Here is a 121,896-nt window from a genome sequence, read left to right on the forward strand (position 1 = left end):
GATTCCTGGATCACGAAGATCCCCTGGAGAAGGAATAGGCTACCCACTCCAGTATTCTTGGGCTTCCCTTGTAGCTCAGCTGGTAACGAATCCGCCTGCAATGTGGGAGACCTGGGTTTGATTCCTGGGTTGGGAAGATCCCGTTGGAGAAGGGAAAGGCTACCCACTCCAGTATTCTGGCCTGGAGAATTCCATGGACTGTATAGTCAATGGGGTCCCAAAGAGTTGGACACGACTAAGATTTTCACTTTCACATACCTAGTTAAGGATGTATCCTCCTTTTGACACAGTTTGTGGAAGGTGGAGAAGACGGTGAAAAGTCCAGCTTCTCTGGGCTGGATTCTGACCAGTGAGGAGGAAGTGGTTGAAGAAGTGATGGAAACTTGAGAGAAAACCCCCATATGGACATTAACTCACCACCATGGTGGGCAGTGAAAGTGTCCTGCCACATCTGGGCCGTGTGGTCGCCCTGGCAGCTAACCCCAGGGCGTGTATAGTGGTAAGTTTTGTATGTACTGCTGTGCTAATTGCATATGTGTGAAATCACTCGAGGGTTTTACACACACATGTATATGTATTATACACACACACACACAATATCTATATAGCCCTTGTGTGATTTTAAAGTCATCTCCAGGCAACAACACTGGATCGGGTAGCCATTCCCTTCTCTAGGGGATCTTCCCAACCCAGGAATTGAACACAGGTCTCCTGCATTGCAGGCAGATTTTTTTTTTTACCATCTAAGCCACCAGGGAAGCCCAATAAATATTTATATTTATTAACATGTATATAATCATATAGTAATGTTATGTAAATGTAATAACATTATTGTACATTTAAATTTTTTCCCCAACAGTTTATTGGAGTATAGTTGCTTTACAGTGTTGTGTACAAGGTGAATCAGTTACACATATACACATATCTACTCTTTTTTTCAGTTTCTTTCCCCATATAGGTCATTTCGGAGCATTTTTATAGAGTTGCTTGTGCTACACTGTAGGTTTTATTAGTTATCTGTTTTGTATATAGTATAGGAGTGTGTACATGCACTCCAGTGTTCCTGCCTGGAGAATTCCAGGGACGGGGGAGCCTGGTGGGCTGCTGTCTGTGGGGTCGCACAGGGTCAGACACGACTGAAGCGACTTAGCAGCAGCAGCAGTAGTGTGTACATGTCAACCCCAGTCTCCCAGTTTATCCTTCCCCTCTCCCCTCCTCTCTCCATAACCGTAAGTTTGTTTTTTAAATTTGTGACTCTGTTTCTTCCCAGCAGTTTAAAGAGCCTTTCTCTGTGTTGCTACTCCCTTCCCAATCTGCTCTCCAATTCGGGGACAACTGATCTAACGAAGGCCAATTCCAGGAAGCAGAGTTTCCTTCTCCCAACCTGAGTATGAGACGAATAAGTCTCAGTGAGTTGAAGGAATCGCCCAAGCCCCACAGCTGGGGGATGACAGACCCATTCCCCCAACCCCTCCTAGATAAAGTCTCCTGCTCACTCTGCTTACCCTGGCTGCAGGGAAGGGTGCTGGGACAGGGGCAAGAGGTGGGTGAGAAGAGTCTGAGAAATCAGAAGGACACCTACAAGTTGTCCAGAGCCAGAGATGCCATGTAAATCATTTAGGAACAAATAGGAACTGATCTTCATCCCCCTTTTAAAATATTAGAACATGCAAGAATAAGTTTTTTTTTTTCATGAAGCCTCTCTGCTTCATACAATTCCAGGGCTTGAAACCTTATACACAGCCAGCAAGGTCTGATGGAAAAGCAGCCTTCTGTGGTGTATATACAGAATAAGTGATGGCCCCATAAAACATGGATTTCTTTAATCTGTTGAGGGAGCAGCCCGACAAGACACCATGAGGGCACAGCTGTGTTTACTCCAGGGTCACCTAGTGTTATTTATAATAAATGCTTTCGCTTTTGCTCTCTGGTGAACACCTTCCCCTTCCCAGGATATGAAGTACGTTACTGCAGAACCAGACGCTGTTAATGGGCCCACACGGCTATGAACACACCAGCCGGTCCAAACTTTATAGCATCCATCACGGGACACCGGGCTCCTTATTAAAGAGAGAGCTTTTACAGCATTTTCCAGAGCACCATATTTTCTAGACCCAACCCGCAGGGAGACCGCTACAGGGAGTGGTATTGCATTAGAGGCCGTTAGATGGGGTCTGGGCCTCGGCAGTGAGGCAAGAAAATCATCGAATGGTATTTATGATGTGTGGTCCTGTGTTGACACGGTGCTAGGGGCCATATGAGGAAAGGTAGACCGTCTTGAGACTTTTCCCTTAGGAGCTTCCATTTGGAAAGTGAACACTGAAGCATACGTAAAAATTATGACCCAATTCACCATGTGCAGTGTGGAGCAAAAATGTAATTAACTTTGATTTATTGCGTGTAGTACAAACCTCGATCTACTCAACCTTTCTGGGCCACCATAGTTCTTTTTTGTTTCAATCATTTAATATCTTATAGATTGCTCTTGGGCCCCCTTTCCTATTTAGGAAGCAGAGTTTACCAATTATAATCTTATCTTTCTTTGATGGCCGAGGATCTTGTGGTGTCAGATTGATGTTTGTAAATGTTCTTTTGCTCCTTGAACTCCGTGGTGGACTGGGGATTAAGGCGACTGGCTTTGATGTCAAAACCTGGCTCCGTTGCTTAACTTAACAAACTGGGTGGCCTGGGGCAAGCTGTGGCACCAGGCTGAGCTTCTGAGCCTTAGTGTTCTCATCTGTGAAATGGAACGGATAGTAGTTCCTTGGCTAGGATTAGAGATGATGAGTGTAGATCCTTAATCATAGTATCTGCTACATTTGTTGTTCACTCACTAAGTTGTGCCCAATTCTTTCTGACCCCATGGACTCCAGCACGCCAGGCTCCCCTGTCCTTCACTATCTCCCGGAGGTGGCTCAAATTCATGTTCGTTGGGTCGGTGCTGCTATCTAACCATCTCATCCTCTGCCGACTCTTCTCTTTATGCCTTCAATCTGCTACATAAGAAGCACCAAACCAATAAGAGTTCTTACGCATTGTGTCAAGATGGGATGGGATGTGAGTAGAGCTCAGATAGATCTCTCCTATCCTAGAAATATTGACTGCTGGTAGTGAATACTATTATGCCTGCCCAGATCCCCCCCTCAGGGTTTAGCCACCTGTCCTTAGCAGCTGGAAACATCAGCTGCTGACCATTCACAGCTGTGTTCCTAGCTGGGTACAGCCCATAGCCATCAGGCACCGCCTGGCCCAAGGTTATACTCCCTCCCAGGCTGGATGACCTAGAGACAAAAATTCAGTCCCATTGCCTCAGTTTGGTACAATTTTGAAGGGCTGCCCCGGCTCCTGAGTTGCCTGTCGGATCAGCTAAGGCCTCAGATGCAGGCCAGTGTCTTCTGCTGTGAGTTTACCCCCTCAGAGGTGCACTTGCTGAGCGCTCTCCCCAGGAAAACTGCGGCCCCCAACGTTTCCAGTTGAGAGTCTATCTCAATCTAAGGTCTTGCTTAAAAGTACATTGTTGATTTAGATTTTTCTTGAGATTTGTATGTCTCTCTTAAAAGCAGAAAAAAATATTAGTAAATTGTATTTTCTGGTTATTTAGGTCTCAGTTATCTGTATTTGTTTCCTATTGCTACTGTAACAAATCATATCACCATCAATTTAGTGACTTAAGACAGCACACATTTATTACCTTAAATTCTATAGTCTGTAAGTCTGAAGTGGGTCTCGCCAGGCTAAAATCAAGGTCTCAACAGGACTCTGCTCTTTTTCAGAGGCTCTAGGGGAGAATCTATCTCCTTGATCTTTCCAGTTTCTAGCAGCTGCCCAGGCTCCTTAGCTTTTGGCCTTCTTCCTCCTTTTCAGGGCCAGCAGTAGTGGATCTACTTAAATTTGACATCACTCTGAACTCCTCTTCTGCCTGTCTTACACTTTTAAGGACCTTGGGATAACATTTAGGCCTACCTGGTTAATCCAGGATTATCTCCCCGTTTTAAAATCAACTGATTAGCAACCTTAATTCCATCCGAAACTTTAATTCCCCTTTGTCATGTAGTGTAACATATTCACAGGTTCCTGGATTAGGATGTGGACATCTTTAGAGGGTCATTATTCTGTCTACGACACCAATCAAAGTTTTACTATTTAACTTGATAAGACAAATGGGAAGCAGAGCAAAGTAAGGCAAGATGGACTTACTTGGGCAATTACAATGTGTTTACATTTTGTTGTCTGGGATGTTTCAAGGTTAGGAACATCTAGGAAGCAGAGTCTGGTGAGAGGGGGAGCTCTGGGAGGAAGTGGGCAGTAGCATAGGCAAAGCTAAAAGTGACAAAAGCTTGAGGGTACCTAACTTACGCAATGCAAAAAATGAGAAGGTTGTGCTTTGAATATATTTGAAAGGAGAGTCTGATGTAATGGCTAAGCCCAGTTATGTCTTTGGGCTATGTTAGCTATCCTGACTTATCAAGACTTGGAGGCCAAGAAAGGCTATGGAAGGATGGTACCCTTTGTCTGACATGAAGCTGATTGTCATATGGCCAGCCACATGAAAATTACATGAAGAAATTTTGTCTAAATTTAACCAGCACAGTTTGGGATCAAATGCAACACCAGATTTCCAGCAATTGGGAGGCATTTAAATTCAAGGTAGCTCCATCAGTGATAGAATTGCTGACTTCCAATACTCTTATTTGTGTCTTCAGAGCCCAAGACTCTCTAGTTACTATTAGTAACTGCCATCTCTGGTTTGTTGTTGTTCAGTCGCTTAGTCACGTCTGACTCTTTGTGACCCCATGGGCTGCAGCATGTCAGGTTTCCCTGTCCTTCACCATCTCCTGGAGTTTGCTCAGACTCATGTCCGTTGAGTCAGTGATGCCATCCAACCATCTCATCCTCTGTCATCCCCTTCTCCTCCTACCTTCAAGCTTCAACCACCTTCAACAGCATCAGGGTCTTTTCTAATGAGTAAGCTCTTGGCATCAGGTGGCCAAAGTATTGGAGCTTTAGCTTCAGCGTCAGTCCTTCCAATGAATATTTCAGGCTTGATTTCCTTTAGGATTGACTGATTTGATCTCCTTGCAGTCCAAGGACTCTCAAGTGTCTTCTCCAACACCACAGTTCAGAAGCATGAATTCTTTGACTCTCAGCTTTCTTTATGGTCCAACTCTCACATCCATACATGACTACTGGAAAAAACATAGCTTTGACTAGACAAACCTTGGTTGGCAAATTAATGTCTTTTTAAATATGCTATCTAGGTTTGTCATAGCTTTTCTTCCAAGGAGCAAGCATCTTTTATTTTCATGGCGGCAGTCACCATCTGCAGTGATTTTGGAGCCCAAGAAAATAAAACCTGTCACTGTTTCCATTGTTTCCCCATCTATTAGGGCTCAGCATTGCAGGACAGAGAGTGGGTTCAAGGTGCATATGAGGATGGTGTCCTTTTCCTCAGTGAACCCTTTTGTTCACATTTATAATCCACTAAATAAGAGCTTAAAAGTTCAGGCAAGATGCAGTTGGAAAAGGCTGGATGATCTGATCAGTTTCCTCTGCCTTAGCAGAGTTGAATGTCTGGGGCTTCCAGGCAAGTTACTTGTGAATATATATAAGGAAATCTAAGGTATGTTTTAAATAAACATACCAGAGCATATGTATCCCACATGACTCTCCCCTTTAACACAGTCCCCTTGGAAGATGAATCACTTATTCCAAAGATACTGTTAAATACAATCTGGATCATTTCTTTTTAGACACTTAAGTGCGTACTTTGGAGTATCTTGATGGAGGCAAATGCTTATCCTTTAAAGGTAGATTTGATTTTTACCAACAGTCAAAACTCATTTGTGTCAAAGTCTGAGAAATCAAGTGGATAATCAAATGAAGTTATACCATTTTAGATTAAAGATGAGTCTGATATAATTGAATGAGACTAGTTTTCTCCTGAGGATTGTAGATGGCTCTGAATAAGAACAATGGCCTCATTGATGGGGTTATTTGGCAACTTTCAAAGTGATTTCCTTAAGACATTGTGCACAGTTGAGAGTAGTAACTTCTAGAATTTGTCTTAAAGTTTATTACTTCAAAGAGACATTGTTTCTTAGTGAGTAAAAGCACAGATTCTGAAGACAATCCTGGAACCAAAGTTCAGTTCCATAATTTTTCAGTTGTATGACCTCAAGCAAGTCACTTATCCTCTCTGAGCTTCATTTTCTTCATCTGAATAGGAGGCTACCCTCAAGATACACATACCTTCCAGGGAGAGAGCAATATCACTGCTCTGAAAGCCTCTGGTGATAGCCTAAGTATGGAAAACAGCCTCACTGATAGTGGGAAATTCTCCTGAAAGAGGGCAAAGTGTTTCCATCAGATTGTGGCCAAATTCCAGCCGGGGCGGAGGAGGTGACAGACAGAACCACTTAGTGTTCCTTCTCGGCCCACAAGTTGACACTCTGATCGAGCACTTTTCCTAACACATGTTCCTGGAGAGCAGTTTGTTATCTGGGGTGGAGGAGGCTGCTGGCTGCCCACCCCCATTCCTGCCTGGAACTGCCCCCCATCTCCTCACGTAGCCCCTTCTCACACAGTGACTTCAGAAAAACCCTGAGTGGCCAGAGGAAACACAGCATCGGTCGCAGCTTATTGTCCCGCTGGTCTTCATTTGTTCATTCATTCATTCATCTTATGCGGGAGAGAAGTCAGCAAACAATCTTGCAGCTAAGAGGCCTATGATGGACTGAACTGTGTCTCCCCCAAATTCACAAGTTGAAGTCCTACTCTCGATATGTCAGAATGTATGTGTATTCAGGGAGATGAGACCTTTGAAGAGGTGATTAAGGTAAAGTGAAGTCATATAGGTAGGTCCTAATCCACTGTGACTGGTGTCCTTATAAGCAAAGGGAATTAGGACACAGATAACAGGCTGAGGATATAGTGAGAAGGTATCTTCTGGAAGCCAAGGAGTGGCCTCAGAAGAAACCAGCCTTGTAGATGCCTTGATCTTGGGTTACTAGCCTCTAGAACTGTTGAGAAAATAAATTCTTATGTTTGTGCTACCCAGCCTGTGATATTTTGTTAGGGCATCCTGAGCAAACGAATACAAGGCCTAAGCTTCATTTTTGGGCCTGAACACAAGGGTCGGGGAGGGTGTGGAGGTCTCCCAGAAGAGTCCTGCACAGGGATGCTTCCAGGAGATCTGGGTGCCAAGGCCGAGTGATGCTGGGTATTTGGTACGAAGGGCCTCCTGGGTTTTCCGTCCGCAGTGACCAATGCCCTGGCTGTTCCGTCTGTACCCGCTGAGCAGCCTTCTTGACATGCAAGCCAGTCCAAGGCGGCTCACCCAGCTAACTCCACGCTAGACTGCCCTGAAAACTAAAAGTGGCTTTCAAACCTCCTGGGAGTGACTCAGACCAGGAGGACACTCTACTGAAGTGATTAATTTTTTTTTTTTTTTTTTTTTTTTACAAAAAAAGGCTTATTTACATGATCCTAGCTGATAACTGCTTTCATCCATTCTTTATTGTTGCTTGAATAAGTACCTGTTAAATGACCCAAATTGGACCTTCTACCTGCCTTTGGAAAGGACAGAGTCACAAACTTAAATGTGTATTGAGTAAATGTGCTTTATTTTCCAAGAGAGCAACTATATGATCTGGAACTGACCATCCTCGGAGGTGCCACCCATGATTTTTTTTCTGAAATTCTTCTCCGTCTGTCAGTTTCTCACTTCATGGAAAGTCAGGTGCTGTGCTAGTCATAGTGCTCCCTCAACAAGTCACTGTGAGCATCAACTCTTATGAATACAGACATATTCCTACGTGGTCAGCATCAATTTGTAACCCAGGACGTCTTTGTTAAATATTGAAATGAAAATGGCTTCCCTGTGGTGTTATTTCCATTTCCTTATCTGTAAATAAGGAGCCTTAAAGTGATTTCTAAGACACCTTCCCTCTGCCAAGATTGTGCTTCTGTTCTATAAGATGGGCAAATGTGTGAGTCTTCTCTGCCCTCACACAGCAAGCCATTATTCTAACCCAAATACCATTTATTGCATTCATTAGCTTAATAAATGCTGCTGAGTGAGGGACTGAATTAATTAATGAATGCCTACTGAGTTCCCAGCCCCAGGGAACACACAGATAAATAAGATAGTTTCTGCCTGTCAGGAGGAGCTCATGCTCTGAAGGGGGAGACAGATGTGTAAACAGATGTGCTGCTCAGTTCGACTTTCTCTTCAGTTAGTTTTACTTATTATGATAATAAACACTTTAATTTATTTCATGCCTTCTCTGCATCAAGCAATCTGATGGGTGTTGTACAATGAGTCCTCATACTCATTTTCAAAGTATTTTTATTAAAGGTTAGAAAACAAAGGTCAAGAACCTGTCCACTGATGTGAGAAGAGCTATATGAGCTTCCCTGATTCTGGAAAGAAGAGCCAAATGATACCATAACTCCATCTCAGTGAAAGGCAGCAAGTGTGGTTGATTTTACTTTCAATTCATTTGCTTAATCAACGTTTATTGAGCATCTTCTCAGTGTCTGTAAAATTTTAAAACTAAGTAATCTTCTCTCCTGCTCCTGGTGCAGATGGTTCTAGCAAAGGAGAAAAAGAAATGTCAGCTAGTGATTACACCAAAATGGGACTAGTGATTACACCAAAATGGAACAGAGTGCTCTGGGATCCCAGAGGAGAGAGCAGCAACTAACTCAGGGCTGGAGTAGTCAGGGAAGGTGACCTTTGAGCTGAGTTTTGAAGGATAGATAGGAATTCATTAGGCAGAAGGAAGAGGTGGGATGCTTCAAGCAGAGGAAACAGAAAATAGAAAGCCTAGTGATGTGAACAGAACTCGGCATCTGGGGGACGATGAGCAACTCTGTTTGGCTGAGCATAGAGGGACTGAATGGGCCTTGAGGAGGAGCCAGATGGATAGGTCGGGAGGGTTGGTGTTGAAGGGCCCCGTTCAGAATTTATCTTTTGACTGATGGAGTCTTTCCCCGGGGGGATGGTGACATCACTGGATTTGCTTCAGTGCAGAGCAGGGCTTATCAGTCCTGGCTGCACATCAGAATAACATGGGGAGCTTAAAAAAAAAAAAACCCTGATGCCAAATGCTGCACATCAGTTCAATTAAACAAGAATTCCCAGAAGTAGGATTCAGGCATTTGGTAGTTTTAAAAAGCTCTCCAGGCGATTCCAATGCACAGCCAAGGCTGAAAACCACTGGTGTGGAGAATGACTCCAAAGAAGACAGATGTTGTTACCAGAAGGCCAGTTAGGGGACTACTGGAGGCCTGGAGAACTGCTCCAGGGCCATGGTTTTCCAACTTCAGAGCATCAGGATCACCTGGAAGCCTTGTGAACTTGCTGAGCCCCAGCCTCAAGCTTCAGGAGGTCTAGGGTGAGACCAGAGAACTCACACTTCTAGCACCACCACTTCCCAGGTGGCGCCAATGCTGCTGGTGCAGGGACCTCAGTTTGAGAACCACAGGTCTGTGGCCAGGCTGTGGGATGGAGAAGAGAAAAAGGGCTGGGAGGTATTTTGGAGGCAGGGAGAGGGGGATCTGGCAACCTGCTGAATGGTGAGGCAATGATACTGACCAAAATGGGAGCGGAGAAGGCATTTTTGTTCTGTTTATGATATGGGGGAGAAGATGATTGGACATGGAGGACTAGACTTATTTGTTGGGAAGATCTAGGCGAAGGCAACCAGGCAGTGGCTGGGAATACTTCTCTAGCTATCTGGAAGAAGTGAGGCAAATTCTGGGACAAATCAGGACCTCAGATTTAACCTAATTCAAGATAGTTATGAACTGTTGACTCTATATTGCTTGAGAGTATATACTACTTCTATTGGAGCCACTTTTTTCTGGTTATGTTTAATCAATAAAAGACTGTGGTGATGTCTTTGGAACCACTCTATAAAAACAAAGATCCACATTACACAAAACCCATTAAACCTGGTAGTTAAATATACATAAGTCAAAAGTTAAAACCACCTCCCTCAATTTTTTGGCATTTATCTTCACACATGAATGTGAAAAGCCAAAAAAGTCCACCAAAACCCTTTATTTCTCTATATATTGGTAATTTTATGTTTTCCTCTCATTTGCGAGCAGAATCCAGGGCCCTTGGCTGAGCCTCAGTTCTTCATTGGGTTGGATTTATTGGAGCGGGTTGCCATGCCCTTCTCCAGGGGATCTTCCTGACCCAGGGATCAGACACATTGTCTTTTACGTCTCCTGCATTGGCAGGCGTGAGCTTTACCACTAGCGCCACCTGGGAAGCCCAGCAATGGCCAAGGTTGCTTTCCAACTCGAGTGTTCCTCCAGTTTTCCTTTGCATCAGTGTCAGTTTTACCAGAAGGATCTCCAGGAGCTGGTAGCACTGGTAAAGTTTTTGGGTTTGCTTTTTTTTTTGCCCATTTGAATTTAACTTTTTCAGAGTACATTTCTATCAAGAAACAGTAAGGCCCTATTGTCAGAGCTCTGTCCTTAATGGTATTTCCAAACTTGTTTCTTATTCCTTACTTGACAAGTGCTGTCACAGAGCTCCATCACTCCTGGCCTAACAGCTACCAATAAACAGAAAATTATTTGCAACCAGCGAACATGCTGTTTACTTTCCAGAGAAATTGCACTTTCCAATCTGACAGTTGATCAAGGGGTATCCCGCTGCTGTCAGCAGGGAGAATGTTTAAACACAGAGATGGGAGTTTAAACATTTTCTCATTATCACAGAATAAGGGGGGAAAAAACACAAATAAATAAATAAGTAAAAATGGCAACCAGACTCTCTAACCCCCTGCTGGGAGCGTAATGAAGCTGCGGCATGTGACCAAGAGGAGTGGGCTTTTATCTCTGGCCCCGGTACCGCTACTCAAGTGACACCTGTCACATGACCCAACTTCCGTCTTTTATCTGCCTTCCCCAGCCACCCTCGTGGGGAATTGTCTTTTCCAGAGATGTGTGGCCTGTGGTGGCCATTGTAGTGGGTTCTGTCAGTGCCATCAGCCTGGCCTTTTGCATTTCCTGCCTTGAATCCCCTAGATGTCTCCTCAAACCTTATTTAAATATGATAAATCACAAAAACCCTCCAAACCTAAAAGACCAAAAAAAAAAAAAAAAAAATCTCAGGGAGGGCAAAACACATCAGTGATGTTATTATATTTCATACAAGTTTGCAGGGTTTGGAATTTGGAGAGAAACAAATTGTAGAACACTAATCTTCATTTCTGAATGTTTATCAGAGCAGGGGGTTAATAAAACCCAAGTGCACTTTGTTTATGGGCTTCCCTGGTGGTTCAGATGGTAAAGAATCTGCCTACAAAGTGGGAGACCTGGGTTCGATCCCTGGGTTGGGAAGATCCCCTGGAGAAGGGAATGGCAACCCACTCCAATATTCTTGCCTGGAGAATTCCATAGACAGAGGAACCTGGCAGGCTGCAGTCCATGGGGTCACAAAGAGTTGGACACGACTGAGCAACTCACACACACACACTTATAAGAATGCCTGCAACTTTAACTAGCAAGGCTCACCACAGAGAACCGCAGTCACAACCAACCAGCACTGGGTGTTGTGGCTTTTCCTCCCCCAGCTTCATTCTAAATCCCAATTTAACTCTTTTACTTTTTTACTTGATTTCTTTTAAAAAATATCTATTTATTGTTTATATATTTGACTGCACCTGGTCTTCATTGTAGCATGTGGGGTCTTTTAGTTGCTGCATGTAGGACCTAGTTCCCTGATCAGGGATCGAACCTGGCCCTTCTGCATTAGGAGCTCGGAGTCTTAGCCACTGGACCTTCAGGGAAGAGGAATAAGCAACCTCTTTTACCTGGTTTCTTCCTGTCCTTCTGGCCTCCTGCATCACCTTGCTGGCTAGAACCCTAAGGCTTTGAACCTTTCATTTCCCTGGTCCTTTTATCTTCCACTTTCTTATGACCATGATGGCACCCAGCCTGACATCCATCACAACCACCATCTCTGAACAGCAGCAGCACCAGTTAGCTGATTTTTATAGTGCTTACTGTCTGCCAGGCACTGTGTAAAATACTTCAAATGTATCAACTCATTTGATCCTCACAAGCAACGTTGTGACATAGACATTATTATTATCCCCCTTTTACAAAGGAGGAAATGAGAGCGTAACGAAGTGTAGTAACTTGTCCAAGGTCACACAGCCAGATCCAAAAGCAGTCTGGCTCTTAATCCTGCTGCACATGGAGGGGTCTTCAGTCTTTCCTCAGTCTTTACCCATGCACTTTTCTTTTTCCCTGTCATAGTGGATACATAACTCTTATCCTCTTCCAGGCAAACGTAAGCTTTTAATCTCATTTCCTTCAATCTCTGATTCTTCACTGATTCATTCATTATATATTCCACAAATATTTATTAAACACAGATTTTGTGTCATGCACAATTCCAGATGCTTGTGATATATCAGTGAACAAAACATTAAAATCCTTGCTCCTGCGGGACTCATTTTCTAGTAGGGGGGGAGAGAAAATACAGTTGACCCTTGAACAACCTGAGTTCGAAGCTGGGTCCACTTATACGCAGATTGTTTTTTTTTCAGTAGTAAATAGTTCAGTGCTATAAGATCTGCGGTTTGTTGAATCCATGGATATGGAGGAACCACCAATACAGAGGACTGACTATAGTTTTATTCAAATTTTTGACTCTGTGGGGGGTCAGTGCCCCTAACCCCTGAGTTGTTTAAGTGTCACTTGTAAACAATAAATATAAAACATCAATATGTCATATATAAGGAAAAAATCCAGAGTCAAAGGGGTAAAGAAGGGTGGGGTCACAAGTAAACAAATGGCTGAGGAGTTCATACATGCAAAAGATATTTATCAAGGACCTAATATGTACAAGGAGCTATTCAAGGTGTTCAGAATACATCAGTGAATAAAGCAAAGTCTCCTGTCCTCGTGAAGCTTACATTTTAGCAGTGGTGAGAAAAACAATGAACACCATAAATAAGTAAACCATAAATTATAGAGTGTGAAATCCTGTGATAACTTGCTTTAGGAAAACCAGACAGGGTCAGAGGGATTTGTGTGCAGGCGGCTTGGGTGTTGAACAGGGTGGCTGGGGTAGGCTTCGCTGACAGAGGGCATTGGAGCAAAGGCTTGAAACTGGTAAGAGCGCTGACTGTGCGGATAATTGCGGGAAAGAGTGCCAGACAGCAGAGCCAGGCAGAAGCCTAAGCAGGGAGCACGTCTGTGTATTTAGATTAGCTGCTGATTCTCCCAACTTTTTTCTTTTTCCTTCACTTCATAAAGTGCATAGATCTCTGCTGTGCTTAGGAAAAAAAGGACCCTCTCAGAGCTTCCGTATTCTACCTAGTACTCTATCTTATTTATCTTTTCATGATGGAGTTTCTGAAAGATATGTCCTGCTGCTACTTTCTTATTTCTTCTTTAATCCATCATATTTTTCTATGACCACAATTCCATGGAAACCGCCCCCCCCCCCGAGGTAACCTATGACCAGTAGCCATAAAATCCATGGACTGCCTTGGATTACAGCCTCCTGATATTTTCTCTGTAGACCCCACGGTCTACAGGGAAACTGTACACTGGAACAGTCTTCTTGACTCTTGTCACTCGGAATGATTCTAATTGCCTGCCCCGCCCCTCCAGTTTCTAGCCATTGCTACCCTGTCTCTTTTGCAGATTCTTCCTTCTCCCACCCTTGTGCTTCTTCTCTTTGTATATGTTCTTTGGGTTACTCATATCTTTGGGACTTCAGGGACATGCGTGTAGGTGATAACCACATGTAGCCACTCTTTATTTCCTTAGTCCCAGGTCAGCAGTTCCAATTATCTGATGCACACCTACAACTCAAGATGTCCAGAAATGAGCTCGTAGCCTCTTCTGCTGAACTAGCTGCTTGACTTAAGATCATATATAACAAGTCATCCAGGTTCCCAGACTGGAAGCCTCACAATCATTCTTCCTCTCCTACTGCTGCCTGCACCACTAGACCCCACAGACAATCAGCTGCTGTGGCAGCTTCTTTGGTTGACTGTCCAACAGTCATTCCCCCCTCCTCTCCAGTTAAAAGAAAACTGATTATTCAGGAACTTGCCTCTCAGGAAAGGTGATTTGCTGCTTCAGATGAGTAGCAAATCCTGACAATTGTAAAGCTGTCATTTAATCTCTGTTGCTAGCAGTTTAGGAGTGGGTATGTGACAGTTTGGTCAGTAAGATGTGAAGAGAGTTCTGCTTTCTCTGAAAAAGAAGCAGAGAGGAAGAGACACCCTCTCTTCAGCTGGGCATTGCCAAATCTACATATGATCCCTGGGGAGCATGGCAGAATCTTGAAACCATGATAGGAACCAGCCCGAGAATTAAGGCAAAAAGGACATGAAGATGAATTAACGAAAGATAAAAGGAAACTGGGTTGTTGATAATGTCGTTGACCCATCATTTAACCAATCATTGAACCATATACTTCTGGAATTCTTATGTGAACTAATATTCTCATGGATTAAGCCATTGAATGGGGTTTTTCTATTCCTTATAGCCCAAACCATCTGTCCTATCTTCTTTTCACCCTTACTCCCAATTGCCTGCCTGGCCAACTTTTATTTGAAGACAAAGATTAATTGTTATCTCCTTTATGACAGGGAAGACTGAAATGTCATTGGATCTTGTATTTATTTCCAGCTAATGTCCCATTCGACTACAAGATCCTTGGGGGAACTTTAGTTTTTATATTTCTATTGTCCAGATGTTTGTGGGATAAATCAATGAATAGATGGTTCAGTTTTATATTTTGGTTCAGTCTGGGGCTCCCACAAGGTTTTCTTGTAATACCCAATGAAAATTCTTTCAAAAGAAACAATTGTTTACAAGGATGCTCATAAACTTGGATGAAGTCATTATCTGGTATGTCAGATCACATACCAAGTGCCCATGAACCTACTTAGGGATGGAGAGGAGTTAGAAGTAGAAAATGTGAATAGGTTTAGAGAAGAGAACTAAAATAAAACTGTTGTGGGAATTTATTTATGAAAGGCATTGAGAATAACAAAAATGTGTCAGTCAATAGAACCTTCAGGAAAGTCAGCAATTCGGTTCTAAGAAATGTAACTTCTCAGAGTAATTTATTTTCTTTCAGGAGGTAACCTCTATTGGATGTTCCCAGATATTTTGTCATAAAAAAGGCAAAAATTTTTGAGAATAACTCCAAGGTGGTATTAGATGTGCACTAAAAATACCAAGAAATGTTAGAAGACAACATTACCGACTCTCATGAAAATCCTACCACCCTACGTCCCGCATGACGCAATGACGCCCTATGTACCACACTAAAACTCAAAGCAGCCAAATTAATGTTTTTTTTAAAGTGTGATGGATAGAGTTAAATTGAACAATAATTTAGATGTGATCTGACTAATTCCCTTCTCTGGGACGTGATCCTATTCCTTCATTTATATCACCTACAAAAGTGAAAGTGAAGTCGCTCAGTCATGTCCAACTCTTTGCGACCCCATGGACTGTAGCCTACCAGGATCCTCTGTCCATGGGACTTTCCAGGCAAGAGTACTGGAGTGGGTTGCCATTTCCTTCTCCAATCACCTGCAAGTATTAGCATTATTTTTGGGGTCAGTCAAACCTACTACTGGGGCTTCCCAGGTGGCACAGTGGTAAAGAATACACTGCAATGCAGGAGACAGAGGAGACACAGGTTTGATCCCTGGGTTGGGAAGATCCTCAGGAGTAGGAAGGTCAACCCACTCCTGTGTTCTTGCCTGGAAAATCCCATGCACAGAGGATCCTGGTGGGTTACAGTCCATACGGTCACAAAGAGTCAGACACAACTGAGCTCACAAACACACAAACATACTATTAATTCATATTGTACTTTAAATATGAATATCCACTAGGCCAATGTCCACTATCCAATATCCACTAAGTCACAACTTTCTTTAACTTGTTGACACTTTAAACCTAAAGTGTAAGAAATTAAACCATGAAATTTGGTAGAAATGTATTGGCTTGCTGTTCATTAGCTTTTATTTTCTGTTTTAAAAAAATTTTTTTAATATTTATTCTTCAGAGCAACTTTAGGCTTGGAGGAATAGTCAACAGAAGTTACAGATTTCCTGTATACACCCTGCCCCCACACATGCACAGCCTCCCCCATTATCAACATCCCCCACAGAATGCTACATACGTCACACTATATGAACCTGCATAGACTCATTGTCATCTAAAGTCTGTTTCACATTAGCATTCAGTCTTGGTGATATTCTATGGGTTTGGACAAAGTTATAATGAATGACATGTATCCACCATTATGGTATCATATGTAGTTACCTGGTCCTAAAAATTCTTTGTGCTCCGCCTATTCATCACTCTCTTCCTCCTAGCCCCTGGCAACCACCAATCTTCTTATTGTCTCTATAGTTAGTTTTGCCTTTTTTAGATTGTCAGTTGTAAACATGTACTATGTAGCCTTTTCAGATTGGCTTCTTTCACTTAGTAATATTCATTTAAGCTTCTTCCATGTCTTTTCATGACTTGACAGCTCCATTTCTTTTTCCTGTTGAATAATATTCTATTGTCTGGATGTACCACTGTCTGCTCATTCGTGTGTTGTGACTGAACGGCATATGGCCTTCTAAAGGCCATATAGAGGTCTTTGGTTTCTAGGCTACTACATTTGCTGATCCTCAACTGAAATGACATCTTGGTTGTTTCGAAGGTTTGGTGATTATGAATAAAGCTGCTATAAATATCTGTGTGCAGGTTTTTTGTGGACATAATTTTTCAACTCTTTTGGGTAAATAGCAAGGAGCATGATTGCTGGATCTAAGAGTGTGGTTAGTTTTGTAAGAAACTGCCAAACAGTCTTCTAAAGTGGCCTCTATCATTTCGCATTCCCACCAATAATTAGAGTTCCTGTTGCTCCATATCCCTGGCAGCATTGGGTGCTGTCGGTGTTCTGGAATTTGATCATTCTCATTCCAGAATGAATGTGTAGTGTACACATCAGCTTTTAGCAATATCTCAGGCTTTTGAATCATGATCCAAGGCTAAACATCAGCTGCTTCTTCGAGAGTTGTGTGTTCTACAGATTTGATAGGTATATGATGACTGGAAAGATCATTGACCTTGGAGAGAGCCAGGCCTAAGATCTGTACCTTAACTCTGGTGTACTACTATGGAGGAGTTAGTTAACTTCTCTGAGCCTCAGTTTCCTTCTTCTGTAAAATGGAAGTAATAAATGAATGACAAAAGTACTTACTTTAATAAGTTGTATGAATAAGTTGCGTGCCTTCTCTGACTTTATTATTAATTATTAATAAAAACATTTGAACAGAATAGAACTCAGGGCTGAACCTCATACCACACCACTGGCAGCCTTTCTCCAACAAGGCCACTGTTCTTTGAGTACACACACCCCATCATCCAGCCCTCATCCAGCCCTCAATACAGTTCCCTCTTTCAGGTATATCTGAACAGGCTTTGCCAAATGCCTTACTAAAATCGAATACTCAGTAAGGAAGATTTCTTTGGACTATCTGTATGTAGTTTCATCTCAGACTTTGAGAGCATAGGTACTGTTTTAAAATTCTTTCTTAATTAGTTCCTCCTTGTTCTTCTAAAGGCCATATAGAGGTCTTTGGTTTCTAGGCTACTACAGTTTCTGAGTAGATGATCCTCAGATGAAGTCATTTGAGTTTCCCCAGCTTCTTTCAGAAGGACCCATTGTAGAAAATGAAACACGTGTTGGCTGAGACAGATCTCTCATTTTATTTGAGGCTTATGTGTGTGCAGACATGCATGTGTGTCTGATGGTGCAATAGGACTTGAATTACTACTTTGGAACTCTTGGCCTTTATCTATCTATTCAGTATCTCTGCCATCAAATCAGAGCTGAGATTCCTCATCACTTTTGCTATCATCACAGACAATAGAGTTCAGTAGAAGAGGACAGCCTGAAATTTAATTCTAACCAGCAGCTCAGTCCAAACTCCTACTGAAGTCTGGCTGGGATGGAGGGGTAATGTGTTTTGATAATCCAGTTAGCGAAGGAAGAGGCGACCCCTAGGAAATCATAACAAAGAGTCTTAAGCAAGTTCTTTTGTTGACAACTTTATCCAAGAAACCACCTTCCCTGGAGGCTTTTTTAAACTTTAGCCTAATCCTCTCCTTGGCCACAGAAGTCCTTTTGTTGGGGAAAATCATAAGTGAACACAGGAGTGACCGGCCTCTTTTAAGCATGAGTTCCGTCTCCAAAGTCTTTCAATTGTTGTCCCCATCTGTCCTGTTCTCCTTCTGGCCCAGGGATCTCTCTATCAAATAATGAAATGGATGAAATTATTCAGAAGTCCTCTTCTCAGATGATTTCCGTCTATGTCTAATTTTTGATCCAATCACTGTTGAATTCTAGGCAAATGACGATAGCAATAACTGTTCACTGCTTTTTCTTCAAGGACTATGTGCTGTTGCCTTGGACATTGTATTTAAAATGGTCCACATCACAGGTGATGGTATAAAACCCTTGGTCCAGTGTGGAGTTAGATTTGAAGTTTCTTAGTAAGCTGAAGCAAATTAAAACTGAAGCAACAGTAAACTAGCCCTGGAAGTGAATGAAGAATAAAAAAATGAAAATAATGAGTAACATCTTACAGATTGAGTGGGGAAATTCTGTGCAATATTATTGCAAAGTTGATGGAATTATATAGATATTGCTAGAAAGCTTGATAATAGATATGAACAGAGGTAGCATCTTATCCTAGTAATAAGAACTAAGAAAGCTTTCCCTAAAAAAGCTGTAAAAATAATCAAAATTTATCTCCAAATGTACCAACTATAGTTATACCTCACCACACCCTAACTGTTCAAAACACACCAAGCTTTGAAACACTATTTGTAAAGTGCTTGGCACATGTGATGTAACCAGTAAATTTTAGTCCCATTTCTCTATTGTAGATGTTAGTGTACATTTTTTCCATACCTGAAACAGACATTTTGAGGATCTTTTCAGAGTCTTAATTTTCAGGCATTGCTGCTAGTTATAAGTCCTAATATCCCAATTTACATTTTGAATCTCCTGAAAAGTGAATATTTTAACATAAATTCAATTTAGTGGAAAAGATTTACAGGCCCCAAGTGTCCATGTGATAACCACTTTTAGTCCCCAACTCTGGCACTCCCAGATTTTGATCATCCCAAGCCATTTATTAAGCAGTTTAATTGCTGCAGCTTTTCCTTATTGTGGTTCATCTCCTGCGGGTTTATCTCCTTACATTAGTACCGAAGGCCCAGGGACATCAGATTACTCCAGTGCACACTCACTGTGCCTTCTCCCTTCTTCAGTTGCTGGCATAGGCATCACGTTTGTCATGCTGCTTTTAATTGATTTTCTATTGTGACCAATTTACACCTACAGGTAACGATTCTTTGACTGTAGTTCAGAGAGGCGGGTAGTCTCCCTACCTTCTGGCTGCTTAGTAAAACAAAATAACAACTCAATAGAGATAATTATTAATTCTTATGCAGCACTACCATCCAAGACCATTTCCGTCAATGTCTTCGATAATTTTGTCAAGGGCAAATTCTTCATGCTATAGAATGTAGCTAAAGAATATCCTACTCTCATAACTAGTGGGTTTAAGAATGGCATAATTACATAGTAAAATCTCTGCTCTGGAAAATATTTTACTTGGGAAATACCATATTATTATTGTATTGCCCATTGTAATTCCAGTTGTATATTGTCAAAATATAAACTTCAGAATTATAGCTGAGGAAGAACTATAATTCTAAACTTCCCTAATCTCCCCAAAGTTCTAAACACAATGATCTTAGAAAATCCAAAAGGCAGACATTCTTGGTGTGTATATGTCTTTCACAGAAGAAACTGGCAAAGAACTGAATCCTGCTATGTGAATGACGCTTGGGCGAGGGTGGTGCAGGGAGTGTGCCAGTCATTGCCATCTAGACCCCAAAAGTTCTGCTGGGAAGCATGACAAGCTGTAGTTGCCTGATGTGTGACCAACCCTTAGGCGTGTTTGTGGTCTGGGATATAGCCAGAGTCACCTACAGGGATGGCTGGCTCTGCACGTGGGTCTCACCTTGACTCCTCTGTCTGGATGACTGTCCCCTCTACTCACCATGGAAATGCTCTTATAAGATCTACGAATGCTGGACTATGGTGGCTTTAGGAGTTGTCCCTCCTGGCTTCCTGTGCCTGCCAGCAGAACTCTAGGGTTTGGAAGCTTTGGGAAAAACCTGCATAGCACCCTTCCCCCTCAGGATTGCCTTGGAAGCCTGGGCTGCCCTGGGCTGATGGAGGAGACTCCTGAGAGCAGCCGAGTCGGTGACATTCATGGATGGCTCCTGTCTCCCAGGACCATCAGGTCCTAGTGGTTCCCAGAGTGCACCCTGGAGAGGACACTCTGTAACCAGTGGTGCAAAAGCCCGTAGTGGTGATGACTGAGTTTTCACAATCCTCCAAAACCACCTCCTAGGTGGGACTAGACTCTGAGTCAGGTCTTCTCTGGCAGCTGGGGGCAAGCCAGGTGGTAATTTGCATCGACCAGCCATCCTGGTTTATCCAGGACTGTGTCAGTTTTAGCACTGAACATCCCACATCCTGGGGCACCCCTTGGTCTGGAGCAAATGGGGACAGCTGGTCACCCTGACCTCTGATTTTTGTCTTGTCGGCTGACACTGAGAATCACATAGTTAAGGGAACTTCACATGCCAGTGGAGTCCTGTGTTCCAGTGCATCATGTCATCTTGCAATGACATGTAAGGGTCATCTTAGGAGTCTCATCCCTCCCCTGGGAGGGGGAACAGATGCACGCTGATGCCACTGTGATGTCACAGGTTGTGAGCAGCATGCTGATGCCACCTCCTCTTACGGCCTGTGGAGCCTAGGCCTCTGTGCCCAGAGGGAGAATGAAGAGCCAGGCACAGGACAGAGGTCTCTGAACCCAGGAACCAGGGCTTCACTGGGTAGTGAGTAACTTTCAGTTCCATCCATAAGGACCCACACTGTTGGAACCACTTACCTGGAAGATCTTGGTAATCTCCCCCTTTCTTTTTACCAGCATTTGCTAAACCCGGCTGGGTGGTGACCTTTCCGGTAGGAGGCCAAAAGGTCACACATTTCTGGCTTCAGCCTCACTCCTGAAACTGTAAACAAAGATTCCTCTGTAGGGAACAAAAGAGAGCAGCACCAACATATTATTTCCTGGATCTTTCACGGTGTGTTTTTTATGTCTGTTGTAATATTTGTCACTCAAAGAGATGTCAAAATGTGAGCCGGATTTATCCACCAATAACTTATACTGACTCACGGATAACTCACTTTACTGAATAGCTGTTAAGTGCCTTATGTTCGATTCAATTCATTTCAATGCATGTTTACCAAACGAACACTTGGGTAAGGCTTTAGGCCTGGTGTTGAAGGTGGTAAAAATAGGACTAGAACTGGGAGGCACATACACTTTAACAACAAGGGCCAAAATCAAGCGGGGGAGTCCCAGTGACAGCAGGCAGTGAGTGTAGGGCTAGGTCAGATACATTTTGGAAAGTTTCAAATTTCTGTTACATTAGATTCATTTGGCAATCTATTTAAATAGACTCTAAAGTGCAACTTTTGTAAATTAAAAAATGGGGGGGACAGAATATATGTATATTATCCATTTGGTTAGCTCAGAATGCTGGCAGTATGCATTTTTATAAATGGGTTAAATGGGTATTATTTGTTTGTTTGTTAAATGGGTATTATTCCTGGGTGCTTTTTATGCTAAAGATATGGGCCAAGTTCTCTAAAAGTTAACATTTTGAGGGGCTCACCTGCAAAATGGGGATAATAAAACTTCTGGGCAGATTGCTGTAAGTTTAAAGAAGATAATACATGCCAAACATCTTGGGTTGTTCTGACTGTGTGTGTGTGTGTGTGTGTGTGTGTGTGTGTGTGTGTACGCTAAGTCACTTCAGTCATGTCCAACTCTGTGTGACCCTAAGTAGCCCACCAGGCTCCTCCATCCACGGGATTCTCCGGGCATGAATACTGGAGTGGGTCGCCATGCCCTCCTCCAGCGAGTCTTCCTAACCCAGGGATGGAACCCGTGTCTCCTGCGTCTTTCTGCATTGGCAGGTGGGTCCTTTACCACTAGGATCACTGGGAAGCCCATTTATATATATAATTAATTTAATTAAATTCCTTTATTATAGTTTTTATTGGGGTTTCCAGAGTAGTGAAATAAGATACACATGCTATACCTTGCTGCTTGTGGCATCTTAGCTCCCCGACCAGGGATGAAACCTGGGCTCGCTGCAGTGGAAGCATGGAGTCTTAATCACTGGACAACCAAGTAAGTCCCACACCATATCTTTTTAATAACTAGTAGCCACTGTTATTAACTAGTTATTAACTAGCTAACTAGTCACTGTTATTAGCTAATGGCATCAGCACAGATACCATCTGAGAAAAACATCCAGGAACAACAGCCACATTGTCATGAAAGCACATCCATAACACCTGCTCAGGTCATCTTTCTACCTGGGCACCACTTTTTCAAGGCTCACAAGCTGCACAAACCGGTTGCTCTAAATACTGCACAATTACACAAAAAGAGAAGCCCCCGCTTTGGTACACCACAAGCATAAAATGCATCAATATTATTTGCTGGAAGCTCCTCACACCAAAAGGGGAGAAATAAACCTGCTCTGTCTTGGCTGCCTGGGGTAAACCCTGACTCCTTGGGTTTGGAATTACATATTTGCTAGACTGGAAAGGGGAGGCATCAAGTCTTGTTGATATGCATAATGTATTTTCCCAGGTACATTATAATGCACAATTTTGTATTCTACTTTCTTTTTAGCTCCTGTTGTAGCGTAAACAAACAGTTCAAATAAGCAGTGCATATTAAACTTTACAGGTAACTCTCAAATTGGCTCAAGTCCAAACCATTTTGGGAACTTCCCTCAGGGAGATACATCCTCTTGTCTTGGGGACAGTGACACGAAAATGTCCCTTAAAAGCAACAGTTCCCCAGCAGCAGTGAGGGAGATGGGGGAGAGAGAGAGGGAAAAGAGGGAGGGAGGGAGAGAGAGGAAGAGAGAGACAGAGGGGGCGGGAGGAGCCAGGGAGGAGGATGACAGAGGCGGGGAGGGGGGAAACACGTGTGGCAGAACAGTGCTGGGAAAGCAACCAGTTAATCAAAGGGATTCCAATTTGGCCATGGACTGCCCAACTCTCCTTCCCAACTCATAGAAAAAGAAAAAGAAAACAAGAGGGAAGAAAAAAAGAAAGAAGGAAAAAAGCAGCTGAGTGGTTCTCCTGTAGCAATCTCACAAATGCAAAACCTTCCATTCGCTGACTGCTCATTAGCTTACTGAATCTGACAGCATAATTATCGCAGCTGCTTTGCGCTTAGAATAAATAAATATAAAAGTGAGTGTTTAAAAAATTTTTGAGAAGGGAAATTCAGTCATCTAGACAGTCAGTAGGACAAGTTTATTTAAAAACTTTTAGATTCTTATGTATTTAGATCATTTTGGAATGAGATAATGAGATAGTTGTCTTTCAGTCTAATTGAGTTCTAAGCTCCTGGCTGTTGGCTGTCACCGCTTTCAAACTTTGCTTTAACTTTCCTTCCTTTAGAAATCTGATCCTGGTGTCTCCATTCACCCTTCCTGGGCTGATAACCTGGTGGAGTCTCAGTGCACTGGGGTGCAGAGAGTGACTTAATGGGATTGAGGGGCTAAATAACCTTTCACAGGAAACAAGATAATCAAATCTCTTCTACTAGCCTGTAATGGCTGAAAGAGAAAGCACAAAAAGAAAAGAAAGCTTGGAAATTAAACCATCATTTCTAAATGTCTTGTAATTTCCCTTGTCACGTGGTTTTTGCACTGCTCTTACACATCATCAATCCATCAGCTGGAGTTGCTTAGTGCATTTAATTATTCAGAGTGCACACAGCCTCCGTGACTGCGTGGTAATTTTAGCTCATGTGTATGTATATAGGCTTCATATCTTCAAAGCCCAAAGGATCACACAGTACTTTAAATTGAAGTTGCTAACTAACACGGAGTGCACTTAAAACTCTGACTAGGGGCACAGCACATATGCATTTCCGATTAAAGCAGATGATCTTTCCTTTTAAAATTAATTAGTGCCTATTTATCTTTTCCTCTGCCTCCCTCCTCTCATTCTCCCAGGACCCCATTTACATTGAACTCTTGAAATCAGTGAGTTAAAAGCTGTATAAAATAAACATTCTGTCAATCTGGGGTCCAGGAAACTAACGTTAACCCATTGTGCAGAATGAGAAACTGAGGTTTATGAATGCCAATAATGCAGGTGATGCTGGAGGAGAAAAGAAGAAGAGGTAGGTTCTTTAACTCTCACTTCAGAGCTTGAACTCCCCGTACCATTCGTCTTACCTCATTCCTTTAAACACTAAAGGCGATGTAACATCTACATGAAAGAAAACTGAAAAAAGGAAAAAATTACCCACCATTCCCTTAAACTAGAAGAGCATTTTTGTTTTGTACTCTACATTCCAGTTTTGTTGATATGCATAATACATTTTCACTGGTGCCTTATAATATGCAATTTTGTATCCTACTTTCTTTTAGCTTGTGTCATAACATAAACATTTCGATACTACCCCACACTCCTGCGAATTACCATTTAAAGTGGTTACATAGTACTGTATGCTGAGTTAATATAATATTATCTATCCAACCAGTTCTTTTGTTAAATATTTAGTTTCTTTATTTTAAAAAATTATAGACAACACTGCAATGAACATTTTTATGCATCTAGGGTTTTTTTTTTTCACCCCTGTTCAATTGTTTCTTTGGATGATTCCCAGGAACCTAAGTATAAGGTTGAATGTTATTTTTATGGCTCCTGAGAGGTATGGCAAAATGCTTTGCAAAGGTTGCCCCAACTAAAACCACCATCTGCAGAGAATCATCTTACCACAACCTCCCCAGCATGGGGAGGTATTAAGTTGAAGGGAAAAATAACTACTTTAACAGTTATTTGTATTTATTTAATCACTAGTTAGACTGCCTAGTTATCCCATGTGTTACTGTGCTCTTCTCATTTCCTTTGTGTAATTTGCTATTTTATATGTTTCCCCAATTTTCCACTGGATTCCTGATATTTTTCTGACAAAACTGAATAAGTAATAGTAAGGAAAAAATAATAACCACCACTGATTAAGAAATCTTAAAACCCAAGGGTGACTGTATTACTCCTCTCCCCTCCAAAATACCCAACAAAACAAAACCCTAACAAAGATAAGATGACATTAAAGATTAAGGAAGAGATGAGGGGTTTGAGTCTTTATTAAAGATAAGATTGATTTCTCTTAGTTGTGAGATATTAAATATGTTACCTGAGGGCATGTGACATCTTCCCTAGGATGAGGAGTGGAAGAGAGTGACTTGGGAGTCTGACCTACAGTCAAATCTTGCCTCTCCCACTTACTAGCTATATAACTTGGAGTAATTGGCCCCAATTTTTTAATATGTAATATTAGGAAATCAGCTCCATCCTTGCCAGTTACTGTCTATACTGAATGAGAATTTATGTCAAACACATAGATGTTCAAGAAATAGTAGCCACTCTTCTTCTTCTATGGGTGTTAGGGACTCATCCGTATAATGAAGATATGGAATAGTGAGTCCCAAGATCCTTTTCTTGTCAAATGGTCTCTAATTCCTTTCTGAAGCATTTATCTTTATTTGGAGATTCAGTTCATGATGCTAACAAATTTAACCAACTTAAGAGCTTGGTAGCACTGAGGAACTTGGTTAACTCAGACTTTTCCTACCAAGGCAACTCTGCACAACACATAAGCCAGATCACAGCCCAGCAACTTGCATTCTAGTGTATTAAGATGGGCTGGGGACAGCACTGAGCATAGAAGGTGAAGAAGTGTGTCGTAGAGGATACTTTCTAACCTGCTTCTTAAGTACTGATTAGTGGAGGACTTAAAAAATAGACAGAGCAGTCTGAGTTAAATTACAAACTCCTAGAAACAGAATAGGTTTGGGAGACTTGGCTTGGAATCTCCCTTCCCCACCAAACCCAACCTCCAATACCTGACCTGCGGAATAACAAAACATTCTGGTTAGACTTTGACTAGGCTAGACAATAAAAGCAATAAACAGAGTAAGATTTGATATCATTAGCACATAAACAGTTAAACTAAGCTTTCCTAGTACATGTTAAAGAATGTTTAATTGAATGCCATTGCAAGAAGGCCTACAGTGACAAAGAGTAAAACTTAGGATGGAATATGAGTCAGGATTGCGCTGTTTTAACAAAGAAGACACCTTTGGATGACATTAGATGGCATTCAGAGGAGGATGACTTCCCTCTCCCTGGATATCCTTCCTCCCTATCATCTTTCAAGGCTTCCCTGATCCTCAGCTGGTAAAGAATCTGCCTGCAATACAGGAGATCCCAGTTTGATTCCTGGGTTGGGACGATCCCCTGGAGAAAGGATAGGCTACCCACTCCAGTATTCTGGCCTGGAGAATTCCATGGACTGTATAGTCCACAAGGTCACAAAGAGCTGGACACAGCTGAGCGGCTTTCACTTAATCATCTTTCGAGACCTCACAAAGCCATCCTGGGCCCCCAGCTGGAGGTCAGTCTCACCTCCTTTTAACTCCCAGGGCACCTCACACTTGGTCTATGGCTGTTTATCTTCTTGTCTCATTTCCTTAAGGACTGTAAGCTCTTTGAAGACAGTAAGACTAATTCATTTTTGTGTCCTTCAATCTCCTATCTAATCTTCAAGTGCTAAGTCGCTCAGTCTTGTACGACTCTTTGCAACTGCATGGACTGTAACCTGCCAGGCTCCTCTGTCCATGGGATTTTTCCGACAAGAATACTAGGGTGGGTTGCCATTTCCTTCTCCGGGGGATCTTCCCGACTCAAGGATTGAACCCGAGTCTCTTATGTGTCCTGTGTTAGCAGGTGGATTCTCTACCACCAAGCCACCAGAGAAGCCCTTCATATCTAATAGACACTCAGCAAATCTTCCATGAATGAACTGGAAAACAATTCTCCCACTCTGTTAGAAACCTGAGCCTATGGTGGGTTCATAGTCTCAGAGATAAGCAGAATAGTTGGAATAGATTCAGAATAGAATAATGAAACAAAATAATTAAAAGGTAAAAGAAACAGAATCTATATTGGGGGTTTGTGTACGTGGAGGGAGAGGTCAAGGGAACCCAGCTTTGTAATGTGATATTGAGGAACCTTCAAATATATTAAGGAGATATTAAAAGAAGGCTGGAAGTTCTTTTATTGGAGCAAAACAAAAAATTTCTCAGATTTTAAGAGGGCAAAATGAATAAGGCCTGCTGATGAATTACCATAGATAGTAGAGAGATGTGATGAAGTGTTAGTTGCCCAGTTGAGTTCGACTCTTTGAGACCTCATGGACTGTAGCCCACCAGGCTCCTCTGTCCATGGAATTCTCAAGGCAAGAATACTGGAGTGGGTTGCCATTTCCTTCTCCAGGGTAGAGGTCAATGCCTTGCCTACAGGTACCAAAGTATGTGATGACAAAAAGGACTCTGGTAAATTGTTTTTGCAAAATTACTTGTGAAATATTGCAAGCTTTTAAGTTTTAATTTTTTTTAAGATGCTGAAACCTGTTTTTGAGGAGAAGGGGGATTTTGTCCAGGAAGGAATGGGAGAGGCTCAAGCCTGGGATTTGGAAAGCAAAATGGGACCAACCCACAGAAAGAGATAGCCTTTGATGTTCTGACGATCAAGGACCACGGCTTAAGCACCAGACTCTTAAATCACGTGGCATTTACTGCCCGAGATGAAAAAAAATACTTTTCTGGATCAGTGTCTGTGACTCCAAATGGCTCCGTTCCAAAATTAGTCTTAACTTTCCAAGGGTAACATTTGGAAGCCTGGCAAGAACTGAGTGGAGCCAGTTTCTAGAAGGGGCAGCTTAATGATTTTCTACTCCCCTCACTTTCAAATCACTGAGCAGAGTTCTTTTCCCAGAGCCCAAGTTCATGCTGAGGGCAAGGGGAATTAAACGAAGAAGCTGAACCTGCAGCTAAGATTAGAGAGTTGCCAAGGGCCTAATTTTAGGTCCTAGCTGCCCCAGCTGACGTCCTGCACTGCTGGCTCAGCTGTGAGGACCACAAGTGTGGCCATAAGCCGATGGCTGTGTGGGTAGAACGTCTCCCCGGCCATCTGCAAAAGCAATTAGCTTGCTGTTGGGTGTGTTTTGAGAGAGACTACCAATAATTTCTCCTTCCACAAATGTTTCTTCAGGTGTTCAAGAGTCAATAATGGAGGATGTCAGTGCTTGGCAGAAATTTCCACATGCCTGCCATTCTAGTAACCGTGCTTTTCCATTTAAGAATACTCTCCGAAGGGGAACTAAGCCTAGAATTCCTGGATTTTTGTGGCAAGTGACTCCTTCCCCATCGATTTCTTCTGGGCATAAGCTTACTGCCACACCCTCGGGACAGTGGTATTTGGGACCTCTAAGCTTCATGAAAACGCACATGGATTGGTAAGAACAGCCCTGGCATTCGGGGGGCATATTTGTGTGCCACGCTTTTGCTGGGATGTAGGCTGTCCTTCCACTCCTCACCGTTCCCAGACTCAGGCTTCATGCTTAAATTGTCTTCGTCAGAGGGCAGACAATAAGAGCTGGCATCTCCCAGATCAAAGGGGAAACAGAATATATTTTAAAGTGACAACTTTGTTATCCTGCAACCGGAATAAAGCCAGAATAATAAAATGATACAAATATAACCCACTAAGTGATTCCATACTGCCACCAGAGAGCAAAATTTCTTGCATAATTATGGCAGGGAAACTCTCCTGACCAAGCTCTCACAAGAGCATATCTGACTTTTGCACAGTCCTTACGCCTGGAGCAGCCCGCCCCTGGGGTGGAGACTCTGGGTCCCCGAGGGTTGGGAACTGAGAGGACCCGTTGCACCCTATCTGCAAAGGAGGCTCTTCATAAAGGCTCGTTGCCGTGAACAATGAGAGCTAGACTGGCACTGCCAGGCCAAGAGGGGGCGCCCTTAGAAGACACAGTGGCATCATGTCACACGTGGTGATGGCCACGGTTCTCAAGGTGCCCAAACTGGACTCAGTGCTGCTCTGCCTTCCTCTGTGTTTCTCTCGTTTCCGTGGTAGTTGTGCTTTCCCATCTTCTTGTCCGCGTCCTATCTGTCAATCCGTATCTAAACCTGTTTCTGCACACCGCCCCCGCCCCAAGTGTGCACGCACACACACACACACACGCGCACACACACACAATCTGCCCCCCTTCCCCTGTCTCTTGGCGCTGGCCCTTTCATCTTCTCCCTTGGGGATTCGAGATGTCGCTGCAGGAAGTGCTTGTCGGCCGAGGCAGCAGCAGCAGAGCCCTGTGGCTTTGACAAACCTCATTTAATTGGGAGGAAGCCAGGAGAATTTGAAAGAACTGAAACATCCACGAAACTCCTTTTATCAGGCATAATTTAAACTCTGCATGGAAAAACCCCTATATGTATAAAGAAAAGTCAACTTCCCTCCTGCTGGGAGAGCTCCTCATCTCCCCCCTCAGCGCAGGCAGGCTCCTGCAAGATTCCATCTTTTCATTTTTCTAAAAGTGTCAAAGTAGATTTGGGCTCTGTGGCTGGGTGAACAGAGAAGGAATACAGATGGATCCCTCTCCTGTGCCCGCGTGTGCACGCACACACAGGCAGACACACACACAATGGAGCCCCTCTGTTGGAGGCTTTGCTCCAGATGACCAGGAAGAATCAAAACCCGAGTTTCTAACAAACACATCCCGTTTACACAGTGATTGTTTCCTGCTAATTGCTCTAAAGGAAAAGCTGGTACCCAGAAAACTCTGAAGGTCCTGAGTGATTCTCAGGACCTAGAATAATAAATCTTGGAGGAGGATTTATTTATATTTATTTATTTATATATGTCTCTCCATGGGAGATACGTTGTTAAGTGGAGAGAAGGGGTGTGAATGTACGTGTGCACACCCCCAGTGTGTATATTTGCATGAAGTGGGAGTTAGACAGGTCCCAGTCCCAAGAAGAGAAGGCTAAGGAGGGGGGTCTTGGGGCTCAGACTGGGCAGAGGGTATTGAGATGGGAGTGGGGGGTGGGGATAAAGTTTGGGAGGAGGTACCAAGAAGGGAGTAAGAGTTGTTAAGTTGCCTGGAATGTCTCTTAGTCTACCCATAGACCAAGCCGTGTCCCTCCCCTCCTTCCAAATTCCTCTCCGGAGTCACCTCCAGTCTCATCTGTCTTACTGGAGTTATTCTACAGTGGTTCCTCCGAGCACCGCCTTCACTGCACACATATTCTCTGAACATCTGTAGCTGATTATGCACAGACTTTAGCTGTTTAGATATGATTTGTGCTAATATGTGTACGAGGGTGTCCTGTTTCCTCTTCCTCACCCTCTTTTCCTCCCACTTCATAGGCTCCTTGAGGTCAAGGACAAGCCTCCTTTTTCCCTCAAATTTTATAGCACTTAATATGTTCTTGACACTTAACGGCAACTTAATAAATACTGATGACCGACTCTTCTTACAGGGTTAAGTGTGACATTAACCCCAGTTGTATGATTATGGTTATTTTTGGAAATCCTAAATGACTCACTTTAATGATAAAATACCTTGAGAAGCCCCAAATTAAAAGCTTTGGACGGATGCAAAATCACATCCCAGGTACAGTGGAGCTGTATCTGAAAATCCTAGAGACATCGGTCAGACCCTGCATCTGAGCCTCTTGGACAGCAGTTCCTGACCACACCCCATCTCAGTTCCCTCCTCTCAGTCAGAGCCCCTACAACCTTCCTCAGCTTTCTTTTCTCTGGCTCAGGACTTCTAAAAACTGTTATCACTTGAATGGTGGGTGTTTTGAAAGCACCCCCACCTAAGGAGGGTCCCAGGCGAACAGCCAGGGCCATGGCTGCACTACCCACGACCTCCGCACAGCCCTTCCTGGCCACATTCTGAGAAACACGAGGAGCGCTCCAGCCACATGACCCCTCAGCAGTTTTCAGATTTGGAGGATGACTTCAGGCCCAGGCAGCAAGGCTGATTTCAGAGTAACTTGTGCTTCCCGTGGGCAGCCAGCCTGGGAGGATGCTCCCCTCTCCCCATGCCCCACCCGCACTTCCTTGGGCAGCATCAGATTACCAATCAAGACAGGCCCAGCTCTCCTCTCCTGATGTATCCATGTCACCTATCATCTTACTCCACGGAAGAGAAAAGGGGGTTGTTAGAAACTTTGGTTTGGCTTCTCCTGGCAGATGTTAGCAAAAGCAAACTCAAAGGCAACTTTCATCTCTCTTACTTTCTAAGTGCGCATATAGGGGAAATGTTTGGATGGTTACAAGGAGGCCTGTGTCACCTCATCCCTCAACTTCTGAGTTTTAGAAAGCCACAGACAAAACTTGGGAAAGATTTTGTCCCATCTTGCTTTTCCCAGCTCTAAGCATGTTTCTGGTTGCAAATTCTATGATTCTCCAGTGCTTCAAGAAAACAGACACCAAGACTTATGTGTGTCCATGTATACCTGCCCCCCGCCACCACCCCCCTCGCTCACCGTCTGGAAGCTGGTGCAGCTGAGTTGGCAGGACACTGAAATAATTGTGAACCAGCGCTTCCTGGGCTGAAACACGGGCTCTCGGAAAGCCCTTCAGCATTTGGGAGGCCAGATCTTCAGCTTCGGGAGCCCTGCCCAGCCTGGAAAAGTGAGAGAGAGACAGAGAATTTCTCCAGAGGCCTCATTTCTGAAAAGTCAAGGGGGAAAGAAGAAAAGTAAAGAAAAGGAGATGGCTAAAAAAATTTCAAATAGAATTTTCCTGGGACTAGTAAAGTTGATGGCAATGGAAAAATAACCCCCACGCTGAAACTGTTACCTGTCCTGTGACTCAGATGAAGGGAAAACTTCAGCATTCCATCATTCAGCCCCCAGCCCACCCCCTCTGCCATGGCTCTGGGTACTCTGTATACATAAAAGACCTGAAAATTGTAATTACAGAAACAGAAATATATAATTAAGGACTCTTTCTTTGAGGGATACAGCAGAAAAGCCCAGTTGGAAACAGGCTCCAAGGGTGGTGAGCACAGAATTCTAGAGTGGGAGGAAGGAGAGGAGAGATCCTGGACAGTGAAACTCGAGTGGGAAAAAAAGCTTTGTTTACAGCATTTTTGAAGCTCAGCTCCCAGGGCTTTCTCTAAGAAGCTCTATTGGTTTCCCCTGAGATAGAGCATAAGCAAGAAAGATAATTAAATACCCAAATTACAGTAAGGACAAATCCTCAATTTGACCTTATGCTGATTTATAAATTTGGAGTAGAGCAAATCCATTAGTTGAGCAACTACTATGTAGGTGGTTGGATCTGGGAGATACAGGAATCCTATCTTCTGGCAGCTTAATCTAGTAGAGGAATCAGACACTAATTAAATGGTCATACAGATGCATAAACACAACTGTGAAGAAGGTCTAGATACTTGACTTAGGAGGGGGGTCAGGGAAGACTCTCCTGAGGAAGCAGCATTTGGGCTGAGAACTGAGGATCTGGGGCGAGGGAGGGGCAGGTGTTGCAGACCCCCAGGGTGAGAGGGAGAAAAGTGATTTTAGAGAAAGAAAGAAAGGCCAGCTGGTGGGCCTGGGATAAAGAGAAGAGGGGCTTGCTATGAAGCCATGGAGGGTGGCAGGGGCTGACCCTATAAGCCTGGTGGGTCTTCATGCTTCCTATTTACTTACAAAGTCTGAAAGTCTTCACTAATCTAGTGCCAATCATTCAAGTACACCCATCTCTAGAGGCCACACACAGATTTACAAGTGGAAGCACAAGACAGAAAACTGCTGATTCTGAGAGGCAGTTAACTGCAGAAATAATGCCTGACTTTCAGAACTAAGTTGCATTGCCATGCAACTCCCCAAATAAACAAAAACAGATGGGCTTTCTTAATGCTGAATATACACACCAACCTGAAGCCTCAACAGATACCCTTTCCTCCCCAGGTACCATGAATGAGCGATGCTGGAAGCCCTGACCCTGACTCGGAATTTGCCTAATTTTTGCATAAGATTTGCATAAAGACTTTCAGGTATTTGATTCCCATGACATAACACTGTTTCTGCAAACAGAGAACTTTACCCTCAAACTCAAGAGTAATTGCTTCACAGACTTAAGGCAGAGAAGAAATTTGCAAATCCCCAGTCCTTGCAAATTTCCAGGCCAGTTAGGAGAGAAGGGAACCAGAGGTGGAGGCTGGTTTAAGGGATTGTAACCCAAAGGGCTGGCGGATATTTTCTCCATCACGGGTGCCCTGTCAAGGTACAGGTTTTCAGGCCAGTGAAATAGGAGTCTGGAGTGGGTTAGCGGGTACAAATCAGTAGGACTCAGTATCAGTCTCAAAGGAGAATCGGGAAATCTGAAAAAATTTTTAGCCAGTCCATTTTCACTATAGAATGGTGGAGTTGGATATATGCCCAAGCCAGGGCATCCTTCCTAACGTTAGTCCCCTTTCAACGACAAAACCCTTCTCAAAGTCAAGAGTTTACTCATTTGATAATCTAGGCCAGTGCTGTTTAACAAAACTTCCGGTGATGATGAACTAAGTAGCTTCAGTCATGTCCAACTCTTTGCAACTCCATGGACTGTAGCCTGCCAGGCTCCTCTGTCCATGGGATTCTCCAGGCAAGAATACTGGAGTGGGTTGCCATGTCCTTCTCCAGGGGATCGTCCCGATTCAGAGATCAAACCCACATCTCTTGTGTCTCCTGCACTGGCAATCAAGTTCTTCTACTGCTAGTGCCAACTGCCCCCTGATGATGGAAATAGCCTGTTCCTACCCCATCTCATATGGTAACCACTACTCACAGGTGCCTAGTGAGCCTTTCAAATGTGGCTAGTGCAACTGAACAACTAATTTTTTTTTAACATTTATTTTTATTTATTTGGCTGCATAGAGTCTTAGTTGCGGCATGTGGGATCTAGTTCCCTAACCAGGGATCAAACCCAGCCCCCCTGTATCAGGAGCACAGAGTCTTAGCCACTGAACCACAAGGGAATTCCCAACTTTGTTTTTTTTTGAATTGAAGTATAACTGATTTACAATATTGCACTTGTTTCAGGTGTATAGCATTGTGATTCAGTTTGGGGGGTTTTCTTTTGAAGATTTTACTCCATTATAGTTTATTACAAGATATTGGATATAATTTCTCGTGTTATACAACCAATCTGTAGAGTAACTCAATTTTTTAATCGAATTTTAAATAATTTAAATTGAAATAGTCACATGTGATTATTGGTTATGATATGAGATAGCACATCTCTAGACATTACTCCTTACTTTGAGAATCTGAGCAGAGTCTGAGCTAAGGCCGCTGGGCTAAGGCAGAGGTGTTGCATATGGTCAGAAAAGTCAGAGGGATATTGGGCCAATCCAAGTCCCACTCAGCCTGGAAGGAAGGGCTGGTAGGGTAACTGTGGGGAGCTTGCAGCAATTTTCCTGCCAGGCGACGTTGCCAACAGCAGCAGCATAGAGTGGTAAGATGGTCTGCAGGTTTGGAGCTACCATTATTTTGGAAGCCAGTGGTGAAATGGAAGAAAGCCACAGGACAGAACTAAAGTCCAGATCTCTCTAGCTAGGGGTTAGGGAGCCTGACTATGCTAGCAAGAGAAAGTTTGCACTTCTTGGATGAAATGATAAACAGCAGTTCCCTGGAACCTGTCTCCAAACAGGAGAGTTTCAGGTGATATAGTGCGTTTGAAAATAAGAGTGGAGCGTGGGGATACCCTGGGGAGAATCGTCCCTCCCAAAAAAAGATCCTTTGCTAGTCCACAGTTCTGTGTTCCGACCTATTTTACTCTTTGTGCTCTGATATTCACTCTCCATGGAGGCTTTTTTAAAGCACACGAACGGTAACTATGAAAAAAAAAATCAAACAAACTTTGACTGGGTTAAACCCTACCACATTTTCAGGGAAGAATAGCGTTCAAACGTTCAGTTGGGATGTCTTTCCCTTCTCCCCACCTGCGAGAGTGTGTTTTTCTTTGACATTTGAGCTTCTTTCCCCTGTCTCTGATGTTTTCCTCACTGCCCTTTTTGCCTCCTCACTGAAGCAAAAAAGAACAGAGCCTTGGCTAATTACTCTCAGATCAAATAATACTGGTTATTGTAATTGGTCATTGTCCGAAAACACTGAATTCTTCTTAGCCCTGAGGTTGCCTGGCACAGCTTAGTTAGCTAACTATTCCGGGAATGTCTCTATTATCTGTTTTACTTTGCAAAAGAAACTAGGGATTTGTTGAAAGCTGGTAATAAAAGTCTGCCCTGGTCTGAGCTGAGACTGCGTAGAGAGGGCCTGGGAAAGCATGACCTCCATGAATCACGTTGCCCCCCTCTTCCAATAGCCGCTCAATGATGTTATTTGGTTTCTCTGTGTCAAAGAATAATAAACCCACTAGGTTTTCTTATAGGCCAACACTCCCTCGTTCTCAGGGCCTCGGGCATGGTTGAGGGGCACAAAACAATTTTAATGACCAAACTCACTGAAAGTAAAATGGTTCATAGAGAAAAACTAATAGACTCACAGGTGGCTGCCTCTTCAAGAGGCATCTTTGTGGGGTTTGGAACCCCAGATCAAGGTACTTAGGGGCTGGGTGTTCAGTGGACTGAGGCTGAGTGAAATGTCCCTTCAGCCGTGCTGAAAGGTAAGCTTTCCAAGGCAATTCTTACCTGTTGAAGACAGTCTGAAGGCTTTGAGGCTTAGGCAGTGGGAACCATTCTGAAAAACATACACGGACATGTTAAAAGACAAAAACAACCCTAAAATCCTGTTGCCAAAAATACTATTAAAATTCTAAATGCTCTTCTTGGCTTGGGGTAAGACAGAATCCAGTCATCAGATGGGCAAACTAAATGAGTTTAAGGGCTTGTCTCCCTCTGAAATTTTATGATTCTGTGGACGGTCACTATTCTGGGTTGAATTGTGTCCTTCTCCCAAATTCATATGCCGAAGTCCTGGCCCCAGATACCTCAGAATTGGGCCTTATTTTGACATAGGATTGTTATAGATACAATTAATTAAGATGAGGTCATTAGAGTGGGCTTTAATTCAATATGACAGGGGTCTAAATAAAAAGGGAAGCTTTGGATACAGACATGGACATGTATGGAGGAAGACAAAGACAATACAAAGAGACAGAAGGAGAAGATAGTCATTTACAAGCCAAGAAGAGAGGCCTGAACAAATCCTTTTGTCAGAGCATCGAAGGAAGGAATCCTGCCAACACCTCAGCTTCAGATCTAGCCTCCAGCGTGTGAGACAATACATTTCCCTGGCTTAAGCCACCCAGTTTGTGGCACTTTGTTATGGCATTCCTAGCAAACTAAACTAATACAGTCACAATACATCTCCTGTGTGCAGAACACGTGTGCGTGCTGGGAGAACACACAGGTAACCGTGAGAAACTTCCCCACTCTTACCAAGCTTACAATTCATTTGAGAAAACAAAAGTGCTCCCTTCCAAGAAAATTCATGTGGCAAGTGAGGCGGCAAGGTCTCAAAGACTCAAAAATGGTAAAAAAGGAATGGGACTAATTTTATATGTCACTTACAGTAAAAATGGAAGTGAATCCTGGCTCGAATACTCCAACATGGATGATAATAAGATTTTGAATTTTCATTGGAGCACTCCTTACAACATTTATATGGGGACGCATGTTTTTCTATTTTTTTTTTTTTTAATTATATTGACTCTGTTTAATCCAAAATGAAATCTGTAAAAGGAGACGATTTTGTATTCATTCAAGAAATACTAGTTAAATGCTTCCTCTGTGTAAAGTGATAAAAGGGGCTGCAGTGACACAAGCTGGGGCTGCTTCAATCGTTTTTCTGACTCCAAATTGAGAAAAGAGTATTTCAACTCTCATCCAAAATGGTATCTTTGCTTTATACTTTCTTTGGGCCTGAATTGTAATCATTTTGGTTTTAAGAGCTTTCTTCTTCCAACTCCTATAGGAATGTATTCCTATAGGAATACACCAAGACTGTTTATTCAACAAAGAATCTAATGTAGCTGGGCAAAAAAAATGGTTTTGATAATACCAACCTATTGGTGCCTGTAAGTGTACAGAAAAGAACCCTGGAAGACCACTCACCTGATTGTGATAATGGTTATGGGCACTTACCCTTTTCACTTCTACGCTTATTTTCTTACATTTATTTTTAAACAAAAATCACATATTACTGTGTAACTTCAAAAGTAAGTTCAATTAAAGATGGACTTTATGGAGTTAAGAGTTGGGGAGTGAAAGGCATGATCAAAGAACATGATTTAAGCTGAGTTTTCAGGATCGGATGCAATCAAATGTGAGCTGCTTGGGAGATGGGGGTTGACCTCTGTGCATTGCCGCAGACATCGGTGTAAAACCGGCCACCAGTGGGAAGCTGCCGCATAGCACAGGGAGCCCAACTCAGGGCCCCGTGTTGACCTGGAGTGGGGGGACGGGGAGCTCAGCTCAGGGTCCTGTGCTGACCTGGAGGGGTGGGACGGGGAACCCAGCTCAGGGCCCCGTGCTGACCTGGAGGGGTGGGACGGGGGGCTGGGGGTAGGAGGGAGGTCCGAGCTGGAGGAGATCTATGCATGCAAACAGCTGATTTAGTCCATTGTACAGTAGAGACCTAACACAACATTATAAAGCAAGGATACCTCCCCCCTCAAAGAAAAGTGACCCACTCTGCTATTATTTTACAGTCCCAGGTGGGCACTAAGGGAAGTCCTTGTCTATACTGGCTATTTACTTTCTCTCCAGGTGACTGTGCCCAAATTCAAATAACCAGTAAAGATCAGAATACCTGGCATTCATTCAGAACGTTCATTTCCAAACCACTTTCTGCTGCCTATTGACAGTTTTCCCTGGCCAAACAAAATTAAAATATGTCCTCATCCAGTCATATCTCAATTTCCAATCACTGTAGTGAAATCCAGTTCAAAGCTTTCCCATGTTTCATTTATCCCTTTGACGAGCCCTAGGTGCTGGGGGTTTGGGCGTTTAGTATTTTAATACAACAGCTGGCTTTAGTATTCTTGTTGAGCATGGGTTTGAAACTGCTGCTTCAGGTTCATGGAGACCTTAAGCAAGACACTTTCACTATGACCAGACTGTTTCTGTACCTCAAGTTGGAGGTCATGGTTACCTCACAAGGACCAAGTGATTTGTTGAATTTATGGATATAGTAAGATAATGAATGGAATGTGTTGGCCTCAGCATTAAACAAAATAAATCCTCTTGGCTTTTCCTTCTTTCTCTTCCTTTGAAAAGTGATGGACAATGTAAACTGTATGTAGTTGGGACTCTGAGTTGCATTTTGAATCCACACTAATGCCACAAGATATCAAACCAGTCAATTCTAAAGGAGATCAACCTTGAATATTTGTTGGAAGGACTGAGGCTAAAGCTGAAGCTCTAATAATTTGGCCACCTGAGGTGAAGAGCCGACTCATTGGAAAAGACCCTGATGCTGGGAAAGACTGAGGACAGGAGGAAAAGGGGACGACAGAGGATGAGATGGCTGGATAGATCATTGACTCAATGGACACGAATTTGAGCAAATTCCGGGAGCTGCTGAAGGACAGGGAAGCCTGGCGTGCTGCAGTCCGTGGGATCACAAAGAGTTGGACACGACTTGGTGACTGAGCAACAACATGCCACTTAACCAGCGGTGTGACTTGAGGGTGTTGTTCACTGGGTCTCAGTTTTCCCATCTGCAGAAAGGAGACCATTATAGCTCCTACTGCACGGGGTTGTTGTGAAAATTAGAACAATGAGTGTAGTATGAGTACTTCCTTACCGTTTGCTGCATTTCTTTCTGCCTCTTTCTCTCACGTGGTGTATCACATCTTTCTGTTTCCTTCCAGGTGTCTCTGCCTCACTGTTCTCCTTGGAAACCCATAACTTGCTGTTTCATTCTACTGAAATTCTAATGTCTTCCAAGCTTGAGTTCTTACAAGCCTGGCTTAATTTCTGAGTCTTTGTTGTGGGCCAGAGGTGTGTGCCTTAGCTGTGTGGTGTAGCAACATGAACACAGCCTGGGCTCACACATCTCCTTTCTGCCACTTCTGAGCTCTGGGATTTGGGGGAAATTACTTCACCTCTATAGTTAAGTGACTTAGAAGTTTCTCATCTGTAAAGTGGGAACCCTTTTCCAGTTGCCTGGGAGGATAAGATAAGATTAAGCACTTGGCCTATAGTAGGTGCTCAATCAATGTCAGTCTTATTTCTTTTATTTTTTCTCCTTGGTTCTACCTTTGATTTTGGAGAGACACCTAGTCTTACACAGTGGTCCTCAAGCCAAGCAGCACACTTGCATCATCTGGGAGAGTTTTTAACCAAAAGGAAACCTCAGCTTCACCCCACAGAGCTTGCTTCAATGAGCCTGGGGAGGCTCACATCAGTCCATTATTGTGTCATGATGATATTTAATGGGGTCTTCCCAGGTGGTGCTAGTGATAAGAACCCACCTCCAATGCGGGAGACATAAGAGACACAGGTTCAATCCCTGGGTTGAAAAGATTCCTTGGAGGAGGGTATGGCAACCCATTCCAATACTCTTGCCTAGAGAATCCCATGGATAGAGGAACCTGGTGGTCTATAGTACATGAGGTCACAAAATGCTGGACACAACTAAAGTGACTTAGCATGCAAAAATGCACAATGTTTAATGACCTCCAGATGTTTACAGAGTGGCACTAAATGAGGGAGAGGACACTGGTCTAACAAGGAGGTCAGGGTGGACCACTCACCAGCAACTCCCACACTCTTCTCTGAGGCCCGTTTCCTCAAGTGGGCTTGTGAAAATTCAACTAATCAATAGACATAAAAATTGCAGAACATCATGTCTGATGCCTACTTCACATGTTTTTCAAGGATGTGAAAAAGGAAGCATGATGACACAACCGTGAACTTCAAGTTCTGTGTCTTGTGTAGACTGGGCTTGACTCTCTTTCCACATCTCTTCTGTAGCTATGTGAGCCCAGATAGAGGGGCTGAGGGGTCCAGGGTCAACCAGGTTGCTGTTATAAAGGCAAGCCCTGTGCCTGTCTGTGGCCAGCCCTCCACACTTATGCAGATAATTTGCTGCTGAGTGACCTTGCCTTGCCCCCATTGATTTTTCCCAGTAGTTAAACTGCAAGCAATCAACGAAAGAGTGATTCGCAGACAGTCATTTTCAGTTCAGTTCTGTTGCTCAGTCATTTCCGACTCCTTGCGACCCCACGAACTGCAGCACGCCAGGCCTGCCTGTCTATCACCAACTCCCGGAGTCCACCCAAACCCATGTTCATCGAGTCGGTGATGCCATCCAACCACCTCATCCTCTGTCATCCGCTTCTCCTCCTGCCCTCAATCTTTCCCAGCATCAGGGTCTTTTCAAATAAGTCAGCTCTTTGTATCAGGTGGCCAAAGTATTGGAGTTTCAGCTTCAACATCAGTCCTTCCAATGAACACCCTTCCAATGATCTCCTTTAAGATGGACTGGTTGGATCTCCTTGCAGTCCAAGGGACTCTCAAGAGTCTTCTCCAACACCACAGTTCAAAAGCATCAATTCTTTGGCACTCAGCTTTCTTTATGGTCCAACTCTCACATCCATACATGACCACTGGAAAACAGTCATTTTACCCAGTGCCATTTCAAGACAAGTCTGTTTCTCTGGCTTCAATAACCTCTCAAATCATAGACTCGTAGGTAGCTTATTATCCTTTTCCTTCCAAAGATGATAGTAAATCATTAGACCAGATTCTTCTCCATCTCCCTGGTGGCTCAGAGGTAAAGCCTCTATCTGCCATGCGGGATACCTGGGTTTGATCCCTGGATCAGGAAGATCCCCTGGAGAAGAAAATGGCAACCCACTCCAGTAATCTTGCCTGGAAAATTCCATGGGCTACAATCCATGGGGTTGCAAAGAGTCGGATATGGCTGAGCGACTTCACTTTCACTTTTCTTTTCTCCATCTCCTCCTTCTGCAGTTCTCTTTAAAGGGGTTCTTCTTTGAGTTCAATTGCTGTTTGAGGCAGGAGGAGCAAAGTACATTGCAAAAGGCAAGTTTGAAAGTTGAACATTTTCTTTGAGAAGATAAACAAAACTGACAAACCACTAGCCAGGCTCATCAAGAAAAAAAGGGAGAAAAATCAAATCAACAAAATTAGAAATGAAAAAGAAGAGGTTACAACAGACAATGCACAAATACAAATGATCATAAGATAATATTATGAGCAACTATATGCTAATAAAGTAGACAACCTAGAGAAAATGGATAGATTCTTAGAAAAGTTCAACCTCCCAAGACTGAACCAGGAAGAAACAGAAATTATGAACAAGCCAGTTACAAAATCAAAACTGTGATCAAAAATCTCCCATAAACAAAAACCCAGGGCCAGATGGCTTCAGAATTCATAGGGGAATTCTATGAAACATTTAGAGAAGAGCTAATGCCTATTTTTCTGAAATTCTTCCAAAAAATTGCAGAGGGAGGAACACTTCCAGACACATTCTCTGAGGCCACAATCACCTGGATACCAAAACCAGGCAAAGACAACAAAAAAGAAAATTATAGGCCAATATCACTGATAAACATAGATGCAAAAATCCTCAACAAAATTCTAGCAAACAGAATTCAACAACACATTAAAAAGTTCATACACCATGATCAAGTTGGGTTTATTCTAGGGATGCAAGAATTCTTCAGTATATGCAAATCAATCAATGTGATACAGCATATTATTGAATGAAAGATAAAAACCACATGATCATCTCAATAGATGCAGAAAAAGCCTTCAACAAAACTCAGCACCCATTTATGATTAAAACATTTCAAAAAATGAGCATAGAAGGAACCTACCTCAACATAGTAAAGGCCAGATATGATAAACCCACAGCAAACATTCTCAATGGTGAAAAACTAAAAGCTTTCCCTCTCAGATTAGGGACAAGACAAGGGTGTCCACTCTCATCACTGTTATTCAAAGTAGTCTTGGAAGTCCTGGCTATGACAATTAGAAGAAAAAGAAATAAAAGGAATCCAGATTGGAAAAGAAGTAAACTCTCACTGTTTGCAGATGACATGATACTATACATAAAAAGAAAGTGAAAGTGAAGTCGCTCAGTTGTGTCTGACTCTTTGTGACCCCATGGAGTGCAGCCTACCAGACTCCTCCATTCATGGAATTTTCCAGGCAAGAGTACTGGAGTGGGTTGCCATTGCCTTCTCCAGGAGATCTTCCTGACCCAGGGTTTGAACATGGGTCTCCCACATTGTAGGCAGATGCTTTACCATCTGAGCCATCAGGGAAGTCCATACATAGAGAACCCTGAAGAAACTATCATGAAATTATTAGAGCTAATCAGTGAAATCAGCAGTCATGGGATACAAGGTCAACACACAGAAATCACTTGCATTACTATATATTAACAATGAAAAATCAGAAAGAGAAATTAAGGAATCAATCCCATCACCACTGCAACAACAACACATATCTAGAGAAAAAATCTACCTAAGGAGACAAAAGAACTGTATACAGAAAATTATGACACTAGTGAAAGAAACCAAAGGTGACATAAACCGATGGAGAAATATTCCATGTTCCTGGGTAGGAAGAATCAATATTGTGAAAATGACTATACTACCAAATGCAATCTACAGAGTCAATGTGATTCCTATCAAATTACCGATGGCATTTTCCACAGAACTAGAACAAAAAAATTTCACAATTCATATGGAAGCACAAAAGACTCCAAATAGCCAAAGTAGTTTTGAGAAAGAAGAATGGAGCTGGAGGAATCAACCTTCCTGACTTCAGACTATATTACAAAGCTACAGTCATCAAGACAGTATGGTACTGGCATAAAAACAGAAATACAGACCGATGGAAGAAGACAGAGAGCTCAGAGATAAACCCATGCACCTATGGGGACCTTATTTTTGACAAAGGAAGGAAGAATATACAATGGGGCAAAGACAGCCTCTTCAATAAGTGGTGCTGGGAAAACTGGACAGCTACATGCAAAAGAATGAAATTAGAACACTTCCTAATGCCATACACAAAGATAAACTCAAAATGGATTAAAGACCTAAATGTAAGCCCAGAAACTATAAAACTCATAGCAGAAAACATAAGCAGAACACTCAAAGCCATAAATCAAAGCAAGATCTTCTATGACCCACCTCCTAGACTAATGAAAATAAAAACAAAAATTAACAGTGGGACCTGATTAAACGTAAAAGCTTTTGCACAGCAAAGGAAACTACAGACAAGGTGAGAAGACAACCCTTAGAATGGGAGAAAATAATAGCAAAGGAAAAAACTGATAAAGAATTAATTTCCAAAATATACAAGCTCATACAATTCAATACCAGAAAAACAAACAACCCAATCAAAAAGTGGGAAAAAGACCTAAACAGACTTTTCTCCAAAGAAGACATACATACGGATAACAAATAAATGAAAAGATGCTCAACATCGCTTATTATTAAAGAAATGCAAGTCAAAACTACAATGAGATATCACCTCAAATTCGTCAGAATGGCCATCATCAAAAAGTCTACAAACAATATATGCTAGAAAGGGTGTGAAGAAAAGGGAACACTCTCGCATTGCTGGTGGCAATGTAAATTGATACAGCTACTGTGGAAGACAGTATGGAAATTCCTTGAAAAACTAGGAATAAAACTACCATATTACCCAGCCATCCCACTACTAGGCATATACCTGAGGAAACCAAAATTGAAAAAGACACATGTAACTCAATGTTCTATTTACATTGAATTACATGTACATTTACATTGTTACTATTTACATTGTTACAATAGTAATGTTACAATGGTAATGTAATTGTAATACATTGTAATTGTAATTGTAATATAAATGTTACAATAGTAGCATTTACATTGTTACCATTTACAATAGCTAGAACATGGAAGCAACTTAGATGTCCATGGACAGATGAATGGATAAAGAAGCTTGGTACATATATAGACAATGGAATATTACTCAACCATAAAAATGAATGCAGTCAGTTCTAATGAGGTGGACAAATCTAGAGCCTATTATACAGAGTGAAGTAAGTCAGAAAGAGAAATATAAATATCGTATACTGATGCATATATATGGAATCTAAAAAGATGATACTGATGAATTTATTAGCAGGGCAGCAATGGAGAAATAGACATAAAGAACAGACCTATGGACGGGGGGGAAGGGGACAAGGGAGAGAGTGAGATATAGGGAGAGAGTGAGATATATGGAGAGAATGAGATATAGGGAAAGAGTAACATAGAAACTTACAAACCATATGTAAAACAGACAGCCAATAGGAATTTGTTGTATGACTCAGGGAACTCAAACAGGAGCTCTGTGATAATCTAGAGGGGTGGGATGGGGAGAGAGATGGGAGGGAGGTTCCAGAGAGAGGGGACATGGGTGTACCTATGGCTGATTCTTATTGATGTTTGACAGAAAACAACAAAATTCTGTAAAGCAATTATCCTTCAATTAAAAAATAAAGTGGCAAATAAATAAATAAATAAAAGCTGGCAAATAAAATAAGTGGCAAATAAATAATTTCCCAACTGAATGGAGTAAAAGTAAAATGAGGGCCCAACTGTTGCTACCACAGTAAAATAATGCATTTTTCATAAACCTTTAAGAAAGCTCATTTCGCAAATGATTCAAGTCAATAGAGGTTTGTTGGTTGGTTGATAAAATATCACCATGATCATTTGGAGCCTTAGCTCAAAGTGAAACATTTTCTAGTTACTATAGTCTTAGCACAATTACCCTATGCTTATCTTATAGCCCTGTCTACTGATCTACACCTCTGGAATTTTCCGAAACCAATGCATTCTTAAGATATCATATGTTTAGATAGTCGATAATGCTGTTAGCCTTATTTTGGTATCTCCAGCAGGAACTTTAAAGTGGCTTTGCAAAAAATCTGTAGCTCTTCTATCTCACCCTCAGCCTCAGCCCATATACACACACTCACATCCTCCCAGCTGCTCGCCCTCCTTTCTCAGATGGCTGGCTTAGAAATTGCCTTAGTCTTTTGCTCAAGACATCTGAACTTAGCTTTGCATTACCAGGCTCTCGATTCCTCTCTGAGTATCACTGGGACGCCAAAAGTTAGTGCTCTCTTGCAGGGCACTGCTTGGCACTTCAATCCGCATTGGAGGCTTACCACTATTCTAGAGAGAGAGAGTGAAAGTTGCTCAGTTGTGTCCGACTCTTTGTGACCCCATGGACTGTCAGGGGTCCTCTGACAGGTTCCTCTGTCCATAGAATTCTCCAGGCCAGAATACTGGAGAGGGTAGTCATTTCCTTCTCTGGGGGATCTTCTCAACACAGGGATCAGACCCAGGTCTCTAGCACTGTGGGTGGATTCTTTATTATCTGAGCCACCAGGGAAGCCCCACTCACTATTCTAATGTGCGTCAAAACTTTTTGTGGATTCTCTATGGAAGTATTCCACCCTCAGAAGCCTGTTCCTAAGGTAGTGTTCTGTATGGCAGAAGGGGAAGCTAGGCTTTGCTCCTGGTGCGTGGATGGAGAGGGTGGAGGTGACAGAAGGTGTCAGGAGTCTCCCGTCTCCTGGAGGCAGTGCTCCGTTTAACGTCTGTCCGCCTTCAAAGTCGATGTTTGAACTATAGCTTGATCATGCTATTCGGTGTTTATGGTATTTAATGATGCATCATTTGGCAACATGTATCATTTCCCCTGTAGTCTCTGCAAATGTTTACGGGCCTCCGCATGCAGCTGTTGTGTTCAGTGCTGGAAATGTACAGACATGGTATTGGAGGTCTTGCTCAGTCGTGTCTGACTCTTTGTGACCCCGTGGAAGGTAGCCTACCAGGCTCCACCGTCCATGGGATTTTCCAGGCAAGAGTACTGAAGTGGGTTGCCATTTCCTTCTCCAGGCGATCTTCCCAACCCAGGGATCAAACCTGGGTCTCCTGCATTGCAGACAGATGCTTTACCGTCTGAGCCACTCCCCTAATTTATGATTTTCATGGGATTATGGTCTTTGCCAGACCCTCTGGCTCTTCTTTCTCAGCTTTCAAAGAACCCATTTCTTCTACCAGGTCCTTCAGTATTGGTTCCTATGAATTGCATTGTAGTCTTTCTCTACACACTCTCCCTTGGGCAACTGAATTCACACCTGGAGTTTTAAATACCACTTTAAGCAGATGACTTCCAATTTTGTATTTTTATATTAGACCCCTACAATCACAGGCTTCTATTTCTTTCTTTCTTTCTTTCTTTCTTTTTTTTTTTTTTTTTTTTTTGCTATGCTGAGTGACTTGTGGGAAACTTAGTTTCCCTATCAGGGATAGAACCCGGCCCCTAAGCAGTCAGAACACGGAGTCCTAACCGCTGGGTCACCAGGGAGGTCCCCACAGGCTTGTCTTTCTGTTAGAGTTGCTTTTTAGATATCTCCACTTGGTGGTCTCACAGATAGCTTATACTCATTATGTTCCCCACAATCTGTTCCTTCCCCACTTTATTTCCTATGCCAGTAAATGGTACTATCCTTCTCTCACCCACTGGATTTCAGTTTCTCTTTCACAGGTCAAATCCAGTCAGCTACAACCTCCCTTAACTGTACCACCCTCTTGCTTTTTAGATTTGCTCCAACATTCCTCATCCATTGCTACTGCTCTGGTCGACACTTCCTACTTATCTTCCAGAATCTAGAGCATGCCATACTGACTACCACCAATTTAACTCTACATGAAGCCTTCCAAGCAATTTTTTCTAAAATTTAAATCCTGCCATATCTCTTCCCTACTAACAACCATCCAATGCCTTCCTTTTGCTTATTAGTCACATCTAATCCTTAGGATGTTTCCAAATAATTTTCCAATCTGGCTGCTGTCTACCCTTCCAGGTTAATCTCCAGCAATTGTTTTAGTCACTACGTTGTGTCTGACTCTTGTGACCCCATGAACTGTAGCCCAGCCAGGCTCCTCTGTCCATGGGATTTCCCAGGAAAGAATTCTGGAGTGGGTTGCCATTTCCTTCTCCAGGGGATCTTCACAACCCAGGGATCAAACCTGTCTCCTGAATTAGCAAGTGGATTCTTTACCAATGAGCTACCTGGGAAGCCCCAACCTCTAGCAATAGTCACCACAAAGCCAACATTCTAACTTCCCTGAGCAATTTACCTGCTTTTACATTTAGTAAACCTGCTTCCCTCCTCCTCTGTTGAGTTCCTTTGTCTGGAATGTCCATCCCCTCTTGCTCACATAGAGAAAGCCCACTTCATGATTCTTGAAACACTGTGCATGTCCCTTTCTCCCAAACAGTCCCTAGATTCCCCAGACAACCAAGGCATTTTTTCCTAGTGGTCCTAGAGGTCCTCAGGGGACCCTGATATAATAATACTGTATTATTTATTTGTTTCTCCCTCTAGACTGTGTGCCTTGAAGGCAGGTATCAATGTCTTATTTATTTCTGAATCCCAGTCCCAGCATCTAGCATTCAATAAATATTTGTTGAGCAAATGAAAAATTGATGCTTGGGTGAAAAACTTAAAAATGAGATAAATTTACTAAATCTTATTCTTAAAATGTAAAAGTAATTCAAGACAGCCCACTTGTGATTCCCACTGTATATCTTACAGAGATCCATGATGCCAGGCACTGGCTATGGGGAAGGAGCCTGTTTTGAACCAGATCCAAGATACTTATGACCTTAAGGCTTTTTTCTTGAACTGGGAAGAAACACAGCAGGATGTTACTTGGAAAAAAGATTCTTTATAACCTGCTTTCTTTCATTTGCAATTTTTCATAATCTTAATTACTTTGAGATCATCCAGTTCCCCCCCCCAAAAAAAACTAATTATTGAAATAAAATAAAGATGAGAAAACTAAAAATAAATGTAGAGACTATTAATGAAGATCAAAGTGGGCCATGTATATAACAAATTTCACTGCCTTATTTGGGGGACAGGTTAATAAAGATGTTAATTGTAACTCCCAGGAGCTTTTGCCACCCTCCAGAAGTGTGACAGAGAAGAGTCTGATGGTGGTTCAGACTCCGTGAACATCATGGATTCGTTAGTTGCAGTGAGGGGTGGAGGGGTTGCCTACTGGGGTCCCAGGGCAGGCGTTCCACTCACATTACACCCCAGAAACATGTTGCCAAGCTCACAGATCCTAAAAGCAAATCTGGGTTAAAGGACATAATCATTTGAAAATGAACATGGAAAAATGTTATTGGCTAATGCCAGCCTAGGGGATTGCTTTATTACCAAATTATATTTGCCCTTGGAAATTATATTTGCTTATGGAATTACCTAGGAGCACCAACTTGGAGTCCAACAGATTGGATATTCTGGGTCACCCTGGCCAGGTAACCCTGGGCAAAGCTCATACCTCCCCAAGCCTCAGCTCTCTCATCTATAAAGTAGAAATGATAAAACTGCCCCTATCCAATAGGGCTGTAGTCAAGTCAAGTAGAATTATGTATATAAAGTGCCTTGTAGTTCAGTTGCTCAGTCATGTCCAACTCTTTGCGACCCTATGGACTGCAGCACACCAGGCTTCCCTGTTCTTCACCATTTCTCAGAGCTTGCTCAAACGCATGTCCATCAAGTCAGTGATGCCATCCAATCATCTCATCCTCTGTTGTCCCCTTCTCCTCCTGCCTCCAATCTTTCCCAGCATCAGGGTCTTTTCCAAGGAGTTAGCTCTTCACATCATGTGACCAAAGTATTGGAGCTTCAGCTTCAGCATCAGTCCTTCCAATGAACATTCAGGGTTGATTTCCTTTAGGATGGACTGGTTGTATCTCCTTGCAGTCCAAGGGACTCTGAAGAGTCTTCTCCAACACCACAGTTCAAAAGCATCAATTCTTCAATGGTCAGTCTTCTTTATGGTCCAACTCTCACATCCATACATGACTACTGAAAAAACCATAGCTTTCACTAGACAGACCTTTGTTGGCAAAGTGATGTCTCTGCTTTTTAATATGTTGTCTAGATTTGTCATAGCTTTTCTTCCAGGGAGCAAGTGCCTTTTAATTTCATGGCTGCAGTCACCATCTGCAGTGATTTTGGAGCCCAAGAAAATAAAATCTGTCACTGTTTCCATTGTTTCCCCATCTATATGCCATGAAGTGATGGAACCAGATGCTGTGACTTTTGTTTTTTGAATGTTGAATTTTAAGCCAACTTCTTCACTCTCCTCTTTCACTTTCATCAAGAGGCTCTTTAGTTCCTCTTCACTTTCTGCTATAAGGGTGGTGTCATCTACATATCTAAGGTTATTGATATTTCTCCCAGTGATCTTGATTCCAGCTTGTGCTTCATCCAGCCTGGCATTTCGCATGATGTACTCAGTATAAAGTTAAATAAGCAGGGTGACAACATACAACCTTGATGCACTCCTTTCCCAGTTTGGAACCAGCCTGTTGTTCCATGCTCGGTTCTGATTGTTGCTTCTTGACCTGCATCCAGGTTTCTCAGGAGGAATGAAAAGGCTAAGCCAAAGTAGAAACAATGCCCAGTTATGGATGTGTCTTGTGGTGAAAGCAAAGTCCGATGTGGTAAAAGAACAATACTACACAGGAACCTGAAATGTTAGGTCTATGTATCAAGGTAAATTGGAAGCGGTAAAACAGGAGAGGGCAAGAGTGAACATCGACATTTTAGGAATCAGTGAACTAAAATGGGTGGGAATGGGCCAATTTAATTCAGATGGCCATTCTATCTACTTCTATGGGCAACAATCCTGTAGAAGAAATGGAGTAGCCCTCATGGTCAATAAAAGAGTCCAAAATGCAGTACTTGGGAGTAATCTCAAAAATGACAGAATGATCTTGGGTCTTTTCCAAGGCAAACCATTCCGTATTACAGTAAAGTGCCTAACTCATACTAACTTATGCTGTCTGCTGGGGTCCATTCTGGTCAGAGAAGCACAGTCTCACACCTGAGTAAAGAGAAGCTCTCTCTCAGGTCCACACAGAGGCATTCCCTAGGTTGTGAAATGGGTCAGTCCACTGCCAAACCTTGTTCTCCTTCTGCTAACCATGTTAGCAGATAAACAACAGTTATTTTACCCAGCAAAAGGTGAATAGTAACTTACATGTACTTTCTTAATAAAGCAGGCAGAACAAGGATGATTAGTTCAGAGGATACAGTTGGAACTGGAACCCAGGTTTCCTCACTTCTGGTTATTGATTTCATTTAACAGATATCTATTTACTCTTAAATGACAGCGACATGGGCAAGTGTAAGATACTAGAGACACTGGAAGTGGTCAGGTTTGCATTGCGAAAACCTTTAGTGCTCTTTCCACTGTATTAAGATTTAGGTGAAACCAACAACGACAACACGATTGCCGTCTGTGATGTAGCAGTCCTTACTGGACACCCACCATGAAGATAATAAAGGTCTCCAGGGGGAGAGCCCTGTGGCCACAGCATGGGCTGGCATCTCACGGTGGTTCAAGGTGAGGAGAAAAGAGCCTTCACCAGAAGGGATAGCCTTATGTGCTCAGACTGACTCAGGTAGGTGTTGGAAAATGGCAGGTCAACTCTTAGAGTGTGTAAATTCAGGCAGTGTTTAAGCCCAAGCAAGCAAAAATCAAATCAGTTCTGGCCTAGGAGGTGTGCCTGACATCTAGAAGGAGGTCAAGAGTTCTAAGGGAGCTAAACAGAAAGAAGGGGCTTCCTAGGTGACGTGAGTGGTACAGAACCCGCCTGCCAATGCAGGAGACATAAGAGATGTGGGTCCCACCCCTGGTCTGGGAAGATCACCTGGAGGAGGACATGGCAACCCACTCCAGTACTCTTGCCTGGAGAATCCCAAGGACAAAAGAGCCTGGCTGGCTACAGTCCACAGGATCGCAAAGAGTCGGACATGACTGAGCAACTGAGAACCATGCAAACAGAAAACCGGCACAGCGTCGTCTCTCATGTACCCATCAGTGAGTCCAAACCCCGGCAGGTCACGGAGCAGCTCAATGAACTTCCACACTGTGTAAAAAAAAAAAAAAAAGGATGGGAACTACCTTTTGTTGGGCACTGCCTAAAAGTTAGACATTGTGGATGTTAACTTATGGTGGTAATCATTTTGCAATATATACATTTATCAAATCATTATGTTGGCTGCACAATGAGACAGGGACATAACATAGTAGAAGGAGAACAAGGTTTGGCTTTGGATGGACCCATTTCCCAGCCTAGGAAATGCTTCTGGGTGGACCTGGGAGAAAGCTTCTCTTTCCTCGGGTGTAAAACTGTGCTGTTCGGACCAGCCTGGACCCCAGCAGACAGTACACTGTGCCACGCTGTGCTTCGTCTCTCTGACTCTTTGCGACCTCATGGGCTGTAGCCCGCCAGGCTCCTCTGTCCATGGGGATTCTCCAGGCAAGAATACTGGAGTGGGTTGCCATGCCCTCCTCCAGGGAATCTTCCCAACCCAGGGGGAACGTATCTTAAATCATAGGATCTTTCTCATTTTTACAGATTAGGGAACTAGAAAAGAATAACTTCCTCAAGCACCCCCAGAGGATGCCAGATGGAGCATGGACTCCTGGAATTGATGCCGATAATTAAAACCTCTCTTATCAGTATCCTTCCCCTTCGTTCAGCCCACCGAGGAGCTCCCTTGTCTGACAGTTCATTGAATCCAGTGGATGCTGGTGCACACAGCTGAGGCTGTGTTCACGGCAAACACACAAAGACATACTCAGACCCCTTTGAGCCCAAAGCATGGTAGCTCTTGGTCACCGCAACATGGACAAAGGTCATTTTAAACTCTTAATCATCCTCTGTCCTGTAGTGGTGTCGCACGAAGTGAAACGCTTACACTGGATTTCAGGTCAAAAGCAAACATTCCCAGGGTGGGGTTAGATTGCTGTGTTTTAATGCTGTCTGATGCCAGTATTCCGCCCATGTTATTTCTTACTTCCACCTGGTGGTCAAAAACTGAAAAAGCAGACGTACTGAAAATAACTAGGTGTCAGCAGGATCCATTTGCTTATCGTTTATAGGACATCTGAATCTGGGTCCCTGCAGGGCTTTTAGAACCGCTTTCCTGCCTTTTGATTTCTACTAAGTTCTTCCAGTGGAAAGTCTTTCCATGTGGGGCGTTCTTTCCTGGGGCTGAAAGAACCAGGATAATCCCGGATGCTTCCCTGCAGCTGAGCTCATGTCACAAATCAGGCATGATTTTCAGCAGATATTTCTTTAAAAGTTTGAAGGCCTCTGTGGATTCTATTCCCTTCTCAACAGGAACAGGCATCAAAGAGACAGGAATAAAATGCTTTGCACGCACATCAGGAACTAATTGCCAATTTGGCAAATGCATTGACTAATGTCATGCACTGTTATTTCTAAATCCTCTCCTGTCCTTGACCCCCAGTATCTAGATGTAAACTTGGAACCATTAGTGGAGAAGGATAAAGTCTTCTGGTGCCTCAAATGGAATTGAGAGGGATTTAAACTAGGCGCTTTTGAGCGTGGTGAAATGAACCCAGCAGTACATTAATGCTAGGATTTGAGCTCACACAGCGTGAGTGCTTTCAAAAACCGTGTTTAAGGAAGCAAACAGAGCCACGACAGACCCTTTCAGGGGAGCAAAAGGAGTTGGATGAAACAATCAATGACACATTAAAAAACCACAACTGGGCTGCAATCATGTGGGCAGAAAAAAAAGTTTTTCTTTATCACAGGATCTTTGCATCTAACGAGATGGTGACTGGACAAGGTCCAGAGGAGTAAGGCCTCCGTTTACTTTACCTAAGAAATGTCTAAATATTTAGTTGATTCTCTTAAAAGCCTTATGTGAGCCTCTAGCAAACTGGTCTTTAAGGTATGATCTTATTGGCTCTATACTGCCATTGGCAGAGCTTTTTAAAGGGAATTTGGAAAAGTCAGAAGACATTACCACTGACAGTACAAATGTTAACTTTTTTTTTCCTCTCAAAATTAACTCTTTTTAATGTCCTCCAAATATTTAGTTTAGGACCAATACTTTGCCAGTCAATACTTTCTCTTAATTATTCCTGAAATGTTCATCGTTCCTTGCTGTCGTCATGCAGTTGCTAAGTCGTGTCCGACATTTCTGCGACTCCATGGACTATAGCCTGCCAGGCTCTGTCCGTGGGATTCTTGAGGCGATAGTATGGGAGTGGGTTGCCATTTCCTTCTCCAGGGATCTTCCCAACCCAGGGATCTCTACCCCTTACGTACGTTTTATTCTTAAATGTTGGGTCCAGTTGGGCCCAAAGTATTTGAGAATGAAAAGGGGAGGGTCATTTTCTTGGGAGCAGGAGGGGAAGCTAAGAGGCCTGAGAAAGCTCTGTAAGAATGCCTATAGGGGTCCACCCTTTAAATTCACACTACTGTTGCATTGGCAGACTTCAGTCAAGACCAATATCCAGTTTGCGCTAAGCTTCTGGGATCCTCTGTGTCAAAAACCCAGTGCGTCCCAGACATGGCATCAGTTGGGGCTTTAAGCTTTTTCAGACTTTCTCCAGCATGCCTTCTTTATCACTGCTTCCTGTGGACTCTCTCTAAGGGTCACGGAACTTCTCCCCTCCCCCCGTGCAGGAGGCCAGCACAGACCCCTGTTCCCGCCAGTTTGATTAATGTGTCTTGGCTGATTGTGTGCAAGATGGCAGGCCTTTAGCAAGTGTGACCAGTTTATTGTTCAGCCAATCACAGGAGCCTCGGTTAGCATGTGAAAAGGGGGTGTGTTGCTGGGGAGGGCTAGTGTTCTGGCGGCTGAGTCAAAGGAGGAGCGTTTTGGGGGGTCACAGAGCAACACCCACTTCTTTGAGGGGATGTTACTATGCTCTACTAAACCTGTAAACCTCTTACTCAAAGCACTTTTTTTTCTCCTCCCTCTTTTTTCAAGGAGATCTTTTTTCCCATGGTGCAAGCAAGGCAAGACTGGCTACTCTGCAGATGGAGTTCACGTTCCAGGGTTTTTAATATTTCACTTTTATATTTCTGTTAGAGAATGATCCTGCTGAGAGTCTGGGAATCCGTGCTCGTCAGAACCCCCTCACTGACACTTGGATATATTGCTCTGAAAGCTATCCCAGGAGAAAAGATTAAACAAAAAAAGCCTACTTTTCAAAGCCTACTTCTCAATCTGCCCACATCAAAATAAGACAACTGGCCCTTTGAAGTGGAAGACACAGAGTTCTCAGCCAGCTTGCTTAAAATGGGGGGTGGGGGTGGGGGAGAGAAGGAAGGAAAGAAAGAAGGAAAGAAAGACTAGGGTATAAAATTATATGCCTCTCTTTCCTCGGCCAGATTTAACCTGGCAAGGGAGTCTGAATTGATGGTGAGAAAACTGACAGCCCTGCTCATCAGCACCCCAAGAAAAGAGGGGACTGGTCAGAGAAACCTGTCCAGCTGCGTCAGCACCAGGTGTTTTTTAAAAAACCTGTATAAACAGAAACTGTGTTGTTCATACATAGTTCAGACAAGGTCTGGAAATGGCAGAGTGGACACAAATGGACACTGGATGGTTCTCTAGGCTCTGAACTCTCCAGCTCCCTCAGCGTGATTGTACTGCTGAATTCAAAGTTTGGGGGCCCATGGAATGAAAAGGAAAGGAATGGAAATCTCATCAAGAATGGTGTTAAGAGTTCTCTGTGATCTGGCTCCCATCCCCTATTCTGCTCCCTTAATCACTGGAGCTCAAGTGCCTGCAAGTAGCAGCAATAGCTTGTGGATAGGCGTAGGTGGGGGATGGCTTGAAGGGACTTCTTAACTCACATAAGGGGATGTTCCTGGAACACATATGTGGGTGGTCGCTTTAAAACATACTCCTTATGATTGATCTATCAATAGTACTGACCCCACGCTCAGGATATGCTGGACTTCTAAGATTTACAAGCTCAAGTTTACACATCTTGGCTGTGACAAATGTTACAATTTGCTTCCCTCCATTAGTCTAGCCGGGCCCATGGTCTATACACTGTCCAAGCCCATGGAAGTGGGGTTTGCAAATGAGCACCCTCTCATAAGGTGAGCTGGTGAAAGACTGCAGTTGAGTGACTACAAACCCAGCCTCTTAGAGATACAGGAATGTGCCGAATTCATCTATGCAGGCCCAGCATAAAACACAATGCCTGGTGGATAGAAGGTGCTCAAAAATTTTTGACTTATTTGAATTAAATTGAATCCTTACTAGAAAAACAATGCAAAGTATGAACCCTATTGATGCTGGGCCTGGAGAATTCTCTTCATAAATAAAAAATTGCATATTACTTTGAAATGACAACAAAATGAAAAATGCAACATATTTCTTGCTGGTTTATTGGAACCCAGTTATCTTATTTAGTACAGAATCTGGCAGGAAAGCATTTTGGACAAGTTCCTTTCATTATTGTTCTCACCAAGGATCACTGTTTATTGCTGGAATCAACCTGAAACCCAAATACTTCAAGTTTGAGGGAATAGCATATGCTCACCGTGGCAGCTTTGTCTTGAGATCATTCCAGTTATTTTCTACAACCCATCTGTGACCCTAAACTTCTGCCTGCACCTATGTTAGGAAGCTGAGGGGTCCCATTTTCACCTGGAGAGCAGAGTAGGTAGGGAGGGAGGGGTACAGGCAAGGTGGAAAAAGATGAGACCCAGGTTCTCCTAGAAACTATAGCACCTGGAGATAGGCTCTGTTGTCAGCTGGACCATCATCTCTATGAGAAGCCTGGTCTCTTTTCTCCCTGTCTCAGACCAAATGGAAAAGGCATTATTCCAAACCCTGAGGTGAGAGAGTGACATTTTTCTCAAGTGCTAATTATAAATGGCAAACTATTTGTAAATGATCCAAACCCCATCTAGCAATGCATATAGATCATTCACAAAGCAACTGAAATGATTTTAGAGTTGGTCTTTAGCTGCTGTAGGTGTTCCATAATCCTAGTCATTTCGAGATGACTGAATCCTATGTACAGATGTTTGAGTGAAAGTATTAGATGCTGGAGGAAAAAAGAAAATTCCTAGCCTCTTATGTCTTTTGTTTTCCACTTTAATTGCTTTTAAAATTTTCCTACAATTTCTTACTCTCATAAAAGTCCCTCCAGGATAACCTCATACCAAAGTTAGTAATGACAACAATTTGGGGAAATTCCATTTTTAGTCATGGGACAATAGAAGGATATAAAGACTGGGAAAGCAAACTCGGGCCACATTCTCCCTAACTGTGTACATATCTGAAAGTGAAAGTGAAAGTCGCTCAGTCGTGTCCGGTTTTTTGCGACCCCATGGACTATACTGTTCATGGAATTCTCCAGGCCAGAATACTGGAGTGGGTAGTCTTTACCTTCTCCAGGGGATCTTCCCAACCCAGGGATCAAACCCAGGTCTCCCGCATGGTACATACTACCTCTCGTTTAATCCTGCCTGCAAGGGTCCAGCTCTGGTATGGCCAGGATGTGATCCTTCATCCTACAGCTCACTGCTTGCCTCCTCTCTTTTGTTTCAACGTCCCTGAAGTGACAACTGGGTAATCTGACCTCTCTGGCATGTCCTTGGGACCTTTTCTCAAAAACATCCTCCTTGGAATACTTACAACACTTCCAAATCCACCCCCAGGAGCCAGTCTTGGAGGACCAAATATGTGACAGAAAATGACAAAGTGTTAGGTCTAGAGACAGTGAATGAATTCTTGTATAATCTAGAGACATCTTACCTGGCCTGTCCTAGGCCCAGGGAGCCTCTACTCCCCCTCTAGCTTTCTTTTTATACTTTATGAAGTACAATAATCTAGCAAATAGACTCAATGATAGTCATTGGGCTCAAAAATGAGACCTTCTTTTGAGTTTTCCACTTAAACCACTGGATGTTTGGAAATGGATGTGGAGTCCACAGTAAGAGTCATTCCCAACTGTTATTCCGCTTGTTACTTGTGTTTTACAGAGTTGGAAAACTGATCTAACCTCAACTACTATTTCAATGTTTTCCTCATAAGAAGATTAGTCAGGGAATATAAGAGTCTAAAAAAATTCTGTCTACACTGTTAACAATTAAAGGAAAATACCTCGTTCATGTGGCCAGCGCTCTCACACTGGTAACTCACAGAGCTTTTGGAAGCTCAAATCAAGATTACCTGGGTTGTAGTTAGGTAGCTTGGAAACTCCAGGCCAGGTATCCTCTGTAGGGACTCCCAGCACCTGTATAAAGACAAAGAAAGATTCGGGGAGAGATGGAGTGATGGAGCAGGTGTGGAGACGTGGAGGACACATCGGGGAGGAACAGGTAAAAGCTGGATGTATGTCACATTGTGCCAGCTGATGTGGACAAGAAAGAAATTTTGGGGTTTCCAACATTTGCAATTTCACAGGCAAAATTGCAGTATATTTCTATGGTCCTATGTGTCAACTTGACTGGACTAAAGGATGCCCAAGACAGTCGATAAAACATTATTTCTGAGTGTAACTGTGAGGGTGTTTCTGGAAGAGATTAGTATTTGAATCAGTAGATGGAATAAAAAGAACTGCCCTCACCAATTTGGGTGGCATCATCCAACTGGCAGAGGGCCTGAATAGAACAAAAGAGTGGGGAAGAACAAATTTTTTATCTCTCTTTTTGAGCTGGGACATCCATCTTCTCTTGCCTTTGGAGCTCCTAGTTCTCTGGTCTTCAGATTATGGGACTTATACCAGTGGCCCCCTTAAACTGACTTATACCACCAGCTTTGCTGGTTTCCCAGCTTGCAGAGGACATATCTCAGCCTCCATGAAATCACATGAGCCAATTTCCATGATAAATCACTATACACACACACATATATATATGTATATAAAATATTATGAGAATTGGCTCATGTGTATACACACACACACCCCCCTCCATATCTCCCATTGGTTCTGCTTCTGTGGAGAACCCTGACTAATACAGATCATATAACCTTACTTAAAGTCATTATTCTTATCCCTAAATATCTACAGGCATACCTCAGAGATATTTTGGGTTTAATTCCAGACCATGGCAATAAAGCTAATACTGTAATAATGTGAGTCATACAAATTTTTTGGTTTCCCAGTATATATAAAAGTTATGTTTACACTATACTATGGTTTATTAAGTGTGTAACAGAGCAATGTGCATACCTTCATTTAAAAACTGATGTACATACCTTAATTTAAAAAATGCTTCCTTGCTAAAAAATTGTTACCCATCATCTGACAAGCAGCATTGTTGCAAACCTTCAATTTGTTTTAAAAAAGCAATGTCTGCAAAGTGCAACAAAGTAAAGCACAGTAAAACGAAGTATGTCTACTGTATGTAGTGCATGATCACCATACACTGGGATGCTATCTTTGGATTTGGAAATAATAGAAAGACGTTGAGTGGGAAAGTGTCCCTTGGCCTTACATCAGATAACTCTCTCTGTGTGTATATATATATATATATATATATATATATATATATATATATATATATATCTCAATAGGGAGACACTTGGCAGTTTAAATTATGCCTCAGCATGGGCATTCAGCTGTTCACCAATGTGCTCAAATTAAAAGGGATTCAGATTACTGACCTTTAGGCAGTGGAATGTTGGCTAAAAATGATCCTAAACGTAACTCTGGTGTTTTCTACTGAATTCATCTTATCTGCTTCTCTTCTCTGTGGCCCAGCAGCTTGGAATATAGTATTTGGTTTTTAACTGGTGGATCATAATAGTAACAACATTGCTTGAAAAAGGGCTCACTTATGCTTTGAATTACTAAACTGAAGCTTTACTTTTTAATTGCTATGAAAAGAAAAATCTTTTGGAACTTAAAGTCAAAATACTTCAGATTTTAAATGATTCTGTTACTCTGAGTTCCCTTATAGACAAAACCTTACCATTCTTTTAAGATAATCATAAATGCTCAATGTCAGTTGGGAGCTAGAATAATATTGTTTTTGTGAAATACTAATAAAACATGAGTAGCTTTCATACACCACTACAATATAGCTCTTCTGGGAAGCATACCTCAATACAAGTCTTTTTATTAGCATCTGTCATAGAAGAAGCCTAGGGAATCCATTTGTAAAATGCTGGAGACAAATGCTGGCCCAATTGTTATGGCAGGAAGTCAACTGCCCGACAATGACTGATTTCCTGCTCCGGGTGATCTTACCAACCTAGGGAATGAACCTGTGTCTCTTGTGTCTCTTGCACTGGCAGTAGATTCTTTATCATTGCACCATCTGGGAAGCCTCGACTGATAAAAACTGATGAGGAATCTGGAAGCCTCTTAATATCTACCAGTTAGCTGACTAGGACTCTGGCTGAGAGGTATACTTTGTAGTGGTTGTTAAGCTTGTCCTCAAACAAAAGACACCAAAGTGTCATTTTCCCTCATACAATTAAAAAAAAAAAAATTAAGCCACCTAGTAGAAGCTTCTTTCTTTGATCCATTCCCTAAACAAATTGAAAAGCTACTGAGAGGATTATGAGCTTTTCCTATCAGCCACCCTGAGCCAGAGGGAACACTGAGAATCCTGGAATCCATTTTGAAAAACCAACTGGACTAATTCTTCTTTTGTGGGAGAGGACCAAAGGATGGGGGGTTAATTCTTCTTTGCTAAACTGCCATCTTATGTATTTGCACAGATGTGTGTGTAAACAAGTAGGCAGAATGACTCAAAAATACCCCTACATCTTCTGTTGGCTGGCAAGAAAATGACATGAAGGCAAAGATAATGAAAAGAATGCAATAAAGGAAATAAATAATGACCACATCCATATTTTTCTCTAAGGTGAAAGTTACCAGAATTGTTGGTTACTTTGTATTATTGTGTAATTAAAGCCAACAATGGACACCAACAATTTTAGAATATTGTGCTAAAAGCTTTAAGCTTTGAGATTTTAAAAGTTTAAACAAAAATTCAATATCCTTTATTTGGAAATTTGATGCTCAGTTTTTATTTGAAAATTATTGAGTTCATTTTCACTTGAGAAAATTACTAAATCTCCGCTTCACTGACTGGGAAACTGAAAACCAAAAATAGTTGATTTACTCACTCCCTGAAGGCTCTTAAAAGGCAGTTAGTGAGTGCTCTGTTTGAAACTACCATGGGCTGCAGAGGCTGTTTTCCGCCTTTGTTGAAATGGAAACTGAAGGCATTTTGATTAATGGCTTTAAAGTCTGCATAGCTTATTTTATTTTGATTTTAGAGCTACATCTTGTATTATTTGCTAAAAATATTTATTGAAAGAATTAGATTTCTAAAAAATTGATCAAAAATTGATGACAGCATTCAGGTGTAAACATACACACACCCCTAGGGGTATTTCAGAAAGAAGATAAAATAAAGATTTAGGACTTCTCAAGAATGAGATCTCAGAATAAATGTAAACAAAAGTTGTGATTAGAGGTTGGGAGAGATCCACTAGTTCCTACATCAACTATCACAGAGCCTGAAGCAGCTTTCCGGTTTTGTCTATGTATACTATTTTAGTAAAACACAATTTAGGAGCCATTTGTAGTGTTTGAATTTCCAAGCTACTTGGGATGTAATAGTATAATAAACAGCACACTGATGAATATGTTTCTTCCTTGTTCTCAGAGCATGAAACTATAGATGTGGTAACAAAACTGGGGTCTCTTCCTGCTTGGACAGAAGAAGGGGGGAAATGAGATGTAATGAATCTGACCTCCTGGTGCCCAGTAAAGAGAGCTAAGCAGTATGGAACTATCTCCTGATCAGCACAGTCTGAAGCTCAACAATGAGCTGCTGCGAAGTCCCTTTAGCCATGTCCGACTCTGTGTGACCTCATAGCCTCTAAGCTTGAGAAATGACTTCAGAAAGGGAGGAGGGGGAGACTTAATAAACAGAGAAGAAAGTTATAATTAAAAATGATAGGAGATACAATATTCTCATAATGCTTTGTTCAAAGAGGTCACAATTTCAGGAGTCAGAAAACCAAATTCACCGGAAGACTCTAAAGACCCAAGAAGTTAGGTTGTGAGACTTGCTTTACCTCCTAACCTGAAGTTAGAGCTGAGTTCTGAACTCGTGACTCTAACATCATGCCAGTGTTATTTCTAATGTGTTTACTAGTTTTAAATTTGTAATGAGTTGTCATAAATGTCAAAATAAAGTCCTTCTGATTTACTGCAGTGTGATGAGCATAATGTTAGACATGAACATGGCTTCCTGGGTAAGACCTGTGGGACCCATTTGTTAAGACGTGCTTGTTTTGGTTGCATCACTCATGTTTGGGTATTTTATGTCCAGATACAAGTCCAAACTTCTCACTTACTGAGTTATTAATACCTAAAACAACCTTCAGATGGCCAGGGACAGTCACCAAGACCAGTCCTGGAAATCTGAACCAATACCTAGAAAACCATCAGTTTCTGGGAAGTGTCATAACTCATTCTTTCTGCTCTATGATCTCTAAGGGCTGCACTAAATGCAAAGAACTATAAAATGATTGCTTTAAGAATACAATTCATTTAAAAACAGGAAATCATGTTTAAAAAAACCAATTTATATACAACTTTTCAAATATCCTAATGGTATACCTTATCTCACTATTATAATTGCTATTTACTATCTAGTTAAACATACATCTTTTGCACCTATACATAGTTCATGTTTGTTTTGCATGTATTTACTTATGTACCACCCATCACCCCACCTAGACTGGACAATAGTTGAAAGCACAGATTATGCATTTTTCCTATTTTTTCCATTTTTCCAATGTCTTGTAACATCTTATAAGATAATGAGTACCCAATGATATTGCTTCCTGATTAAATGAATAGGAAAAACTTCTTAAGTGTGTAAAAGATCACTGCAGGGTCAGATCTAGGCAGTGTTAGTTGTGCTTCCTCAAATGTGGACAAGAAACTAACAGAGATAATGGAACAATTAGGTTAAATATTAGGAAATGCCTGTCAACAGTTTGGTTGGTCTTTGAAACATTGCTACAAAAATAGTTTCTCCGAGAGAGAAAGACAGCAAACATTTGTTGAGCACTTACGTCTCATGGTGCTTGATATTCATGTGGTCTTTTAAAATTCTCACAGCAAAGGTTATAAAATCATTATCACTAGCCCCATGTAACAAAAGAGGAAACTGAAGCTCAGAGGGACTATGTAACTTGCACATGTTCATGTAGCTGAAAAATGGCTAGAATTCAAATGTTCAACTTGAAAGCTGTTATTTACCTTAGGCTACCTCCAGCTTAGATGATGTTATGGAATCCAATGATACTTTTGGAAGGTAGCATTTATTGGTCTTGCAGGGAAATTTTCAGAAAAAAAAATCTTCTGGCTTGAAATGTTTTTTAGTTTGTGAATGTTTCCCAATTTGTCCTGTGTTCCTCCGTTATATCCTCCATGTTTCCAAACGAAAGCTTAATGGCAGTGATTAGTCTCTATAAAATATCTGAATTTCACGAAGGACATTTTATTTTAGCATTCACAAACCACTGTGTTTTCTGGGTCATGAATCTGTAGCACTAGCCTGGTTTGCACAGAATATCTTCATAAATATGAGTCATTGGCCCTCCAGACACTAGCAACTAACTCTTCCTAAAAGTTTCCTGAGGATTATCCACACCTTCATTTGGTAAAATTCAACTTAAAAAAAATGATATAAGCCTTTTTCACATGAGTTTTAACAAATATTTGTTTACTTATTTTTTATTTATTTGGCTGTGCCAGGTCTCAGGTGCAGCACAATGGATCTTTTGTTGTGACATGTGAGATCTAATTCCCTGAACAGGGATCAAACCTGGGCTCCCTGCATTGGAAGCACAGGATCTTAGCCACTGGACCACTAGAGAAGTCCCCAGCTTTTTAAAATTTTTAATAAATGAAGGACTCCATTGTGGAAACATAATTCAAAAATGAAATTTTATATTATTCCTGCAAGGCAAAATGTTTGGTGACATTAAATCAAAATCATGAAGAGCTCAAGAAAAGATAAGTTTCCTCATCTGCACACAAAAATCCCGCTTTGCATTATTTCCCAAGATACCTGATTGGGAGGCTGTTAGCAAGAATGCTCTAGATGCTTGCTTGAAACAAGCAAACTTGAAAGGAAGCAGAATCCAGGATACAAGGAATACCCTCCCCACCCCAGTTTAAAGTACTTGATACATGCTACAATACGGATGGACCTTGGAAACATTATGCTAAGTGAAACAAGCCAGACACAAAGGACAAATACTGTATGATTCCACTTACATGAAAACCTAGAACGGGCAATTTCATACAGACAGAATGTAGATGAGAGGTTACCAGTGGTTGGGGGCAGGAAAATGGGGGGCTGGTTGAATGGATACAGAGCTGCTGTTGGGGATGATGAAGAGTTTTGGAAATGGATGTGGTGACGGTTGCATAGCAAGGTGAATGTATTTAATGGTATGAATTGTGCTTTTAAAAGTGGTTAGAATGGCAAATTTTATGCTATATATATATTTAACCACAATTTAAAAATCATCAGAAAAAAGAGAGCCATATGTAAATGACTATCGCTGCTGTTGTTTAGTCGCTAAGTCGTGTCCAACTCTTTTGTGACCCCATGGACTGTAGCCTGCCAGGATCTTCTATCCCTGGGATTTCCCAGACAAGAATACTAGAGTGGGTTGCCGTTTTCTTCTCCAGGGGATCTTCCTGACCCAGGGATCAAACTGTCATCTCCTGCATCGGCAAGGGAATTCTTTACCACTGAACCACCAGGGAAACCCAAAACTATAAGCTACAAGGGACATAAAAATGAAGTACATAATGTGCAACTGCATGCATGTGTGTGCTAAGTTGCTTCAGTCATGTTTGACTCTTTGCAACCCTATCTATGGACTATAGTCCGCCAGGCTCCTCTGTCCATGGGATTCTCCAGGCAAGAACACATACTGGAGTGAGTTGCCATGTCAGCCTTCAGGGGCTCTTCCCAACCCAGGGATCGAATCCAGGTTTCCTGCATTGCAGGCAGATTCTTTACCACTGAGCCACCAGGGAAGCCCCAATGGTGCAACTGAGGGAGGGATAAATAATGAATAAAGAAGTGGAAACTCACATACATAAGCATCCTGTCACCTTGGAAATCTAGTTTTGGAGGAGCAGCATAAGTAGTATATTTCTCTCACACTAACAAGGAAAGCTAACATTTTATCAGGGCTCTGTGAAAATTTAGTGTTTTATCTTCAGTTGACAAAGATTCATGGCCAAATATGTGGCAGAATTAGACCTGGGGGTTGCAGGGAAGGGATGTGCTTAATTAGTAATGGCAGAAATTGCCCTGGGATGTTGAGGTAATAGTCATCGGGAGCAGGAGGATTCAAGGGCATCCACTGGACAAAAGGGGTGGGTTCCTGACCACTCATTCCCCAGGTGCTTAAGCCCCTGGCAAACACCACAGTTTCCACAACCTCAAAATATGGCTTAATCTCTCAAAGCAGATGGACTGCTTCATTTGTTTCTAACGCAAATTTGGTTCAAAGTTTTATATGCATATATTTTTTTTTTCCTAAGAGGAATTCTTCTCTTACCTCCCAGATCTTCTCCAGCTGTTCAAGGATGTTGGAAACCCCAGGAAACAAGGGTTGACCCTGGAACATTTCAATAAAGATGCAGCCTGCACCCCTAACAAAGGAAATGAGTCAACCCAATACTTTCAAGGAAACCATACATGCAAAACTGAACTACTAGCATTTCATCTCTTAAGAAATATTTTGAGGATAATTAAATATGGGCCATGCACTATGAAAAGTCTTGGCAAAAAAAGTCCCTATGTTAAACAAAGATAAGAACAGCTGGCAGCTTTTTGTTAAAATGGAATGCATTGGGCATTTAGGATCACAGTGCAGAGAGCAAACATTGTAGTTCATTCAAGCTCATTAACTATTTTATGAGAGATGGAGAAAGTACCGAATCTCCAAACTGAATACCCTCTTTCGCTGAATCTAAGGAGCTATCATTCTAAGAAGCATCATTATTGTATGTACTTTTAAGAAACCAATAAATACACAAATAAATAAAACCACCCACAAGTTAAACTATGACATGATCAGAATGTTTCTTTTATACTCACTGAAAGGGCTGTTACAAATTTAATCAGACAGATTATTTCATCAACTATCATACTTGTACAATGAAAAATGTTAAATGAAAGAAATTGATTTAGGTACTCGTCAAACTTTCTCACATTCAGCATTTGACTCAGACTGCTTAATGTCTGTGTTTATCCATGATATTGTCCTTTGATGGTATTGTCCAGGAGTTTGATGATATAGCATTTCTTAAAATAATCCTTATTTCTTAAAATAAAAGAACTAAGAGTTACTGGTGCTGGGCTCCTAGGCTGACCTTGCAATTACAAGTTACATTTTTGACTCCAGCTTAAAAAATATTGCTAAACATGTCTGATTCACTTATTCTCCACAACCATTTGGTTCCTAAGAGTTAAAAAATAAATAAAGATATAAAGCTCTCCTGTCTTCAAAGTCACTGACTCCCATTCAGCAACTTTTGATGCTGACATGTTTGATGTCCACACACATACAAGGGTAACTGTAGTCACAACTGCAGCATGGTTGATGTCTATCCTAAGATGCTACTGACTGAAATGCATCCTGATTTAAACAGAGAATGCACGTTTTAAAGGACTTCCCAGGTGGCGCTAGTGGTAAAGAACCCATCTGCCAATGAAGGAGACACCGAAGTCATGGATTTGATCCCTGGGTTGGCAAGATCCCCTGGAGAGGGCATGGCAACCCACTCCAGTACTCTTGCCAAGAGAATTCCATGGACAGAGGAGCCTGGTGGGCTACAGTCCATAGGGTTGCAAAGAGTCAGACATGACTGCAACGACTTAGCACTCAGGCACGTGCATCTTAAATTGTCTTTCCTGCTTAGTCAAACTGGAGCGTAATTCCTAAGGAACAGTAAGAAGTAAGATTTTGCTAATAACACACGTTTTTAACTCTCACAAACCTTTTTTGAGAATGCTTCAAGGGGCTGCCCTTGTGGCTCAGCTGGTAAAGAGTCTGCCTGCAATGCAGGAGACCTGGGTACGATCCCTGGGTTGGGAAGATCCCCTGGAGAAGAGAAAGGCTACCCATGCCAGTATTCTGGTCTGGAGAATTCCATGGACTGTATAGTCCATGGGGTCACAAAGATCGAACAGGACTGAGCGACTTTCACTTCACTTCAAATAACTGATTACAGAGATTATCCCTATGGTCTAATACTTCCTGATTTTTGACTTCAAATCTCTTTCACTGTAACACATAATTTTGCAAACTCCCTTAATCATCTTGATGTTTTGCTGTAGCATGATATAGAAGAAAATTTAAGTAAAACATTTTAGTATAGATCATCATATTCAGTTCAGTTGCTCAGTTATGTCCAACTCTTTGTTACCCCATGGACTGCAGCATGCCAGGCTTCCCTGGCCATCACCAACTCCCGGAGCTTACTCAAACTCATGTTCACTGAGTCAGTGATGCCATCCAACCATCTCATCCTCTGTCATCCCCTTCTCCTCCTGCCCTCAATCTTTCCCAGCATCAGGGTCTTTTCAAATGAGTCAGCTCTTCACATCAGGTGGCCAAAGTATTGGAGTTTCAGCTTCAGCATCAGTCCTTCCAATGAACACTCAGGACTGATCTCCTTTAGGATGGACTGCTTGGATCTTCTTGCAGTCCAAGGGACTCTCAAGAGTCTTCTCCAACATACAGTTCAAAAGCATCAATTCTTCGGTGCTCAGCTTTATTCACAGTCCAACTCTCACATCCATACATGACCACTGGAAAAACCATACCCTTGATCAGACGGACCTTTGTTGACAAAGTAATGTCTCTGCTTTTTAATATGCAGTCTAGGTTGGTCATAACTTTCCTTCCAAGGAGTAAGCGTCTTTTAATTTCATGGCTGCAGTCACCATCTGCAGTGATTTTTGGAGCCCAGAAAAATAAAGTCAGCCACTGTTTCCACTGTTTCCCCATCTATTTCCCATGAAGTGATGGGACCAGATGTCATGATCTTAGTTTTCTGAATGTTAAGCTTTAAGCCAACTTTTTCACTCTCCTCTTTCACTTTCATCAAGAGGCTCTTTAGTTATTCTTCACTTTTTGCCATAGGGTGGTGTCATCTGCATATCAGGGTACTGATATTTCTCCCAGCAATCTTGATTCCAGTTTGTGCTTCATCCAGCCCAGCATTTCTCATGATGTACTCTGCATATAGATTAAATAAGCAGGGTGACAATGTACAGCCTTGACGTACTCCTTTTCCTATTTGGAGCCAGTCTGTTGTTCCAGGTCCAGTTCTAACTGTTGCTTCCTGACCTGCATACAGATTTCTCAAGAGGCAGGTCAGGTGGTCTGGTATTCCCATCTCTTGAAGAATTTCCCACAGTTTGTTGTGATCCACACAGTCAAAGGCTTTGGCATAGTCAATAAAGCAGAAATAGATGTTTTTCTGTAACTCTCTTGCTTTCTCGATAATCCAACAGATGTTGGTAATTTGATCTCTGGTTCCTCTGCCTTTTCTAAAACCAACTTGAACATCTGGAAGTTCATGGTTCACGTATTGCTGAAGCCTAGCTTGCAGAATTTTGAGCATTACTTTACTACTGTGTGAGATGAGTGCAATTGTGTGGTAGTTTGAGCATTCTTTGGGATTGCCTTTCTTTGGGATTGGAATGAAAACTGATCTTTTTCAGTACCATGGCCACTGCTGAGTTTTCCAAATTTGCTGACATATTGAGTGCAGCACTTTCACAGGATCGTCTTTCAGGATTTGAAATAGCTCAACTGGAATTCCATCACCTCCACTAGCTTTGTTGGTAGTGATACTTCCTAAGGCCTACTTGACTTCACATTCCAGGATGTCTGGCTCTAGGTGAGTGATCACACTATCCTGATTATCTGGGTTGTGAAGTTCTTTTTTGTACAGTTCTTCTGTGTATTCTTGCCACCTCTTCTTAATACCTTCTGCTTCTGTTAGGTCCATACCATTTCTGTCCTTTATTGAGCCCATCTTTGCATGAAATGTTTCCTTGGTATCTCTAATTTTCTGGACGAGATCTCTAGTCTTTCCTATTCTATTGCTTTCCTCTATTTCTTTATTATCATTTTAAGACTCCTTGGCTTGTTTTTAAATATTCACGTTCTTTTTACTTCTTGTCTTTAAAGCAACAGATACAAAAGGTGTAAATTAAACAATATATGGAGAATAATGAAAGGAATAGCAAACTGTCAAATGGTTTAAAAACATGCGGTTGCTAGCAATGTCAGCTGTGAGACAGCCCAGCTGTAACACTGAGATGGTGAATACCATCAAATGGTCTCCACCCACTTCCCTTCATGCCTTCTCTGTGCATTCTTGAAAGGTCTCAAACCATTTCAATTTGAAGTGAAAAAGAAAAACCACACCCAAATATATATTTATGTATCTGTGGGTATAAAACACAAGTGATTATTTATTAAGTGACACAAAGTAGAAATGAAAATGTACAGGCTTTGGACGATTTGAACCAACCTTCCACCCAGTACCACAACACCTCCAGAAACCCCCGGAGCTCACAGATCACCAGAAGGGTTGAGGGTGTTCTAAGTGAGATTCAAACCATGGTCACTGCTGCTTTACCGAGCCTTCCTCCCCTCAAAGGGCTCTGAAGGCTAAGAAAGAGCTTGTTGCCTTCTCATATCCTTCTACAACGGTGGCTGTGAGGAACCAAAACGGAAGTCCTTTTCATTATACAATTTCTTAGTGTCCTTTATTTCTACACCACTAGGACAGTGGGCACAATTATGTAAAATATACTGGAGAAAGCTGGACTTTAAGACTATTGTGCAAGTACTACAAAATAACACGAGATGTTTGCATAAAAGAATAAAGTGCTAATATTGGTTGAAACTCCATTTATATCTGCATTTCTGTGGTTGGTGCCATATATGGCATTTTCTTGAGTCTTTCTTTTTAAGGTTCACTTAGGGGCAGGTTAAACCTTCCTCACCTACCAATCTGGAGTCTAACGTTTTTTTATAAGGGGGGCTTTATAAGGGGTTTTTTCCCTGGGGGCTCAATTGGTGAAGAATCTGCTTACAATGAGGAGACCCAGGTTTGGTCCCTGGGTGGGGAAGATCCCTTGTAGAAGGGAATGGCTACCCACTCCAGGATTCTTGCCTGGAGAACACCATGGACAGAGGAGCCTGGCAGGCTAATAAAATGTGTGTGTGTATGTGTGTGTGTGTGTATGTGTGTGTGCATGTGCAATGCACTTAACACTTAGAATACTTACAAGACAAACAAAATTCCTAAATCAATTGTATTTCAGAAGCTGGACTATTTGTATCATAAATATCAGTGCATTGGAAAGAAAATAAGTCTGTGCACCTTAAGTTTGAAGACGGAAAGATTTTTTTCAGGTCAGTACTGTTCTTTAAAAAATATACAACTCACTTTCTTATTTTTTTCATTTATTCCTCAGAACTGTTTTTTTTTTTTTTTAATTTGCTTTGTGAACAAGTTGTGTGACTTTCATAGTTTTTATTTGTTTCTTAAGCAAGTTGTGTGGCTATCACCTATTTTGTCCACCCCAGATTAGTCTTAAAGCAAACATTTTAAGTATTCTGAACATTCATGTCCAGATAGGGAGCCAGCTCCTATTTCCTTTTATTCCTCTGTTTTGTTCTTAAATCTTCATTCCTGTGGCTCTTCTTACCCTACATATCTTTAGGCTTCTCAGAGGATTTCTGCTGTGTGGAGATACCCTTGGGGCAGCCCATGTAGATGAAGGGAAACTTCACACGCGGGGGAAAAAAGCCCTGGTGACATCAAACAGTGAATCCTTCCAGAAGGGAGAGATGCACTGGGTCATTTTATTGCTCCAACTGTGGTTCTTCAGTCAAGTTAGGAGAAACAGCTAACATGTTTTCTGCTTTTTCTGGCTTTCTTCCTGGTCTTTTCTCTATTCTGAGCATGAACAAATTCTTCCCATAAGAGAGAAAAAGATTCCTCAAATTCTTCAGGCAGTCTCTGGAGAAATAAACCATCTCAGGAGTTTTAGGTTTGGGGAGGTGCAAGGAGTCTATAAGAACATTGTTGGGAGAAGTGAGTCAATATTTCACTTTTCCCTATTGAAGTTAATTCAGAGCAGCCTGATATATGGCAGTGACATGATATTTCTATTTGCTTTTCCCTGGGTCACTCTTTATATTTGGAAGTTTACAGCAAGAGATTTGACCATAAAGAATCTCTCAGGCACTGATAACTTTCTGTAGTTCTAAATCCAGCATCTGCCTGCAGTTAGTTTTGAATAGAGGACTTGACTATCAAAGGAAATTCTTCTTTAAAACCCAGCTTATCATAATATGGATGAGCCTTGAAAATACTATGCTAAGTGAAAAAAGCCAGACATGGAAGGACAAATACTGTATGATTGCATTTATGTGAGGTACTAGAGTGGTCAAATTCACAGAGAGAAGAAGTATAATAGTGGTTGTCAGGGGCTGAGGGGAGGGAGCAGAGAGAAGTGATTGTTTAATGGGTACAAAGAGTCATACTGGGATGATGAAAAGTTCCGGAGACGGATAGTGGGGGCGGTGGTACCTGATGCCACTGAACTGTACATTTGAAAATAGTTAAAATGGTAATTTTTGTTAGATATATTTTAATACAATACAAAAAGTAAAAACAAAAAGTGTAATCATCCTAAAGCATTGAGGGTTTTTTTTCACTGAAGTTGCTAATGGAATATTTTCAGGTCTGAAAAAGTATCAGACAGAGAGAAAAAGATAATGGGAGATTAGAGGATGCTGGTTGTAAGTGCTGGGAATAACCAATGTTTTACTGGTATATTTTCCATATTTTAAGTGTTTGCTTTGGGCCACAGACTCTGCTGCTCCCAGGGTTTATCGTGAATGAGAGGCTCTTGTTATAATTAGTTTCATTAGGACAAAGGCTCTAATGCTTAACCACTGTCACCTGCCTCCCTACAAAAGCATTCAGTTTGTACCCTATGGGGCTGCATGGCCTTTTCTTCCATTGTGAATTGGAAATCTTTTTCCTGCTCATTTTCCTCACCCTGAAAAGAAAAAATATAGAAGAGGATTCCCAATGTAAACACCTAATATCTAACAGTTATGTAAAGTGAACCATTATAGTAAATACTGAAAGATAATAATTATTCTATTTCTACAATACTTTTTGAGTATTACTGGACAAACAATAATCATCAAATTAATAAGGTAATGACAATAATTTTAACTTATGACTGAGTTTTTATTCTGTAAGCATCACATCGTTATTCATGATTAAATGAATGAAACACTTATCAGTGGAATAACATACACTTTAGTATACTCAGTGAAAACTAAGGGATACATAGTTTAAGAGAGGTTTAAAGAACTGATAGATGAAGAAATTATCCAAAAGTAGCACAGAGAGTTAAAGAGACTGAAAATATGAAAGAGAGGATAAGAACCAAGGATGATAGAAAGTTAATCTTTCATTGGAGCTCCAGAAAGAGAGACTGGAATAGAGGCAACACTCAAAAGAAAATGACTGATGGAAAACATGAATTCATGATTAGAAGAAGTGCAATGTACACCAAGCCGGGTAAGTAGAAAGAAGTCCACGTTGGACACATTGTAGTGAACACTGCATAACGATGAAGGCAAAAAAAAGTTCTTTATAATATCCAGAGAAAATGGGAGCTCACCTGTAAAAGAGAAAGACAATAAGGCCAAAAGCAAACTCCCCTACAATTAGGCTGAACGCAATCTTCACAAGAGCAGCGCTGGAAGAGGAAGCTGGGGAGACACCTCCCGAGGTCTGAGAGGAAATAATGTCAATCTAGAGTTATATCCCCAGCAAGGGGATGCCGTTAACAATGAGAGTGTGTCTTAAGAAACAAAAGCGGAGTTCGACGCCACTAGGCCAACACTAAAGAAAGCTCTAAAAGGTTTATGTCAAAAGAGGAATGTTATTCCAAAGTAATATTTAAAGTGCATGAGGGAATGATGAACAGTTTTAAATTTATTTTCACTTGATAAAAAATAGCTTCAAAGTAAATAAAGCAAAAATGAATAGAAATATGACAAATCTACAACTTCAATATATCTTTCCCTGATAGCTTAAATGGACAAAGATTATATAAAGAAACTGTGAATAACACAAGTAACAACTTTGAAATTTTGAATGTATGTAAAATCCTGTACCCAACAATTTGGGAATACACATCCTTCTCAAACACACAGGAAATAACTGAAAATACTGATTATGTACTGGGCCAGTGCTTCTAACAAAGCCAATGCTACCTCATTCTCTTTGGCGAAACACCAGGTTTTTCTCAACTTTTTTTGCTAACCTTTAATTTTGAAATAATTTCAAAATTAAAGTTACAAAATTAGTATAAAGAATTGTCTTGTATACTTCAAACAGATTCCCAGTTGCCAACACTTTGCCTTTTTGGTTTTATCATTCTTTCTATCATCCATCTATCTATTATCTATTTTTTTCTGAAGCAGTGGAGAGTAAGTGGCAGATATCATGGTTCTTCACCCTTACATACTTCCACATGTATCTTCGAAGAAAAAAATCATTCTTTTACACAACAACAATGCAATTATCAAAATCAGGAGATTTAATACTGATCTCAATACCGCTATCTAATCTACAGTCCATATTTAAGTTCCACCGATTGTCCCAGGAGGGTTCTTTAGCTCCTTCTCACCCAGTATCCAATCTAGGATCATGCATTGTGTTTAGTAGACATGCTTCTTTAGTCCCTTTAATCTGGAACATTTCCCTAATTTTTTTTTTTTTTTGTCTTTTCAAACATTGACTCTATACAGGAACAGAAAATAACACCCCAAAAATGTGCCATTCTGGTATAAGGATTAGTATGAGCTGAAGGCAATTGACAAAAAGCAGACACAGGATGAGCTTTTGCTTCTCCTAGGCTGTCTGAAAGTGTGACGTGACTTCACACTGACTCAATCAAAGTGACTGAACTGTAGGTGCTCAGTCCTGTCTGACTCTTTGAGACACAATGGACTGTGGTCTACCAGGCTCCTCTGTCCATGGAACTCTCCAGGCAAGAATACTGCAGTGGTTTGCCATTCCTTTTCTCAGGGGATATTCCCAGCCCAGGGATTGAACCTGGGTCTCCAGCATTGCAGGCAGATTCTTAACCATCTGAGCCACCAGGGAAGCCCATAAGGGGTCCATGTTCATAAAAACCCCTTGTGAAGATGACCCCTTTCCCAGCCCTGGAGGGGAGAAAAATCTTATTACCAGATGCAGAGATGGCACCAAGAAGAATGTATGTAAACAGTTGTTGATAAGTCACCCTTATCCACCTCTAGGGTTCCCCATACACATACTTACCTTCCCACAGCTATCACCCTAAAGAGTTCAGAAGCCCCTTTCCTTTGTCTTGTTACTTCTCTTTACAGAGGAGTATATCATCCTTTGTCAGAATGGTATAAAAGCCTCCAAGTCTAGCTGTTTCTTTGGGGATTTTCTCTCCTTTTTATGAAGCCACTTACCCCATGTCACATAAAACTTTTAACATAAAATAAAACATGTATGCTTTTCTTCTGTTCATCTGTCTTTTGTCAGCTTATTTCACAGACCCATCCACTGAACCTCAGAGAACAGAAGAAAATTTTTCCTTCCTCTACAACTCTTTGAAGGAGTACAGTCTCGGGGCTTCCCTGGTAACTCAGTGATAAAGAATCCATCTGCCAGTGTGGGAGACACAGGTTTGATTCCTGGCCTGGGAAGCTCCTACATGCTGTGGAGCGACTAAGCCTGCGTGCCTCACATATTGAGCCTGTGCTCCAGAGCCCGAGAGTTGCAACCGCTGAGCCATGCACCCGATAGCTCGTGCTCCACAACAAGAGAAGCCACCGCAACGAGAAGCCTGCCACACAACACAATTAAGCCCTCCACACATCACAACTAGAGAGCAGCACCTGCCCACTGCAACTAGAGAAAGCCCAGGAGCAGCAATGAAGACCCAGTGCAACCAAATAAGTAACTAAAATTATTAAAAAATAAAATGAAGAGTACCGTATAGTTATGTCATAAGATGTTCCTCAAAATGAGTTTATCTGATGCTGCTTCATGATTTGACTCAGGTTATGCTCTTTTTTCAGGAAAGCCACATTCGTGATACTGTCTCCTCTGATTCATATTAGGAGGCAAACGATGTCAGTATGCTCAGTTGCTCAGTCATGTCCAACTCTTTGTGACCCTATGGACTGTAATCAGTCCCATTATTAATGATACTGATTCTAATCACTTGGTTAAGATGGTGTTTGCCAAGTTCCTCTGGTATAAAGATGCTATTTTTTTATTTTGTTATAAGTAATTTGTATAGAGGTACTTTGAGACTATGTAAATAAATATTTTATTTCTCATGAAAACTTCCCCACTAGTTTAGGATTGATGATTCTTGTTTGAACCGATTACTACTATATATATTACAAAATAGTGATTTTTCTAATTATATCATTTCTTCCCCAGTTATTAGTTGGCATTCTACTGTAAAAAGGAGCTTCCCTTCCTATGTGTCTATGGATCCATCCATCCACCCAGCTATCCATCCATCTGTTGTTGCTCAGTTGCTAAGCCGGGTACAACTCTTTGTAACCTCATGGACTACAGTAAGCCAGGCCTCCCTGTTCCTCACCATCTCCTGGAATTTGCCCAAGTTCATGTCCATTGCATCGGTGATGCCATCCAATCTATCCATCTATTATCTATCTTCCATATAGACATATATTCTTATGTTATTCAGTGTTAAAATACATTATTTGCACTATTTATTAGGATGCTCAGAAGGTACCAGCTTTGGCCAGTGGGAGTCTCTTCAAGCTGCTTCCCACATCCTTTTGACGTGTTCCCATCATTTTTTGATTACTTTATTAGAAAATATTCTGGCCTAACAAGATGTTCTTAGCTCATCTTAAACTTTTCCTGCCCTAGTCTCAGTACTGGCTACTTCTCCAAAAAGGCCTAGTTATTTTCAGTAGGGAATGGTATTAAGAAACAATATCTGAGTAGGAGACCCACACTTATGTAAAATACAATAATAATTTTTTAAAATGTACCTAGCAGAATCAAATGCAAATCCTCTCTGACAGACCACACTTTATTCAAGGCCTCAAAAAAGAAAAAACAAAAAACCCACAAATAAAATTCCAAGGAGAATTAGCATATCATTGTCAAAAACAACTAAATATGCATGGAAAAAAGATACCACATGCAAGAATCCAAAGAAACAATAAACAACAGAAATCAACTTACAAGAAAGGAACATTTACTTTAGATATGTAAGAGCTTAGAGAGAAAATTATAAAACTTTACTAAAAGGTATTATAGATGAACTAAACAGATGGAGAACTATACTGTTTTAAAATTGGAAGACAGTATTATAAAGGTGTTAACTATCCTCAAAATGTCCTATAATTTCAATGCAATTCTAAAGTAAGTCCCACTAGGGTTTTTACATTCAGCAAAATTTATATGGGGAACCAAAGGGGAAAAATAGCCAAGATACTCCTGAGGAAGAAGATGAAGTAGGTGGTGAGACTTGTCCCAGCAGAAATCAAGTGTTATTAGAAAGCTACAGAAATTAATACACAGGAACACTGGTACAGTGACAGATACACTGATCCCAGTCGAATAGAGTAGAGAGCCCAGAAACAGACCTTGCATCCTTAGAAACCTGATATATGAGATATTTGGCAAGGCGGATCACTGAAGAAATTGGGGTGAGACAGTTGGTTAGCACAGAGAAAGTCAATTTCCCATATATTAAAGATTTGAAGTGAAAGGAAAATTTTTTACAGCTTTATAAAAGAATGTATTAGATAATATCACTTTGGTCTCTGGGAGAGAAGGATTTTTTAAACAAGCAACAAAAAGACTAACCATAAAGGAAAAGATTGCTAAGGTCAGTAGTATTAAAACAAAGCACTCTCGCTTAAAAAGACAACATTAAGACAAAAATAGAAGTCAGGAGTTGGGGAGGCTTCTTGCAACACACAAAACTGATAAAAGATTAGTATTCAGAGTGTAAGAACTCCTATAAATCAATAAAGAAAGAAAGGGAGAGACTGTCAGAGACATAGAGACCAAGAAAAAATAAGTGAAAGACACACAGACGTATTTCATAGGAGAAAACCCACGAATAATCCATGAAAAGACTTCCAACCTCATTAGTAATTAGGGAAATGCACATTTGATCACAGCATGCTACCATTCTTCCAACAAGATTAGCAAAAATTAAGAAATCTGATTTTATAAAGCTAGTGCAGATGTGGATAAGGGACTAGGATACACTGCTGATGCATAAATTGTTACAACCACTTGGAGAACAATTGGATACTGTTTCATGAAGTTGAACATTCATATACCCCAAGACACAGCAAATCTACTTTGAAGTACTCTAGAAGTGAAGTGAAGTGAAGTGAAGTCGCTTAGTCATGTCCGACTCTTTGAGACTCCATGGACTGTACCCTACCAGGCTCCTCAGTACATGGAATTTTCCAGGCAAGAGTACTGGAGTGGGTTGCCATTTCCTTCTCCAGAAATCCTTAAATATAAGTACCAAGCATTTTCGAAATAGCAAAAACAAAAACATCAAATTAGATAACTGAAATGTTCATCAACAGAAAATAAAGTGTAACTTAGACCGACATGGATGAATCCTATAAATACACAGAGTTAAAAAAAAAGCAAATCACAGAAAACTAAAAACAATTTAGTACCATTTTTATAAAAACTCGGAAGTAGGTAAAATAATTTTTTAAAAATACATAAAAATGTAAAAGTATTATTTAAAAAAAGGTGAGGGACTGACAAGAAGAATAAAAATTCAGGGCAGAGCCCCTCTGGGGGAGAGGCAGGCTCTGGTGGATGGAAAGGGGACGCAAGCGAATGTGGAAATATATTTTTTGGCCACGCCACGCAGCATGTGGGATCCAAGTTCTCTGAGCAGAGGTCGAAGCCATACCTCCTGCACTGGAAGAGCAAAGTCCTAACCACCGGACCACAAGGGAAGTCCAATGTGGCAATACTGACCACGTTCTGGTTGTTTTGTTGGGCAGTGGGTTCATGGAGTTCACTTTATTATGCTTCTTAATCTACATCGGGTTTCTCAGTCTTGACACTATTGACATTTGGGGCTGGATACATCTTTGTTGCGGGGGGCTGCCCTGAGCACTGTAAGATATTTATTAGCAACCCCAGGCTTTACCCACTAGAAGCCAGGAGCACACCGCCCCTACCCAAGTGTGACAATAAGTGTCTCAGACATTGCAAAAGTCCCTGGGAAGTAAAATTGATCCTGGGGAAGAATCACTGATGTATATATTTATGTATTTTGAATGTTTTAAATGCTCCATAATAAAGCAAAGTTTAAAAGTGATGAGCAGAAGTTTCACTGTCTGTGAAGCACAACTAGGAAGTGATCATTAAGAGCTGAGAAAACCAGAGCCCACTGAAAGCCTTTGAAGTGACGGCATGGAGCTGCGAGTGCTGACAGTTTCAGGGGGGTTTTGACTAGCAGGTGATATTCTGAGAAATGGCACCGGGTGTCAGGAAATCAATGACTCCAGATACACTGGAGGAAATTTTCTCCAACTTTTCTCAAGACGTTGGGAAATTCAAAAGCTTAGTTTAGCCTCTTGGTGTTTTTTAAACAGGGCCTTCAGTGTATACAGGACCATCTAAAGAATTGAAAGAAGTCTGTATACTTTGTTACCTTTGAGGTGCTGGCTGTGACTGTAAATTCACCACACAAATGACTGGGATATTTCCAGGAATCAGAAGCAGACACCCTAACACTGCAGGTCTGGGATGTTGAGTGACTGAGATCCCACACTCACCACTGCACCTCTTTAATCCCAGAGCCTCCCCAACAATGTGCTTCTACTTGACAGCATCTGTCTGGTTTCTTATATTGACACCACAGTCCCCCTTAACCCTTCATGGGAAGAGTATATTGCCCTTATTTTAAAAATAAAGAAACATAAAAACAGAGAGGGTACATGGTTTTTTGAAGATAACATAATCCAGAGGAACTGATTAGAAATAGAACGAGCATGAAAACCAGGTCTACAGGATCTTGGTATTTATGTTCTTTTTCCACCAGGCTCTGAACCGTGTTTGACCATGTGTAGACAAGCAGGGGTGTGTGTGTGTGTGTGTGTGTGTGTGAAATCTGTGGTTTGGGAGCATATGTATGTTTCCCTGGGGACAAAGGCAAAGACAAAGGATTAATAGAAGAACTAGAGGGAGCATTGATAAAAAAGGATGGAATCCAGCAAATGCCTTGGGCAAGACCTCTATGAGCCTCAACTTCTTTAACTGTTAAAACTTATTGTAAAAATCAAATGAGATATGTATTGAAAGTACTTTATATTTCTGTATACAAACGTGAGTGTCACCATTAGAATATTTGTGTGTGCACACTCAGTCATTCAGTCGTGTCTGACTCTCTGTAACTCCATGGACTGTACCCCGCCAGGCTCCTCTGTCCACGGGATTCTCCAGGCAAGAATACTGGAGTGGGTTGCCATTTTCCTTCTCCAGAGGATCGTCCCAGCCCAGGGATTGAACCTGGGTCTCCTACATCTCCTGCATTGGCAGATGGATTCTTTACCACCAAGTCACCTGGGAAGCCATTAGAATGATTATCTAAAATGCAGCACAGATAATAGAGCAATCTTCATGGGTAGGATGACTCACATTTTCTTGGCACTTGCTCTTACCATATGTCCAGTTCAGAGGAATATTCAGTGGCTCCCAGCAAGGCATCAGGAGGGCGGTACCAGAGAGTCACAACTTCTGAAGAATATGTCTGGCTGGGAATGGACTTGGCTCGAGCAAGACCTGAGTGAAGGGGGAGAGCACAGAACTTGTTGTCCTGAGACTTCCTGGAGAGTCACAGTGATACAGTCTGCCAAGGAGAGTGTAGCTGGCAGAGTAAACAATATTTTAAAAATAATACAAATATTTCAGTGCTTTTAATAGAGCTACTCGACTATCTTGATTCTTGTATACTTCTTCATCACATTAATTTCTCTAAATTTAGCCTACTTTGCAGCTACATGTGGCCTTCCTGGAAGCTAAGTGTTGCAGGCAACTAAATTTTTGCCTATTTGATATGAATAAAAGTGACGTGTGAACTTCCTGGAGGAGTTACGTGTTGGTCCCTTTTCTCCTTCCTCCAGGCTGTGGTGAGGAGGAGGTGGCTGCCATCTTGAAATATACCAACGGGCAACACAGGGTTGGTGGGGCTCCATGACTCAAGGAGCGTGAACCAAGACATTTTGGGGCTTCCGCAAAGCTCTGACTGCCTAGGTCAGATGTTATATGAAGGAAAATTAAGCTTCAAGCATGTTTACACCTCTGTAATTGGAGGTTTCTGTAACAGCAAGGGAAGATCAATTCATGACTAATATGACCACCCTCCATTTGTGCAGTTCAGGAATCCCCAGTTTAGCAGATAAAGGGTAGGGACTGTTAATCCACACTAGCTAGTTTGGCAGGAACTTAGATGAGTCATTCTCAAGTGCTCCTCTGCAAAACAGTACATTTGTCAGTTAGCTATTTATCTCATAGAATCACATGATCTATAACTGTATGAAATCTCAATAGATGAGTCTACTCTTGTTGGGAATTTGATAAATGAATGTCTGTTACGTGCTTACTGCAGTTATAGCAGCGCCATTTGACATCTGCCAAACAGTGAAGAGGGTCTTCTCAGCTTATATGCAACCAGTTTTTCAACAAAAATTTATTGAGCACCTGTGATGGTGCCAGGCACTAGGGATATAGTGATAAGCAAAAATGGATCCAGGCTGCCCTCATAACACTTATAGTCTAGTGGAGGAGACAAAACCATCATATAGGTATATATGTATGTGTATATGTACAAACAGTGATAACTGCTAATGTGGAAAGATACAGTGACACTCAGGGTAAATCTGCATCACTTTGATGGAAACGAAAGCCTCAGGTCCCTGGTGGCTCAGTGGTAAAGAATCTGCATGCAATGCAGAAGACTCGAAGGACGTGGCTTTGGTCTGTGGGTCAGGAAGATCCCCTGAAGTAGGAAATGGCAACCCATTCCCGTATTCTTGCCTGGAGAATTCCATAGACAGAGAAGCTTGGCGGGGTACAGTCCATAGGGTCAAAAAAGTTGGACAGGACTAAGCGACTGAACACACACACACACACACACACACACACACACACACACACACACACACACCATGCAGTCCCATCTGTATAGATACATAGGTGTTCTAGAGCCTCCATTCCAGCAAGAGTCCATCCTACAGTCTGGGGTTGACCTCTTTATCTGGCCATCCTGGGATAACTTTGATCTAGTCTGATGGAATTTGTACATCCACCCAGATTTAGGGAAACGTAAGAAGTACCATTCACTCTACAAAAGTCTCTGCATCAAAAACAGCAGTGAGGTAATAGGGGTGCCCACATTTTAGGATCTGATTAGACTGAGGCTTGATGGAACCCTGAGAAGCGATCAATCTCCTCCAATTTCTTGCCTCACTCTTACTATATGGTTGTTTGATATCCTCAAAAAATGTCATATTCCCTGGTCCCCACTTTTCAAAGGCCGGGCCTATTTGATGCTTTAAACATGTGCACACAAAAGCATCATTGTTCATAGCCCAGAAAGAGACTCAGGGGGTGACTTACCAAAATCAGCCAGTTTGAGCTCTCCCAGGTGACTGATGAGTAAGTTCTGAGGTTTCAGGTCCCTGTGAAGAACGTGTTGGTGGTGGATGTATGCCAGGCCCCGCAAAAGTTGAAACATGAAAAGCTGGAAGGAATGAACACCTTATCTAAGCAGATTTGAGCCACTATGTGTTGATTTCTCCTCTAAATCAAAACCAGTCATCTGAAAGAACATAGTAAAAGTGTCTCTTAAGAGACCAAAGGAAAAAAAAGGAAGATTTTACATTCAGACAGGAAAAAAAAGACAAGGAAAATCAAATAAGTAGACCATGTCCTAAACAAAGGGATTCTGGTTTTTCCTGACATCTCATTTCTTTTATACTGAAGGAATTACTCTTCCTTAAAAATCTACAGTGAAACTTTGAAGTTTCCTTTGGAACACTAGTTATTGATTTAGATGTGAAAGATTTAATTTTTTCCCACCAATGAACTTGGCATACAAGATCAAAGTTGACCTGGAAATGATATTCTAAGGTTTACAACTGCTCAAGTTTTCCAGGCTCTCTGATATAAAACCCTTCTAAAAACAGAACACAGGGAGACCAGACTGGGAAGTATATCCTTAGATGGTGTTAGGAAATAAAGGAACCATTATCTTTTTAAACATATTTTTAAAGTCTTAAGTTCAAAGTGAAAACAAGGGAAATATACAGTATAGATTCAGAGGGAAAAGACACCAAAATAAATTAGACCAAGAAAAAAAATCAAAAGAGAATAAGGAATAAATAGTAGAGAGAAGAAAAAAAAGTGGGGGGAAGCAAAAGGAAAAATACACCCTGGATCCAAATTTTAAAACATTGCTGGTGGTTACAAGGCACAGAAACCAAAGACATTAGTAGGATCCCACCAATATAGAAGCCTAAGGGAAAAAAAAAGAATGCTCAGTATTCCAAGTATCTTTTGCTGTTTTCCAGTGCAACTGGCAACTGAGAACGCAAACACCAGTGTTAATGTTTACAAAGACTTATGCCAACTGAGAACATGTTCTGGCAGTTTTGAAAAGAAACAGCCAGCCCCAGAATTTCTGGGACATGGACCTAATGGAAGACACAAAGTTGTGCAGATAAATTCACTTTTTCCATCACATCTTGGAAACTAGGAACTTCAGAGATGCTTTTATAGAACCTGTAATGACCTAGCAAAGACTTGGACACCCTGGAATCAAGCTGATATGCGCCATGGTCTGAGCACAGAGGATCCTGGAGAGTTTGCCTCCCACGGCACAGCTGTGGTTGTGTGGGTTCTATACAGGTCCCATATCAAGGTCCCTAAGCCATTTAAGAAGGTGTGCATGTGTCGGTATAGGACTTTTGTGCCTTGACAGTTGAGTGATGGTAAAAATGAATAACAAGTGAATAAAAAGTGAATGATAAACAATGAATAACAGTGTGTGTGTTTGAAGTACCAGAAAGAGAAAGAACTGGGATGAGGAAGACTCACAGAACCAGCAAACATATGAAGTAGGAGCCTCAAGAAAATCTTAACATTCCTAAATGGCTTGGGGACCTTGATATGGGACCTGGATGGAGTCCACACAGCCACAGCAGTGCCGTGGGAGGCAAGCTCCCCACGACCCTGCTTCTCTCAGACCAGACCATGGTGCTCATCAACTTGATCCCAGTGTACCCACCCTCATGTAAAAACCCTTGTTCTTGGATTTCCATGCCATCTTCCTCTACCCCTCTTCTCACAGTCATCCATACAACTCTCCATCAATCACTCAAGACTTGGACACCTGAATCACAGCTGTTGTTCCCTTAACGTCAGTGCTCACATGAATATGTCCAGCCAACCTCCACACTCCAATGATCTGCTTCTCCAACCCACTTCAGCCCCTCGTGCCCATGGTCACACACTGGGTCCCACCATCATATAGAACTGTTTGTCCTCTGAAATGTGAAATTCCTCCCCCTGAAAAATGGTTTCTGCTACAATCACTTTATTCATAATGTTTTCACAGTGCTCACCAACGTCTTTTTAAAATATTCTTTTATTTGGCTGTGCCAGGTCATAGTTGTGGCATGCAGGATCTTCAATCTTTGTTGGGATGTTTGAAATTTAGTTCCCTGAAAGGGATCAAGCCTGGTCCCCCAGCATTGGGAGCTTGGGATTTTAGCCACTGGACCACTAGGGAAGTCCCACCAGTGTCCTTTGCTACAAAAATCCAATGGATGTCTTTCACTCCTCTTTACAGGATCTGGCTTTGTTGCCTCTGTCTTCCTTCCTGATGCTCTTTCCCCCACTTGGTACCAAAATCTCTTAATTTTTCTCCTACTTCTCTGAATGTGCTTTCCATAGGCTCTACTTTCTCTACTGATATCTAATGTGGTGATATTCCTCAGGGCTCCATCATTGACCTTCTGTTATCATCTTACATGTTCCCCTTACCCATCTTATCCACTAACATTGCTTCAATTAACAACTGTATTCTGATAATTTGAAAATCTTTAGCTTCACTTCAGATCTCTTTCCTGAATTGTTGGACCCATATAGTCTGAAGTTCAGGCACCTCAAACCTGGTATACCAGATCTTAACTCTCTGTGTCCCTCTAGAATCTATTTTTTCCATTTCTCTATTTCAGTGAATGGCGCCATCATCCACACGATTAATTAAAGCTAGAAAAGTACTGCTGATCCTTCCATCTCCCAACAATTCTGGTGAAGTAATTAACTGCCGTATGTCCACTTTCTTCCACCACCAATTCACATCTACACCACTGTTGTCCTCATGTCCTGGCCAAACCCTTCCTTGTTATTGTCTTCCACAGTCCTTCCCGTTCGTACCTTCACTATCCTGATTTAGGCCTTTATCACTTCTTACCTAGAACCTTGCCATTCGAAGTTTAGTCCTCAGCCAGCAGCATCTGTATCACCTTGGAGTATATGAGAAATGCAAAGCTCAAGCTTTGAGTCAGACTTACTGAATCAGATCATTAGCGTGCTCACTGAAGCTTGAGAAGCACTGGGCTAGCCCACATTGATAACCTCCTAACTGAAATCCTTGACTCCAGCCACCTCTCTTTAGTCTATCCCACAGACCACAATTACATAAATTTCCTTCTGATCATGCCACTCTTTTTCAATCAAGCCTCTTTAATGACTCTACTGTTTAAGAAATAAAGCCCATATCTTAGAAAGTAAGGCCCTCAGCCACCTACCCAATCTATTCCCCCAGACTCATGTACTCCATGTCACTAAGACAGTATCTGTTTCAGGCCAACAGGACCAGAGATTCAGGATGGCACTAGTGGAAAAGAGCCTCAACCAAGAATCTCTTTGAGCAATGGCAAAAGCTGGTTCTATAACTTCAGGAAAAATATTTCTTTTCAAACTTGAATTCTAATTCTGCAAAATAAGGAAGTTAGACCAACCCAGTGTTTTAAGATTTTTTTTTCCTTACTGCATTGCACAATAAGAAATAGATATGCTTCCAGTTTCCACATTCATACATAGATATAAGCACAGTTTCTAATGGGAAAAAAACTGCACAAAATAAAACTTGTTCTTACTAAGCGTTGCATACTATAATATTTTCTATTCCTTTCTCAAGAGGGTTTCCCAGGTGGCACTAGTGGTAAAGAGTCTGCCTGCCAGTAAGAGATGCGAATTTGATCTGTGGGTTGGGAAGATCCCCTTGAGGAGGGTATGACAACCCACACCAGTATTCTTGCCTGGAGAATCCCATCGGCAGAGGAGCCTGGTTGCTACAGTCCATAGAGTACCAAAGAGTCGGACATGACTGAATCGATTTAGCATGCAGATATACACGCCCTTCTCACCCATTCCATTTCATTTTTTAAAAAAATGCTGGTTGCTGTTTACCAGTTGATTTCATAACCCACTAATGTACTAGCACCTGGAGAGTGAAAAACACTATAGTCTCTTCAACCCCAACAGTCCGTGTGGCTCTGGGATCTTCTTCCTTGAACACACCCTCTACTTCCCTGCTCTGAACCTTCGCTGAAAGCATTCCTTCCTCCTCTAGCATCTTCCCCTATTCCAGCCTTAAAAGAATTGCAGCTTGTAAGGTCTGGCTTATAGAAACCTCTTAAAATGAGAAGATATCTTTTACTTCCTTGCACATCTGCAGCATTAGGTCTTATTTCTTACTTGGTATTATTCACAGATGTCCTGGAATAGTGGTGGTGTCTATCTTACCTCCTGTTTTTGGCTCTACATCCTTCGAGGATAGGAATCATGTCTTCTGCATCTTTCTGTCCTGCTAAACACTTAGCATAGTGCTTGCTACAGGAGTCCTTCAAGTCTGAAAATTTTCTATCTTTCTCACAGTTACTTCTTCTCCAACTGTTCTATTTAATCAAACCTCTGGCTCCTTGACTCTTCTGCTCTCTCCCTAGCTATCAGTAACCTGCCTGTCTTCACTTCCTTCCCTCAGATTAGACTCAGTTTAGAAGCCCCTGACCATCCCTTTAACCTCTCTCTTGATAGTCACCAAATATGTGACCCAACTGTCTTTTCCTCTCACATGTCTGGCACAGCCCCAATTCTCAATCGGTCCAACTTTCTACTTTCTCTGCTTCTCTATATGAACTAAGTGCTGCCATTAAAAAAATAAAAAAGAAATCCCATGATCATGCAGATAATTTAATGGATTCAATCCTCCTTAGAGTCCTTAACACACTGCTAGACATTCCTTCTTGGTCCCCCTCGTTAGTTTTCTATTTCAGTTTCCTCTGAGTATTTTTAAATGTTTTCATTCTTTTCAAAACCCTGTCTTCAAACCTTCCTTTCCCCTTGCCTCCATGACTGGAGTCCCCTAACTATGAGTCCTCATAGTATTCCTAATTAACATGGCCATAGCTCTCATCACCTTGCTTCTCACTACCTATCTGGTTACAAATATGAACAGGAGTACATCAAGGCTGTACATTGTCACCCTGCTTATTTAATCTATATGCAGAGTACATCATGAGAAATGTTGGGATGGAAAAAGCACAAGTTGGAATCAAGACTGCTGGGAGAAATATCAATAACTTCACATACGCAGATGACACCAACCTTATGGTAGAAAGTGAAGAACTAAAGAGCCTCTTGATGAAAGTGAAAGAGGATAGTGAAAAAGTTGGCTTAAAGCTCAACATTCAGAAAACTAAGATCATGGCATCTGGTCCCATCACTTCATGGGAAATAGATGGGGAAACAGTGGAAACAGTGGCTGACTTTATTTTTTTGGGCTCCAAAATCACTGCAGATGGTGATTGCAGCCATGAAATTATAAGACGCTTACTCCTTGGAAGGAAAGTTATGACCAACCTAGACAGCATATTGAAAAGCAGAGACATTACTTTGCCAACAAAGTTTTATCTAGTCAAGGCTATGGTTTTTCCAGTGGTCATGTATGGATGTGAGAGTTGTACTGTGAAGAAAGCTGAGCGCTGAAGAATTGATGCTTTTGAACTATGGTGTTGGAGAAGACTCTTGAGAGTCCCCTGGACTGCAAAGAGATCCAACCAATTCATCCTAAAGGAGATCAGTCCTGGGTGTTCATTGGAAGGACTGATGTTGAAGCTGAAACTCCAATACTTCGACCAACTCATGCAAAGAGTTGACTCATTGGAAAATGCCCTGATGCTGGGAGGGATTGGGGGCAGGAGGAGAAGAGGACGACAGAGGATGAGATGGCTGGATGGCATCACCAACTCTATGGACATGAGTTTGGGTGGACTCTAGGAGTTGGTGATGGACAGGGAGGCCTGGCGTTCTGTGATTCATGGGGCCACAAAGAGTCAGACACGACTGAGCAACTGAACTGAACTGAACTGAAGTCCATATATCTTACTGGGCTTCAGCTCATTGAAAATAAGAAACACAACTTACTCATTATTGAAACCTTAGCATTTAATATGGTACTGAGTACTCAAATATATCTTGAATGAATGAATAAATGAACACATAAATATTAGTTAAATGAATGGGTACATCATATACAAATCTCATATGGTTATGTTAAGGGCCAATCAATTAATGTCAATAAAACCTTAGAGAATGAAAAGTATGACATACAAATGGTTTCTAAAATTTATAACAGATGTGGAATTACAGCTCGTTAAGAGTTTAATATTATTTCTATTCCAATAACTGGAAAGATGGAAGTTGGTCCCACATGTAGTAGGATCTCACAGAACAGGCAAAAAGATAACTGATAAAGAACCAATCAAGGTAGTTTGCTAGCTCTAGCTGGGAACTTTAAGTGCAACATGAACTTTACCACAGAGCACAGTAGTCTGCTATGAAGAAAGTATTTATTTTATGATAGCTTAACTTCACTTCTTTCCTTTTAAGGCAATTTTTTTTAATTGGGTTATACTTTTAAAGACACATTTGCTTGATGGTGATGACTGACAGGGTTAGGTTGCCCAGAAAGCAGCTGGACTTGGCTCTATATCTTGAGGGCAGATTTGTTTTTTTTAACTTTTCTCTAGAATATCAATGGTGTCCATCTTCTTACCTGGTATCCTGGGCTTTCAGTGTGTGATGGCAGTCTGTTTCAGAATTCTCCTGCTCTGGGCAAGCCAGGGGGGAGTCCCGACCCTCAGAGTACTCACCCTGACATTATGAGGATGGAGCCCTCCTGGGTGCTGAGACATATACTGAGCCAAGTCTGTGTGCTGCACAAAACGGTGGAGAGAGTGAGGTTAGTGGTGGTTGGTCAGGGTCAAAAGCAGGCCACAGACTGGACTCTCAGAGGGACTACAAAGCTCAGGATTTTTGAGAATAATGTGCAAAAGGCACACAGCAGGTTTTCCGAGACACCACTGTTAAAGTCAAACGCAGTGTCTTTCTAATTAGCTGCTCTTAGAAGGAACCCTGTTTCTTGACACAAGAGAGGCTCATTTTATTTAATTTTTATTATTTTTTTATGTATTCATTTATTTTTTATTTTTTCCCTATTTATTTATTTATTTTTAAAATTATTAAAGTAAGATAACACATTTACTGGAGACTTGGAAAATACAGAACAAGGTTACATATAGTTCCACTATATGTTATAATGTTTTAAAGTAGATAAATTAAGACTTTTAGTTGGAGTGTCAATATCATACTCAAAAATTAATAGAAGGAATATACTGAGAAGTAGTAGGATATAGTAGACCTGATAAGCACTGTCAACCAATTCAACATAATTAAGATTTATACAATTTTCATACACCACTAAGATACAAATTCTATTCAAATCTCCATAGACTGTAAACTGGAGACACTGGAACATATCCAGGAACATAAAACAAGGTGTAAAAATTTCATAGTCTAAAGGTATTGAAATCATACAAGAGAGGTTCATTTTAAACAACTGCCACTGAACACAATGATGTGGGGATATTTGTACTCTCCAAGTGTCCTGAAAAGCAAGTTGGGTACACATATCTTATTCTTTCTTTCTGCTAATATTTGAATGGCTTTTATCTTTCAAAAATACAAAATGATTTATTCTTTAGTAAACTTGTATGGAGTTTTTTATGTGGTTTATGTCACTATTGTCAATGAAAAAATTTGTGGTCTCTCCTCAAATAGTGATTAAAACTAGATTTAAAAATAAGTGCAAAAGTTTTATTTAGGAGGCAAATTCAAAATGTTTATTCTTGTTGGTGAGAGGGGAAAAGGTAACAAAAATAGTGGGTAAAAAAGTATAAGAAGAATAGTGAAATTTTCAATAATGAAAATTTCCACAACAATTTTCACATGGTTATGAAAGTTTTGTCAGCCATAAAATTTTAACAGATTCCTCATACGAGCACCAGGCTTTTCCCTTACACTTTGTAAAATGCTGGGACTACTCACCACATATTCAAATACGAACGTCAGTGTCTCTTTGGTGTGTATTATGTCATGCAGCAGCACAATGTTGGCATGTTTCAAACCCTTCAGGAGTGAAGCTACAAAAATTAAACAAAAATTTAATTAAATCATTGATCATGAAAATATTGCTTTAAAAATATCAAGCACTATTTGCTTTTTAAACATTTCAAATCAAGCATTCTGATTTTTCAAGCCTGGAAAAAATTTCCTGTTGTGAAATAACTAAAACTATTTTTAAAACTTCATTATTTAGTAAATGACCAGTCATTGCATTTATGTAACTTATTTTTCTTACAGGCCAGAGCAGTTGCAAAAAAAAAAAAGATTCCATATACCCAATCAATTTCACCAAAGTACTCAGAGCACTTGAACATGCCTTTCTCTGGAAAGCTTATCAACTCTGCTTCAGAGCTACAGGAGAGGAAGCCTGGAGAGACAAAGGCCATTGGAGGATTGGGGAAAGGGATGTTCTGCCTTCCAGAGCAAGACTTTGCAACATGTGACCACACTCTGAAATTCAAAGTCCCACAGGAGGTCAACAGGGCCTGTGGATGTGATTGATGGAGGGCAGGGATAAGAGCATGGGATGAAGGATTGCCGAAGTATAATATAGAGAGTGGAGGGGATTTCCATTTCACAATGGGAGAATTGAAAACCTGTGGAAAGGAGGAAATTTAAAGTTAAAAAAGAGGAGAGAACCAAACTTGGGGAGCCCAGATGAGTGGGAAGGGCTGAGGACTGGCTCTTGTATCTTCAATAACAGGTTATTATTAGGTCACTAAAGGCCCCTCTGGGCTTCCCTGGTAGCTCAGCTGGTAAAGAATCTGCCTGCAATGTCAGAGACCCTGGTTTGATTCCTGGGTCGGGAAGATCCCCTAGAGAAAGGATAGGCTACCCACTCCAGTATTCTTGGGCTTCCCTGGTGGCTCAGATGGTAAAAATCTGCCTGCAATTAGGGAGACCTGGGTTCCATCCCTGGGTTGGAAAGATCCCCTGGAGGAGGGCATGGCAACCCACTCCAGTATTCTTGCCTGGAGCATCCCCATGGACAGAGGAGCCTGGCAGGCTATAGTCCATGGGGTTGCAAAGAGTCAGTCATGACTAAGCAACTAAGCATCACTGACTCAATGGACATGAGTTTGAGCAAGCTTTGGAAGATGGTGAAGGACAGGGAAGCCTGGCATGCTGCAGTCCATGGGGTCACAAAAGGTCAGACACGACTGAGTGAACAAAAGCAACACTTCACTCTTTCACCTTGCAGAGGTCTTTGTCTATTTCTGGCTTTTTCTTATATATGGACTGAAAATAATTACTCCATAATGTTTTCTACTAGAGAATGATCTTAAAAAATTCTCAGCTGAAACAATTTTATAACTTAACGATTTGGAATTATAGTGCTATAGAGTATATGAAAGAATCAGAATTGACAAATATACAATATTGTATATTTTCTTTAAAATGTTTCTCTTGCATTTACTTAATATTTATACAATATGCTTCATAAAAATATTTCTATTTTTATTTTTTATTTTTGCTTTTGCAAAAGGAAAAAATGCTTGAGTTAAGCATTCCTAACTTTACCGTAATAAAGTAGAAAGGCTTTAGAATAGAATAGAATGGATTTAAATATGTAATGCTTCTGATTACTAGCTCTGTGACCTCTGACCAGTTACCTAACCTCTCTAAAGTTCAAACTCCTTCGTCACTACGACAAAAATCACACCTTACCAACTAGAGTTGATGTAAAGGTTCAAAAGAAAAGATTGAGGTGGGGGAAGATTATATTATGTGCCAAATCCTCAAAAAAGATTAGTTCTATGAATGCTTCCTAATGAATGCTGCTAATGGGCTGAAAGTCCTGTAAGTGCTTTTTAAACAAAGTTTCTATTTTTACAGAAAGATATTTAAAATAATGTACATTATTAAGACATTGATACATAGGTTAATAAAACTAGGGAACATGTTCTTATATAAAACCTTCATATTAGCCTATTCCAATGAAAGTGTTATCTCCTAGCTGCAACAACAAACATTTAAAATATAGAGCCCATTGGGAAAGATTCTGTAAGTTTCAATGAAGGTGGCTAATCTTTTTCACTAGCAGAGGAATAAGGATGGGCAGCATGCCTATCGTGTCTGCTGCTGTGTGTATAGCAGCCGGCAAAATACCTGGCCATAGCAGGTGCTCAGTGAATTCTCATGGAATGAATGCAGGAAGAGTGTATGGATTTTGACTCAGATTTTGCTTGACTCGCAGCTCTGTACTGGAATCATAACAATATCTACCTCCAAAGGACTGCAAGAGGTTAACACATGAAAAATATCTGGCACATGTATTAAGGTATATTTCCCTTAGTGCTGTGCATGCTTTTGCTAATTTCATTACATTACATTACATGTTACAATCAAATAATATTCCAAATGACCAGATTAATAAATTGCCACATGCTTTCTACCTATACATATAGAGACTGCACATACAGTAAAATCCTACTCAGTGAATCTTTGGCTGATACACCATTAGAGCAGCCAAACTTCAGGAAAAGTAATTCCTACTGCAAGGCTTTTTAGAGAAGTCTGCATTGCTCATTTAGTTTTTCTGCACGTGGCTTTCGGTTGCCTTTTTAGCTAGTGACCCTGGATTTTAACTAATGAACTCCAGCTGTTCTTCTTTTGCCTTCCAGCCCTTTTCGTTTAACCTCCTGTCTCCCTGGCCTCACATCCTTAAAGTTCTTACAGGAAAAATGGGACACTGCCAAAGTTTTCAAATGAGGCCTCATGTCTTCTTGAGGAGAGAGGGCTCCTCTATCAAGGGCTCCCAGCACTTACCCTGGTGGAAAAAGAAACATGCGTTGTTGGAAACTGGATGCCTGACAACCTCCAGTGTGTCAAAAAAAATCCTTTTGTGGTTTTTCATATTAAACAAGCAAAGCATTCAGTAAGGTAAGTCCATAAAACAAACCAAGAAAGTCCACAGTTGAATACTAAAAGTAATTGCAAACACCTGTGATGGAAGGCAATTCCTCAGTAAATAAGAAATAAAAGAAACATTTAGCATACAGAACAATGCAGATCCAGCATTTCTGAACCATGCTGAGAACCATCTGTTAGCAAAACCGGCAAAGTTTTCGCTGTTAAAAGTCAAATGTCAACCTGAAAGAAACTTGGCTGTGGAGAAAATCTGAGCAAGGCAGGCCTGTAGCAACAGGCAAATGCACCTCACAAAGGAAGGAAACACTGTGAGAAGAGGGTGAACCTGGGCCTAGAGCCCACGCCTTATGCTGGTCACCTTGGATGTCTATCATGCTCAGAAATAATCCTCAGCCTGTGCACACATCTCTTCCTAAATCTGATCATCCTTTCATGGGGACCACTAATAAGTCCATCAGTAAATACAGCGTCCATTATATTAAACACTTAAAAACACACTTTCCTCAAGAATGCACCTGATCCTACCAGGTTGAAACCCTGGCTAGCTGGATAGCCATTTGGTCTTTCTACTGAAATTCAGAATGACACATTTCCCAGGGGCTCTGGAAGCCTTTTGAAAATGGCATCAAATTCAGTTATAAACTCATTTTCTGAATTGCTTTTCTCAAGCCTGTTTGCATGACCCATCCTCCAAGCACAGTTCAAAATCCATTGACTCTATTAGCCATACTGAGACTGATTGGTTGTCATCTCACTTGACAAGGTCTTTTTTACCTTCATTATAACACTGCTTACAACCTGAACCATCTGCTCTATTACAACTGAAAAGATACACAGCAAAGATAAGATCTTTCTTCTCATCTTTCACAACACCCTGCAGTTTGCTTTGTGTACAGTATGTGCTCCATAAAAAAGGGAAGATGAAGTTGTTAAAAGGGGAGAAGAAAGACCAGAGAGGAGCCATTTCTCTGGGGTTTTGATGAAAAGGATAGTAATTCTATTATAATTTTATTTCAAATGGCTCATGTAAGAAGGCTAATAAGTTGCATTTTAATGATTTATTTTCACTGTACTGGCCTCTTGATTTTTAAATTATAAATTTTTAGTTATCTTGATAGTGAACAAGACATCACTAAAAGAAAGGAACAAAAAGATAATGATATTTGCCAACGTGTTGAACTCTGAAGATGAACCCTGTGATTAGTGTTTTATATGTATATTGTCATTTAACCCTCATAATAATTCAAAGAAATAGGTATTGGAGATCAAACCAAATCTGAAAGGAAATAAACCCTGAATATTCATTCATTGGAAGGACTGATGCTGAAGCTGAAGTTCCAATACTTTGGCCACCTGATGGGAAGAGTCAACTTATTGGAAAAGACCCCAATGCTGGGAAAGATTGAGGGCAGGAGAAGAAGGGGATGACAGAGGATGTGGTGGTTGGATGCCATCACTGAGTCAATGGATAGGAGTTTGAGCAAACTCCGGGAGATGGTGAAGGACAGGGAAGCCTGGCGTGCTGCAGTCCCCAGGATCACAAAGAGTCAGACACGGCTGAGAGACTGAACAACAAATCCTCTTTCTGCAATAGACAGTCTTAAATAGGAAAAGTAATCCATCCATGGTCACAGCACTAGTAATCTGTAGATCTCTAAGTTTCAAGCCCAAGTCCTACCGACATCAGACTTCTCACCTACTTGTTCTACCACCTGAGGTTCAGAGAAAATATAGGCACAACACTAAAAATACATGTTTTCCCAGAGAGTTTTTCAAATGCTATCTAAAGAACTTATTTTCAGGTAAGTTACTTAACCGAGGATTTGTAAGTATATTAATTCTCTTCTTTGTATGGATCTTTCTAGGGTTATGTAGATATGGCCTTAGCATGTAGCATGGGACCAAACTTGCAGATGATATTTAGTAAATACTCATTGAATTCATAGCTTTGGTCAATTAATGTAATAGTTTTGAATTCTAATTTCTTCAAGAGTAAGTAATAAAATGATTTGGAAAACTGGTGTGAAGAATAAAATTGCAATTATAGCATTACTTCTATAAATATCAAAAGCTAGATGCTGAATGGATAGATTCAATGTGTTTTTATCGAATCAAAAGCTTAAAACATCTCTTGGGTCCACTCTACTGTTCTTACCTTCCCGGATGGCTGTAAATGGGACTCCTTCCTCTGCATTCATACTGATGACTTTTAAAGCCACTAGTTGTCCATTTATCCTGGAAGAGTCAGGGGGGAAAGGGCCCACGTTTGTCATTTACCATTGTGCACTGATTTGAGCCATCCTTATTTTTCATCTTCACTATTGTAATGAACTCCTAACAGCGTTTCTGCTTGTATGTTTGTACCCCTACTATCTACTCCCAATGGTAGGTCAGGGAATCTTTTTAAAGTGAAAGTGAAAACAAGTCACTTTTGTGCTCCAAACCCAACATTTTCTCCACATCTCATCCTGAATAAAAGTCAAATTCTTAAACCGGATCCTAGGTGCTACCTAACCTGCCCAGTCCCACCATTCTCTCTCTCTTCATCACCTCCTACTCTCCAGTTATTCATTATTCTGTTTGCTGATGTAAGCTAAATGCCAGAAAACAGAGAAGATTTTAATGCAAGTGTTAACTATACTGTTTTTTAATACAGTGGATTTTATATTATTAGTTTTTTTCTCCATTTAACTTCTAGTCATTTTTGTATTATGTGATATTTACTAATAACATATTATCAGATAAATATGCTATGATGTGTTTTGCCAGTTCCAAATATTTTAATATTGTCTCTAAATTTTGACTATTATAAAAATACCCTGGACAATCATATTTGTTTGTATTTGCAGGTAAGTCTTTTCACACAGCCTCTGTTATTTTTCCAGGGTTGAGGTAGAATTGCTAAATCAGAGTATGCAGCACACAAGTTTTTATTGTTTTGTACACATGTTCCCAAATTTTGTCACAGAGTGGTCGCACCACTAACTGGTCATGAGGCTGGTCCTTCTAGCACCCACTCACTGACACCAGACAGATTTTTTGCTTTTCATTGTTGTTGCTTCAATATTTCATTTTTTAGAACAGTTTTAGATTTACAGAAAAGTTGGGAAGATAGTACAGAAGGTTCCCATATACCTGACATCCATTTTCTTCTATTGTTATCATACTTATATTAGTATCATACATTTGTTGAATTAATGAGGCAATATTGATACATAATTATTAATAAAGTCCATAGTTTATTAGGAATTCTTTAGGGTTTTTTGCAGTAAAATTGTATTGCTTGTCGTGGGTTGCACTGTAAATTGGTAAAATTTGGGAGAGTATAACTAACTCAGTTGGCAAAGAATCTGCCTGCAATTCAGGAGACCCTGGGTCGGGAAGATCCACTGGAGAAGGGACAGGCTACCCACTCCAGTATTATTGGGCTTCCTTTGTGGCTCGGCTGGTAAAGAATCAGCCTGCAATGCAGGAGACCTGAGTTTGATCCCTGTGTTAGTTGGGAAGATCCCCTGGAGAAGGGAAAGGCTACCCACTCCAGTATTCTGGCCTGGAGAATTCCATGGGCTGTATAGTCCATGGGTTCACAAAGAGTCGGACACGACTGAGCGACTTTCACTTTTCAACATGATCATGGGATTCCGTCATAGCTCAGTATTGCAGCATATGCCTGCAATATAGGAGATCCAGATTCGATTCCTGGGTGGAAAAGATCTTCTGGAGAAGGAAATAGCAGCCCAATCCAGTATTCTTGCCTGGAGAATCCTACAGACAGAGAAGCCTGGCGGGCTACAGTCCATGGGCTCGCAAGAGTCAAACACAACTTACAACTAAACACCACCATAACATGATCATACATATGAAAAGCCATGAGATCATCATTCTCAGGATTTTTCCCAATAATGTTAATTAACAAAGATTTTTAATAATTCCAAGTAATGAAAGACATTGTCTGTTGTGTTAGTTACAATAGAGAAAAAAATAGAAATAGGTGAAATGTTCAACATTAGAGAAATAGTTAAAAAATTTGTGGTACATCAGTATAGAAGAGTATTTTGCATTCATAACAAAAGCTAAGTCTAGAGCTATATAGAAAGAAACATGAGACCTCCCTGGTGGCTGGGTGGTAAAGAATCTGCCTGTCAATACAGGGGGTGATACAGGCTTGATCCCTGGGTCTGGGAAGATCCCACATGCCACAGAGCAACTAACCCTGTGAACCACAACTACTGAGCCTTGCTCTAGCACCTAGGACCACAACTACTGAGCTACACACCTCGCAAGTACCGAAGCCTGCATCCCCTAGAGCTCGTGCTCTGCAACGAGAGGCCGCTGCAGCTAGAGAATGGCCCCTGCTTACTGCAACTTGAGAAAAGCCCACGCAGCAACATAGACTGAGTACAGTCAAAAATAAATTAATTAAATTTGAAAAAACCATAAAGATTTATGATAATATGAAAAATAGAATGCATAACAGCACGCACACCGTATTTGTAACGAAATAATCTATGTGCGTGTGGAAGACAAAGTGCACATGTGCATATTGCTATGCTAAAGGGATGGAATGATTATACAGTAGATGATTTTTAAGTTTTAAAAATTCATTTGCTGTTGTATATTGCCTTTTAAAATAGCATTTACAAGTTTATTACAACTTTCCAATTTCATTTCAAAATGCTTTCTCACAGAAACTATTCTTTCTAGATGTGTATAAATTTATGAAAATCAATTTACCTCTCTTAGTCTTTTCAAAAACTGAGATATATAGCATTGTATACTCATATACAATATATATACATTGTATATATATAAACCCTGTAAGTTTAAGGTATGCAACAGGTTGACTTGATACATTTACATACTGCAATATGATTACTAGGATTTCTTTAGTTTTTACCTGATGTCCTTTTTCTATTCTATGATCTCATCTAGGACACAGCATTGTATTTAGTTGTCATGTCTCTTTAGGCACCTCTTGGCTATGATAAGTTCCCAGACTTTCCTTGTTTTTGATGACACCGACAGTTTAGAGGAGTACTGGCCAAGTATTTTGTAGGATACCTCTTTATTGGAATTTTTCTGATGTTTTTCTTATGATTAGACCATGGTGATGGGTTTTGATTTTGTCACATCGTGTTAGAGGCACATGCTGTCGTCATAATTGATGACTTTTGGTGTGGCCTTAATCACTTGGCTCAGGTAATATCTCTCAGGTTTTTTCACTGTGAATTTATTCTCCCCCAATCCCTTTCCATATGATATTTTGGGGGAATGTCACTCTCAGTAGCCCACACTTCAAGAGTAGAAAGCTATGCTCTGCCAGCTTGAAGGTAGAATAGTTACATAAATTATCTGGAAATTGCCTCTTCTCTCCCATTTATTAATTAACCAAACTACTTATTACTAGCACTTTGAACTCATAGATGTTCATTTTATACTTTGGGTTACAACCCAATACTATTTTATTTTATTGCTCAAAATTTTCCACATTTGTTCTTTGGGAGCTTTTTCAGTTGGCTTCTGGGTCCCTTTGACATATTTCCACAAATGTGGGGCTTGTTTATCAGGTGCATGCTTTTATCTTCTGTTTTGGTCTTTTTAAAAGGTGAAAAGGATGATTCCATCTTAATTTCTATTCCTTTAACTACTTGTGGAACTGAATTTTTATAAGTTTATTGGTCTTTTATTTCTTTTGTAGTTCACTTATTTGTCCATTTTTTGGGGAAGTATTTTGCATATACCTCTTACCAGTTTCTTTTGTTTGCCTTATCATTTCTTTGAAACTTTAAACTTTAAATAAACTTATGACATTCAGTATTTTCCAAAATGCTTTACTCAGAGAATAGGTCTCTGAAGTTTTCCCCTCTCCCATGCTAAAAATTTTCTGGTCAAATATGAAAGTGAAGTCACTCAGTCATGTCCGACTCTTTGTGACCCCATGAACTGTAGCCCTCCAGGCTCCTCCATCCATGGGATTCTCCAGGCAAGAATATTAGAGTGGGTTTCCATTTCCTCCTCCAGGGATCTTCCTGGCCCAGGGACTGAACTCAGGTCTCCTGCATTGCAGGCAGACTCTTTATCATCTGAGCCACCAGGGAAGTCAAATATGTTTAGAAAATGCTTTATACTTTAAAACTTTTCTTAATCTTTTTTAGACAGTCATGCTATACATCAACATTTTGAAGATGCTGAGAGCACCTATGATGAAGGATTACATTATTTTTTGATCTAGGGTTACCTATGTCAATTTGACCATGTTAACTGTTTCAGTGAACCTCTATTGAAGTATCTCAGAATCGAGGGGTCCCTAGAATGTACTTGGATGAGCCGCCATGAACACGTTCAATCTTCCCTAACAGGTTCTGACTTGAGTGCTATGCACAGACAGACCTTTCCAGTCCAGAAGTTACATAGACTGCCCTTGTTTATTCTTCCAGCTCTTGCATGTTTCTTTTCAACTCCTTTACCCACTGGGGATTCATATTGTCTATCTACCTTTTCTGAATTGCTAGCAATCATCCCAACTCCATTTACTGAACTGTCTTTTTTCCCTGCTGATTTGACATGCCACCGTGATTGTATATTCAGTTCAGTTCAGTCACTCAGTCATGTCCAACTCTTTGTGACCCCATGGACTGAGCACTCCAGGCTTCCCTGTCCATCACCAACTCCCGGAGCTTGCTTAAACTCATGTCCATCAGGTTGGTGATGCCATTCAACCATCTCATCCTCTGTCATCCCCTTCTCCTCCTGCCTTCAATCCCTCCCAGCATCAGGGTCTTTTCCAATGAGTCAGGTCTTTGCATCAGATGGCCAAAGTATTGGAATTTCAGCTTCAGCATCAGTCCTTCCAATGAATATTCAGGACTGATTTCCTTTAGGATGGACTGGTTGGATCTCCTTGCAGCCCAAGGGGCTCTCAAGGGTCTTTTCCAACACCACAGTTCAAAAGCATTAATTCTTTGGCACTCAGCTTTCTTTATAGTCCTACTCTCACATCCATACATGACTACTGGAAAAACCATAGCTTTCACTAGACAGACCTTTGTTGGCAAAGTAGTGTCTGCTTTTTAATATGCTGTCTAGATTTGTCATAGCTTTTCTTCCAAGGAGCAAGCATCTTTTAAATTACATGGCTACAGTCACATCTGCAGTGATTTTGGAGCCCTGCAAAATAAAGTCTGTCACTGTTTCCATTGTTTCCCATCTATTTGCCATGAAGTGATGGGGCCAGATGCTGTGATCTTAATTTTCTGCACGTTGAGTTTTAAGCCAACTTTTTCACTCTCCTCTTTCACTTTCATCAAGAAACTCTTTAGTTCCTCTTTGCTTTCTGCCATAAGGTGGTGTCACCTGTGTATCTGAGGTTATTGATATTTTTCCCAGCAATCATGAGAACCCCAAGAACAGTGATTGTATATTAGATCTTACTAATACTTGGATTTGTGACTCTTTGGGGTTTTCAAAATCATATTTCTTTGATCTGTCTTTTCTTATGCTCATGCTACACTATTTTAATTATTGTAGTGTTTGAACATTTTTCAGTTCAGTTCAGTTCAGTTCAGTCACTCAGTCGTGTCCGATTCTTTGCGACCCCATGAATAGCAGCACGCCAGGCCTCCCTGTCCATCACAAACTCCTGGAGTTTACTCAAACTTATGCCCATTGAGTCAGTGATGCCATCCAACCATCTCATCCTCTGTTGTCCCCTTCTCCTCCTGCCCCCAATCCCTCCCAGCATCAGGGTCTTTTCCAATGAGTCAACTCTTCGCATGAGATGGCCAAAGTATTGGAGTTTCAGCTTCAGCATCAGTCCTTCCAATGAACACCCAGGACTGATCTCCTTTAGGATGGACTGGTTGGATCTCCTTGCAGTCCAAGGGACTCTCAAGAATCTTCTCCAACACCACAGTTCAAAAGCATCAATTCTTTGGCGCTCAGCTTTCTTCACAGTCCAACTCTCACATTCATACATGACCACTGGAAAAACCACAGCCTTAACTAGACGGACCTTTGTTGGCAAAGTAATGTCTCTGTTTTTAAATATGCTATCTAGGTTGGTCATAACTTTCCTACCAAGGAGTAAGTGTCTTTTAATTTCATGGCTGCAGTCACCATCCGCAGTGATTTTGGAGCCCCCCAAAATAAAGTCTGACACTGTTTCCACTATCTCTCCATCTATTTCCCATGAGGTAATGGGACCAAATGCCATGATCTTAGTTTTCTGAATGTTAAGCTTTAAGCCAATTTTTTCACTCTCCTCTTTCACTTTCATCAAGAGGCTTTTTAGTTCCTCTTCGCTTTCTGCCATAAGGGTAGAAAGTGCATATCTGAGGTATTGAACATATTTAGAATACATTAAAACTCTAGATTACAGAATCATTAACATCTTTGTATTACTAAATTTTTTAATCTAAATATCCTTACAGAGTCCCTGGAATGATCTACAAGACCCTACACAATGGCCCTACTGTATCTGCAACTCCTCCTACCTTCAAGTCCTTCCACCCACTGCCTCCAATGCCAGGCATGCTCCTGCCTCAGGGGTTTGCTGCTTGCTGTTCCCTCTGCCTGAGGTCCTTTTCCACTACACACCCACGCAGTTGATGCCTCACCTTTGTCAGAATCTCTGTTCAAGTGTTCCCTTCTCAGTGAGCCCTCCTCTCATCACTCTGTTTAAAATAGTAATTCACCACCCCATGCGGGCACTCCCTATTCCTCTTCCCTGTTTTATTCTTTTCCAACACTTTCACTTTTTGACAAACTTGGTCAAAGAGTTTGTTTGTTTATTGCCTCTCTTATCACCACTAGAACATACAGTCCATACTTATCACTTTTTCCCTCCAGTGAATCCTTATTGGCTAAATTAGTGCCTGGCACATAGTAAGTAGGGCTTCCCTGGTAGCTCGTGGTAAAGAATCCACCCTGCCAATGCAGGAGACGCTGATTCAGTTCCTGGGTCAGGAAGATTCTCTGGAGAAGGAAATGGCAACCCACTCCAGTATTCTTGCCTGGGTAATCCCATGGACAGAGAAGCCTGACAGGCTACAGTCTACGAAGTTGCAAAAGAAATGAACACGACTCAGTGACTAAACAACAGCAACAACATAGTAAGTGCTTAATAAATACGAGTAGAATGAATGCCTTTCTGGCTTTTTCAAGTCTTTTATGTCCTTTAGTAAATCTTGTATATAAATCCTGCCCATTTTTTAATACTAGTGACTTTTTATTGTTATTTTAAGAATAATTTCCCCTACAACATTTTACATTAAATGGTTATTGCTAATACATAAGACAATTATTAATAAGTATATTTTTATTTTATAACTGATGACCTAGTTGTTCTATCTCACTATTTCAAGTTTCTTAGATGATTCTCTTGGGGTTTTTAAGTAGACAATTCTATAATCCATAAAAATTATATTCAGTCTTTTTTCCTTGTTGCATTGGCTAGAATGCTTCTGATAATCTTTAACAATAGAAAATGATGAGCAGTCTTGCCCTATCTCTAACTTAATGGTGATGTCACTAGTATTGAACAAAGAAAAAGTGTATAAGTTGTTGATCTGAAATTACTCTACATCATAATGAGTAATTATCATTCTATTCCTATTTTGTTCAGAGTTTAAAAACTAGTAATTGATGTTGAATTTATAAAATGCTTTCTTGACATCTATCTTTATGATATGTTTCAATTTGTTTTTAAATGATGAATATAATGCTTTTACAGTAAGAAATACAGTGAAAAGTTTGAGTGATCTTTCTCTATTCCAGTTTCAACCACTAAAACTAGCTACTTTCAATAGTTCCTTTTAGATTTTTCCAGATTCCTCTAAGCATGTACAAATTTATACATGAACAGTGCTTTTTTTCCTAAATGAGATCATATATTGTTCTGTAACTTGCTTTTCTTCATATATGTCTATCTTATACTCTAGATGTTTGCATACTATTTCACTATATAGTAATAATTTAACCAGTCCTCTATTAATGGATATTGGTAACCAGGTTTTCACCCTTTCTATTATAAATCTTGCTGCAATTAATATACAGTTACATACATCTCTTAGACAGAGTACATATTTCTAGTGTATTTTTCATTCTATTACTAGGATGAATCTTTTGAAGGAAACTTTTTACATTCTTAGTTCCTAAGATAGTCTATGGAAGTGAGTTAAATCTTGTTTCTACATAATGTACCTAAAATGGCATCTCCTCCAAACTCCCCTTTAACAAGTAAAAACAATACCAAAAATATTAAGATATATAATAAATACTTAGTTTTGTAGTATTTATATTAAATTTTTAAAAATTAACATTTAACCACTTTGAGCCATTATTTTTCTCCACTGCAGTAACATAAATTAAAGAAATCAGACCTTCTTGACTATCCCACCTTGAAAAAGCAGTGAAGCTCACAACTCTCTCAAATATGTTTAACACAGTTTTTGTTAACCAAAATGGGTATTTGCTTTCTGGATTAACAGTCTTTTTTATTCTCCAGCCATTTTTGTGTAATTTGCAAGTGTAGAAAACCCAGGATAAATCAATCTTTGCATACTAGGTCTTACTTTGTAGAAACCAACTTCAGTATCTTCTAAAAAGGCAAAGTAGAAGAAGGAAGGAGCAAACTCAAGGGTGCTAGTGAAACCGTTGTCGTGTTTCAGGAAGGGTATGACACCTTACCCACTGTACTCCCCACCAAGTGATGGTCAGTAGTTGAGAAAGTTTAATTTGAATTGAATCAAAAGGAGGAAAGGCTGATAAACATCTTAGTGGGCTGATTTTAATTGGGGCAAGGAAAGTTTGTCTTCTTTCAAGGATACTTCAGTCATTATGTCTTTCCCTATTGACAGTGGGGTCTTGCATAGGTCCTGAATTATTGCCATGTGTCAGCTGGCTTCATAATGTCAAATCCTGGGGGTGAGATCCTCATCTCTAAACTCTTTCCAAGCTAATGAGTCACTTACCTGCTAATCCCTTTGTAAACTGTAGCATAAGAACCTTCACCCAGCTTCTCCAAGTTCAAGTAAGATGAAGCTGCCCCAAAGGGGAGGCTCTTCCTCTGCATAAGGGGAGTGAGGAGTGGGAAAGAAAAAGAGCATTTTTTTAGTGCTGACTATTCCCCCCAGAGAAATTAGACAGCGTTGCAGAATGTGCTTGGGAAGGTCTGCTCAGTAATTGTCTTGGAAAAAAGGACCAGCCTTCCTAGACAAGCACACATTAAATTCCTCTTGATCAACCTCAGCTGCTCACTCACCCACTGAAAACCTTGCCTCAGATCTTCTTCCTGTAAAGAATCGCTGTTACTCCTCGGCCTTTTACTCTTGAACTTCCGGGCATGCACAGCCTGAAGTCCCCTGGGGTGAAATGAAGTCATGGAATATGATGCTTCTTTTAGGTCTGTTAGCTAGAGAAAAAGGAAAGTGCAGGAATAAAATTTATGCAAAGTCAAGACAACGGCTAGCTTAAACCACTTTTTCTTAATTTGCCTGATGTTAATTCTTCAAATCTTTTCTAAGCTTCCTACACCTCCAAAATGTAGCTTTCTTGAACATCAGTTCCCTTAAAAAAAAAAACAAAAAAACCCATAATGATATCAACTGCTAAAACACAACATTCTTTCTTTACCTAAAAATCTGTCTTTAAACACTTAGGTTAACCTAAATTTCTCTGATGGATGGGTTCCAATTTTTCTGTTAAACCTAGACTTTTCTTTTTCTTGTCCCTTTAATTTTTCTCTTTAGGGGAATAACTTTCTTGTACAGCATTGCTGACAGCCATGAGCTAATTACTGAAAATTTTAATCCATAGGATACCAAATAGTGCAGCTTGTTTTCTGAGGTTCAGCTCGCTAATTTAAAACTTCAGAGATTTCAAGAGAATAACTTTCTTGACTGCAAGGCAAGTGAGTTTCATGCAGCCCAAAGCATAGGGTTATTTTTCCCTTTTGGCTTAAAAGAGAATCCCCGAATTTGATAGCAACAGCCACACATTCTTTGTGACTTTAATAGAATTTTCTTTTTATTGCCTTAGTTCTAGTGCAGGAAAATCAGACCCTGCTACAGAAAGGGAGCCTCTGGACTCTGTTTATCAATAGAGGAAGATGCTCCTGGGATACGAATACCTCGATTGCAGCCTCCGTCGTCACAGGCGCACTCCTCTGACAGCTGTGTGCGTTGCTTCCCTCCCAACAGTGATGGCAGCTGCATCCAGGCTGCAGAGCCTTTGCACACAGCTCTTGACCCATAATCTTCTAGGTCCAAGGAGAACACCGGCGCTTGAACCTCTCTCCCTCTATCTCCCCTGTCCTTGTTCACTCCCTGTTTGCCAGAGGTCAGCAGCACGGGAGCTTTCATGTGACTCGCATAAGAGCTCTGTCTGGAGCAGCCTCATGACTTCAGCAGTTTTTCTTGATCAGTGCAAGAAAGTATATCTCAGAAAGGCAGCCGCCTGCATTCATATGTGCACAAGGGACTCCAAGACAGCTAATGTTGGATAGAATAGACTTGGACACAACTCAAGTTCTTCCAGCCACGGTTAGTGCCACTGGTATACATCTTTTTGATGAGTTTGCATTGCTTATCCATGTTACTGAAAGTATTTATTAGACTTCCCTGGACATGTTGAGGAGTATTTTTTCCCTGCCTTTTATGTGAAGGTATTTTGTTTTTAAGACTTCTGAATAAATTTGCAACCTAACCAACTTTCAGTAGTCGAAGAAACCACAGAACCCTAGGACCAGCAAGAGAGCTGAAGATATCTACTCATCTCTTTGCCTTCAAGTAACAGTGTAACTAATAATCCCAGAGGGGTACCCATTCATTCATGGATTCAAAAACTATCTAGTGAGCACCTGTGATGTTCTTAACAATGTTATCCCATGGTGGAGAGACAGGAGTTTGCAAGAAATATTTTCTCTCCCTCTCTCCTTCCCTCTCCCGGCCTCCTTCTGTCCACATAAGTGTAATTAACATTTACTATCAATATGTTAATACGGTGACATGTCAGGGCATGATCTCAAGCTAGTTTGCAGTCTTTGAACAGAACTTTTTTCTCTCATAGAATCCTAAAGGTCCTTGCCACTATAGCATGCTAATTAGAGTAGGATGGAAAATAAGACACATGCACATACACGCATGATCATTGAGGAGAAAATAGGGGTCATCTCTTTTATCACAACAATATTTACATATATTTGATATCTGAATCTTACAAGAATAATTATAATTATTGTAATTATTCAGATAATTTAATTATGAGCATGTGTGAGGCTTTATTTCAAAAGTGCCACAGGAGACCTAGAACAGGTCAAGTCTACGAGTCACTCAAATTAGAGATGAAAACAATAACAAAAGCAGACTGGTTACACTAATACAGAGAAAAGAACTTTTGGTTAAGTGATTAAACCTTTGAGTGATAATCAACAGATAGTGAAAGAAGCTAGTTTCTCAAAATGTTTAGAATCTAACATAATTCACTTATAATACTTAATAATTTTATCAGAAATTCTGATTTCTTCCTAAAAAATCATGAATTTTGTTATACAAAAGTTATATCCCAGACAAAATTTGAGAAAGTTATCCTTTATTACTCTCTAATTATCATAAGTTTTAGAATTTTTAAAAGATTAGTATTTTTATTAGCCTAGGGGTTAATCCACCAAAGTCTCAAGTTGCTAAACTAGAATAGTCAGTTTTTTTTAAGGTTTAAAATGGTATGTTTAGAAACTGGAAAGGGCTACTGAAGAAAATTGTGAAATATCCTTTACAATTTTAAAAGATAAAATAATTTATGATCTTGTTTAAAGTCAAGGAAAAAATATTAGATGAGTTAAGATGCTTTCTAGCTCTGTGTCATAAATTATTTTTGTACCAAACACTTCTGAATATAGATAGAAAACTTGGATGATTTCATTTAAAATTGTGAATCAGACCCAGTTCATGTGCCACTGCAGGCGGGTCGGACCTACCACAGGGTCTGGTTGGCTCCTTAGTGGCAGAAACCCACCCTGCTGTCTTGAAGCATGGCCACTCTCCCACCTCGTGGTCCAGAGAGGTCCCCATCAAGAAGCTGCCAAGGAGGAACCCCTGTGTCTGGTCACCAGTCTGAATGGACCAACAGAGGCTCTGGCTTCTCTGGCAATTCTGCAAGGGCCAGGTGACAGAATCGAGGAACGCAGGAAGCCGCATGCAGGGACTTCCACGATGAAACCAGCGGTGTTCCTTGTAGAGGGGAAGCCAGCTCAGAAACACGCCCCATTTATGCTCTTCCTTCCCTGCTTTACTTCCTTCCCTCTCATTTCCACTTCCCTGAGATTGTACGTGACCCCTCCCCATCAAAATTAAGTGTTTGTATATAAGCTTTTGCTTGAGGTTCTGTTTGCAGAGAATCCATGTTGACAAATGGAAGTCATTTTTTAAATTAGCAGTAAAATGATAGGTTTCAGGCTAGATTCTCCCACCAACAATTTTGGAGTCCCTTTTTCTCTCTCAATTGGTATGTATTTAAACAGCTATGTTTAGTTGAGTGTTTGTACTTTTTCTAAGAATATTGCATTCTATCTTTATTTCATTTAGCCAGATTATTAGGAATTTTGGCCTAAGTATAACCTTTCTAGAATATGTAGATTATCATAAACATTCAACAGATATTAACATGAGAAATAATATGAAGTCTGTGTCAGAAAAATTTAAAATAATCCACATAGGTCCAATGGAATGCAGCTATAATTTAAAAAGTCTCTATATAATGAAATGCAGTGATCATCAAAATAAATTGTTAAGTGGAAAATGCTTTTGTGTGTTACCTTTTGTGGCAAAGACTTGTGGGGAAATAAAGTATAGTAAGTTTTACTAATAGTTGCAATATTACTATTACTATTTTAAAATTGTTACTGGTGTATTTCAGGATTAAACATGTAAGTGATTATTTAATGTCATTAGAAACCAAACTTTTCAGCTTAAGAGAAAATAAACATAAACATCAGATTGAAGATATCAAATAAAAATTATGTAATCTTCAATTTGATTTGGAAATATTGGTATAAATGTTTTGATTTTGATTATGATTTTTTTCTCTTAAAAAATAGCCTCTCTCAACCAAAAAGATATAGATACAATGACAACTCAATAGCAATGAGCACTCCTGGTGCTCAATTTGTGATCTCTAAATACCATTTTCTATTAAAAAGAACCACAGATCCATGGAGGAGTGACAGCTGAATGTCTGGAGTATGAAATCTAGAAAGTTATCAAGAAATTCATCAAAGACTAATCTTAAGTCAATGAAATCATATCAAAAAGGACATAGGAGCCAACCTGAAAGAGTCTCATTTGGTTTAAGAGGGGACAATTTGAAAACCAAAAAAAAATAATGGCTGCAAAAGATTGGCACACAGTAAATACATAAAATCCATAACTTTATAATTACTTGAAATAAAAAGGACCACTTGGAGGTTTCTAGTGCAGCAATTCATTACTCAGGATATTGAGAAAGAAAGGGGAAAATCAAGTACTTTCTTTATCTTTTCTATACAGATTATTTTTCCAGGGTTATCAAGTAGTTAACGAGGGGGAAATTCTTCTTCGTGGAAGAATTCCAACTAATAAATCCAGAAGAAATGACAGAAGTAAGAAATTCACTATCATGCAGTCCCAAATGCAATAATGGAGAAGGCAATGTCAACCCACTCCAGTACTCTTGCCTGGAAAATCCCATGGGCAGAAGAGCTTGGTAGGCTAGAGTCATGGGGTCTTGAAGAGTCAGACACAACTGAGCAACTTCACTTTCACTTTTTACTTTCATGCATTGGAGAGGGAAATGGCAACCCACTCCAGTGTTCTTGCCTGGGGAATCCCAGGGATGGCAGAGCCTGGTGGGCTGCCGTCTATGGGGTCGCACAGAGTTGGACACGACTGAAGCAACTTAGCAGCAGCAGCAGCAGCAGCAATGCAATAATACTTCAAAGCAGCGATCATTAATGGATGTTAAAACGGTTAGGTGAAAGATTTTTTATAATGTTTGTTCGGCCACACCAGGTCTTAGTTGTGCACTCAGGATTTTCGATCTTTGCTGCAGCATGCAGAATCTTTAGTTGTGCTATGCAAACTCTTAGTTGTGGCATGTGGGATTCACTTCCCTGACCAGGACCTCCTGCTTTGGGAGCATGGAGTCTTAGACAATGGGCCACCAGGGCAGTCCCTAGGTGAAAGATTGATAAGGAATTCTGCAATGAAGGGTCAGGTAGACACCGTCTGTGTCCTCAGATCAATCTTAGCTCCACTAAATTTGGGACATCCAGACATTATGTGCCTCCTGATGTGATGATACAACAGAAATTGCACAGCATCACTTGTGATGTATTTTTGACTAAAGAAAAAAAATTTAACCTGAAGCCAATCAAATATCTACATCTAAAACCAGATTGCAAGAAACACAGAGAACAGAAAAGTTACATAATGCCACAAGGAAACAAATCCCTAAATCAGAAATGTCAGTAAACCTGATTTCTCTTAAAGCAGCAATGGCAAAAAAAGAAAAAGTCAAGAGACAGGACAAACTAATGCAATATGTAGACCTTATTTGGATCCTGATTTGAATAAACTAACTGTAAAACAGTTTCTTTTTAAAAAATAAATTAACTGTAAAACAGATTTTCCCTCCAGCTTTACTGAGGTATAATTGACAAAAAATTTGCATGTAATTAAGATGTACAAGGTGATGTTTTGATATATGTATACTTTGCAAAATGTCTACCAGAAACAAGCTAATTAACATATCAATCCCTTCACAACTTTTGAGTGAGAACAATTAAGATCTACTCTTAGCAAATTTCAAGTATACAATACACGTTGTTAACTATAGTCACCCTGCTGTACATTAGAGCTCCAGAATGTATTTATCTTGCATATCTGAAACTTTGTACCCTTTGACCAACATTTTCCCATTCCCCCCACTTCCCAACCCGTTAACAATTGTAAAATGACATTTCTGAGACAAATATGGGTATGTAAATATGGTATTAGATGACATTAAGAATTCATTTTCAGTGTTGCATGATGATTATGTTTTTAAAACAATTATATGGTTAAAGATGAATACTCAAGTATTTGCAGGTGGAATGATTTAATTTCCTTGCTTTGAAATATTTCACAAAAATAATGTTGGGGGTAAAATACCCAAAATTGGTAAAAATGTTGATCATTGGTTAAGCTGAGTGATGGCTATAGGGAGGTTCATTTCTGTGTGTTTAACAATTTTCTAAACAAAACAGAAAAAGAATAACAGTTTTGAAAATACATTCACATGAAATGCATGCATTTTGATTATTTATTTCCTTATATTCCTGCCTATTTTCAACAAGGTGGGGGCTAAGAGGAGGCTTTAGGTAAAAGTACAGTAGTAATAGTAATGGCAACAGTTACCATGTCAGTGCTCACTGGATGCCAGATTCCAGGCTGATCCTTCAACTCCATGACAATGAGTAGGTACCAGTAGTATCCTCACTTAATCATGAGGGAACTGAATCTTAGAGAGTTTAATTAACTTTCCCAAGATTAGGTTTGGGTTTAGTCACTAAGTTGTTTCCAGCTCTTTATGACCCTATGGACTGTAGCTCACCAGGCTCCTCACCAGGAAATCTGGGATTTCCCAGGCAAGAATACTGGAATGGGTTGCCATTTCCTTCTCCAGGGGATCTTCCCCATCCAGGAACTGAACTTGAGTCTCCTGTATTGGTAGGTGGCTTCTTTACTACTGAGCCAAGAGGGAAGTACCCTTTCCAAGACTACTAAACTACAAATAGTAGAAAATATTTAAAAAGCAGCTCAATGACTACTAAATTCACCAGATTTTATTTAATGAGGACACACTGATAATTGTATTTGCATATAGAGCACAAAATCTCTCTGTTTGGTCTCATTATTAATTACTACGCCTGCATTTAAATTGGCTTCCCATGTGGCGCAGTGGTAAAGAATCCGTCTGCCAATGCAGGAGATGCAAGAAACTCAGGTTTGATCCCTGGGTTTGGGACGATCCCCTGGAGCAGGAAATGGCAACCCACTCTAGTATTCTTGTCTGGAAAATTCCATGGACAGAAGATCTTGGTGGGCTACAGTCCATGGGGTCAAAAAGAGTCGGGTATGACTGAGCGACTGTGCACACACATATTTAAATTAGTTATTATATGTACAATAAATCAGTAATAGGTAAGTGACTCTAGTTTGTTATCAGGAGGCATGTGACATCATCTTCGGTCCCAATACAAGCTAGAGTACGATTCTGAAATCTCTTGCCTTAGTTCTTCCTGGAGTTCTTTGACCTGACACTTCCACATGCTGAGAGTGCTGTCTGCTGACAACAGGCAGAACTGCAAGCGCGTGGCATCTGGGTCTCCTTTGCACCTTCACATGCATCTGTGATCTGTAATTACATCATACTGTCATTGCCTGTTAGAGTGTTGTTTGTTTCCTCGTGCTCGGTTTTCAAAAGAAAGCTGATAGTGTAAACCCCAGTGCTACATTTTATTTCTACTTTCTTCAAGAAAGAGTAAATTTGAAAACTGATGAATTCATGAGGAAGTTTGTGGAGCAAGATGGCCATTTTCCAAATTTCACAAGTTCTCACTGATTTAAGAAGACGACTTTGAAGCTCAGGAATTTCAGCTCAGTAATGCACAATGCCCCAGTTACAGTTTTCTAGACTTAAATTCTGTGCTGTGCTCCTGACTCTGACACTATTGGACTCTGCCTCACATTCAGGATCTCCTCACATCCCAGCTTTCCCTGTTGTGGATCAAAACGGTGAGCTACAGATAGAACGCTGAAGAATGCTGAGCAATTCCATATGTGCAGACCCATATTCTAAAACCACCTGAAAGGAATGACAGGTTAAGAGACATTTCACAAGTAGGAAAAAAAATCTAATTGTAAGGTATTCCGGTGACAGAATGGCTTAACTTGTGAAACTACCAAGTTACACTGAACTTTTTACCTAAGGGGCTTTCCTGGTGGCTCAGATGTTAAAGAATCTGCCTGCAATACAGGAGACCCAGATTCAATCCCTGGGTGGGGAAGATCCCCTGGAGAGGGGAATGGCAACCCACTCCAGTATTCTTGCCTGGAGAATCCCACGGACAGAGGAGCCTGGTGGGCTACCTAAAGAGGTATACCTAAAGAGGATCCTTTATAAAAAACTGCATGAATCCTTGGGATATTTGTAGATGAAGGGAAAGTAGAAAGACACTATTTCCAGTACAAGTAAAAAATAAAATCCTGCTTCTAGAGATTAGATGCTTCCCTGTTTCCCTGTTATACATAACTAATGCATAACAAATTTGAATTTGTTATGATTGCTTGTTTTAATTTCTTGAGTCTTGATTTATTAAAGGAAAATTCCAGAAATGACTTGAACTGATAATTTAGTGCCAAATGAAATGGGGGACACCAACAATATTATAATTTTTAAGAGGAGTGATTTCACATTCTTTTTATAAACAGTAGATCTGTATTCATACCATAATCAGGTTCCATGAAGAGGCAAATGTTCATTTATTTAGTCTACGTTTTCAGGCTGGGAAGGGGACAAAATGACAATAATAAGGCAGACAAATGTCTACTTGTATTTACTCATAACAATTCTGTAGTCAGAAGCATTAAACAATTTCACAAAGGCCACACAAGAGAAGGTGGTGGAGTTCAGTTCAGTCACTCAGTCGAGTCCAACTCTTTGCAACCCCACGGACTGCAGCACACCAGGCTGCCCTGTCCAACACCAACTCCTGGAGCTAGCTCAAACTCAAGTTCATTGAGTCGGTGATGCCATCCAAACATCTTGTCCTCTGTCATCCCCTTCTCATCCCATCTTCAATCTTTCCCAGCATCCAGGTCTTTTCAGTGGGTCATTTCTTCGCATCAGGTGGCCAAAGTATTGGAGTTTCAGCTTCAGCATCAGTCCTTGCAATGAATATTCAGGACTCATTTCCTTTAGGATTGACCTGGTTTGATCTCCTTGCAGTCCAAGGGACTCTCAAGGGTCTTCTCCAACACCACAGTTCAAAAGCATCAAAAGTGCTCAGCTTTCTTTAAGTCCACCTCTCACATCCCTACATGACTACTGAAAACACCATAGCTTTGACTAGACAGACATTTGTTGGCAAAGTAATGTCTCTGCTTTTTAATATGTTGTCTAGGTTGGTTATAGCTTTTCCTCCAAGGAGCAAGCGTCTTTTAATTTCATGGCTGTGGTCACCATCTGCAGTGATTTTGGAGCCCCCCAAAATAAAATCTGTCACAGTTTACACTGTTTCCCCATCTATTTGCCATGAAGTGATGGGACCAGATGCCATCATCTAAGTTTTCTGAATGTTGAGTTTTAAGCCAACTTTTTCACTATCCTCTTTCACTTTCATCAAGAGGGCTCTTTAGTTCCTCCTCGCTTTCTGCCATAAGGGTGGTGTCATCTGCATATCTGAGGTTGTTGATATTTCTCCCGGCGATCTTGATTTCAGCTTGTGATTGAACCAGGATTTAAATTAAAAAAGCACAGCTCTGATGTCCATATTTTAAATCTACTTGACTATTTTCCTTCTTGATCCAAATTAAGAGTTGGGAGATCCTGTCACAGCAAAGACTTTCCACATCTGCTCTTGGTCTCCATTTATTACTAGGCATTGCCACCTAGTACAGGCTTCCCTGGTGGTTCAGTTGGTAAGGAATATGCCTGCAAAGCAGGAGATCCTGGTTTGATCCCTGGGTTGGGAAGATTCCCAGTGGCTAAATATGGCTACAATTTTTTAAAAATTTGTTCTAACCAAGCACTTCATATACATTATCTCATTTAATTCTGTGACAGAGATATTTATTTCCCAATTTTAGATGAGAAAACTGAGAATTTCCCAGAATTTCTTAGAGTATAAGTTTCGGAATTAGAATTTAAACACACTGGTATTGATTCTAGGATCCATGCTCTTAATTACCTCTCCACACAGTAAGCACCCAGGTGGTATGGGCATCCTTTTCCCTGACACACAGGGGGTCCATCAACTCATCACACTGTTCTCTTGTACATGGAGGGAATTATGCTTCCTGGTATCCGGAAGGGTACCCTAAACCACGTGAAAGAACTTCCGCTCTGACAGGAAACACGCACCCTTGAAAGCACAGCCCGAGATGTCTTCCTCCTGTAGCCTCCACAGCCTTCTGCAGCTCTTCCCAGTAGCCCCTCACAATGTCAGTGTACCACCAGAACAACTGGTCCACCACAGAAGTGCTCATGCTGCTGATTAAAGAATAATGGTAATTTTATATAGCTCATCATTGTTAACGTTTGTGAAATGGATTAAAATGTTCTCGCAACCTTCTTTAACACTGCCCTAAAGCTTCTTGCTCTGTCAGAATAAGATGGTCTAGCCTTACAACTCATCATTTTTCATGCTGAAGCACAGCACCCTCCACAGTACTAAAATTAGTAGTTTTAGAAATGCTTGAAACCCTCTCCTGCAATTTACTATCGCTTTAAAATATGTGTATATTATGATTCTGTAAATACAGATAAACACAACTTACAGAAACCTGAGTGGTCGATTTCTGATGCCCACAAACTCCGTGGCGGAGTCTGAGACTTCCTCTCCCTGCATCCATCCCAAGATGCCTGATCCCCTCTAGTCCTTCTTTCTGGAAAGCAACCAGCCCTGTTCCAACAGCACCACTAGGTGGCCAGGATGGAAAACAGGTTAACCGAACTTTTCTTCCCTCCAAACTTTTTTCCTTAAGAGAATGCCCCTCCCCAACCCCAATCTCTCCTCCACCACACACTCACCTCAATTTTTTTGAACTTTGTCATTTCGCAGCCAAGGTGATTCCACTTTCGTAATCTCGCTCAAATTTACACACATCCTTTTTGTTTTTGCTGTAGGCTTAGAAATCTTCTTAATTAATTATTTTTATTGGAGTACAGTTGCTTTACAATATTGGTTAGTTTCTACTGTATAGTAGAGTGAATCAGTTATACACACACATATGTTTCCTCTTTTTTTGGATTTCCTTCCCATTAAGGTCACCACAGAGCACAGAGTAGGGTTCCTTGAGCTAAACAGTAGTTCTCACTACTATTTCATGCATAGTATCAATAGGGTACACATTCTTCTTTAAAAAAATTATTTCTTTTCCTCACCCAGTTAGTTCATAAACTTTTCTTAATCTTCCAACTGCCTTTATTACATGCATAAGCCTAGCACTTACTAGGATGGAGTGCACCATATTTGGCTCCAACAGGAGCCCTAACAGGTTGGGTGGGTTTATGAGGTTTGATTGACAGGGATATGCAAGAGATTGGCAACGCAAGATTTTATACCTATCATTCATCTATCTATCCATCATCTACCTATGTTTTTCCACACTATAGGGCTTTATTAACTTTTTCCAATTGATTATAAGATATGGGAGGATATTTTGATTCATGTTTGTATAAGAGTGCAAGTTTTTTCTGTTGCCCAGGCTCCAATAGGGCTGGCAGGGGTGCTGCTTCCCATTCTAGAACTCCACAACTTCTTTTTTTCTTTTTTACTTTTTTTTCCCATTCATTTTTATTAGTTGGAGGCTAATTACTTTACAATATTGTAGTGGTTTTTGCCATACATTGACATGAATCAGCCATGGATTTACATGTATTCCCCATCCCGATCCCCCCTCCCACCTCCCTCTCCACCCAACTCCTCTGGGTCCTCCCAGTGCACCAGGCCCGAGCACTTGTCTCATGCATCCAACCTGGGCTGGTGATCTGTCTCACCCTTGATAATATACATGTTTGGATGCTGTTCTCTCAAAACATCCCACCCTCGCCTTCTCCTACAGAGTCCAAAAGTCTGTTCTGTACATCTGTGTCTCTTTTTTTGTTTGCATACAGGGTTATTGCTACCATTTTTTAATTCCATATATATGTGTTAGTATACTGTATTGGTCTTTATCTTTCTGGCTTACTTCACTCTGTGTAATGGGCTCCAGTTTCATCCATCTCATTAGAACTGATTCAAATGAATTCTTTTTAATGGCTGAGTAATATTCCAAGGTGTATATGTACCATAGCTTCCTTATCCATTCGTCTGCTGATGGGCATCTAGGTTGCTTCCGTGTCCTGGCTATTATAAACAGTGCTGTGATGAACATTGGGGCGCACGTGTCTCTTTCAGATCTGGTTTCCTCAGTGTGTATGCCCAGCAGTGGGATTGCTGGGTCATATGGCAGTTCTATTTCCAGTTTTTTAAGAAATCTCCACACTGTTCTCCATAGTGGCTATACTAGTTTGCATTCCCACCAATAGTGTAAGAGGGTTCCCTTTTCTCCACACCCTTTCCAGCATTTATTGCTTGTAGACTTTTGGATAGCAGCCATCCTGACTGGCGTGTAATGGTACCTCATTGTGGTTTTGATTTGCATTTCTCTGATAATGAGTGATGTTGAGCATCTTTTCATGTGTTTGTTAGCCATCCGTATGTCTTCTTTGGAGAAATGTCTGTTTAGTTCTTTGGCCCATTTTTTGATTGGGTCATTTATTTTTCTGGAATTGAGCTTCAGGAGTTGCTTGTATATTTTTGATATTAATCCTTTGTCTGTTGCTTCATTTGCTATTATTTTCTCCCATTCTAAAGGCTGTCTTTTCACCTTGTTTATAGTTCCCTTTGTTGTGCAAAAGCTTTTAAGTTTCATTAGGTTCCATTTGTTTAGTTTTGCTTTTATTTCCAGTATTCTGGGAGGTGGGTCATAGAGGATCCTGCTGTGATTTATGTCGGAGAGTGTTTTGCCTACGTTCTCCTCTAGGAGTTTTATAGTTTCTGGTCTTACATTTAGATCTTTAATCCATTTTGAGTTTATTTTTGTGTATGGTGTTAGAAAGTGTTCTAGTTTCATTCTTTTACAAGTGGTTGACCAGTTTTCCCAGCACCACTTGTTAAAGAGGTTGTCTTTTTTCCATTGTATATCCTTGCCTCCTTTGTTGAAGATAAGGTATCCATAGGTATGTGGATTTATCTCTGGGCTTTCTATTCTGTTCCATTGATCTATATTTCTGTCTTTGTGCCAGTACCATACTGTCTTAATGACTGTGGCTTTGTAGTAGAGTCTGAAGTCAGGCAGGTTGATTCCTCCAGTTCCATTCTTTCTCAAGATTGCTTTGGCTATTCGAGGTTTTTTGTATTTCCATACAAATTGTGAAATTATTTGTTCTAGTTCTGTGAAGACTACTGTTGGTAGCTTGATAGGGATTGCATTGAATCTATAGATTGCTTTGGGTAGTATAGTCATTTTGACAATATTGATTCTTCCAGTCCATGAACACGGTATATTTCTCCATCTGTTTGTGTCCTCTTTGATTTCTTTCATCAGTGTTTTATAGTTTTCTATATATAGGTCTTTTGTTTCTTTAGGTAGATATACTCCTAAGTATTTTATTTTTTTTGCTGCAATGGTGAATGGTATTGTTTCCTTAATTTCTCTTTCTGTTTTCTCATTGTTAGTGTATAGGAATGCAAGGGATTTCTGTGTGTTAATTTTATATCCTGCAACTTTACTATATTCATTGATTAGCTCTAGTAATTTTCTGGTAGAGTCTTTAGGGTTTTCTATGTAGAGGATCATGTCATCTGCAAACAGTGAGAGTTTCACTTCTTCTTTTCCTGTCTGGATTCCTTTTACTTCTTTTTCTGCTCTGATTGCTGTGGCCAAAACTTCCAAAACTATGTTGAATAGTAGTGGTAAGAGTGGGCACCCTGGTCTTGTTCCTGATTTTAGGGGAAATGCTTTCAGTTTTTCACCATTGAGGGTAATGCTTGCTGTGGGTTTGTCATATATAGCTTTTATTATGTTGAGGTATGTTCCTTCTATTCCTGTTTTCTGGAGAGTTTTAATCATAAATGGATGTTGAATTTTGTCAAAGGCTTTCTCTGCATCTATTGAGATAATCATATGGTTTTTATCCTTCAATCTGTTAATGTGGTGTATTACATTGATTGATTTGTGGATATTAAAGAATCTTTGCATTCCTGGGATAAAGCCCACTTGGTCATGATGTATGATTTTCTTAATATGTTGTTGGATTCTGTTTGCTAGGTTTTTTTTAAGGATTTTTTTCATCTATGTTCATCAGTGATATTGGCCTGTAGTTTTCTTTTTTGTGGTATCTTTGTCTGGTTTTGGCATTAGGGTGATGGTGGCCTCATAGAATGAGTTTGGAAGTTTACCTTCTTCTGCAATTTTCTGGAAGAGTTTGAGTAAGATAGCTGTTAGCTCTTCTCTAAATTTTTGGTAGAATTCAGCTGTGAAGCCATCTGGCCCTGGGCTTTTGTTTGCTGGAAAATTTCTGATTACAGTTTTGATTTCCTTGCTTATGATGGGTCTGTTAAGATCTTCTATTTATTCCTGGTTCAGTTTTGGAAAGTTATACTTTTCTAAGAATCTGTCCATTTCTTCCAAGTTGTCCATTTTATTGGCATAGAGCTGCTGGTAGTAGTCTCTTATGATCCTTTGTATTTCAGTGTTGTCTGTTGTGATCTCCCCATTTTCATTTCTAATTTTGTTAATTTGGTTCTTCTCCCTTTGTTTCTTAATGAGTCTTGCTAACGGTTTGTCAATTTTGTTTATTTTTTCAAAAAACCAGCTTTTAGTTTTTTTGATTTTTGCTATGGTCTCTTTAGTTTCTTTTGCATTTATTTCTACCCTAATTTTTTAAGATTTCTTTCCTTCTACTAATCCTGGGGTTCTTCATTTCTTCCTTCTCTAGTTTCTTTAGGTGTAGAGTTAGGTTATTTATTTGAATTTTTTCTTGTTTCTTGAGGTAAGCGTGTAATGCTATGAACCTTCCCCTTAGCACTGCTTTTACAGTGCCCCATAGGTTTTGGGTTGTTGTGTTTTCATTTTCATTTGTTTCTATGCATATTTTGATTTCTTTTTTGATTTCTCCTATGATTTGTTGGTTATTCAGAAGTGTGTTATTTAGCCTCCATATGTTTGAATTTTTAATAGTTTTTTTCTTGCAATTGAGATCTAGTCTTATTGCATTGTGGTCAGAAAAGATGACTGGAATGATTTCAATTTTTTTGAATTTACCAAGGCTAGATTTATGGCCCAGGATGTGATCTATTCTGGAGAAGGTTCCGTGTGCACTTGAGAAAAAGGTGAATTTGATTGTTTTGGGGTGAAATATCCTATAGATATCAATTAGTCTAGCTGGTCCATTTTGTCATTTAAAGTTTGTGTTTCCTTGTTAATTTTCTGTTTAGTTGATCTATCCATAGGTATGAGCGGGGTATTAAAGTCTCCCAATATTATTGTGTTACTGTTAATTTCCCCTTTCATACTCATTAGCATTTGCCTTACATATTGCGGTGTTCCTATGTTGGGTGTGTATATATTTATAATTGTTATATCTTCTTCTTGGATTGATCCTTTGATCATTATATAGTGTCCTTCTTTGTCTCTTTTCACAACCTTTATTTTAAAGTCTATTTTATCTGATATGAGTATTGCGACTCCTGCTTTCTTTTGGTCTCCGTTTGTGTGAAATATTTTTTTCCAGCCCTTCACTTTCAGTCTGTATGTGTCCCTTGTTTTGAGGTGGGTCTCTTGTAGACAGCATATATAGGGGTCTTGTTTTTGCATCCATTCAGCCAGTCTTTGTCTTTTGGTTGGGGCATTCAACCCATTTACATTTAAGGTAATTATTGATAGGTATGGTCCTGTTGCCATTTACTTTGTTACAGTTTTGGGTTCACATTTATACAACCTTCTGTGTTTCCTGTCTAGAGAAGATCCTTTAGCATTTGTTGAAGAGCTGGTTTGGTGGTGCTGAATTCTCTCAGCTTCTCTGTAAAGCTTTTGAATTCTCCTTCATATCTGAATGAGATCCTTGCTGGGTACAGTAATCTAGGTTGTAGGTTATTCTCTTTCCTAACTTGAAGTATGTCCTGCCATTCCCTTCTGGCCTGAAGGGTTTCTATTGATAGATCAGCTGTTATCCTTATGGGAATCCCTTTGTGTGTTATTTGTTGTTTCTCCCTTCCTTCTTTTAATATTTGTTCTTTGTGTTTGATCTTTGTTAATTTGATTAATATGTGTCTTGGGGTGTTTTGCCTTGGGTTTATCCTGTTTGGGACTCTCTGGGTTTCTTGGACCTGTATAACTATTTCCTTCCCCATTTTAGGGAGGTTTTCAGCTATTATCTCCTTGAGTATCTTCTCATGGCCTTTCTTTTTGTTTTCTTCTTCTGGGACTCGTATGATTCAAATATTGAGGCGTTTCACCTTGTCCCAGAGGTCCCTGAGGTTGTCCTCATTTCATTTGATTCTTTTTTCCTCTCTGCTTCATTTATTTCCACCATTTTATCTTCTACCTCACTTATCCTATATTCTGCCTCTGTTATTCTACTGTTGGCTCCCTCCAGAGTATTTTTTTTATCTCATTTATTGCATTATTCATTTTTAATTGACTCTTTTTTATTTCTTCTAGGTCCTTATTAAACATTTCTTGCATCTTCTCAATCTTTGTCTCCAGGCTATTTATCTGTAACTCCGTTTTGTTTTCAAGATTTTGGATCATTTTTATTATCATTATTCTAAATTCTTTTTCAGGTAGATTCCCTATCTCCTCCTCTTTTGTTTGACTTGCTGGGCATTCTTCATGTTCCTTTACCTGATGGGTATTTCTCTGCTTTTTCATCTTATTTAGATTGCTGTGTCTGGAGTGGCCTTTCTGCATTCTGGTGGTCTGTGGTTCCTTTTTATTGTGGAGGTTTCTCCCAGTGGGTGGGGTTGGACGATTGGCTTGTCAAGGTTTCCTGGTTAGGGAAGCTTGCATCAGCATTCTGGTGCGTGGAATTGGATTTCTTCTCTTTGGAGTGCAATGGAGTGTCCAGTAGTGAGTTTTGAGATGGGTTTATGTGTTAGGTGTGACTTTGGGCAGCCTGTATGTTGACGCTCAGGGCTATGTTCCTGCATTGCTGGAGAATTTGCATGGTATGTCTTGCTCTGGATCTTATTGGCTCTTGGGTGGTGGTTGGTTTCAGTGTAGGTATGGAGGCTTTTGGATGATGTCTTATTACTTAATGTTCCCTGTAGTCAGGAACATTTCTCAGGTTTTGGGCTTAAGTCTCCTGCCTCTGGATTTCAGTCTTATTATTCCAATAGCCTCAAGACTTCTCCAACTATACAGCACTGATAATAAAACTTCTAGGTAAATGGTGAAAAGATTCTCCACAGTGAGGGACACCCAGAGAGGTCCACAGAGTTACATGAAGAAGAGGAGAGGGAGGAGGGAGATAGAGATGAGCAGGAAGAGAAAAAGGGGGACTCAAGTGGAGAGAGACAGATATACACAGTACTCTGTTCCCTAGTGTTCTCCGTAGCCCAGATGCCCACAGAGATTCACAGAATTGGATTGGGAAGAGAAGGGGGAGGGAGGAAATAGAGGTGTTCTGAGGTAGAAAACGGAGAGTCAAAAGTGGGAGAGTGTAATCAACACACTCCTGAGTAAAAATGGGTACTGAATATTGGATTCTTAAATGTCCAAAATTGATATCAAATACTGAAAAACAAAGAATAAAAATCTAGAGTAGAGGTTAGACTCTTAAAAATACAATATTAAAAACAAAAACAAAAACAAAAAATTTAACAAATATAATGAAGTTTGGTTTTAAAATCGGGCCTCTTTTTTTTTTTTTTTTTTTGCAAGGTTATAGTGAAATGAAAATGAAAATTAAGGAGTAATAGAGAAGTAATAGAGGATTTTAAAAGAAAATAAGAGAAAAAAAAGAAGAAAAAATTTTAAATTAAAAAATAGTAAAAATATATGAAAATGAAAGTTAAGGAGTAATAGAGGAGTAATAGGAATTTTAAAAGAAAAGAAAAGAGAAAAAATTAAAAAAAGAAAAGAAAAAAAAATTTTTAATTAAACCAACCAACAAACAAAAAAGTTAAGATATATCTAGGAATTTCTCTGGAGCTGTTGCGGTCAGTGTGGGTTCGGTTCAGTTTCACATAGCTCCTTGTTCCAGCTTACACTTCTCAATATCTATAGGCAACTTCCAGTGTAGTCAGTGTTACCTACAGGGATATTAATCTGTTGCACTGGTCCCTTCTGAAGCGGTTCCCTTTGTTTATTTGGCTTCTGTTTGCTGGTCCCTTCAGTGTCTAATTTCTGCCCTGATACAGGCGGGCAGAGGTGGTCTCTCCTTTAGGTTCGCTTGTTCAGTCGCGCTGCGGGGACGGAGGGGCGCTGCAGACAGATATCACTGGCCTGTGTGGGGAGCACTCGCAGTGTTCCGGCCACACTGGGTTTGCCCCACTCATGGGTGTGTGTGCTTTCCCGTCTACACTGCTCAGGCTCCAGGCTGCTCTACAGGGAGCGGGTCCTGAGTGGCGTGCGGTTCAGTTTTCGGGTTCTCCACAAAAGCGCGGACTCGGTTGGTCCTGCATTTTGTGCCTTCCCCGCCCGAGCAGCTCAGGTAGCCAGGAGCTTGATGGGCGCACTCTCCCCGGGTGCGGTGCACCTTATCCCCTCCGCGGTCCCAGCCTCAGTTTCCACGCGCCAGTCGGGTGCGTGCGCCTTGTGTCTATTCTCGGGAGCTGGTCTCTAGCGGCGACCCTCCCTGCGGATGTCGACCATCCAGAATCTCAGGAAGTCTTTGGTTAGAAACTGGAGGCCTGTTTGCAGTTTGGTAGGGGTGCCGTCTCTGGGGCCGAGTTTACCCCTTTCCCCTCCCCGCTGCCTCCTGCCTCCGGCGGGGATGGGCCGATCCGCCTCCGGCTAGCTTTTCTCTGGAATTGCTCAGTCCTTCCTTTGTTCTACAAATGGGCCCGCAGTGTGTTCCTGTGGTTAGTTTTCTCTCTGTCTCTTGCTTTCCCACAGTTTAAGTTGCTATCTCATGTTAGCTCCCTCCGATTGCCCTCAGGGCATTTGGGCTGGTCCTTACCCTGAGCAATGCCACCCGCTCCTCTCCGTTCCGCCTCCACTTGCTGGTGGTGGATGCGGGTGTCTGGGGTACTTTTCTGCTGGGAGTTGCTTTTAGGCATATAATCTGTGGGTTTTATTTATTTTTCCTCCCAGTTAGTTTGCCCTCCGAGATTTGAAAACTTCCCCCAGACCCGCCAGTGAGAGGGTTTCCTGGTGTTTGGAAACTTCCTCTATTATGACTTCCTTCCCGGGACGGGTCTCCGTCCCCAGCTCTTTTGTCTCTCTTTTTATCTTTTATATTTTGTCCTACCTCCTTTTGAAGGCGATGGGCTGATTTTCTGGGCGCCTGATCAGAAGTTGTTTTGTGGAGTTTGCTCAGCATTCAAATGTTCTTTCCATGAATTTGTAGCAGAG

The 121,896-nt window shown here is 40.9% G+C and overlaps 1 protein-coding gene across 2 annotated transcripts; it reads right to left on the reverse strand.

Annotated features, from left to right (window-relative positions):
* Positions 1 to 21,073: 21,073 nt before the first annotated feature.
* Positions 21,074 to 103,790, reverse strand: CDK15 (cyclin dependent kinase 15). 2 transcript variants are annotated; one of them, XM_065930821.1, is made up of 13 exons: positions 103,668 to 103,790; positions 102,801 to 102,950; positions 102,511 to 102,605; positions 93,696 to 93,775; positions 88,592 to 88,686; positions 87,358 to 87,420; positions 80,753 to 80,876; positions 78,796 to 78,916; positions 64,552 to 64,645; positions 57,160 to 57,223; positions 35,766 to 35,814; positions 31,615 to 31,754; positions 21,074 to 21,165 (listed from the first exon to the last, which is right to left on the reverse strand). In XM_065930821.1, the coding sequence occupies exons 1-13, from the start codon at positions 103,788 to 103,790 to the stop codon at positions 21,074 to 21,076; spliced, it is 1,290 nt and encodes a 429-aa protein (XP_065786893.1). The 2 variants fall into 2 exon arrangements, with proteins under 2 accessions (XP_065786893.1, XP_065786892.1); XM_065930820.1 differs by having other exon boundaries at positions 21,074 to 21,183.
* Positions 103,791 to 121,896: the final 18,106 nt, after the last annotated feature.

The sequence above is a fragment of the Muntiacus reevesi genome, chromosome 3, assembly GCF_963930625.1.
Source record: "Muntiacus reevesi chromosome 3, mMunRee1.1, whole genome shotgun sequence".
Taxonomy (NCBI): Eukaryota; Metazoa; Chordata; class Mammalia; order Artiodactyla; family Cervidae; genus Muntiacus; species Muntiacus reevesi.

Excerpts from the sequence above, each read along its gene's own strand:
- CDK15 (XM_065930820.1), bottom strand. The coding sequence starts at position 103,790 with ATGGGTCAAGAGCTGTGTGCAAAGGCTCTGCAGCCTGGATGCAGCTGC. Across the intron at positions 80,877-87,357 it reads TCCATCCTCATAATGTCAGG|CTTTTCATGTTTCAACTTTT; the intron begins GTGAGTACTCTG and ends CATTCCTTCCAG. Across the intron at positions 31,755-35,765 it reads CTTCAGACTGTCTTCAACAG|GCTGGGCAGGGCTCCCGAAG; the intron begins GTAAGAATTGCC and ends TCACTTTTCCAG.